General features: G+C 40.0%; 2 protein-coding genes and 1 pseudogene across 2 annotated transcripts; 1 reads left to right on the forward strand and 2 right to left on the reverse strand.

The window, feature by feature from the left end:
* Positions 1-3925: 3925 nt before the first annotated feature.
* Positions 3926-13858, forward strand: CZH19orf81 (chromosome Z C19orf81 homolog). Its single transcript, XM_087915802.1, has 6 exons — positions 3926-4370; positions 5357-5371; positions 7476-7548; positions 8741-8861; positions 11949-12088; positions 13627-13858. Exons 1-6 carry the CDS (start codon positions 4307-4309, stop codon positions 13832-13834), a joined length of 621 nt encoding a protein of 206 aa, XP_087771928.1. The 5' UTR covers positions 3926-4306; the 3' UTR covers positions 13835-13858.
* LOC148124185 (uncharacterized) lies at positions 9599-11001 on the reverse strand (annotated as a pseudogene).
* A 4129-nt stretch (positions 13859-17987) lies between the features above and the next one.
* Positions 17988-115804, reverse strand: SHANK1 (SH3 and multiple ankyrin repeat domains 1). The gene is given in 24 exon segments (XM_087915801.1): positions 17988-26047; positions 30064-31298; positions 31301-32487; positions 33413-33515; positions 36361-36485; positions 38955-39011; positions 41337-41420; positions 43095-43230; positions 44646-44770; positions 45340-45422; positions 59934-60009; positions 65638-65751; positions 68466-68632; positions 71233-71518; positions 73352-73418; positions 75320-75397; positions 79127-79243; positions 79470-79637; positions 80366-80517; positions 80623-80731; positions 81866-81937; positions 86279-86482; positions 92798-93040; positions 115551-115804. Coding segments are annotated over 23 exon segments (5523 nt in total). The 5' UTR covers positions 93008-93040; positions 115551-115804; the 3' UTR covers positions 17988-25479.
* Between the last annotated feature and the right edge of the window lie 11408 nt (positions 115805-127212).

The raw sequence follows: 127212 nt of genomic DNA on the forward strand, positions 1-127212 counted from the left end.
GGAAGATTGCACATGGAAATTATATGCTCCTGAGATGCTGCAATTTTTGTAAATATATGCAGGTTGTCAAGTGCCCAAATTTTGATCATATGACCTTGAGGAAGAGGTTTGCAATAGTCTTAAATGTGAGGACCAGTCACATGCTATTTTTCAGTGCCAGTGTGTAACTTCAGCAAACAAATGGTTTTAAGTTAAGGACAATTTATACTGAATTTCCATTCTTATAGTTCAAAACAGAATGCATGCTTAGAACTAAAGGTGAGGCTAGACAAGAGACTATTCTTGTTCCCTTGAGGATCTCATAACTGAATTACAGACAGGAAATGAAATGAGCCTGCAGTCTGAGATATCCTTGACCAAACATTTATTCCAAGATCAATAAAGTTTATGTCAGAGCAAACATTTAGGATGGGCTCACTAGTTATGGCTGCCTGGGTTTGATTGATAGGCTGCTGGTATTTCATCCTTCTGTTTCCCCAGCCCTCTCAGTGCAATTCAGAAGCCATTTTGAAGGACTCATTTTCTTTGGTTGATTGGTTGGCATGTTGATCCCTATATTTTGATGTGGTATAAATTATCAATCACTTTTATTTTAAATCGGGGATAGCCAATCTGCAGTGTGTGGGCTTCCTCCGATTCTGTAGGCTTCAAAATCTGTTATTCTCAATTCAAGCCTGTATTGTAACTTGAATTTCAGATGCAAACTGGCAGGTTTTAGTAAGTATTTAAAGAAAAACAATCTGCTTTAGGCCTGAGTAGATATCTCCATTCAACTCAAATAATTTATTCATTTTTCACTAATTGAAGGAGGAACAGAGAAAATATTTCCTTGTAACATCTTCATACTGTGGTCCTCAGCAACTTTCACAGCAGTAACATCAATAACAGAGAATTGTCACTTCCAGCTACCATAAAGGTTTTCATCTCAGTTTAATTAATGAGTTGTTCCAAGTGCCATTTGTAATGTTTTAATGCCTTTTTGATGTGGTCATTTTTAGCAGGTCTTGGCTCTTTTAATTTTTTGGGTCCAGATAAGTGAGAATGACTGGCAAACCCAGCCACAAATGTTAAAGGGATCTCTAAATGAATCTCTATGTATTTATTAACTTAGCAGTGAAAGGTGTTGCTAAGCCAGAGTTTTTTTTTGAAAGCCAACTTAATTAAAACATCTGCAGTCTTAGTTCATAGTGGGGCAGGGGAGCAGTTATTGTCTTGGCTGTGGTGCTGCCTGCAATTTATTTGCTCTTCATGAATGTTTTCAAAATGGATGGGATGGTGATTTATGTAACCATAAACAGTGACAGCAAATCAAGTAATATTTTTATGTGCTACCTTTATATTCCTTCTTTCCTCCAGAAGCTCAAAATGTCCCTATAGCATTATTTCTTCCAAATTATTCCATTCATGTTTTATGGAGGAAAATGGATTTGAATTTGGTTCTATCTAATTCTGAACAAAATCTTAATATCTATCTACTCTAGCTGATTTAAAGTTTGTTGTAAGTCATTTGAAGATTATTAAGCTATGTTCATACATATGCTAATTATTTATAAACTATGTTAAGCTACTCTCAGACAACACACTTTATTGTGTAGCAAGTGTTTTCACCCTAGTCTGGTCAAAACATGTCTCACTCTGATATTGGAAATTAAGGGTAGGCAGTCTGTGGTCTATTCAGCCTGTTGATTTGTGCTTATCTGTTGGTGGGCCACAAGGGTTATCTTCCTCCTTAAAATGTCTTTTTCCAATCAGTTTTTGCTGAATTTATGGATACTTACATGTCATTTATCTTGTTGGTCAGACAGATGCGGTCGACCACTCTTTTTGTTGAATGCATTTTCAACTTTCCTAGAACTATAGCATTTCTTGAAGATCTCTCATTCAAATACTAACCAGCTTTGACTTTGTTTGTTTTCAAAACAGGCTATTTGAGGCCATGTATTGAGGCATTCTTTCTTCTTCATTTGTCAAGTATGCACAACAAATGTCACAGGTATCATGACATCATTATGTAAATGATGTAAATTATATAATGTGTATCATTGCTATTGACAACATGGCATATGTGATACCACTGTAAAATACACCCTGGAGGACTATCTTTTATAGTAGGTGTCATGGCCACCAAGGTCCAGCAAAATGGAACATCCCCTCCCAAGAAGGTGGTTCAGAATTCTGGAATTCTAGGATTTGAAAATCCACAGTTGCCTACCTGGGAAACTGACTGTCTTGAAGCCAGCATGAGGTAAGATCAGCTGGCAAAACAGGATTAGTTTTGGCTAAACCTTAGATTAGAATCAGAGGAAAGAGATCAGGAACAGAGACCAGTATTTATAGTTACTGTACTGAATGATTGATATGCTGTGATGACCACGCTCATAGATTTGGGAGATCTCGGAGATGAAATGGGTGACAATGAGATATTATTATATACATTTTCCTCATTTTATTTCCCAGAAATGTATACATCATTCCATAAGAATCTGTCTTTTACCAGATTAAAATTTGTGCCCATCAAATATGAATTGCTTATTCTGACTAGTGGAAATGGGACTACTGAATAAGTCCTTAATCTTATCCCCGCCCACCCGCCCCCATGCCTTCAAATCACTGTTGACTCCTGGTGACTACTGGGAGTCATCTCTGCAGTTTTCTTGGCAAGATTTTTGGAGGTGACTTTGCCACTTCTTCCTTCCTAAAGATGAGAGAATGACTGTTCCAAGGTCATCCAGTTGACTTTATGTTTCAGATGGACTAGCACTTACAGTCTCACTATTTCTAGGCTGGTGCTTTGATAATTATGCCACAAACTGCCTCTCCCTAAACTGGAGGATACCAAATTCTTTGTTTTACACATATTTTTCTAGAAACCAGCATGCATGCCTCTTACCCTATCTGAGTCTCTCAGGAAACATGGAGATATATAACATATTTGTAACACAAGCAAGCAAAAGTTACAGAAAAAAAGAGGAGTGCCACAATTTCTGTCTATTGAGAGGGGAGAGAAAGGAGTGAAAAAATGCGGTGGGAGGAGGAGAGATAGAGAATGAAACAGAGTCAACGCCAAGAATAAAGAATAGGATCAAAAGAGCAAGAGTTGGCCTGCGCAGACACTCAGACTGGCTCAAAATGGATTTCGGGCTTATCAGGCAGCAACTGATTTTCTTCTCTCCAGTCTGCTGTCCAAAGTTACTTTAACTGGGGCTGTCAGGGATTGAATCTGGCACCATCTGTGTGTGCAAATCATGTGTCCAACACTGTGTCATGATTGTGCTTCTCAATAGAAGGTTCAGGTTAGAAATACATTTTCAAGAAAGAGGCATGGGGATGAATATGATTTGTGTTGGTTAGCTGCTTCCTTCATTTGTTTTAGGAATGAATAGAAATAGTATGTCCAACATTATTCCTGCTGAAAAAGATGTCTTTTTCTTCTTCTTTCCAGTGCAATGGAAATGTGTCTAGAATAAAGAATATTTTGTGCATCTGTTTTCTTTCTATGCCCTAAATGGCTTTTCTGGACAATCAGTTCTTCTAGTTGTAATATTGGAAGTATTGGTTATGTGAATCAGGGCTGTCCCCTTGCAAGTCTGTACACTGTATGCAGCGTGATGACTTTGGATCAAGATTGTGATTTTAAAAAATGATAGGAAAGTTACATTGGTAGGAGAGAAACATTTTCATGGCAAATATAGTATATGGAGGCATATGCTCATTTCATATGACAGTTGATTCATGGGCCTCCCTGCCAACTGATGTGAGGCTGATCTATAACTAAGATAGCTTTCAAGAATGACTTTAAATAGCTGCCTTTTATCTCCCTTTCTCAGTGATAGTCGAGGGAAATTAATTCCTGTCTCAAGAAATATAAAGAACATGGAAAGATCCTACCTAGTCCGGTTACCTGCTTCAAGAGGATTAACCTCCTGCTATTATTTAGGGTCCTTCATCACGAAAATGCAATATTTTTATCAGATCTAGTAGCCAGCTATCATCACCTCCTTCCTGAATTTGTCTATGACCCTTGAAAGTAATCAAAGTTTCACAACAGCTCACATCTGTTGGCAGGGATGTTCATGAATCAATTATTACTGTCATGAAATGAATATAGTTTGTTAGAGGAAATGAGCCGTTTTACTTTTGATAGAATCTGAAAAGTGTTATTCCTCTGAGTCTTCCCACTTTGGGGGAGGTATCTGAAGTTTGGATCAGGAGTGGAGCAGGCAACAATGCATCATGTTGCAAGAGGAAGGGAGTAGGCAGAAGTCAAACTTCATTTTTACTGGTCTTCTTTTTTTCTACCTCAAGAATGCAGGAGGAAGAGAATGAAGGACCCAGGTGTCAATCCTGTTCCAGCAGCCAAGGAGAATGTGGTGAGAACTCAAAGTACCCCTCTGACTCTTGAGGACCTGGAAGGAGCTGCAGCTGTCCAGCCCTTCCTCACTTCCATGATCCATCTCCATCTTTTATTGTGCTAGGCCAGTAAGAACATAATGATCTATTCCCGCTTGAACCTAGAATGAAAGAAAGGAAATTAAAGAATTTGGAGGAGGAAAGGAAGCAGGGAACTAAGGCCTAACCAAGAAGGCAGGAGACAGATCAAGCTGATGCATATGGATGGGTGTTGCTAGGTCGCTTTTGATAAAGAGACTTCTAGAGCCCCCTTGAAAATGCAAGTTACTTGATTCTCTAATGATGGCCAAATGTGATTCTAGATTTATGCCTTGGTATGCTGGACCTCAAATGAAACAGGTTAATGGTGTTCTTGTTCTGTAATCATGTTTTTATAGATCAGGGATATCCACAAGGTATACAAACAGTCCAGAGGTGTCTGTAATGGTGCAGTGGAAGCAATTTACTTTTTATGTGTCCTGAGGACAACTCTGCCATTGGACTTTATAGTTTTGATAACTGCATGGAATCAACCAATGAGGAACTGGCAAGGGATTGCACCAAATAAATAAACCAATGCACATGCTGTTACTTTATTTAGACTCAGTTTAATCATACTTCCATCATGATAGACATCAACTTATTGGTTATGTTAATATCATACATTTAAACCAGGACTGATAGTGACCTAATAGACATATTCATGCAAGATGTGAAGTGTAAATATGATTGATTTTTACAAGGTTTATATGGTTTACTTTTCTTGTGAATGATTCATAAAATGTATCCCCCAAATGATTTCATTTAGTAATTAAGAATATTGCAGCCATTTATTTAGAATGAAGTATGTTAAATATGCTTGGAAAGGCTGACTTATTTACCCCATTATCTGCCAAACTCTGCTTAGCCTAATTCAGTTGACTAGCAGCTCCAATTGTACCTTAAACTTGCTTAATTTTTAAATTAGCTGTCAGATCATGTGGTTAGTGCATATTATGTATTTTTTAAATGGGTACATTCAATAAACAAGCTAAGTATATGGTATACATGTAGCCATTTTGTATTCCAAATGGTCAAAACTGGAGCCTTTTGCACATACCTACTGCAGTATTGGACAGACCAAGTCGAACAGTAACACTTCCAGTAGCCCTGGAAAGAATGTGCTGATGGCTAGATGAATAACACTTGGTGGTCACAACCATGCTGAATATGTTGGCACACAGTAAAATCCACAATGGATCAAGTTCTGATGCCCATGGGGGAAAAAATCACATTACCCACCTAGTTTCACTTAGATTTCTTCCCTCCTTTTTTCAAAGGCCTGAATTTATTTATTTATTTAAAAAGAGGGTGCTTTTCCCCCCTCAGTCTTACATTTCCATTTAACTATACTTTTCATTTGCCTAATGCTCAGCAGTTTGTTAGAAAGGGTTCTGGGATTGTTAGAAAGTGGCAGGTTATTCAGCTTTGCATTAAAGGGAGAAAACAGATATGATCAGAAGGGTTCCCATGTAGAAAATGGAGTTGAACTATCTTCTGCAATGGAAAAGATGAATTCTCTGTTATTCAAAGGGACTGGAGCAAATCCAAATGGGTAGAAATTACAGGGAAAGTTACTTATTATGAAATAGCTCTTCGAAGTAAGATTCATAACAAATCAGATTGGTCACAGAAGTGATAGGCTATTTCTTATTGGAGTTACTTATACAGGGTCTGTCTGTCAGGATTGCTGTAGTTGTAGAGTATTAAGTGTTGAAGATAAGGATTGAGCTTGACACTTCTGAGTACCCTTCCAACTGAATGTTGTAACATAGCGCCCACAGAAAATATTTATCCTGTATACCAGGAGCACAACATGACAGATTCCCACCAGGGAGACAAGGAATCCACTTTTTAGACTCTAGGTTGCCAGTCCCTGCAGGGCAGCTGTGTAGCTGTCACTTCCTATATATTTATTTTTCAAATCAGTTTTTTTTATTTAAAATCTACCTGATTATGATTGATGCAGCTGGAGCTGGGATAGGGTTACTACCTCTTGAGAAGAAAAGGAGTGAAATGTTAAACAATGGGATTGAGTTGCTAATGCAAGCCTATTTTTATAGGTTTGCTAAGGACTTCATTTCTGTGCTGGGATTCAGATTAAAGGGTTAACCCCAAATTTTTCCCCAGAGCCAGTTTGGCCTAATGGTTAAGATACCAGGCTAGAAACGAAGAGACTGTCAGTTCTAGTCTTGCCTTACACATTTGATAACTGTCTGGGTGACTTGGGTCAGTCACTCTCTGTCTAAATTCTCTCACAAGGTTGATGTTGTGGAGGAAAATATGAGGAAGAAAGAGTATTAGATTTGTTTGCTGTCTTGGGTTATTTATTAAAAATAATAATGGTGAGCAAAAATAAATAAATCAGTAAAATAATCATCTGGCCTCAGGGTTGTGAAAAGCTAAATTAAAAACTCGCTAATCCTACAACTAACTGGATTTTTCTACCCCATTTTATAACCAGTTAAATATGGGAAAATAGAGTCTATGTGAGGTTTGTACATGTTGCCAAACCTGAATGGGATTTGGCTTATAATGTTATATGAATCCTACCATTGTGATTCAAGATCTGAGGTTTAGGACTTTAGTGCAATGTTTTGATCAGGTCAACTAAACGAGAAGTCTCACAGAGACACAACTTTGGTTCAAATTTAAACCCTTTACAGAAATATTTGTGCAACTATTGGATAGTTCTATCCAGAAATACTGTAGCGTGTTATGTTTTTATTTATTAGATTTATATTCTACTTTTTGTCCAGGAACTTATGTAATATATTTAGTGATTTCTATTTCCACTTACAACCCTGAAAGTGGCCCACCATTTTTTTTTGTCTGTAAAATGAAAGTGTGAATCCAAAAGAACTTCTGAATGGTCTTTATTTTCTGTATTTCCCAGGGCAGCTAGTTTGCCAGTATGAAAAAAAGCATGTTGGACATGGAGAGCTTTTGATTAGGTTCAGGAGATTCTTCTCATGTTTTGATTTTTTTGTGGAAGAACTATAGATTACATTGTAAACGTTAACTAACCGTTTTGCTTTCAGTTCCAGAAACTGAAAGTGAAGGGGTATCCTCCCTTTTTCTCGAATTGGAGCAACCTTGCCCACCCCCTCGAAAAACTTCGTGAGTACGAAATGATAAAAAATCGACATTAGGGAGAAAAAGGACACTATTTCAGAGTAAGGGGCTGAATTACAGAACAGTATCCCTTGCTCCTTTTCCCAGGAAGGGCATATTCTTTATCCTGCTGCAGTCCTTCAGAGCCCCTGAAGATTTATCATCTGTCTGTAAATTATAATGTAATTTCCTGAGCAGCAGCATTATCAAGAGAGCAATGTCTCAGTAAGACAGGATATTAGTATGATACTAAGATACTAGAGTAGGATCTCATATTTCCTCACAAGTCTTGAGAGGGAGCCTCTCTGAAAGTTGCCACTGAATTCTAATCTTTAATGGGACAGAAAATTATTAAATACAGGTAATCTATGTCTGTAATAAAGCGTGCCCATTTCAGTCATAAGTAGTGGTAGTTATTAATTTAAGCACTCATGTGATTGCCTCGCTTAATCACAATTCCTGCTCTCCTAGTTGCAGTTAAGCGGAACATGGAGTGAGTGCCTTGGGGTAGGTGGGGGCCTCTGGGAGGCTTGGTGCATGCCCAGGTCCAAGCCCACATGGCAGCATCTCTCTCGTTCACAAGTGGCCTGCTGTTGCTCTCCGAAGGTCTCCCCCACCCTGAGGCACCCCTTGCCCCACTTTCTATCCCATTGGATCCCAGTCTTGGGCCTCCTTCCCCACTTCCTGGTCACATCTCAGTCCCTTTATCTTTTCTGAAGATCACCTTTGGGAAGGAGAAGTAGCTGATCCACCACAGGGCTTTCTTATGTGGCGGCCTTATGTTACTGTTCTAGAAGTGGGGGCCATTTTAGCAGTGACCCCAGTTCTTGGATTGAGGTTTCCAATATGCCTCTTAATCAAAACAGAGGCTATAGGCGAGCATGAAAAAATAATATCCATACTTGTTCACAATACTGTCCATTTTCCTATATTCAGGTCTGGCGGATTAGGCAAAGTCTTACCCAAATCACCATCTTGTATCTGCAATGGCCAACCAAAGGCTTCTCAAAAGAGCACAAGCAGACAATGAGAACAATGGCTGGCATTTCTATGCCAAACTGCCTTCTGCTTTGTCAGGAAGTACTTTCTCAGCTTCTCCTGACGAGAGAGGCTACATCAAAATGGACGACTCTGAGGCATAACTCTGTACTATTAATGGGGCCTAGGCATGGCCTTCAGCTTTCTTTCTCCCCATTAGGCGCCAGTATCTGAAGAAGATCATTGCCGAATATGAAGCCTTGGACATGGAAATGCCTTGTATCCGCAAGTTTCCTCGGCCACCTGCTGCCCGACCTCTTTGCCTTTGCTTGGAGAACCCGGTTAGTGTTAGTGGGAAAGACAGACTCAGGACCCTTTCAAGTTGTCTAAGAGCTGAGCTCTGTGAGACAAAACCAGTTGCTTTTTAATTTTTCCCCCATGCCCAGAGAGAAGTTAGATATTATGGCATTGTGGGAAATTCATTTTTTTGCGAGCTGGCTGGTATAGATTAATTTATTCTTTTAAAAAATAAGAGAAATCCGAGACAGATGTCATTGTTGTGTACAGCTGTGCATGAGGCCTGAGAGGGACATAAAGACCCACCCATAAATGCTGTAATTTAAAAAACGATCCATTTCCCCCGCATTCACACTTGTATACTCAAGACTTAATTCATGGCAACTGTTTACACCCATAACATGTGTTTGAGAAAATATAATTAATTGTGATCACAACAACCACGTCATAGCCAATACTGTCTGGGGGTACATTAGAAACTTTGGCAGTTTCAGTGTCAACCTATCTGGGCAAGACCAGGTTATGGCTCAGCTATATCAACAAAGAGATTTTACAAAGGAGTACCTTTTTGATATCGGAGTTGTATACCGAGAAAATTTAATTCCTCAGAGTGAATGTTGAAGTTTATTAGCTGTCTATAATTCACTCGTGAATAATTTAGGCTTAACTTCAGATAATAAATAAATAAATAAATAAATAAATAAACAACAATAATAATAACAACAGCAGCAGCAGTATCACACATAATCTGCTCCATAGTGGTATATACAGCAGTCTCTTACCAGTTTAAAAATGTCAGCATATTGCTCCTAACAATCAAGGTCCTTATTTTACTGACCTTGGAAGGATTGAATGCTGAGTCAACCATGAGCCAGTCAGGATTGAACTCCTGACTATGGGAAGTTTGCCTGTAATATTGCATTCTAACCACTGCATCACCATAGCTCATATTCAGATATTCACTATGATGTTAGTTGAGAGCTTGGCTTGCTTAGAAAAGAAAAAGAAGATAGGGTGGGAGAGGAAATACTCATTTATGGGAAGAACCCAATGGAGAAATTAGTGAAACTTCCATATTCAAACATACAGGTACTCCTCCACTTAAGACCAGAGTTTCCATCATTTTTATTTATTGTATTTATTCATTGCCCGTCTCATAACAAACAAATCTGGGTGGCTTCCAGCATTCAAATATTAAAATTCTAACAAATAATATATTTTAAAGAATAAAAATAGAAATCCCAATCAAGGTATAGTTAGGGTTAGGGTTAGGTAAGAGAGGAGAGAATAGGATGCATGGCGGAGCAGTGGGATTGGCTCTTAATTCAACAACTGCCTCCAATGTGATGTTCCCCCATTAGGGCCCCAGGCCATCTGACATAACCAGGTCCTCAGGCTCTTGCAGATGTACAGAAGGGTGGGAGCCAATTTCACCTCAGGAGATAAGATGTTCCATATGGCAAAAGCCCTGTCAAAGAAAGCCTTTCCCCCATACCCGCCAGCTGGAATTCCTTGAGCAATGGACCCTGCAACATGCCTCCTCTGCTGATGTGGGTGAGGCAGGCCAGTCCCAGTGGCGTGAGACAGTTCCTCAGGTAGCCTGGACCCATGCCATGCAGGACTTTAAAGATAATAACCAACACTTTGAATTGCATCCGGAGGACTGGCAGCCAGTGCAATTTGCAGAGCAAGTGGTGTAACTCAGATCATCCTAAGGACCCCAGGAACTGCTTACACTGCTGCATTCTGCCCTAGTTGAAGCTTCCAAATTTTCTTCAAGAGTAGTTTCATATGGAACGCATTGCAGTAATCCAGGCATGAGATGACCAGGGCTTGATTAACTGAGCACAGAGATTCCTGATCCAGGAAAGGCCACAACTGGTGCACCAACCAAAATTATGGAAAGGCTGTCCTAGCCTCGACTGCCAAGTGCTCTTTGAGCAGGAGTCACAAGACTAGGAGAACCCCCATGTTGTGAACTGGGTCTGTCTGGTGTAATGCAACCTCACCCAAAACTAAGTTGGGTAAAGTCCTGACTCTTGAAGCTCCGTGCGCCCATAGCCATTTGGTTTTGCCAGGGTTCAACTGTAGTCTGTTGTCCCCCAGAGCCTCCAGGCACTGCAAGAAAGTGGTATCACTTGGATCACCAGGGGTAGATATATAAAGTTGAGTATCATTAGCATATTAATGATAAATACCTCAACCCTTTGGTGAATGATCTCAACCAGCACTTTATATAGATGTTAAAAAGGAGTAGACAAGAGTGCAGAGCCCTATGGCATGTCACAGAGGTGTGGTTGTGGGGTGAACCTTTCACTCCCTATCAACACTGATTAGGACCAACTTTGGAGAAAGGGGCCAAACCAACACAAAACTGTTCCACCCAGCCTCAAACCCAGCAGCTGGCACAAAAGATACCATGTATTGAAGACTGCTGAGATCAAGAAGAGCAAGGATCCTTCTATCCTGCTCATGCCAGAGATCATCATGTGTGACCAATCCTGTTTCTGTCCCACTACCGAATCATAAATTATGGCATTTGTAAAACATACCATGTGACAGGACCCAATTTTATAACCAGTTTTACCATGGTTGTTAAGTAAATCTGATTTCCCCAAAGAAGCCAGCTAAGAAGATTCATAAATCATGATCATATGATGGCAAGATGCTGCTCCGTCATACATGCGAGCCAGTTGCCAAGCACCCAATTGTGATCACTCAACAGTGGAAGTCATATGACAGAGGATGGGTTGTACGTTTTCTTTTTCTTTTTTTTTTGAGGCCATTGTAACTTCTAACCATTGTTAAATGAGTAGCTGTGAGTCAAGGACTACCTGTAGCATGAAATACGGAGGACGGTAAAGCGGTTTGCCATTTTTCCTGGGTATCCTGAGTGTTGTATTAGCGTTTCACATGAGTGAAAAACAGTCACTCAGAGATCTTGAGTGATCCCAATGTCTCAGTTTAACTTACCTTACAGGATGTTGTGAAGGTAAAATGAGGGAATAGCAGAAAATCAAAACTCCAAGAACAAAGATAGGGTAGAACTATTATACACAAGCCATAACAACTTAAAAGGTGTGTCTGAAGGTGGAGAACATCAATGGTTGAGCATCACTTCTAACTTTTAGCCTGAAAAGGAGATGAAGCATGCTGAAATCCTAGCAGCCATAGAAGCCGTCATTCCCAATGCCTTTGAAGCAGGTCTGCTACGCAGCATCCAATTTGAAAATATCAATGTAATCTGTGGAACTGCTGGGCGGAAGAACAGGTTGGTGTAGATTTCAACTACTCTATCCTCCAATTCTCTGGCCTAAGGCAAATCTGTTTAATCACTCACTTTTATTTGGCTAGCTTGGCCCATGGCATCATAAAAAAAAAGAATGCTTAGCTGAGGCAATAGTTTCCTTCACTGACCAGCAGTCTCATCAAATTTATCTTTAATAAATTTAAAATGGACTTCAACTCCCAGAATTCTCCTCCCTCACCCTTCCTTTCTCTTTTCAATCTAATCTAATCTAATCTAATCTAATCTAATCTAATCTAATCTAATCTAATCACCTAATCTATCATCTACTCATTCTTTGTCTATCAATCAAATGGTCATCCATCCCAGTCTAATGACTTTGAATAGCTAACAGTATAAAATCTGGGAGCTATCATTTGATCTCCCTCCTTCTTTAGTCCTGACTCTTGTGAGAGACACTAACATTTAGGGCCCCATTTTAGCTGGGTTTGCTCATGTCTGTGCAGACCAGCAAAAGCTTGGGTGAATGCATTCAGAAAACATTGTAAGCTTAGTCCTTTTTTAAAAAAAAAATACTGCATTGTATGGACCCATACTGTTTAGTTTATCTATAACTCAACATATTATGCAAATTTGAAAAACAAGTTAATTCAGTAACAAAACTAAATGTGTTATACTAACCTGGGTATACTAACTTGGGTTCCTGAGCAAGTTACTTTAGTTGAATAAATCGTGTTCATTTATGCTCGTTACAATTATACGTTCAGTTGAAGGTATGAGAGTTCAGAACACAATCCAGCTCAGTATTCTGCAAACTTAACAAGTTTAAGAGGTGTGGACTTCAACTCCCAGAATTCCTTGGCTAGCACTAGTGACTTATGAAGAGTTAAAATCCACACTTCTTAATGTTGCCAAGTTTAAAAAATACTGATCTAGCAGATGAATAATGCATAATCTTGGCTAGGCCAGACCAGTTACCATTTTTCTCAGTGTATTTTAGAGCTTCCCTTTTCTGTTGCATTAAACATGCCAGTTGAATGGCAACTTTGGGAAGGCCGGTATAAATTATGCAGCCCTGCCATAAAAGAATAAAATTTCTAATCTAGGCAAAGGGCACAGGCGGCCTTCAGGACATACAGCCTCTGTCTCCAGCAGTCAGCCCTTGGGAGGAAGTGTAAACTTGAATACTCTAAAAGCTGAATATTCAGCCTAGAAGCATATTGAATTCTTCTGAAAAGCCAGAGATCTGAATGCTTTTGCTTAACCTGGGAAGTTAGCCTTCAACAATTTGGGAAATTTGTTTGGGTCTGCTTCCGAGAACAGCCAGATCTGCTTCAGACACACTCCATTATGTTTGTCTCTGTGCCATCTACACCAGTAGCTCCTGCCATTTTTGCCTATTGCACTGGGCCCCATGAAAGGGGTCATTTGAACTTTTAAAGGAATTATTCTGAACTTGTTGAGCCATGGGGTGCTGGAGAAGCAATGGAAACTTCCTCCATAATGAAGCTTGATGAAACCATGTCCGTCAGCCATCTCCCTTTTCTTGTCTTCCTATGCAGGTGGCTGATCACAGTATCAGATTTCCGAACTCGGAATCAGCTGTTGTGTTCTGGATTAACCTTGGATGAAAACCATTTTGTGCTGCGACGCTGGGATAATCTAGTAATGGAGGACTATCGCATGCACCTTCGAAGGTCCTTAGCTCGCCAGCGTCTGCTGAACACACTCAGTGACTCTTGGGAAGCCAGTCATTTGGATGGCATCTGACCTCCAGAAAGATATGAATCCAAAACCAAGCAAAACATGATGGTGTCCTGCTTGTGCATCTATCTAATTATTTCTTTTTTTCTTAAGTTAGGAGAACGTTTCCCTTGAAAGGTTACATTCCTGGTTTTTATTCTTGGTCTTTCTAATCATACATCTGGAAAGAGGGTGCCCTCTAGAGGACCTCTGAGGTACATCTTTTCTGCTTTGCCTGCCTCTCTTTGAAGTAGGCAGCCTTGGGAGGAACAGTCACACTTCTGTGGGTGAAGTCTGTGGGAAGTTTTTATTTTCCAAAATGCTGTTGCTATTTCCCAATGAAACAGAGGAACAAGGCAGTCCTTCTAATTGTGTGAAAAGCAGAAAAGTCTAGGACAATGTTTCTCAATCTTGCAATTTAAAATGTGTGGACTTCAGCTCCCAGAATTCTGGGAATTGGAAGTCCATGTATTTTAAGAGTTATCAAGATTGAGAAACACTGCTCTAGAAAGACCATGCATTTGTGGTAATCTATTTCTTGCAGCTTAAATTTCCAATTGCTGCCAAACTTGTGTTAGACCACTTTTTCTTTTCTGTTATGGTGAATCTGTATAGATTGAAACATCATTGCTTCATTTCTGCTTGTTTGATATAGTTTTTATTTATTTTTAATTTAAAAAAAAAACCACCCAATCCTTTAATGCATGCAAATTGCTGGAAAAATTGAAACAGGTTATGTTTTCTCCCTCCCATCCACCCCCTGGTGCCTGACCTATTCTGAGTAAATGTTAACATCTGAAATTTATCAGAGGACTCTTAATTTTAGAATCATCATAGAAAGTTATATTGCTGAATATTCTGATTTACCATTTGCATATAGCTTCCCCAAGTAGTGTTTGCCCCCCCCTCCCACCAACTTTCCTCATCCAGCTGTATGGTTCAGCTGTTACTGGGCAAGAAGTTCATGGCTGCAAGACAGGCAGCTAAATAATTTTAGACACAAATGTAATTATAATGTTAATAATAGATTGCTTTAGGCAATCATATTTCTTACTTCAGAATAAGCACCATTTGGTTTCAGAAAGTAATAAATTACATTTTAAAGTAAAAATTACAACACAAGTGTCTTAACTGTACAACTGTGTACTATGTATAATAAATTTAAAATACTATAATAAACTATAGTCAATGATATGGATGTTGTATTGGCCTCTGGCATCCTGGTCATCTGCTATGTTCTGAATGCCTCCCCCCGCTCTCTTGCCATGGGCAATAGAGCCAACAACTTCAACCTTGATGTTCACCTGCTTCGGAGTTCCCAGACTACATTTAGTGTGGTATAATTAATGGCTATGGGAGCAATAGTCCAACCCATTTATACCTTCTAGAGTTTTAACTGGGGAAATCAGACTGAGCTGAAATGCTTGGCACTGTTCTGCTGCTTCTCTTTCAAAATGTTATTAAAAATAAGGCTTTCCCACTGGAGTCATGATTGCATGTTCCTTCTAAATCAGAATAGTTATGAACTGGTTAATTGAAAGGGGGTGAACTGTAGGGAATGGCAGCCTCTAATCTAGAACTAGACGATGGAAATGGAGTATCCTCTCAAGGTGCCTCCAAGCCTACTTTTTTTTGGCAATGGGAAACAGCACCCCCAAAGTAGTCAAATAATTAGTGTACCAGGATAGTGGGATACTTCTACTGCTCTTGGGATTCTTCCAAATGCCCTATTATACTAGCTTTGCATTAGGCAGAAATAGTCCAAGGATCATACAAAAATTAACACAGGGCCACACTGCTCAGAACTACTAGCTCACCTATTGTAGGCATGTTGTCCATCTTACCAAGCTAGGTGATTCTTGTGGCTTGTCTTCTTGCTCCTGGGCTAAATTTCTGAGTCTGAAGAACAGTAATCCCCAGCCATGAACTCTTCTGCAGTGATATTATCTGCATGGGATTTGTTATAAAAGATATTTCATTCACTGTTCCACCCAATCTTTTCTTCTGTATTCAAATTCAGTCTATATTGTATTTCAGTATTTCTCATTTAGAACACTACAGACAGTTCCTAATGCTTAATGTGAACAGGTTACTACAGGTAGTCTTCGACTTACAAACATTTGTTTAGTAGCCAAAGTTGTACTGGCACTGAAAAAAAGAGACTTATGACTGTTTTTCACACATACGACTACTGCAGCATCCCTATGGTTACGTGATCAAAATTGGGCCCTTGGGACCTGGCATGTATTTATGATGGTTGCAGCATCCCGGAGTCATTAGATCACTTTTTGCAACCTTCTGACAAGCAAAGTCAATAGGGAAGTCGAATTCACTTAAAAACCATGTTACTACTTACCAATTGCAGTGATTCTCTTAACAACTGTGGCAAGGTAGGTGATAAAATGGAGCAAAAGTAACTTAACAACTGTCTCCCTTAGCAATGGAAATTTTGGGCTCCATTGTGGTTGTAAGTCAAGGACTACCTGCACATCTAATGACTTCCAATGTTGATAAGGGACATTACTAATGGGGGTGGGTGGAGACTTTGAACGGGGAAATCTGACAAGGATAGAGCCTTTGATAGAATTGGCCTACCCCGGTCAAAGCATTTGGGGAAGAAACTAAGTTCTGCAATCTAATTGTTGGGTTCCTTATCAAGTGTTCTTTGAGTAATGATCTGATCAAATCTGCTGCCTCGTGCCTAAGCAGGCCATTGGGAGGACATCTCATGAGCTCCATAAATCAAGTGTGGCCAAGTTTTTGGCAGAAAGGAACTTATTTGTTTCTAGTAGAAACCAGAGGTTCAGCAACTTGATGTAAAATACTGGCATGGCAACAGAACTAATTAACAACAACTTCACTGGACAAGCTAGAATGATTTATGTGTACACAATTGAAAGCTTCATCTCAATTGTGCAGAACTACTAAACTACAACTTAAGCAACTACTTTGCTTGCTTGGATTCAACAATTCTAAGCCAGATGTTCTTATCAATATGCTGCAAATAATCCAGGGTATCAAAGATTTAGGACTGGGTTTATATTTAAAAATAGCCTGACCAAATTGGCCACTGTTTGCTTTCCCCCTACGCTGACTTATCAGTGGCGAAAAACCATAAAGGCGCTTTTTCCAATTTTCTGCAATGGTCTACAATGATCCCCAACTCAGAAAAGCTGAAACATGGTGGGAAATAGAAAATTATAACTGCAAGCCAGGAACCAGACTCAAACATCAGGGCAAGTGGACACTGGGAATCACTGAAAAGAATGTGGGATGGTATAAAGCTAGCATACAGCAAACCACTTGCATATCCCTAGGGACCTGGTCTGTATCCTCTATTCCCTTCCCCTCCAAAGACAGCATTGTATTCTCAAGCCAGAATCGGGGGATCCTATATTTTAATGAAATTATTTTCTTATTTTCTCAACTAATTTGTTTCCACCATTTGGTGAGCACGAAATTTTAAGTTGTTTTAAGCAGGGTTGTCTATGGGCAATGGTGAGTGATATTATTTCAAAAAAGTCAAAATGGCCATATCCATGCAATCAGAATCGCTCCTTTTTTACAGATGTGTTTTAAAAGATCAGGGCATTGATAACATGATTATGGTTACCATTTTGACTTTTCTTTTTACTCCCTGAAGAAAGCCATGCAAGGTTGAAAAGAGAGACAGAGAGAATAAAATTACCTTTTATAAAGAGAGAGGGGAAAAAAACCCTCTACTTTTTTTTTCCACAAGTGAGAGAAGACCCATTTTTGAACAAGAGGAATTCTATCAAGATACTAAGGTTCTGACAAAGTTTACAATATAGCTTTGTTAAATAAGGTGAGTTTAGCTTTCACGTCCAGTATTAGTTCTGCTATTGAACTAAACTGATGAATGAGTTGCCAGCACTGAAAGTGAGATACTGTTCAAAAGGTGAGCAAAACTACCCCAACTGCTCCTTTTCTTCACTGCAGCATTCAGAAGCTGTAACCAAACTACCAGGAGAATCAGTTGGCAAAACTTTTGCCATTGCCTCCCCAAATTCAGGGCATTGCTTTTTATTTCTGCCTGGTTTTCTGCGTTACTGTTCCAAGTATCGATAGTGAAGAACATTGCAAACACTTGGTTATAGCCAAGGGTCTCCCTCTTGTCTCAAACACACATTAATGGATGCAAAGACACCTACAGAGAATCTCTGTATCCCATAAAGTTTATATTTGCAAATAAAACCAGTAAATTACATTAGTTACTCTGCACAGGCATTGAAGGCAGAGTCAGGACCTCCAGCCCAGAATAACAGATTTGGTAGAGGAAGATATAAAGGAAGTTCTGTGGTGATGGTGGTGGTATGTCTGTGTGTGTGTGTGGGGGGGGGAGACAGAGACAAAGAGAGAGACAGAGAACATGTGAGGCAGATCTGCCTGAATGCCGTAAGGTAATCTTAGGCAACACAGGATTAAATACATTCATTTCAAAAGAATCTGCCCACAGCATGAGGTACAGTTCCTTTCAGGAAGGAAGGTACCAAAGAGGAAGAAGGTCTAGGAATCCTGGGTTCAAGACATCAGGAGATAGAATGAAGGTGGAACAAAATGCCGGTTTTCCCAGGATAGGTGGAATTAAGTCAAAACAAACATCAAATGTCAACCCAAGCTAGATTCTAGAGTATGAATCTAATATGACTGTGATGAAGGAGCAAAGAGAAGCATCTAGCAGGACAGGAATCCATCCTCCCAGCATAGGAAGAGAGGTGAACAGGTTCAAAGGAGATGAGGAACCTTTAAAATAGGTGTTGGCCATGGGTGCCCCCCTCACAACCACTTTTGTAGCCTCTATACTTGGGAACTGAGCTGAACCTTGCAAAGAAGAGCCCAGCAGGAATCTCAAGCATGCAGTGGAATTCTAATAGAATTGGAAGCCACCCCTCTACACTCAGGAGCCAAAATGTGTTCTTACCAGTGTTCTTGTAGGCTGAAGTTGAATAATTGATTCTGGATTATGTGGCCTCTCTCCAGCAATAACAAAAAAATAAAGATGTGTTATGTATATATAGATATAGATATAGATATATTTGCATGTGGGTGGGAATGGATTGTATGTTAGTGGAATCTATTATACATTACACCTGGATGCTACAGGGCCAGGTGTTGGCTTGTGGGGAGGACAGAATGATCACCTTTTGAGATTTACAGGAGAAGATTAAAATGATGGAAGGGAACGTACCGACTCTCTTCTCCACAGCCTCTTTCTCCACCCAGCAATCACAATAAAATTCAAAACACAACCCTGTCAAATGCAGGCATTACCCCCACCCCCACCCCCACTAATCATTCCAGGGAATGGATCCCTGAATCACAAAGTCAACATCACATACTTCATTTCAATACATTAAGGCAAAAGGACTCAATGCTGTAGTTCTCAATGCTTCAAGGATCAGTCCAATAAACCCTTCTTCACCCCACCTCAGAGGACCATAAGTTCTGCTGCCCCCACAGCCAAACCCAAGTAACATTTGGAGGAAATTAAAATTTTCTAGGCAGTTCCTCAAACAACTTTTTCAAATGTGTGAGGCCTCACTTGGTATTCATACGAGGACTAGAATCTTGACTAGTATTTTGTCTTAATGAAATAGCCAGACTTTTCAAAACCTGGGGAAAGCTTGACCTGTGCTCCTAAAGGAACCCTATCTCCCACTTTCAGGAATACTTCATGTTTTAAGCTACTGCCTCCATAAATAGTATGGGAGATGAGAGGCAACTTTTATGAAGTTCCAGTGATTCTAGAGGGAAAAAAAAAAACTTGAGATGACAGGAGCAGCATTCTTTGGCCAAAAATGCCCCTGTGTAAGTCACAAATAAGCTGGGCCTGTAATTCTTTTTGCCCTTCTTTTTAGGCAATGCAGAAAATTCCTCATTTCCCCAAGAACACAAGAATGGCTACTTCATCCTTTTTAAAACAGGAGTCCTCTGGTCCCACGTTTAGTCCATTCAAATACCATCAGTACATGCCTTCTTCTAGCTTCTCCCCATCTTTATAATTCTTTTTCACTAGACATTTATATCCCCACACCACCCAGCATTCATTTTCCTGCCAAACCACCTGTGCCACATTTCCAGTTACCAGTTCTCTTTTCCAGGGATCTGAGAAGTTTGACCTTTCCTCAGATTTTTCATCCCTTTCCATTCTTAGCAAACGCAAGAACCTTGCTCCCAAACCAACGCCCCATAATACCCCTTTCCAAAGTCTCTTTCCCAGAGCTGGACTGTGAGCACATGTGGGCCACCCATGCAAGAAGCTGAGAACCGCAGCATAAGACTCCTCGCCTGAAACTGAAGAGACCAGTACTTTCCTGTCTCTCAATAACATCATTTATGGAAGACATTCTAAAGTTTGTTTCATTTTGCTCCCTCACTGGGGCCTGTGGATGAGAAGGGCCGGTGCGACCAGTCCGACAAGACAAGAGCCCTTTACTTTTGAGAAGAGTAAGAAGAAAAGATGGTCGCATAAAGGTGCAATGCCGGCAGCACGTCATTAGCCACACAGTGGGGAAGGGGAGAGGGAGCTATCACCACGTGGCACTAAAGTGTGGCATCAGTGGCTGCTGGACTGTGGAGGGGCAGGCAATCACATGCCTGGACCCAAGCAATGAGGCCACAAGATATGGAGCTGTGGCTTTTGGAGGCACAATAGAAATAGCCACATGGCATGTTCAAAATGTGGCAGCAAAAGGGTGACCCACAGGAGGTGCATGTGGGTGGGACAGTGATGTGGCAAGAGGCAGCCTGAGGAGGAGGCACAAAGAGCTACAGGGCAGTGCCCTGCCATCAGAAGGGTTAACCCGGCCATGCAAATTAATTGATGCCTCCACTCAAAATATCCTGCAGACCAGTCCAACATCACTCATTGTTGTGTATCTTTGCCTAAATGGACCAGGCCATTATTTTGTCAGTATGAGTTTCACCCCTTTCACCTTGTCTCTCATATCAACATGGTGGCTGGCTCCCTTCCCACCTCATTCTGTGGTCGTTATTCCTATTGGTGGTTTCTAGTCTTTCTAAGGATTTCTGCCACCTCCCTACATACGTATGAGGCCTTCAGAGTCCAGACCCAGCTTCCTTCTCCTTTATAGGCTGCAGGGAGCCACGCAGTATCTCAGAAAAACTGCTCATATAGATTTTGTGATCCCATATTTTTCCCAAACTAGGCACAGGGCAAGAGTGCTTGCTAAAAACAGGTGCTTCCTCCTGGAGATACAAGCTCTTGCAACCTTGCCTGCACTTTTTGAGCATTATCCTTGCCCTGCATTTTCCAACAAGGGCCACAAGTTCCTCTTGTTTAATAAAAGCAAAGCTGACACTTTTATGGTTTGGTGAATATCCTGGCTGCCCATATAAACGTTTATTTGCAGAGGGGGCCTACCACCAGTTTGGATTTTTTTTTTTTTTGCATGCCTGGGTTAATTGTGTGATCATGAACAGAAAAGGGTACATTGCTGGTCTTAACAGGTGTCAGATGTGCAAGTTACCCAACATGATGGAAATGGGTATGTACACGCCAAGATCCACATGTTACACAAATATGGCGTGGCTACGCCATGTTCTTAATGATGGTGGAAAGGACTTCGCTGTCTGACACAAAAATAGTTTTCAAGGAGCAAGAATAGGCCAGCTATGTGGCCCAGATGTGATAGGGTGGTGGCGGCAGCTCGTGGTAGAGTCACAGCATTAGTGAGGTGCTGAAATGGGGCTGCCACAAGGCCTATAGCCATGGAATGAGTCCTGCAGACTTCTCCATAGCTCTCAATAACTGGCATAAGGATTGGGAAGGTAAGCAAGTGGAGAGAGGTACACCTGCTCCCACTAAGCAACCTACTAAGGATCCCAGCAAAGAGCAGGAGCAAGAACCCCCTTTATCTGAACCGTCTATTTCAAAAAAGCTGCCCGTTGCTGGATCCTGGCATTGGCCCTCTGTGCATGGAGGGAGCGGGGACAATTCTGGAACAGCTCCACTCCCCCAATACACTGGAATCTGTTTCTTTGGCAGCTCAGCATATGGGAGGGGGAAGGGATACTTCCATCATAGCACACATGTGGTCAATATATAAGATTCCCGCCCCATTCCCACTCCAAGTTTGGGTTGGTAGTAGGAAAAACATGATAATATGGAAGGAGACCAGAGTGGGAGAATTTATCCCTATCCTACATTCTGTCCCTTTCCAGCTTCTTTTGTCTTTGCTACAATCTGGAGCTAGAATGTTGCCACAGATACTCCACAGGTAGAAGAACATAAGAGATGTTTCCCTTCAAACTCAGTTGGAGAAATACTCAAATGCACATCTCCATATTTGGAAGTACAGAAACATGAGTCATGTGCAAATGGAAGCGGTTCTGAAATGAAAGTAATATGAAGCCTGTTGCTGAACCTGAGAATGCAAGTGGAGCAGGAGCGCAGGAGCATGGAAGCATAACATGCATGGACTAAACCACAAGATCTATGAAGGAACAGTGTTTGCACACTGTTATGGTCAGGATTGTGTGTACTCTGTGGTAGAAAGAGATGGGGCAAGGAAGAGCCATTTATTTAGTTCAATATTATGTACTGAGCATCCTACGTTTGTCCGTTAACGAGCCCTGTAATACACAAGCATCAAATGCAATCAAGTTTCCTAAAAATATAGGCTTGAGATTCAAGTGGTCTCTCTGAAAAGTATTAATCATATTAACAGAAACTGATTGGTAGTGTCTGAGATTATTATACAACAGAATAACAGAGTTGGAAGGGACCTTGGAGGTCTTCTAGTCAACCCCCTGCCTAAGCAGGAAACCCTACACCACTTCAGACAAATGGTTGTCCAACATCTTTTCCAGTGTTGGAGCATTCACAACTTCTGGAGGCAAGTTGTTCCACTGATTAATTGTTGTGTCAAGAAATTTCTCCCTAGTTCTAAGTTGCTTCTCTCCTTGATTAGTTTCCACTCATTGCTTCTTGTCCTGCCTTCTGGTGCATTTTTTATCGGTAAGCCAACGCCTCTGATTAGTGATCACCACACAAAGTATCAAGAATGCCTCGAAATACAGATTACATTCTACCTTAATACTAGATCTTATACTAGTGAAGATCTAGGATATGGTCCTTCAGCCAAAACATGTAGTCACTTAAATGCACAATATTTTATGGGAACCAACCCACCTTCTTCGGCTCAACTATAGGATTAAGCTATGCACAATCCATTCCTTAAGTTGGTTACTTAATTGGAATCAATCATTACAGTAAAAAAATAATTTCACAAGGTTTTGGCGACATTAGCAAAGGAATATGCCATTTCCTTTTATGTAGCTTTTACCCACAAACTTTTTCGTAGGATCAGCACATTCAATCTCTTCCCAACAGAATCAGAACATAAAGGACTGTCCCGCCCATTTGAAGTGTCTTGCAAATGGCCATGTTTGTGGAATATTATGTTCCCTGCTTTTCTTATCCTACTGAAATAATTTGGGACAGGTGGATCACAGGGACTACCCCATGCACCACTGTTGCTCGGATCTTTCCTTTATAATAATGCTGGCATCAGTCTCTGCAATGATGCCAATTCTAAAGCAATCCTAGCTATAGAATTTCATCAGTACTGATGTAGAGTGCAGCCTCTCAAAAAGGTCAAGACCACTTTCTTTTGTCAACACAGCGATAGCCTCCATTTATAGGCCATGCATGCCCAGCAAACAACAGCTATATTGTTATGCCTGGGTTTAGTACTATCAAAAATATTTTCCCTCTTCCCAAAAAGGTCACATGCAACGAGCCAGAACTGTGCGACTGTGGAGTGGAAGACACGCCATGGATTAGAAGCAGGGATGTCAAAATCCAATCGCATTGCGGACCGTATCTTGATGTTTTTTGCTTTTGCGGAGCAGGGGTGGGTATGGCCTGTGCGGGCTGTATCCAGTCTATAGGCAGCTAGTTTGACAGGCCTGAATTAGAGTCACAGCAGTGTGCCTACTTTGAACAAGTATTTCATCTTATTTTAAGTTAAGCTTGATTCTTGGTGACTTCATGGACATCGTCTATGCCATTTTCTTGGCAACAGTAACATTGTGAAATTGCTTTCTTCTGGGATGGGTGATATACCAGTGTAGTCTACTGTCTTGGTATCTTCTGAAGGAGCCCCATTTATCTACCAATGTGGCTTATCTTCCTAATCCAAAGTCAGCCAGGTGTTGCTATTAACGCTCATCATCCCACATCCATTCTCTATTTCTACTGAAAATTCAGAAAGCAAGTTTCTAGCAGTTAATAATTACAGTATTTATCAAAAAAGACATTAAATTTAAGACATCCTTCCTGGACAAAACATAGGTAGGGAGAGAGGGAGGGGAAAAAAATCCTGTGCAATGCCCACCTTCCCTTTCTTGTCAATATAGGCTGTTCTCCCTACCCATCAATAAATGCTTGCATATGACCAATTTGTATATGCATACACATGTATGAAGGTAGATATTATATAAATATCTACAAAAGCCATATCCCCAAACTGGCCAACATAAGACACAACAACTATCCGTTAACTTACACTCAGTTTGCATAAACCAACTATTTTCACACAGAAACAGAGATTCCCTTTCCTTCTTCCAGCAGAAACAGCCAAAACGAAAGTAACAGCAACACGGAAGAGGGTAAGAATAAACTTGATGGAGAAGGCAAAAGAGGAAGAGGTAACTGAAGTAGAAAAAAGGTGAAAAGAGAAAAGTAGGAACAAAAGCAAAAATAAGGCAATGAGATAAACTGAACAGAGATGAAAAAGAGAAAAGCCCAATTTTGGCATCACTAATAAGGTTGAAGCTCACCTGATGAACTCAAGTGATGGCTTATCTTCCAAGGCACCCATACTTTTCAGTAGCTATTTCTAGAAATTCTTTTTATCTAATCTGAAGAGCCCATTCCAATTCACAGGTAATTATCGGGAGGAGGAACCCAATCTTCCTACCAAGTAAGTATGGCACTTGAACCATCTGAGATCCTCCCCAAAGAATACTTTGCAAAGTAAGGAAACATATGCAGATTTCATTTTCTTGTAGCAGGTCTCTTTTTTTTTCTTTTTAAAGGCAGAGTACTTAACAATCCTGGTAATTGTGGAGATGTACAGAGCAAGCTGTTACATGGCTGAATGGATTGATGTGCAAATAGCAGTTGCTACATAAGGGCCATCAGCAAAAACAGAAAGGATGAGGGATGGGAGGCAGGTAGAAGCTGTTGCACTACTGAATGGCTAGTACCAGCCATCTGACTGGAAAAGCTGGTGGCTATGCTGATGGAGAATGAAGAGCAAGTGTATGTGTACAGCTATAAACACATACACACACACACACAAACACACCTGGAAAGTGATGATATGCAGGTTAAGGGTTCATACACTCATGTCAGTGCTGTTGTGCTGGATATATGAAATGAATAAATTGCTACATGGCAACGCAACAGAGAAAAGTGCACACCCGTGAGGGTGCCCAGGCAGGCTTTGGTGAGCTTATCCAAGATCCCCCACTCTACCCTCACCCCCCACAGGGTCTCTTTTCACCACTTTCCCTGTGCCCGGCCCCGCAGCTGCAACCCTTCCACCTCTTTGTTCTCCCCATGGTGGAGGTCCATTGTACATTCAGGCAAGAGGTTCCCCGGGGCAGGGCAATTTCCCCCATCACCTCTCCAGAAAGAACTTGAGGGCACGGGCGATGTTCATGCGATGCCCAACTCGCGTCACGCCCAGGTCAATGAAATCTTCCTTGGTGAGGGAAGGCAGATGAGATCCATCGATTTCGTTGTCCAGGAAACGATCACGGTGTTCCCCCAGCTTCAGGTACTCCAGCCAGTCAGCCACATCGTATTTAGTCCAGAAAGGCAACGGCTTGGAGCCGAAGGGCTTGTCCGTAGCTGGAGGCAGGAAGTGGGTTGGGGACAGAGAACGGCTGCCTGAAGGAAAGCTAGGGAAGGGATGTTCACCTCCAGAAGTGGGTGAACCACGGAGATCAAAGACGCCAGTATAGATGGGCACAGAAGGCAGGATGGGAAGAGAGGAAGGCCTTGGGGTGGGGCTAATCTTGTGCTCACTGGGCAGGGCAGCTGGACTCGGGGCCCGTCGCAGGGCAGGACGGATGTCAAAGTCCACACTTTTGGGATGCTTGCCCTGGGGGGACTTAGGCCAGTTGTGAAAAAGACTGCTTACAGGTTTGGAGGAAATCAGTGATGGGGATGTCTCATCTGGGAGCCTGCAGGAAAAGAAGACAAGGAAGGTGAGATGGTTATCATTTACTAGGTTCCCTGTTGGAAGCGAGTAGTAATCCTTAATCTAGCAGGAGTTTCCAATTAATTTACCTCTATGATCTTTTATTAACATATTTCTCCAAGGTAGGCTTCGGGTTATTGTGGATACAATTTTTAAACACCCTATTTTTAAACACCCTAATATTCAATAACAATAGATCCATTAATATTAATCTTTTTTATATTATCTCAAAGACGGGACATTCAGTTCCAATGTTGGAATTACTACTGAAGAAATCTCTGGTTAGGAATTCTAGGAATCAAATCCGAACACACCTGAAGGGTGCCATTATGAAGAAACCCTTCCTTGTTGCTAACTTGGGAGAAATCTGTGGGAAAATCTGGAATCAGTGGCAGATACAGATCACTGCTGCAAAAAAAATGTAACATGATCGTATATTACTGGAATAAGTGCTTTATAGTCATTGATGGATTAAAGAATACCATTACAATGGAAAAGAAATTAGCTGAGGCAAGAAACCCATACCAAACATGCCTCAATTGCGATACAGAAAATAGTACGGCATTGGAGGAACTTCATTGTATTTTCCCAGCACTGAAATGATTGTGGATGAAGGAAATAATGCAGCAAATGAGATTTTATGATATAATTGTGTTGAATGGAAAGAAGAGATCCCCCGTGTCCACATCAATCATGTGTGTTGATAGGTGTATGGATGCATGCAGTATCTACAGCATAGTTGTTTCTCAACTATGCAGCTTCCCAATATGTGGACTTCAGCTCTCAGAATTCTCCAGCCAGTTACATTACCCAGGGAATCTTGGGAATTGAAGTCCACATATCTGAAAGCCGCCATGATTGAGAAACACTGACCTACACCATAACTTCTACTTTAAATGAGCAGAAAAAGTCACAAGTAGCTTTAATAACAAAAGAGATGAATTTGGGCTAGGAAATTCCATGATATAAAAGAACAAACATGTAAGGATAAGCCCATAATCAGCAAGTAAGTGATAGAAAAATTAGTTACTGGATCTCTTCCATTACCCATTCTTTTTCTAAAAAAGGTCAAGAATTTGACCTTCCAAAATGCATTAGGATTTATGAATCTGAAGCTGTGCAGGAAAGACCGAAAGCCCGCTATCTTCTACCAGTTTAGGGCAACAACTGTTATCATCTTTCCTTGGAAGTTGGAGGCAATATATCAGATTACCATCAGGCTGGGCTCTTTCTTCCTAAGAATCCTGAAACATTCGTTATGATGGCTTGCACCTTATTCATCTTCCCCTAAGCTTTAGCTTCAGTTCAGAACAGAGAGTTGGTAATTTTTTAAAATTGTTTTTCCCCCTAAAATCCATTTGGTATGGTTAAGATCTTTTCCTTTTGTGTTTATGCACAATACAGTTCCCCTCTTTGCCTCTCCCAGCTGTTAGGCTGACCTGAGACTACAGAAGTACCTCTTTTCTCCTTCATCCCACCCTGTGGACTATTGGGCTCACTGAGCGTTCCGAGTAAAGAGGAAGGTGAAAGTAAAATATCTCGCATGAAACACTGAGTTGGTTCTGATGACAATACCTGGCCAAATTCAGACCTGGAATGGATGGAAGTACACTTTAGAATGTGGTCTAATCCTTTGCAATGCAAGTTTCGTGGCAAGCATGAAAGAGGATTCAGCAGGCATATATGGTGGAATGGCATTAACTTGTGAAACTCCGTAAGACAAAAGATATCCATTTCGACTGCCTTAAAGGGTATGAGGCAAATCCCTGAAGTGTAAGGCTAGAAAAGGCTATGAGTCACACTGGCTAAACAGCACTAAATATTAACTACTGGGGAACAGAAGTAAGGAGACATAGTATCCTCATATCCTAATCTTGGACCTTTACGGTTAAGAGGAACTTCCAGAATTTGGGAGTTGAATTTCACAACTTAATTGAACTCCATCCCACCAGCTGAGGTGGATAGATTTTTGTTTTTACAAGTTAATATTCCTCCCAAACAAATGTGAAAACCACCACACTGGAAATCATCTTCTGACACAGATCTCACCTCCAAGAAGAAAACCTTGCCACTACTGGCACATGCATGCAAATGTTTGTTTGTAGCACAAAGCCCGCATATCTTCTGATCCACCTACAGCTAATGCAGCTATGCATAAAACTGCTCAAGATTGCAATATGTTGTCTAAGTTACATATGCACAGAAAACAAAGGTGATTTGTGGACAATGGATTACTTTCAGTTTTGATGCTCAAGAACCTGCAAGTTTTGGCATACCTGACCAATCTTTCAAGAAATCAGGAATTTGGAAAAAAGTTTTGCATATTATCACAAAGTTATGGTGGCACAAGGAGCTGCCTTTAAAATGAAAATCCCAAACTTATTTTCCATTTCTATCTTCGACACAAAGTGACTTTCACAAGAAATCTCCAAAAGGAATCACAGGTAATCCTCACTTAGCAACTGTTTGAAATTATGATGGACTCCTTCCTCCCAAAAAGTATTTACAATCCAATGCTAAGTTCTGATGTCCATCTTCCACTTCCCTGCAGATCCTACATGACTGCATTTTAGGCACTTGATAAGTGGCCTTCATTTGCCACTGTTTGTAGCATCTAACGGTCACATGATTGCATTTTTATTATTTATTTATTTATTTTCACCACAATCCAGCATTTACTTCTGGCAAAAAAAAAAAAAGCCCATTGTGAACAATGGTTCATTTAACAACCACATTCGTTTAATGATTGTTGCAAATAAAAATAAAGCATAGAATAAAGTTGATCAAGTACCTGCTTAACCACTGGCACAATTTATGACTGTTATTCCAAGTCTCAATCACAATTGTAAGTCAAAGACTACCAGTATCGGGCATAATATTTTTTCCCTTCAGTAATGTAAATGACTGAACCATAGAATTCATTTTACCTTTTTAAAAGTATACAAATACAAAAGTGATTTCTATTTAACTGAAAGATTCCTGGCACATTTCTTCATATCTAGAGTTTTTTAATGCTATATAGTTAGAGTTTTTTTTTAAGGGTATGCCATAGAGCAGGTGTGTCAAACTGAAGACCCAGGGGCCGGATCCAGCCTGAGGGACTACCCTGGAAACAGTGAAGGACCGCAGTGCCTCTGCCAGTGAAAATGGAACTCCATTTTCACTGGCAGAGGGTTGCAGGAGGCCATCGCAGCCGAAAACAGAGCTCGGGATATTGTTTTCGCTGGCAGAGCACTCGGACCATCAGAGGTGTCCCCAACACAAGGGACATCAAGCTGACCCCACCCATCCTGGCCACGCCCACCTTGGCCCCCTGAGGTCAAACCTAATCCTGATGCAGCCCTCAATGAAATCGAGTTTGACACCCCTGCCACAGAGTTTGTGACTTCATTATCTGTAGAGACTTAGCACCTTGCAAATTCCAAAACCTAACATTTGGGTGAAATCCTTATCGTCTGTCAGAAGGCACCTTTGCCTAAGTATGTCCATGTGCAGACAATAAAAAAGCTGTGAACACATACATATAGGGGGACTTTATAAATACACACATGCATTGGTAATCAAGCCATTTTGGACATGAGTGCTTGATCGTGCCCATAATGGCCATGTATGCCTAAGAGCTCGAAATCTATACTGTCCTGTGCATAACAGCAACCAGAGAAATGCACGAATTGTTCAGCATGTGCACATAGCTGTAAGCCAGAGTTGTACACCAAACGTATGTATGAAGTACCATAAGTAGGCACTGCTATTTGGACATGAAGTATGAATTGCTTTGCATGTGGCACAATCTTGCCTTGTGCTGCCAGCATATCAAATGATGTAATGGTAATCAAAAAAAAGCAAACAGAAAACAACAGAAATCATAACCAAGCAAGCACTGACGGGAGAATGAGAAAAGGAGACAAACCCAACTGAAACACGAGATGCAGCATGCACGGGGCTGGCTTCCTGCTTCCTGTTCCTCCTCCTCCTCCTCCTGCTCCAGTCGACTAATACCTTTGCCTCTGCAGGGAGCTGGGTCTCTCGGAACCAAAAGGAGCCACAGCATCAGGTGGTCGTGACCACGACACCCCGCCCATCTGCTGCAACTTGGTGCTCAGCTCACTAATGATGCTAGCTTTCACGGTAGACATGGCCGATGCCTTAGGCTCTTCCCACGGCAGTGGAGATTTCTGCGGCAGCTCTTTGCCAGGCTCAACAGCTGCCGGCTGCTGGTGGTAGGGAGGAGCAGGTGTGAGGGCAAACATGTTTTCAGTACATGCTGAAACTGAGATGGTGGAGCTGGTAGGGGTAGCCACTGGCAAGCGGCCTGGAAACGGCCGGGAGCGTAGTTTGGTCTGCAGTGGACTCTTGTCTATGCTTCCACCACCGCCACCACCTACGCCACTACCGCTGCTGCTGCTCCCCCCAAAAGCCTGACCATCCAAGTAGGTGATGTAAGTGTCCAAGAGTTCTGTGCCCTCCCCAGACATGCTGGACAGTGTTGAGACGCTGCTGATAGTCTCTAAGTGATGATCACTGCTACTTCGACTGTCCACCTCCTCAATTCCTGAATCGGTTACTGCTTCAGGTGCTTCTGCTGCTGGGATGGCAATGGATGAGACAACAGAAGAGAAGTTGACATGAGGAGATTCCTTGGTTTCTGCTGTACCAGCTTGGGTCAAGGTGGCCACCTCGCTGTCATAGGAGGTGAGGCTGGATGCTGTAGAATCTAAGGTGGCAGGGGCAGAGGGAGCAGCCGGAGGGGCTATTGCCGGGGGCAGTTCACTAGCAGCTTTGGGGGGAGATTCAGGTTTATCAAAGCTATTGGAGAACTCAAGGGGTGGAGGAAGTGGCTCTGAGAAGACAAATTCATCATCCACGTCAATGGAAGGGGCAGGTGGGGGCAGCACCAACAGCGGGAGCCCATTCTCTTCTGCCACCCGCTCCACTGGTGGAGCGGCCACTTCAACTTTCCCACTCTCCTGGCTGCTCTCCTCCTCCTCCTCCTCTTCCTCTTCTGCTGGGCGGCAGTTCTCCACAAAACGCACATGTAGCTCCAGCTTCTCTCCTTCTTCAGGCCGTTTTTCCCAAGGAGTTGATCTAGCTGAGGTGGGAGGGGGCTGCTGCTCAGGTTGGGGGCCCTCCTGCTCCTTCCGCGATGATGCAGACAGCTGGTGATGAGTCTGCTGCTCTGATGTCTCCCAGAGGCGCAAGATGGAACTGCTGGGGGACTCGGGAGTTTTAGGGGCACCTCCCCAAACCGGGGAGAGGATGGGCGCGAGTGCCTCTCTTCGCGGCTCTCTTGCTGAGACTGAGACTCCTTTAAAGCCCGCTCACGTGCGACTAAAGCAAGTCCCAAGGGGGATCCAGGATCTAAAATCTTGCCGGTCAGTGGGTGAATGAGAGGAGTTGAATGGGGCTGGAGCTGTGGCAAGAAACTTGAACACACAGAAGTGAAGGCACTGGTAGTGCTGGCTCCATATGTTTTAGCGCTGCGAGACTGAAGATAACTAGGGCTGCTCCCACTCCCACTGCCAAAGCCAGAAGCCATGTTTAGCTGAATGTATGGCTCACTGGAAAACATACCTTCGTCGATGGATTTGGAATGGCGGAGACGGGGAACAGACATCTGCTGGGACTCATCATCTGGTTGCTCAGTGGAGAGGAAGAGGGCAGACTTGCGGCGAGCCTCACTGTACCATTCACGGTCTCGTCGGGCTGCCCCAACTAGGGCTGCTCCAAACTGACTGGTGAAATCCATGCTGTTATGAAGCTGGAGTGATGGGACAGGCACCACGGGCTCTGGTTGAGTCTCTGCCTCCATGCTGCTTCCCTGGCTACTACGCCCACTGCTACTGGTTGAAGGAGCTTTAATTATGATGGTGGGTATTGGGATGGAGCTTTTTTCGGACTGTGTGGATGACTGAGATGGTAAAGATGATGCTTGCATCTGGGAAGAAGGGGTACCCTGCTGCTGGCGCTGCTCATCCTCCACTTTGGTCTGCTTGACCAGTGGACCTTTGCGGCGCATGGGCTTGGTGGGAACATACATGGCGGTGCTGGTTGCCCGAGGAGGCAAATTATAATACCGCAGGTCAGGGGTGTGGCCCCTCCACCCACGTGCTGTGGACCCTTCAGCTCCTTGCTCAGACTCTTGGCGGTAAAGAGACATTTTGTCACGGACACGAGAAGGTGGCTCATACGGTGGCTCCTGATGAAGAGAAGTGGAGTACAGCTTGGCCTCAGTGCTGGGATTGAAGGTGGAGCGGGCTGAGGGAGTAACTCGGCCAGATGCAGAGGGTGACGTACTGCTGTATGGTGGATCAGGAGGGGAGGTGGTTGGAGGTGGGGGAATGTCTTCGGAACCAGGGACCGAAAGGCTGCGGCTGAATTTCATAACAGGGGGAGCGAGGTAGGGCTTCTCATCCTCAGCTGCTCCTGCAGAGGGAAGGAATGTTACCATCACTGCATCCAGCTAGCAGAGGTTATTTCTTCTCTCCTTTCTCAGCTCTTCCTTATTTATTTGGATGTGATATTGGCATATTTCACATTTACTATAATCTAATCCCATAGGAATGTTTTCTTTTACTGATTGTTATTGTCCCCAAGCCATAAAAATGTTTTTCATGCTAACCCACCAGATGATAAATAGTTAAGACTATTCTGTGAAAATTGCTGTTTCTTAGATAAATGGCCATGCTTAATTGGACTGGAGCAGCAGCACATTTTTTTTTTGGCTCACTCTGGCCACAGAATGGGAATTGGTTAGTGGGTCTCCATCAAACATACGTACAACTTACACATGTTCATGAATCCATAGGCAAAGAAAATTTTTTTCCCTTTCTTCTCTTCTGTAGTGATGTCAGTGTTTCTGAGGAAAATGACTACCAGCTTAATGAAGTTAGAGCTGCTGATTTTCTAGGAAGCCCTGTTTCTGCAAAACCAGTGACCACAGACTTTTTTTTTCATTATCAAAACCAGTGTCATATGGTCTAGCTTCTGTCTGAGAGGGCTCCATGGACACCAAACCTTTAGGAAGAGACTAATTTCCTGAGTTCTAGGTTCCTGCAAGGCCTAATAAGCACACAGCTCAGTACAAATAAGCCCACTCATTGCAAGGGGGAAAATGTCAGGCAATCTGTCCTCCACACTGAAAGGACTCTGGCTACTAACCCCCTCCCCCCGCCAACCGCTTCCCAAAAAGGAAGTTCCAGGAAATTGGCAGTAGATGAAATACGGTTAAATCAGACAAATAAGAAAGGGAGAATGCCTGTGGCAGGCGAAAAGATCTTATAAGTCTTCCTAAATTTCTTTTCCAAGCTCAAATGTAGTTCTTATTCATACCCTCCACACCCAATCTCACCAATAGATTTCTGGCGAAGCATCATGCCAGGGGGATGGCTACTTGGTAAGTATGATGGACGCTCATAACTGGCCTGACCCAGACGGTGTTGTTCAAAACTGGGCTGAAACAAAAAGAAAAAAAAAACAAGAGAAAAGAAAGCCAAGAACTGGTAAGATGAAATGATAAAATATTTATGGGAATTAGGAAATGCCGTGCTCATAATTTCTTTTAATAGTAGTGAATTCAATTGTCCAATGTTGCAGACATAATCCTTGCCCACTCCCTGGATGCCAATCTCAAAAAAAAGAAAAGAAAAAGAAAAGAAGAGTAGTAAAGCCCATTTGGAAACAATGGCTAAACTCTTCAATCAGAGCACTGTCATTAGAAGAATGAATATAGTGCTATGTTTTCTTACACATCCCCAATATAAAATCATTGCAATAAATGCTTTCAAATAAGGTCAACAATTCTTACTTTATTAGCATTGCTTACTAACATTAACAACTAATTTACATATTTATAACATCCTTTCCAAGATGTCAAGAGTTTTGTATATGTTCTCCTCTTCTCTATCTTACTTTTATAGCAGGTTGTTGAAGCAAACTTGACTAAGAGAATGTGAGTAACAGAGGTCCACAAAATACATTTTGTGATTGAATAGAGATCTGAACACGAATTCTCTACAACAAAGGTAGTTCAATGGGCTAACAGTTACTGAATTTAATCTCCCTCCCTCCCTCCCCTTAAATAGTCAATCTTCCATCTAAAAAAGATTCTAATTTGGAGAATTGAACTAGACCTCACAACTTTCTCATGAATACAGGCTGCAGTACCAAACAATCTCTTTCTAAAATTAAAGGGCATTTTGGTACCTTTTTGGCATAATATAAATGGCTAACAGAAGCTCCAAGTTGAAATACTTTCAGATATTAACAAGAGTTTGGACCTGAACAATTAAAAGCAATCAGTCCTAACCCCCAGCTTTGCTCTTGCAGATATTGCACAATTTTGACTGGCATGCACAAAACTCTGCCTCTCTCTAACAGCAACTTCTCGCATACCTTTCCAATTATAGTCAATTCAACATCTGAAGTAATCCATGTTAGAAATACAAACTGCTTTTTAAGACAAGGCAAAATCACTGACATCCTACCTAATTCTATGTTCAATGGAGTCTAGCTGAGCTTTTTTCAACCCAGCACAGATCCTTTTCAGAGGCCCAGTGACATTAAAAACCACTACTGCATCATAGCATTTGCGATTAAAGAATTCCTCAAAATGTAGAGTCGGTATTAAGTGGCAGCACCTGATCAGAGGCTGCTTCCAAGGGCATTCAAACAATAATAACAATGGATGGCAACGGGCAGACCTTCTCTTGCTCATTTGGCATGTATCCACAAAGCTTTATTCAGTTGCCTGGTACACTTAGTTTGAGGAATTATTTATTTACGAGTGTATAGGAAAATATATTTAAATAATTTGTTGTGTCTACACCCATACAAAGATCAGAATGATACAAGCCATGATATTCCCTGTGATACTCTATGGATGCAAAAATTGGCCCTTGAAGAAAGAGAATAGAAAGAATACCGACTTTTTAAAATTTGCTACTGGAGGGAACATTATGGACTGCCAAGAAGTCAAGACAAATAGATGATCAAGCAAATCAACCCAGTGTTCTCACTCGAGGCAGGCTCAAATCATTCTACTTCAAACATATTATGTAAAGTTCTAGTTCCCTGGAGAAGGCTCTAATGCTGGGAAAGGTGGAAGGAAAGAAAAGAAGGAGATAGCCAGCAGCAAGGTGGATGGAATAATGACAGTGGAAATGGATGCATTTTTGCAAGACATAAAAAACCAAGTTAGAGGCACATTGTTATGGAGAAAAACACTGTCTATATGGTCGCTAAGAACTGACACTGATTTATTTGCCACAAAATGTCAGTGTATGCCTATCTATGTACTTAGGCATATACATATAAGTCTCAATGCTCAGAAATCAGAGAAGAGTTTCCTGTAAAAACCGCAACAGCAAAACATTTTAAAGAACTAAAAATAAGTGTCAGCAAGCTGAACTAATCTTTATGGGTACATACCTAAGAAGGCAACCTGAGAAATCTGTCCTGTTGTCACACAATACCTCCTTTGGTTGAGTGCCCTCAAGAGATATTACTTGATGGTTCAGTGCCTGGAGCTTATAAGTTGAAGATATATATTTAACATAATGCACGCCTTCCTCTCTTGATTTTTAATCAATAGATTGACAAAATGAGAAGAAAAAGGGGACAAGCCACGGTAGAAAAGGAACTGTGGGAGCAGCAAAACAGGTAGTAGTAGGTGACAGTGCTGCCAAACAAGCGTGAAAAAAAAATTGGAGAAAAAATGCCTAAGGAGCAAACTAACAATCCCCTCAAATTTTACAGGGCTGTGTATGTTATATTAAATTTAAAATATTTTTTTTTTAAAAAGTGTTTGATTTGAAATTTAAACCTTTGCTCTGAAGAAAAGAAAAATACAAGCAACTGCTAAAAGTAATGTGTCTTAGCTCTATTTTTTCACTCATCATAGCAGAATTTCAAAGCAATTAAAAAAACTCAACACAACCCAAGATCACATCTTTTTCAGATCCATGTTCTTGAGTAAGACAGACAGCAGATAATTAAATGCCTGAAATATGATTCAGGAATGCTTTGGACTTCACATGTACAAATAACCTTCTCCTATTTAAGTATGCCCAGTTTTTTTCAGCTTCTACACAACCTAAGAATCTGCTGCATTAAATTATATTATTGAAATATAATTTATAAATTAAATTATAAAGATACCTGCTTAAATATAAAGCAACCCTCCGAACCATTTTCAAAATGGCGTAACCATTCTCACCCCCACCCTCCAATAGAAAACACCTCATGGCCCAGTGAAAACCCGGTATCTTCCACAGGGTACCGCTTGAGTGTCCATCTTACCTCAGAGGAAAAATAATTCTTTGCAGTGCCCCGTGTCTTCCCCAAGGAAGGAAGCCCTCCACTTCCACACCCATCCCCAACACTAATTGTCTGTTGAGCTGCTGCCAGAATCTCATCTAATTTATCTGCAAAAAAGAGGAAAGTCATCATAAGAGGGCATTATAGCCAGCGCTTTAATTGTCAGTCCTCCTTTTTTAAGCTGCTACTTAATAGACTCTATACAACTTTGGTTCCTTTTCTCTATCTAAAAATTTAAATCTATGTGAAGTAAGCAGACTTCACTCCCATGTGATCTGTTATTATTTATAATTATTAGAACCCCCAAGTCCTGATTGATATATTTTAAACATTGAAGGAAAAAGTACATATTCAAGATCTGGATAAGTTTAAAAAAATCTGGCTAAATTTAAATTAGGGGCTAAACAAACAAGGCTGTTTGTCTCAACCATTGTTTAGTAAAATTAGGGCTATGAGTGGCTCTCTCTATGAAGCTCTACTCGCCTTCCTTTGCTAACCAAATTATCAGCTGTAGGGTAGGTAGCAGAGGAACAAATCATTGCTTCCTGGAGCCCTCATGGATTCATGGAAGAAGACTATTTGCATTCACCTCTGAATACTTGCAGGAAAAAATAGCTGTTTACTAACAGCTATTAGCAGTAGAGAACATGGTGATCTGGGAAGTGAAGGAAGGAAGGAGGGTCAGGTTAAAAGCTCTCTGTTCTCTTCAGCAATCCCACATTGTATGTACAAAAGCATACAACAGAATGGATGTACAAGAATGAAAGAGAACACTCAAGGACATTTAAGGTAGAAGATGTGGGGGAGAGGTGTCCCAGACTCATTCACCTTTTTGGTTCCTGAAATGTTAATGGGAAAATGGTGTGGCCTCCAACATGCCACCCATCCCTGGTATAAATAAAAAGGATTACAGTATTAGAAATTTAGTTTGTAGTCCAAATGAACAGATAAAATAGACCATAAATATTCCTAGTACAGGATGACAGATATTACATGGACACAATTGACATATCTGATGAAAGAAGCTCTACATGTGGCCAAACCATTCTAACATCTTGCCAAATAAGGCTTCCATCTTGCAAGTATTTATAGAAGAAAGAATTGTGCCTGCTATAAAAAATACTGTGTTCTAGAAAGTTCCAGTGATGAACACATTTCCTGTCAGTCCGCTTTGCAATTATCTTTTATTTTCCCCCAAGTCCTCTCTGAGAATCTTTGGAAAAAAAAAAGTGCATTTTTACCTATAATGCTCAAATGCATTTGTAGTGTTGCCATATCAAGGAACGCTCCCTGCCTGGTTCCCATTGTGTTTTTCAAACTTGTTCTTGGGAAATGGCAAGCAATGTAGGGGACTGCTTGCAGTGGTGGCGTAGGTGTTGCCATTGGGGTTCAGATATTTTGGGCTGCATTTTTGTACAGAAAATGTAATACTGCAATCCCTGGTAAACAGAGCTCCAAACAGTCCTTAGCTCCATGGACTGAACCAAAGGGTGCTTGCTCTCTAGCATTATTACAGTCCGTATGAGCATCTAAAGCCAGTAATAAATCAAATTTAGGCTGTGTCCTCAATTGACCTGCTTTTTCGGTATGTTACTCTTAGGCAATCGACTCCAAAGCCAAATGTAGCCTCGTTTCATAGCAAGTAGTAAGAATCTGATTACTGTGATTTATTTAACAGTCCATGGGTTAGTACAATGCATGAACTCAGCCGCATCATCTTATCTTTCAATCTATTTTTTTTTTCCAGCCAGAAGACTACTTGGAGTATCAGAGAGTGGGCAGTGGATTATACACGAATGCATGGAATTGGTATCACTAGGAACTGGTGTCTCTTTTTCTTCCCTTGAGCAAGGATAACTGAAACAGATGTTAATGACCATTTCAACTGCACTTGAGATAGCTGCAAAGAGAACAGTAAAGCTCTCCCAGTAAGACTATAATAAGGATCATTGAAGGAAGGGGAGAGGAATTAACTGTTTCCTGTTCTCCCGGGATCTTGATGAAAGCTGTGCTGGGGAAGAAGGCATACAGGAATTTCAGCCCTTATGGATTCTCTTCTTTAACCACAAGAGGGGCAATCGTGACATCAAATTGTTTGTTCCATACAGGCCTCTTCGATCTACCATTTGACCTATAATGCCTTGAAGTGTGTTTTATTGTACTTCAACAGAGTGCCCGTGACAGCACTACAAGGCACTGGCTTTCAAAATGAATTATTTAAAAAATAAAAACGACTAAACTCTTATGAGACAGCCTATATTGAAAAATCTCTTAAGAAATCTCTTTAGATTTAGGGTAGCATTTTGGCCCTTGTGACACTGCATGACACCACACAGGAATCACTCGTACTTTAAAAAGTTACTGATCCTTGCTTGGCCTGCAATAATAACTGAATATAAATGGTCACCAGATACTAAAACGACACGTACATCTAATACAGGTGAACAGATTGAAGCTTTTTGTGAGCATCCACCCCAGATTCTAAGGGTACGTTCCCCAAGAAGAGCACTACAGATATCTCCTCCCCTGCCCTTTCCATGTACAGGTTACTGTGCTAAGATATGTTTGCGACTCACTCAAAGCCATCTGATAGACAGTCCGCTTCTTATCAGTGCCCATCGCTGGCTCGTAATCTGTAGAGACGACAGGAGGGAAGGATAGTGGGAGTGCGAGATGCAGACTGGTGATGACGTGTCACAGAAAACCTCCTTCTGGAGCTGTGTGTGCATGGAAGTGGGTGGCAGCAATGGATAAGAGCATGGGGCAGGGAAGTGTACGGAGCAGGGTTGGGTGTAGGAGTTAATGAGAGAGAGAGGCGGGTGGGTCAGGGTGCGTGTGGAGTGGTGGGAAATGTGTGACACTCACCTGTTTTCTTCTTCCAAGGGGAGACTGAATGACGGGAAGGAGATAGCAAGAGGGGGAAAAAATTAGCACCTTCAGTTGGGCAGGCCAGATAACTGGGAAGGAGGTCTGAAAGCTCCATTACATTTTGATAGTATTGACAGAAATTTCCTGACAGCAGGAAGAATAGGTAGCGGGAGAGATGGAACTGAAGCTTTAAGGGGTCTGCTGCTAAGGAAGAAGGTTAGGATTCCTGCTATTCAGGGTTTTAGTCAGAAGCTTAGTTTAAATTAAAAATAAAACCAAGTACAGAAAAAGAAACAGTCTTAGCCACTTGGGAGGGAGTTGAAAAAAAAGAGAAAAGCTTGCAGAGTGTACCAAATGAGAAACAAAATGTAAAACTCTTAAATAATTGTAAATTTATTAGACTGTCTACCTAGACATATGTTCTGATTACTTTGGAATGTTTCTCTACCACTTCTAGATTTCCTCACTGCAAAACTAACTTCCTGTGGGCCATGTTCCAACTGTTTCTTTTCCCAAGCCAAAAGCATTAATGACGGCAAGGATAGAACCAAGATATGATCAAACTGGAAGATAACAATGTTTCAAAAGTGAGCGGCCTATGTGTGAGTATGTATGTAATGTGTACGTGTAAAATCCACTTAATATTTCTGTTATGGCTGGAGCAAAATTCTCGAGGGCAAGGGGGCAGGAGCTCACCTTTCTCCACTGTGGCAGGCCAAGAGTTTGGAAGTTCCAGGCAGCAGTGGATGAACAAAAATAAAGAGGAAGGTGACAAAAGAGAAGCAAAAAAATACTGCTCCTGTCCTGCTCATAGCATGACCCTCCCTATGCGGAAGATCTCCCAGATTAGTTTACATGTTTTTAAGAAAGAAATCTCCCTCTCTTTGCCCCCACAATTACACTTCCATAGTTAATACCTATAAATGTGTCAAAACAAACTCCTACTTCACAGATAATGGTTGAATGTCCGTCCAGCATATTTGGAAGATACCACATGGGAAAAAGCTGGCTCAGCATTTACACAGGAGAGCCTTCAAATGGTTCCTGCAGGACTCTAAATGGGTTATCAAAAAACTATAGCATGAAAGAAACCATGTGAAACTTCTCAAAAGGATATTATGGTATAATATACTCCCCAAATGACAAAGGTGGTTTTCCTAGAGGCCTAGACTGACTTATTTACGGATTTATCCAGATTACTTCTATTCTGTAATTTTTGATATCTTAACAGAATTAATTCATATGACCATTTTCAGGTTACCGCACCTGTCCTCTTGAATGCTTTGAGGCATCTGTTCTCTATGAAAAGGTGTTTAGGTGGTGACAGAATGTATAGGAATAACATTCATGAACTTTGAGCTAAGCTAACTTTTTCCCAGAATTTGAATATAGCATGTCATGACAGAATGCCCACCAAAACTCAGTAGAAAGTCCACTGAAAACCTTCCCTAGTTCCTCCACCGTATTAGTCTTTTTTCCTGGGGTGTGTGTGTGTATGAGTGTGTGTTCATGTTGAATGAGAGAAAAAAGCAACAGCTTCCATTCCCTTGCTCCCTTCTTCTGGGCAGCTTTGTAAACTTAACCTGTAGCGAAAGGGCTTATGAATCAAGAAAATATGGGCATTTTCCCAGGGGAAATTGCACTGAATTCTGCAGTTGCAGTGGGGAATATATATATAGCTATATATAAATTTGGCATGCATTAATTCCAATAAATAATAAAGGTACGTTGAATGGAAAATATTCAGTATGTTTAGTCCAGTTTAGTTTAACATTTGCAGATAACCAAAGGCATACCTGAAATCCTATAAAATGGTGCAACGCTATTTTTGGCAAATTATAATTAGCATCCATATCAAAGCGTAATTATTTTTTTCAAAAGTTACAGAAGAATACAAGTTCACAGACTATATTGCATGTCCAATATGATATAACCTCCCCGACTATAATGGATATATATATATGTATGTATGTATGTATGTATGTATGTATGTATGTATGTATGTATCATCAATTTGGGACTGAAAGCACTAGAAGACAGGCTGCCCCACACTTTTGGTACAGAAAATGGCAATTCACTGGCATCCTTACCCATTTCCTCCAACTCCGATGTCATAGATTTGGAACGCAAGGAGATGGCTGGAGGGGGCAATCGTCTTGTCTGCTGTGGCGCAGCTAAAGTAACAAAACGAAGCAGTAGGTCTGGGATTTGATCCAAACTTGCTCCAACTCCCCCCGCTAACTTCCCCCACAACTCATTTGTCTCTTTTGAAAAGAATTCTTGGCTCGGTTCACAAAGCTCACTTAACCTGGTTCCTGAATAAATTTATTTGTTTATGCAATATATTAAAGTACAAAACCACCAAATGATGTTAATTCACACAACATGGCTTAGTCATTAAAGCATAAAAGCTTTGCATGTGGTGTAAATGCATGTACTTGGTTTGCTATGCTGTGTGAATATGAATCCATGTTTTCACCTCGGCACTCTTCTTAAAGGTGATGAAGTCTATTCATCTCTCAAAGAATGCAGATACTACTTGTTAGCAAACTACAATCCAGAAAGAAAGGCAGCTTAAAATCAAAATAGAAATATCAAGTCCTGGAATAACAGTAAGGCGTTATCCCTTTAAAGGAATTAGTCGCTTGCCTCTAAAGAAATGTTTTATTTATTTGTATCCTGCCTTTATTATTTTTACAAATAACTCAAGATGATGAACACATTCAACTTACCTTCCTCCTCCTATTTTTCCACAACAAAAACTGTGTGAGGTGAGTTGGGCTGAGAGAAAGTGATTTGCCCAAGATCACCATGCTGGCTTTCATGGCACTAAAGAGTTAAATATCTGAAATGCCCTGGGCCAGTATATTTTTTTAAAAGCTACTAAAAGCTCTACAGCAGATTCAGTGAATCAACCAATAGCCCTCCAGTTGTGATTGAACTTGAATATACAGCTTCAACCATATGGGTCAATAATGAAAGATAAGGGTATTGTAATAAAAGTCCACAGGTTCCCCATATCCCTGCATGCTATCTTACCCCTTTCTGAGGCATATTAACACCTCAAGAACCTTCCTACCCTCCCAGTAAAATCATTAACCTTAATGCTTGAGGTGGGAAATATTAGCAGAAAAACATCCTTGCCTCCTAAGTCCAAGAAGTTCACCATCTAGAACAGGGGTATGAAACTGGATTTCTTTGAGGGCCAGATCAGCATTGTAGTTCTCTTCCACAAGACAGCTGACAGGAGGAATGGATGCCTCCTGCAGCACTCAGCCAACCAAAATGGGGTGAGGGGAGGCCATGCATGGGCTCCCCATACCCAGTTTTGGCCAGCAAAGTGCTGCAGGCTGTCCAAACCGAAAACGTAGTGCAGGGTTGCAAGCGCCCCTCCATGCCCCATTTTGGCTGGCAGGGTAGTGTAGGAAGTCATCCACAGCCCCCCTCACCCCGTTTTTGCTAGCAGAGTCGGTCCTTTGCTATTTCCAGACTGGCTCAACGGGCCAGATTTAAGCACCCCAGATCTAGAAAACCTCAAAAATATATAGGCATTTGCCATATAAAAAGTTATACCATTATTTGTTATTTATTTGTTAAATTTTTCGCCACCTATTTTGCTGTGGCGTACTTTAGGCTACTCTACTATTTCTGTTGGCTAGTTATGGTCTTCCAGCTAAGAATCTTTCCCAATTCTGACCATATTGCAAGATGCCATTGTTAATCCTAAGTCTTTCTGGATGCATAGCAGTTCTCTCCCCTGCTTCCAAATCCATCCGCCTCAGGATAATACACACCTATTAAAAAACTTTTCCCCGCTCAAGGCAACCAGAATAATCTCAGAATGGTACCTTTCTTCCTCATGGCCTCCTCCATCTCTGGGTTCCGTGTTACCATGACAACTTTCACCATCAAGTTGTTGCCCCCTTGTCGAATCATATTGACAACTTGTCTGTGACCAACTTTTACCACATTTTGTCCATTTACCTGAAACAAAAACTGACATTATCCATGTGGGTGTGGAGTTTTGGAGACAGCAAAGAATGCCTCAGTGTTGTCAGTTTTTAATCATGTGCCCTTGTTATTGCTAACATCTCCAACTAGTTCCTTGCCATGTATTCTAATGGCTCTACAGAATGAAGTGAATTACTCTATGCAACCACTTTACCCAATGTGCAATTAATTGATAGGATTAATTTAACAAAATCACCAGCAGTTTAGGTTTAGATTACCGGTATGTTAAATAAGTTTTAGGCTGATTCACAGAAGGAAAATTCATCAAAGGTTGTTATTCGTGAAAGTCTTTTGAACTTCCATGTTATAGAGCAGTCTATCACTAGTACTAGCTCCTATGGGGAGAAGGACAAATGATTGTACATTGTGAGAAAAGAAAGGGATGGAAGTAGATTGAATGAAATTCTATGTCTGATCCAACAGAATTCTTTTTGATCAATTCTTGTTGGTGAGAGGATCATGCATGAGTATGTAGGAAGGTTGTAATGAAAAGCATGAATTTTCAAAATGTGCTGATTAATAACTCTCCAAAAACCCACATCACTAGTAGCTACCATACAAATGTATACTTTCAGAGAAGTAAAGAGAAACCACACCAGGGAAATAGAGTGAGAGGATTCTTTTAAAAATTTGGAATCCGATACAGCTGACCAAATAAGCACTGATACATATCCATATAGCTGTGTCAAAACATAAAACACTGAGAGCTGGAAAGCACCTGCAATGCTATGGATTGTTCTTTTTTATAAAGAGCAGCATTTCTTAACCTTAGGAATGGACTTTAGCTCCCAGAATTCCCCAGTCAGCATGTCTATATTTAGTCACAAAGAAACAAAAGTAGAGGTGTAACTTTATTTCTCTATACAGTCATGCAAAGCGGCCAGGTACGAATCTAAAAGAAATTGATGTAGGATTCTTGAATGGTACTTCCTTCCTTGTGATTACATTTCCCACACCTTCAAATACCATTCTATCAGTTATACCTTTCAACAGTACTTGACCAATCCATCAAAGCTTAGTCAATCTCATCTTTTCTCAAATATCCTGGCACTTTTCTCCCAGTATGCTACTGCCTCATCCATTTCATATGAGAACCATCTGTTGTTTGGGGAATTATCTTTTGTTGTGAGAGCCACATTTTGTTGTCTCTTCCAAATTCTGGGACAATTCCAAATGCTTTGTAAGCTTAACCAGAGCAAACCTTTCTGCATTTTTAAATTCATGCCCATTCTAACACATACACAGCATAAAACTGTATGAGACTTTATATTGGCCAGCAACCACATTCTGACATTACCTTACTGAAAATCCATCGTTCATTTTCTAACAATGCTAAGATTTGTATAAAGAAGTTCAAAGAGGAGTATCAGCATTGTGGCAAGCCATACCTCAATGAGAAAATCACCCATGCGGAGACCAGCTCGCCAAGCCACACCTCCTTCATCCACTGATTCCAGGTATTGCAGAGCAGGAAAAGCAGGTGTGGGAGTGAACTCCTCAATTGGGGTCTGCGCTGTAAAGAGAGAGAGGTGTGAAAGGATGCATCTGGAAATGAGTCCTTGGAAAGCTGGGGAAAACTTACAGCCACAGAAAGTGCGTAGGTTTGGAATCTGCCTTTGGATTTCTGTCATACCAACCTTCTAGGAAACTGAATCAAATTTTTGTCAAGCATACAAATCTGTTTCTACTGTCTCAGAGCACAGGCACAACTCCTTTGTCCTCTCATTTTGAGCATCCAACACTGAACTCCACTGGACTTCTTATCTGGGAGAAAAGTAAAGGTTCTAGCTAACCACCTATTTGGACACCTTTGTTGGAAAACCAAATTCCATGTCACATTTTGCACCCATTTCTGTTGATCCTGATGCATCTGCTGGTAGCTCCACAACATCTAAGGGAAAAGGACATGGTTCCAATGGGAACTATTTATTCTTTATCAGCTTTTCCTAGAGACATACAAAATTGCTGTTAAGCTTGTAAGTTGGTGGGGAATCACTGTGGAAACATGTCCCTCTGCATAATCAGTCAAAACAGCTAGGGAGCACCCTAGTTTCCAAGGATGACCTTAAGTCCCCCTCTCACCCTTAGCCCCTCTTAGCACAAAGCCAAATCCTTCGTTGTCCTTCTTCTGAAGCAGCACTGTCTTCTCTTTAATGATGTAATCACTGTGAAAGAAAGAGATGATATGATAGGTTAGGAGTCATATAGATGTTAAAGGGAATCCCCAATTCTGTTGACCAGTGCAATCCTCAATTGACCAGTGCATAAAGAAATCAGAAGGCATAATATACGGGTTCTGTGTTACTCACATATTGCCAACATAGCATCATTTGTGCAGGTAATTTGTAGTGTACCAGGTCTGCACAACATGCAAGCTCTAATTCTCTCTTCTTCCTCTTCTCTATACTAAGCCCTGATACTGCAAACATAGCAGGCACCTGCTCTCTATAACAATAGGATCTATGGGCCAGAGCCAATGAAGACAGCATTGCTTTGGCCAGAATTCCAAAGACACTGCACAGAATTTTGGCTGCATTAAGCCCCACACTGCAAATGCAAATACTACTCGCTCACTACTCAGGGATGAGACACTGACTAAACCCTGGAAGTCTCAAAGAATCTCCACAAAACAAGATGCAAAAATTATATCCTCACTGCAAAAACAGCATACAGAAGTGTCCTTGTTACTGCCTACTTGAGAAATGCTGTACAAGATGTATAACATACAGCTTTATCAATACATATATAACAAATAAACATAATCTCTTACTGCAAATATATTATATATTGCACGAGACTTTACCACTAAAATAAGTAGGATGGCTAATATAAAAATGGCAAGATAATGCATTTATAATGTGATGTTGCTATATACAGGAAATCTAGCCTGCTGCTCCAGGAAATAATTGTAAAACATAGAATATAACAGTGTATCTTCATGGTATTGCACTCCCTTTACATCCACTATTCTCAATTTTGCAAAAGCAATGCAATCAGTTCAGGCAGCCACTTGCTCTGGCTACGAATATAGCTTTTACAAATTGCACATCCCCTACTCTTTTACAGGGCTCCAAGCCTTCAGATACAATGTGCATTGCTCCATGTGAAAGCATGAAGTACAGCAAAAAAAAAAAAAAACACCCTTAAAAGTCAAGGTGAGCTCCACACCACAGAACAAAAGCATGATACTTAGTTGTCTCATTGTGTGGTCAAAGCTGGTATTCTCTCAAACAAGAGAAAAATAGTTCTCAGCACAGAACAGAATGATAGGAATCCAGACAAGGGGCACTAGTAGTTGCTTAAGTGCCAATTCTACGGTTGGAGTGGCAATGAACAGCACTGCTAAATTTTTTCAAGGCATCAGATTTCTTTCCAAATCCATAAAATTTCCTTTTGGTAGTGTGAACTCCAACTACATGTCATACATGCTGCACTATTTTTCTTATAACAACTATGTCTGATATCCTCTATGTTGTACCAGCAGGTCACCCATTGAGCCATTCAAAATCTATAATCCATATAAAATAACGCTTTAGTATTTTTGCTTCTTCTTCTTCTTTAGCCTGCCTAATATTATCCAAAAGATCAAGTACCATGAAGGCCATATTAGCTGGTAGGCTTGTGAATTACCCAGGCTATACTTATTTCTGCTTGTGTTTATTCATATTATTAATGCACTATTTTTTTCAAATTATTAAATTCTTTTAATCAGATATTCCTCAACTCTTATAACTGTAATAATCTAAATGAACTGACTTTATACAGGTAGTCCTCAACTTACAACACTTCATTTAGTGACCGTTCAAAGTTACAATTGCACTGAAAAAAGTGACTTATGACCATTTTTCACACTTATGACCGTTTTTGCAACATCCCCAAGGACACATAATCAAAATTTAGACATTTGTCAGCCGAATCGTATTTATGACGGATGCTCTTCCATGGTCATGTGATCGCCTTTTGCTTCCTTTTGATAAAGTCAACAGGGAAGCCAGATGCACTTAATAACTATGTTACTAGCTTAACAGTGATTCACTTAACAACTGTGGCAAAAAAGGTCATAAAGGGGGGCAAAATTCACTTAACAAATAAGTGAATTAGCAACAGAATTAGCACTTAGCAACAGAAACAGAAACTTTGAGCTCAACTGTGGTCCTATCTTAAGGATAGTTACATACATTATTTCTAAAACAATTTAAATGTAATACAAGCATGGGAGATAAGAAATTTTATAGAGCAGGCAAGACAAAGAGGCCAGAAATCTAAAAAATAAATTGTGGATAAATAGGCTTAATTGGAAAAATAAGAAAAAGGAACTTCAAGCTGCCAAGTACTAGTTAAAGAAACATGGCGATCTCTGTCAATTAAATAAATGTGATGAAAGTTAGAAAAGACTTAAGACTAAGTAGCAACTGAATTAAATCTCAGGAGAGATAAGATGACCAACATCACGATACTTAAATAACCAAACCGCTGATTTTTTAAAAAAGAAAATATTCTTCTTTTTTTACTCTGGTGCATTTTGATTACACGTATCAATAGGGAAGCTTACTAATTAATCTCTTTAATACCTATTACTTATACAATAAGTTGTATTACACTTAAATGTTGGTCTCAAGACTTGGGTTGGTCAATAACTCTCCTTAAGATCCTACACTGAAGTTCTGATTATCCTGGCCTATTAGGGGGAGTAAGTGTCAATTAAACAGAATTTCTCAACATTATGTGTAACAAACCCATACCCGCCAAGACTGTATTTGCTTTGGTAGATCACAAGTTTGCAGTTGGCTTATAGAATATTCACTTGAATCTGCATCAAAATATAGTACTGGGGCAAACAACAGATTCAAAAAGCTGATATGTGAAGTGAATAAGAAATGGGAGGATGCAGACTTCCTAATTTATGCAGATTTGCACATATGTCCTCCTTCTCAGATATATTTCACTTACAGAGATATTTCTATAAAGGGCCTAACACTGTCTCTCTCACATAGGCAGCAACTGTTGCAAAGAAATGAGATTTCCTGGACAGAGAGCATGATTAGTTGTAGTGAATGCATGCAACCCCAGCTCTCCCAATCTGGCATCTTAGAAATATTAGATTATAATTCCCAAAGTTTTCAATGGTACCGGGTTGAGGAAAACTAATGTGTATACCAACATACATAACAGCATAGCTAACGATGCTCAGAAGTGAAGAAGCATGTCATCCGTCAAGTGCCTTAAAACCTTGCACAAATCTAGCCTCATCCCATATTGACTAATACTTAATTAACATTCCCTAAATATTTTTAGAATTTAAAAAGAAACCAAACAAGAATTCCAGCCTCTACTTCTATATGGGGTTCCATGAGAGTTCTCTGGGAAATCCTTTGGATCTTTCTTACAGCAAAGATCAATACCTTGGGCTTCTATAAAAACAGGAGGAAAAAACAAGTGACTATGAAGTTCTGGTGATGTGCATGGAACATGAGTACCAAGGCAAGCCTTTTCCTTTTGCACCATAATCAATTTTATAACTAGGAATTTTAGGACTTTCTGGTGTCTCTAAATCATAATTTATTGTATTCTCACTGCAGGCCCATGGTTGGCTCATGGTTGCTGAAATCTAAAACTCAGAAACTTCTTCAAGCTCAGCAACCTCTGGAGAATCACAATTTTGAAGGAGGCGTATCATGGAACTAGAGTACTTTTTGCAAATAGATTGGTGAGTTTTCATTAAGAGTCCTCTTGACCAAATGTATTTAGACATATCACCTCAACTTCCTGATATAGCAAGCTATAACTGACAGACTAGCTTTCCATTTATGATATAATCATATGCAGCGAATCCTGGTTGAACAAGCCCTTAGAAACTCTCCATTCTCATGGGTCCAATCTAGGATACAACCAGATGAGCTTCCCGCTGCTGCAGTCTTCATCAATGCAGTCAACAATGTAAAAGGACCAGGAATCTCGACCTTCTAATTAAAATGGGAAAGTGCTATCTTCCATCATTGAAGATGAAAAATGTGAACAGGCTGGTTTATGTATTCAAAGAGTAACATGAATGAACTATAAATCTGAGAATGCATGGATTGTACCATATTCAAATGTCAATGCAGGCTTGCATAAAGTTGCATATTAAGTTTATGTGGGGGTTTGGGAAAAAAATAACATTTAAAATATACATGCAAGAACCAGCACATAATATCTGATTGAATACAACAAAGCATCAAAAAGGTGTCCATTATTACTAAGCACATCTTCAAGTGCCCACAGACATAGAAGTGAACATACACATAAAACTGTATATAAGCACACAGAAACATGACATCTTGCAGGATGATGTTTAAACTTTATGGAAATGTGCTGCCTTTATGCACAGATATGCAGAATAAAAAAAGAACATATTTTAGTGCATGTATAGCACTTAGCACATCATGCTTTACAGGCTTGCTGCTCAAGCTTTTATGTCACAGGTTAAAACAAGCTATAATACAGAGTATGCAGAGAGAATGCATGAATAACAGATAGGTCCATGCATAATATTTTAATTTCTTGTCCACAATAGTCTCAGAATGTTAAATAGTTTAGACTACAGCATTAATCAACAGCAAACCTGCATACAGTGAATGGCACCCATGCATGCCCAGTTGCAGATACACACCCACAGATGTTCATACACATACACAAAGACTTCACAGGCATATATGGATGCATGGCCACACCACGGCAAACCCCCAAAATCGATTATTAGATTGCTTTCCACCTTCCTAAGTCTTCATGTACAAAGCACACCTCCATATAGACACCATGCCAGCCATTCCCACATTTTAAGCTTCCTCTATTAGAGGCAAAAATTCTAAGCAACTGAAAACACCCAACAATCCTGATCCATATGCAGAGCTGCATCTGTACATGCAAACATCCTTACTGACGCACACCCTGAACACACGGACTCCTTTCCAGAAGAGGCATATTAATACCCTCCCACAGCATGAACGCGCGCTGACATACCTAACATCTCTGGCAGGCACCTTCAACCCATCACACACCGCCAGCATCTCTCCTGCACCCCCACCCCGCGGATCCCACTCGCTATCCATCCATCCATCCGGGCGGGCACGCGCAGGTTGAATGGCCGGATGCATGGAGTAGATTGGGGGAGGGGGAAGGCTGTGCGTGGAGGGCGCGAGCAGGGAGCCAAGCAGGCAGCTGCGCTGGATGGTTGACTGAATGGCTGCATGAATGGAATGGCGGGCGGGCGCGCGGGCGTGAATGGGCTGCGGAGGGCGGGCGCGAGGCGAAGGGATGAATGGGGCGCAGGCGAGGGGCCCGTGAAGCGTGAATGACAATCGGCTTGGGGAGGGAAGGGAAGGGGAGAGGAGAGGAAGCATTCGCCGCTTGCCGCCGTCGCGCGAGCCCGGGCCCCACGGCCGGATGCTTGCCGATCGGCTTGCTCCTCCGCGTCCTTCTACCGTACCTGTAGATGTACCAGACGCTCCGGCGCCGGGGCCCCAGGGCCGGCCAGCTTGAGGAGAGGGCCGGCTGTTGCTGCTGGTTCCCGCCGCCGTCGTAGCGGGCCATGGCTCTGCTGCCGCCGCCGATCCCAGGCTCCCAGCCGCCGCTGCGGGGCCCAGCCACATTCTAGGGGCGCGCGGTGGAATGGGGAGGCGGGCGGGGGGCGCAACAGCGGCTGTAGCAGCAGTAGCAGCGGCGGCGGGAGGGCTGCACCATACTCACATCATGGCACCGCAGGAAAGAGGACGACGAGGCGACGACGACGGAGAAGAGTGGGGGACAGACAGGCCAACCGGCCGGCCTTGTTCATTGGCAGCAGAAACCTAGTCCAACGCCGCCGCCGGAGCGAGCGGGAGAGCGCACGCCGACTAGCCGGCACGCTTGCTTAACCCCTTGCGCACAAGAGCACCCGGCGACGCCACGGCACTGCAGGAAGCGGGCGGGCAGGCCAGCCAGATGGTTGGGCCAACCAGCTCAACTCGGCTGTGAGAAGGGGGTGTGAGTTCCTCGGAGCACGAGCAGAGCGCATCGTTCGTAAGAGTCACAGCCCCCAACTCTTGTTCCACAGTACTGTGTAACTTGCAGGAAAGAATTGATTTCCACCAAAGTCATTCACCTTTGCGATAGGTTAAAAAAAGCAACAACACGCAAGTGCAGTCCCCCTCTCCTACATTCAAGGTACGCACTAAGCTAGGTAGATGTTACTAAAACAAAAGATGTTTTGTCTCCTGGTCGTTTTGAAGGTATTTCATTACAAAGATGGAATAGGACAGACAAATAAAGTAATCCAGGCAACACAGAATTGATATATTTTCTGTATTTGCCTCTCTTGTGCAATCAAATTACCTATCTGGGTTCTAAATGTGCTGAACTAATTTCTCCCTATTTTGTTCAATCAATGAGGACAAAAGCTGCTAGATTCAACACATCTGCTTGGGGAGAACTGCTTCAGCTAAGGTAGCAATTACCTGCCCTGCTGTAGATTTCTCAGAAGTATCTATTGGGCAGATGCAAAACCAGAATGCTAATCTACCCTTTTCAGTCTTAATTCAGCACAAAACCAGAGATCAACCAAGCATATGTCTCCCACAAAGCTGCTCCCTGCCAAGAAAAAGTTTAAGAGTTTTACTGTATCTAAATTCTCCTTTGGGTCACCCTCAACTGGTAACAACTCTATTTCCAGTCTGCATTCATAATTTTTCATCCAAGCACTCCCCAATCTTGACCTTGGACAAGCATCTGAGTTAAGTAAGGTCAAATGCAATCCCCTGCTGAAGTTCTCCTGCCTAAATTCTTTGGGAAAAGAAACCATGCTCACAGCTCTGGGAATCTTACATCACACTGGAAGAGAGTTTTAGTTATAAAGGTTCTTTTTATGAACAGCCATGTGAGGAGCTGTGGTTGTCTGACTTCTGTTCAGAGACCTAAATCTAGTCTAGTAGTCAAGGCTCTTTCCTATGAAGCAACTGTGCCAATTCTGGCAGCAGATCCATCCAGATGGATAGCTAGCATCTTGTACTACTGACTGAAAGGCATTGTGGATGTATTTCATCTTTTCCTTCTTGTTTTTTTTTTCCTGGTAAGAGAAAAATCAAAAGGGGTTATAAATGAAAAGTGCTGTCATCCAGACACCTTATAAAATTTTGTTAATGAAGCAGAGTGATAAAAGTCTAGCTTTTCTTGGAGCTAAGGGAGCTAGTATCAAAAATCTCCATTGAATGCAATAAAGGCCAGTTTATAAACGGCCTTATTCCACTTTACTATTTTCAGAATAAGGTCTAATAATTGCTTAGCATTATCTGGTGATATTGGATCATTACACTTCTTGTATCTTGACAGATTCTGTGGTAGATTTTTTGTAAACATCATGGCACATAGGTCAGGGCTGACACTTGGCCTTCCTTCTGAGCAGCGTGGTTTATAATTATATTGCCTACATAGTGCTACAGCCTAGCTCTACATGTTTGATTTCAGAAGTTGATAGCAGGTTTGTGGAATGAGATTTATCTTAAAGCACAAAGGCACACGTTATCCTGAGTTGCAGTTCTGTGGAGATATATTTGGGAGTATACTACCCTGAAGTTGGTGTGGTTTATGAACTACCCTTATTAGTAGGAACTTTCCTTAATCATATTTTTTCCTACATTACTCTTCTTCTCAAAGAACAATCTTCAGACACAATTTCACATACCTAAAATGTGTAATTCTTATTCCTGTAAAGATATGTCTATGTACATTACACATACATATAAGCAGGAAGATTCCTAAAATAATTTTTGCTTGTCTGAATGAATTTTCTTCTGGAAACCTTGATGCAAGGAGGGTTTTTTTGTTTTTTGTTTAAAGGAACAGCATTTTTGGCAAAATCATAGGATGCTAATCTACCACAGTAGGTATATATGGGGTGGGATGAGGAAAACATTAAATGATTGGTGAGCTGATGACTTAAAACAAACTTTCTTGTAAGGCTACAAAAGAGAATCTAGTTTTTGATTTGCAGCTACAGAACAAAATGATAAAAGATGCTTTCAAAATATACTACGTTCTTGGAGAAACAGAATAGAAAAGAATTCAGATATCCTAGTCCTAAATGCAAGTATTTGAAATCCAACCTCTCTAAAATGTTTTATACAGATGTTTTAGAAGCAGCTGTAAACCTGATAAATTAGAACAGCTTTCCCCAGAATTGGGTTCTGAGAGCTGAAGCTAACTAAATGCATTGGATTGGAGAAAGCTGCATTAGAGATATTTCCCAGAGGTCTTGTGCAATTTCTTTGGAAAATGTACATTTTTATAAATCTGTGAGGAAATATACTTTGTTATTTCTACAATACTGCAAGCATAAATGTTGCATGCTGTAATGGACGAGCATATGGAATGTATGCAACATGTAAATACAGTAATGTATATAGAATCTTGTATGGGAACACATAGATATATAGACACAGTGAAATCACAAAAGAGCTATGATATATTCATTAGCAATGATAATTATCACTCAGGCTACACATAATCTGCACATTTCATATAAATGTAGATAATGAAGCTCTAATAATTCAGAAGAAAAAACAGAACTTTAGAAAGAGGGCTTGTTCTGCCTAATAACAGCCAACATTGGTTTAATACTTTCTTCTCTGGACAATTTTATGCTAGGAACTAAGAACTAAACATGCACACCATCCCAAATGTTTTTCCTCTGCAGCATTTCAGGTAAGTATTTATCTTCACAAAGCTACAGCTTATCTCTAAACAGCAGCAAGTGTGATTCACAAAAAGCCAGCTAGAAACATTCCAGGAAGAGAACAAATGAAAGCAAACGTGTATACTGGTTAAAATGCTGGAGTAGGAAAGGACAAAGATTCAAGTCTACTCTCAACCTCAGATGCTCCTGAGGTGACCCTAGGCCATTCACTATCTCTCAGTCTGCTTTACTATTGTGTGAAAACGGGAGGAGTCACCAGCTATATATGTCATCTTCAGCTGTTAGAATATATGATAGGCTAACAATCTTAATTCATAAAAGTGAATTGATACTTGCATCTGTCTGACCTAGTATACAGGTTGAGAAACAACTGCTGTGTTTCAATACTATTTTTCAACTGAACTGAACATGGGACAAAACAAAAAATGCATTGTATTTGCATTCATCATACATAATGCTCAGTAATCTCTCTTGCATTGTGAAGAATTAATATACAGTCCTTAACCATATAAGGTGCACAAACTGTCAAAAAAATGCTCATTCTCATCTTTTCTTCTTTCTCAAACACAAGCAACTTTCCTGAATTCCTGATTTGTCCTTATTACATTTTCTAATTTCAACTCTTCTCATTTCCAGATTACTATAGTATCCTCCCCAACACACAAGATCACCCCCCGCCTCCTTCCAATTTTGTTCACACTCACTACAGGATAAGAACGCTTTAAAAAATTAGTCAATACTGTTGAAGAGGGAAATGTCTCCCACTACTTCGCCCCTGCTCCAAAGCACTTATTGTAGTCCTCCCCCCCCACTTTTGCATTTTCCCCTCCCCACTGACTTCAAACCCTGCCCACTCACCCAGCCTCCTCTGGCCCCATGGTGCTGCCCAAATGGCTCAGGTGGCTGCTGGCCCCCTGGTAAGTTCCATCTTCACTGTTTGGCTGAGAGCAAAAGTTGCTGCTTTGGAAAGTTCTGGGATTACATGGCCATGGTAGGTAAACGCCCAGGCAGCAATCATGCAAGCCCTGTGTTGAATAGCTGGAGGGATGTGCTTGCATAGGATGTGCAGACCCCGAAGCATCGCAACTGAGAGCTCTGGCTGAACTGATCCTGCTTTCAGATTGAAAGCCAGCTGAGTCTGGGACATACTTCCTGCTTGCAGAGCTCAAGGACATTTGCCAAAAGGATGGAATGCAGCACAGCCAAATTGGAGCATCAGAGATTTAGAGGCTCGGAATAACTGAGTTCACTAGGGAGCAAGAGCAGAACAGAAGGACCCAGCAGGACAGGAAGGGCGGGAGTACGGTGTTGGAGTCCAAACCGAACTGTGGAAGACTGAATTGAAACTGAGAGTCACAGTTGGGAATCAAGGACTGTTAAAGAGGGGAAAGAAGCTGCTGGTGATGGAGAACATGTTTCTAACAGCATGTGGTCACAAAGGAGGATACTAGTGACAATAGGGTAGGTGGGCGTTAGCACCAGAGTTTCCTAGTCAAGTATGAAATATGGGGTACAGATGGGAACCTTTTGGGGGCTGGGGGCTGCTAGGAAGAGAATTGGGTGCTGGATGATGCAAAGTGGGCAGGATTTCTTCAGACAGACAGACAGATGTGGGGATGGTGAGGAATTGGAGAAAATTTTCATTTGTTTTAATTACTGTATTCACTCCAAAATATTTAGTCATTTGGCTGTTTCAAATCTCGTTTCAAAGTGACATATAAATTACATAGTAGATAAATTACAGTAAATAAATAAAAGGAAGACAGGGCTTCTCCCATTCAGTTATCTCTGAAGTGGGAAGAATCGTTTTGTATTAAGAGAAATGAGGCACACTTTACTTAAAGGGAGCAGACTAGAAAAATGCATATGAAGGCCCTGGTTTTAGCGGGGAGGTAGGGACAAGTTTATTAATGGTATGAGAGACTGCTTTATATACAATTCTAATCAGTAGTTATTAACCCAATTAATATTAATTTATCATGTGGGAAAGTGGCTTCTAGCCAGTGTTTATCGATACATACGCTTGCATATGAGTAGATACATATAAATATGTTCCATTATACACATAAAAACATATTGTTGCTTATCTTGTTTTACTATTCTATAATATTTGGGAATCACATATCCTCCTTGATTCACTGCAGAACTGTGTTGTATTACAGACAGAATTAAATCATCCTCTGGTCAACATGTAGGACACCAGAATAAGGGAAAGTATATAAAATGCCAATCTCTCCTAGGATACTAATTTCATTTAAATAGGTAAATATCTTGATACTAAGCTGCTAATATAGCTTGCATGACTTTTAAATAGGAGTGTTAAATCTTAGGTATATGCATCATGTATTTGAAGACAAACTATACTTTACACAAAAAGTTAAAATAGTCCTTGGAGGATTGTTATTAGGTGAGAACAATATAAAGCATTTTAAAAATTTGTTTCCTTAGCCATTACCTCAAATTCTCTTTTTTTTTTCTCCATATATGCATAAGATGCCCATGTAAATACAATATTCCTTATGAAAAGTTGTATGGCCACTTAAACCAGTTAAAGTTTGTCAGATAAATACAGATTTGGTTGCAGAGGACTTGTGTAATCAGAGTCTGCACCTGTCTTTAACCTTCTCTGGCACTGCTGCTTGGTTCTTTTCATTTGTGGGCTGACATAAGGTATATAAACTTAAGATTGGAGTGAGTGTTTCTACAGGACTTTTAGTTTAGGCTAGCTGATTCCTACAGCAACCTTTTCAAGTAGAAGGGACAATAAAATTAGCATCATTTGTCCTAGGCAGGACAGGCAGCATAATTAACATCTGATCTACACTGTGGAAACAGCTTCAAGTTTAAAGGAGTCTTTTGTGTTCAGTACTGTCATCCGTATGTCTTCTAATGAAGTGGCACCAAGTACCTCACATCCTGCAATTTCAACCCACACCACTCTGGGGTGCTGTAAAGAGTTTAGACTGCTGCATGGTAGTCAGGGAGAAAATCAGTTATTATTAGCAACGGTCCCTTTCCAGAATTCTCAAACCCTTGCAATTATCTGAGGATGCCCATCACTGATCCTATCCCTACTATATATACAACAGAAGCAGCATTGTTGAACACGGCAGAATAAGTTGTATGAATTCTACTTGCAGGTATGCAGAATCACTTTTCTGAGTGTTGCATTTTCTCAAATCCGGTATCCTTCACATGCTCTGGGTATGCTGAGAGTTATAATCCCAGCACATTTGAAAGACGTGAGTTGGGGGAAAGCTATTTTTTTCCTTTCTTAATAATTAATTATCTGAATTGGGTTTGTTGGTTGTTGTCAAGGACACTGGTAGTGGGCAGAGGAAAAGGGCACAGTCTTTTATGGGTCAGAGAGGGTCCACCCCAAAGTTCTTTCTGCTAACATTCCACCTATAAATTTAACTTAGTAATATCACTTGATTTACTGAGAACATCTTAAGCAACCCTAGATGCCCTAAAACACCTGATATAGCATTGTTCCCAGGAAATTTGAAATAAGGAGCTGCTGAGTCAGCAGCTTATTTAGACAGGAGGGATTAGCTCAGAATTATTGATGCCAGGTCTGTGTTTTCGATTCTTTGGAATTTGAAAAGGGGAAAGAATATAAAGCCAGAATTTTTGAGATACCTGGAAACAAAGTGACAGTATCTTTGCTTAGGCAAGTGAGCAGGCAAACCTCTGGGGCTGTTTGGGAAAGCAGCAGATGAAATCAGAAATCCATAAATATCTGGATTAGGAACAGAGCATTGAATATTTTTTATAGAGGATATCTATGGTTTTTGGATTATTTCACAATGGAAGATGAGTTTAGTTAGTAGCCATTGGGGATTGGACTGGGCAGGGGTTTTCCCACAATACATGAAATTATTAAAATGAGTCTTCTCCCCTCCTAATTATTTTCTTTTTGCCCTTTTACTGGTTTCTAAGGTGAGATCTGGGAAGTATTAAAGCCTTGCCATAGAATGGCAGAACAACTACCAAATCTAACATACAGGCTAGCAGGATGCTGAAGATGGAGTGGGAGGCTCATACTCAAATGCTGAGCCTATTCTTCCTTAATTCCAAGCTTCTTGTGAGACTAATCAAGGTACAAAATAATAAAGCACTTTCTAAATTACAAGTGCTGTGTCAACAATTCACATAACTCAATCTGGAAGTAGTGGGTGCTCTTATAATTAGTCTAATAACAGAGATAAAAAAAATTGGCTGTCTCCTCCACATGCAAGCAAAAACAGCAGATATTATTTTGTTAGTCTTCTGTTAAGCAAAGAAAGTGTCCCTTTTGCATGTTCTGAGAAATACAGAGGGGGGAAATAGGATCGTTTTCCATTGCAGTTTCCAAAACTTTTTCTGAATTATTATTAGCTGTGGTCATAAATTAATAGCAATTTTAGACCTGGCCACATTTAAGCAGGAAGAGATAGAAAAAAACTCAAGATAATAACTATGAATGTGCAATTCACATCAGCTGCCGTCTAATTTAGCTCCTTTGATAAGCTCAAGACTAGCAAGGAAACTAGTGAAGTTCAGCAATAAGATTTCTGCTACTAGCAATAGCTAGACTTGAATAAACTTAAATCCATATCTACTTAGCTATAAAATTTACCATGTAAACAACTGACAGCATTTACTTGCATTCCAACTTATTTCAGAGTTTTGGAGAGGGTGAAAAATGACTATCTACGTATGAAGAGCTCTATTGCTTTGACCACTTTAGGAGAAAGGGGAAAGGAAAACTGGACCTTGATTATTGTTCAGAAATGTTACTTATTTTTAGTCATTCTTCATTACAGCTTAAGATATTTTAAGGAAAGGGAGCTGAAAGGGGAAAAAAACCTTTTCAGGAAACCAAAAGAAAAAGCCTCTCAGTTCCATAGACACTAGCTCTTACGATAAGGTGAGCTACATTAGACCAACATTAAACTTGTAATGTTTAAAACTCTAACACAGGACTGCCATTTTGCAGAAATAGCTAACTCACTAGTACTGCTTTGACTGGTTATCATATCTATTTTTCTTTTTTTAAGATGTTACTCACAATTCAACTTACGATGCTTTCAAAGATTTAATATAATCACCAGACTAAAAAGGACCTGAACTATACCATGCAGTCCTATTTCACAATATATATTTTCCCTATCCTTCCCCCTCCCCATGTTCACACAATTCATACTATCAGAGCAAACTAGATACATCACACTACTACTCATGGAACAGATCATGTGAGATGGCTCATGATAGTGACCAACTCCATTCTGCAGGACTATAAGTAAGTAGTATAAGACCAGTTTCTCTTAATCCATATAAAGAGTTATTTTTCAAGCATAAATCAAATCCTTCTGACAGAGAAACCCTATGCAAAGGTATTAAGCATACCTGCTTTGCTCAGTGGGCCATTCTGACAAGGAAATATGTGTAGGTTTGCAAACTTCCTTGAACATTTTATAGAAGTGTATCAACTGCATGGAATATCTTGATTCCACCTGTGGCTGTTTCAGATTTACTGAATTATTAAATATACAAACAGTTATTCCTGAATCCACTAGACCCTCCAGGATAAAAATCACATGGTAGCCTTAAAAATGCATTGGATAATAGCAACTGAAGTCCAACATATTTAAAAGACACCAGAGCAGGGAAAATACACTAGAAGGAGTAAAAAGTTCAATACAGAAGAACTAATGAGGTCTGGATATGTGTATAATGGTATCATAAGAAAATAGTGCATGCCAGCCTTCTTCAACCTGGCTCTCTTAAGAGATGTTGGAACTGCAATATCTAGAATTTGTCAGCCAGCATTCTGAAAGTTATAGTCCCAAAACATCAAGAGAGTGTCAAGGTGGGAAAGCTGTCACAATTAACATTTACCAAAACTTTTTATGTATTATCAACTGTATACCTACACATTTGAACTTTGCCTATCACCCCAGATAATCTTTGTGGATCATTCACTCACCTTGGGGCATCAAAGCTGTCATAGGAACCAACTGTGTAGTGTCTGAAGAGTCTTTTGGCTTTATCGCTGCGGCTCTCTGCAAAGCAAAGTGGAAAAGGGATGGGATTAGAGCAGAGAGGCATATAAAACCAAAGTAGCATTTTCTCTGGGTTCAGGACACTTTTCCTTCAGTAGCTGCTCAGTGGCAGCATAGATTTAGGGCAGCTAATGGTGGCAGAGTGAAAAAAGATGTCCATGGAAAAAAGTCATGTTAAAGAAAAGGAATAAAAGGAAATCAAATGCATACTTTCCAACTTTCCTGTAAACTGCTGCATTTTCTCTTAATAGTTATACAGTATTAGTTACCAGCACACATCTATATTTTGTAAGACATCATGGATGATTAGTATTAATGATAATGCATACTTGAATTTAAGCCAAAGATGGCTCATTAGAGCCAGTTCCTTTCTTGGGCTTTCTAAGCCCTCTCCCATTGCATTGCTAATTTTCGGTTTCCTGCTAAAATAGAAAACATAGGAAAACCATTATATAACTTCCAATAGACTTAATATAATTTAAATTATAGTTCAATTTAATCCCTCCACCCCTCAGATATTAGTTTATCCCCTTTATATCAAAACCCTGCATGTTATGATGCTTGCTACTCCTCAAACAACTGTGAACTTTGACCACAAAAATCGTGTCCATTCCTGTCAAACTTCTCACTAATAGTTATTATTAGCATTAGAAACTAATAATATTCTAAATATTCTAAGGGTTCGGGCCTAAAATATGGAAGAGCATATCCCTATGTCTCTTTTTATGCCAGCAGAAAACAAACTATCACCAAGATAAACTCCAAACGGAGGACAAAAAGGGACACTGATCTATTTTTACACATTTTGAAATAATGGCTATAAATTTAAAGAGAAATCTCCTTAAATTACTCAAGATATTGTGTTTAATTATATGCAGAAAATGAGTCTTCTAGTTTTTAGTTAGCCTTCCCTGGTCCCTTTTTAAAAATATTTTTTTTAAAAAACCCATCTTTATTTTATTTTTATAAATAACTCAAGGCAGTGATTCTTTTACCTTCTCCTATTTCCCCCACAACAACAACCCTGTAAGCTCAATTGGGCTTAGAGAATGATTGAGCCAAAGTTTTCATTTCTAACTTGGGATAAAAAACTCTTAACTGGCATAACCCTTGCCCCTATTGACCAAGGATTCTGGGAGTTGAAATCCAACACATCTGGAAGATAGATGGCAACAGAGATCTATAAAAAGTGATCATGCAGAACTTCTCCCCAATTCTTCTCTTGTTTTCAATTTCTTGATCCTTTAACTAGTTCTTTGAGAGAGCACATCCCAAAAAAGGGCAGGGATGGGAAGTCTGTAACTTTCTGGATATTTCTATATAACAATTTCCATCAGAATAGAGTCTGGCTGGTCTGCTGAAAATTATGATTCATGACAATTGAAGGGTCACAATTTCTCAACATGAGAGAGATGTTACTTTATATAAATCACTCTCCCCTGCTACTATTTGTAATGTTTCACATGCATCTCTCTGAAATTCTTCAACTATGAAACTGCATTCTTTCTATAGTGAACCTTAAGGCACAATCTGTGTATAAGCTGTCATTTCACACACTGCAGCTGGTGCAGCTCAAGTGTTAAGTGTAATCACATATTGGACAAATACTGTGTATTTAGAATAACACCTTTTTTGTGGTTTTAAGTATTATCACCAAATCCAGGCTGTGAAAATTCACTAATAAAAATATCATTGTCTGGATTTCAATGAACTCTCATGAATGGGGAACAACTACATAGCAAAACATTTTGTCTGGAAACTTATATGAGAAGATTTGAAAACAAAAGCCAAGAATTATTTCAGTAGTATAAAGTGTTATGCATTGGAAGCTCAAGTGGGTGTAAGTATTCTTATATTTGTTTGTAAAATGTTCATGTGTACATGACTGACAGAAACAATACTATGTTGTACTACAACAAGTAAGGCAGCATTCTTCAAGCAGAATGCATTACCGCAAAGGATGTCCAAATGGAACCAATTTTTGTTCCTGGCTTCTTGCTTTTCATCAAGCTGCTATTGTGGAAAAAAGGAATTGGTGTTGGTCCTGTTAGGAAACGTTCATGTCCTTTTCATTCTTTTTTTTTTTTTACAAAACCCAGCATTTTGAAAGGGAATCTATAGTGGAAAGATAAATAGATCTGAGCAAAACTATATTTTGCATATGTATATTTCACCATATTGTAATACTCCCACGTTTTTCAGATATCAATAAAATATGTAATATCATGAGTTCTGAAGGCTTTGGAGGGAATTAAATACACTGCTCAAAATAATAAAGGGAACACTTAAACAACACAATGTAACTCCAAGTCAATCACACTTCTGTGAAATCAAACTGTCCACTTAGGTAGCAACACTGATTGACAATCAATTTCACATGCTATTGTGCAAATGGAATAGACAACAGGTGGAAAGCATAGGCAGTTAGCAAGACATCCCGAATAAAGGAGTGGTTCTGCAGGTGGTAACCACAGACCACTTCTCAGTTCCTATGCTTTCTGGCTGATGGTTTGGTCACTTTGGAATGCTGGCGATGCTTTCACTCTAGTGGTAGCCTGAGACAGAGTCTACAACCCACACAAGTGGCTCAGGTAATGCAGCTCATCCAGGATGGCACATCAATGCAAGCTGTGGCAAGAAGGTTTGCTGTATCTGTCAGCGTAGTGTCCAGAGCATGGAGGTGCAACCAGGAGACAGGCCAGTACATCAGGAGATGTGACAGAGGCCGTAGGAGGGCAACAATCCAGCATCAGGACCGCCACCTCTGCCTTTGTGCAAGGAGGGATAGGAGGAACACTGCCAGAGCCCTGCAAAATGACTTCCAGCGGGCCACAAATGTACATGTGGCTGCTCAAATGGTCAGAAACAGACTCCATGAGGGTGGTATGAGGGCCCGACGTCCACAGGTGGGGGGTTGTGGTTACAGCCCAACACCATGTAGGACGTTTGGCATTTACCAGAGAACACAAAGATTGGCAAATTCGCCACTGGCGCCCTGTGCTCTTCACATATGAAAGCAGGTTCACACTGAGCACATGTGACAGATGGGACAGGGTCTGGAGATGCCATGGAGAATGTTCTGCTGCCTGCAACATCCTCCAGCATGACCGGTTTGGCAGTGGGTCAGTAATGGTGTGGGGTGGCATTTCTTTAGGGGACCGCACAGCCCTCCATGTGCTCGCCAGAGGTAGTCTGACTGCCATTAGGTACTGAGATGAGATCATCAGACCCCTTGTGAGACCATATGCTGGTGTGGTTGGCCCTGGGTTCCTCCTAATGCAAGACAATGCTAGACCCTATGTGGCTGGAGTGTGTCAGCAGTTCCTGCAAGATGAAGGCATTGATGCTATGGACTGGCCCACCTGTTCCCCAGACCTGAATCCAATTGAGCACATCTGGCACATCGTGCCTCGCTCCATCCACCAACGCCACATTGCACCCCACAGACTGTCCAGTTGGGGGATGCTTTAGTCCAGGTGTGGGAGGAGATCTCTCAGGAGACCATCCACCACCTCATGAGGAGCATGCCCAGGCGTTGTAGGGAGGTCATACAGGCATGTGGAGGCCACACACACTACTGAGCCTCATTTTGACTTGTTTTAAGGACATTACATCAAAGTTGGATCAGCCTGTAATGTTTTTTTCCACTTTAATTTTGAGTGTAACTCCAAATCCAGACCCCCATGGGTTGCTAAATTTGATTTCCATTGATAAGTTTTGTGTGATTTTGTTGTCAGCACATTCAACTATGTAATGAATAAAGTATTTCATAAGAATATTTCATTCATTCTGATATAGGATGTCTTATTTTTGTGTTCCCTTTATTTTTTTGAGCAGTGTACTAATGTAATATTTTTGATTGGGCATTTTTAATTGCAATTTAAAGTGTCCGGCGAAGGGGAGGAGAGAATGAATTAAAAATTTAACAAAAAAGAGGCCCCACTATGTGGCCTGGAGAATTCTGGGAGCTGAAGTTCACATCCTAAAGTTGCCATGGCTGAATTTAATGCCTTGCAATAAAGGCTGCTTTCCATTTCTCTTTCCCTCATTTCTTTCTCCTTCCACTCCATAAAAATAGGAATATTCTGGGACACTTTCCTCCCATAACGTCTCCATGAAGTGCAGCTCCATTTTGATTTGTTATATTTTCAGATGTATAAGCCCCTTTTATATCACAGCTGCCCATTTTCCGCTAGCACTGCTAATGAAGTAAGCTATGTCAGATGTTTTCAAACTTCTCTTGGAGATGGAACCTATTGAAAAAAATATTCAGAATCTCTGATTATGAGCCCATGAAAATAAACATAATTGAATAAATCTTTTTTTAAAAAAAATATTTGTGGTAACCTTCAAATCCTTATAGAACCCTGGAGTTCTGTAGAACACAGTTTGAAACTCCCAGGCTATGTAATACCCATCCACAAAATGCTGGGGGGGAGAATTGTAGAGTGACTATGAGTGCAAAAAAAAGGGAGGGGAGGGAAGGGGGAAGAAAAGGCTTCCTTATTTATGAGTGTTAATCATAACCTAAGCAATTTCTAGAATTTTTGCTATTCTACCTTCTCAAAATGATTTAAGTGTGTCTCCATGTCGTAGGTAAGAAACAGAGCGGTACTGGCAAAATGGTCTTTTGTACAAATAAAAAGTGAAAGTTCCAATAAGCTCTTATGTCCTTTTCTAAGTTACTCCATTCCATTATCATTCCCAACCAAGCATAACTTTTAAAAAAATCAAATAAAACCAATAGTCAGTGCTCACCAGACTTGCTTAATTCTTTCTTCTTAGATTTTTCTTTCTTAAAGACTTCTTATACATTTGGAAACAATGGGATTTCCCCTATCATATTGCTACCTTCCCTTGGTACAGGGGTGATGTATTGCTCTGACTACACAAAGATTTGCTCTTGAAAAAACTGAACTTGTTATTATGTCTAGTAAAAATGTCAAGGAAATTATCTTTGAAATGATATGAAACTATTTAGCATAATAATGTTTTCTGATTAGTAATGGGACAAAAATTTACTCCATTTCATGAAAAGGGACACATACTGGATGAAGTATTCAGAAACAGCAGAAAGTGAATTGCCATGGCTTTGTGTGTGCGTATATATGTGTGAAGATTTCAGAGTGTTGGTGATCACTTCTAAAGTACTATATAGCTTCCTGAGACCACTTACTCAAAGCAGAATCTGCCCATTCTAACACTGCCTGTACAGAAAGATAGTTGAGAATCCTCATTTCTTGCAGGGTGTATGGGATTCAGAGCTAGGCATTCCCTGTGGAAGATCCCTTCCTATAAAACATCCTCCCATCAGACATGAGAACTAAATCCTCAATGAGAAAGTTTTTTAAAGGTTTTTTCCCCCCAACAGGGAGTAAGGTGACAGTAATAAAGATACCTGAGTTTGGGATGAATATCTGTTGCCTGATGTTGTACAGCAGTATAACATTATGACCATAATTCTTTAATTGCTGATTACTTTTATTTCTGACATATTGATAAATTTTGATCATGTGGACGGTATTGCAACATATTTCTATCTTCTTAGTCTGACTTAAGGGTTAGGTGATTGAAGCGGCATAAAAGCACTTGTAACAAACAAATAAAGGCATCATCTGGAATACCTACCTTGCTTCCCTTCCTGGGACTTGTTGGGTACTTCCTCCACGCAGTCTGAGGGGAACCAGCCTACACGACCCTTTACCTGTCCCTCCCAGAAGCCGCCTTCCCCAACACTCAGCACTGCAAAGGAGATAGGCATTGTTAGGGGCATAAAGAAACTAGGGATTATATGAGGGTAAGCCAGCGGTTTTGTCATTTCCCTATAGCCAGTTTGGTAGAAAAGCTTAGCCCAAATCTACACCTAACAACTTCTATCATCCTTAGGTGATCCACAGTCTTTTGGCCTAGGTTTCCCTAGAAGATTATGTGCAGAATTAACCAACTGAATTTAATTTGCTGCTTTAAATTTTTTTTTAAGCATGGACTATTTTTGAAGCCTATACTAAAATCTTGCCTTGAGATTTCCCAGATTCCAGCACTCTTAGTTGAACAACAATTTGACCGTCTGTTGGATCCTACTTGCCTGTTGATATAAGGATACAGTCCCCCATCATACCTTAGAAAGCCAAACTTTTAGTGGGCCAAGGACCCATTAGCTCTGTTCGCCAAGGAAAAGAAATGACTGATGAACTCAGCGTGTATAGCTGAGGGGTGGGAAGAAGATAGCATTGCGGCTCTCAAACTCTGCCACCTGAGCCCCAGCGCATTGTAGCACAGAGTGCTTTCAATGAAATTGGTTCTTTTCCTATTTGCTTTTTTCAGATGCTGTCGACATCCCACATCTTCCTCTTGCATTTTTAATTTTGTTCTACAAAATAGCATAGGGGATTTACACTCATGGGAGGGAAGAAAGGTTAACTGCAATGGAAGCCTTCTGGTATTAAACTCACCCATATGTGCCCACGGCCATAGTTATGTTGTTCTAAATCTTAGTTTACATTTCCCTCAACTGGAAATAAATCAGACAACAAAGAACATCTAATGGCATGAAAGTCCCACCAACTATACCTGTTAAGATTCCTCCTTCTGTATATTAAATCTGCAGGAGGCCTTTGGTCTTCTGTATCTGATCACCACTCTATTCTACTCTACATGAAAACCTGAAATCAGGCCTCTTATCTTAGGATGTGCAGTATCCCGCCGCTCCAGTAATTTCATAGATTATCTGCATAACCATCAATTTAAGGAAGAGCCAAGAGCACGAAATAGCTCTTAGCTAAACAAGAGATCAATTTGGATATTTGTAAAGGCAATCTGGCAGCTTACTAAGCAGAGAGCAGGAAAAAGAAAGGGGCTGAGAAAGATAAATTTATTTGTTTCCTGTAATATCCATTCTGGGATTTGACCCTCACTGTTACTGTCATGTCAGCTTTTATATCTGAAGCAACGTAATCATTCACAGAAAAGAAATCTTCTGTTGCTGATTCAGAACAGTAGATTTCTGGCTTGTATTTTTTAATACGAACCTCAGATTTAGTGGACCTTACTGCAAGATCTTAAAATGAAAAAAATTCTGAGCACAGATATCCAACCTGAACACAAACAAATAAAAATTGGACATGGTGTTTTTGAGATTGGGGATAGGGCCATGCACGAGAAGTGTAACAAATACTATAAGCAATATACAAGTTTTTAAAAGAAAAGATATAAACTAAAGAGATGACTTGCTTTTCTCTACATACTTTAGGGGCAGTATTCAAAGAATCAGTAAATCAGAATTGGGGTCCATTATGCATTATTTAAGAATATCCTTCATTAAATATTACAGTCTCTGCAAGTGAAAAGGCTGCCTTTTAATTTTTACTTCCAAAGTTAAAGGATAAAAAGAACTATGAAATTATTTTACCAGCCAAAACCTCAACATTCAATCATCTTCATCTAAGTGATCAAGATTATGCAAAAACCCTCTGGCCTAAGACTCTAGAGATCTAGTTCCAATTAGGTTAGAAAGTTCTGGGTTAAGAGGACAAATAATATGAGTTTGGATAACACAACTTCTCATCCTCCATTAGAATAATGCAGATTATCCTTTTTTTCGATATCAAACACTTCCTCTTTTTACAAAATTCTAATCCTGCTACCGTACTATTCTCTAGACACAGATACACACAAAGGAAAAGGCCATGAACCACTCACATGTAGCTGGCTGATACACACCAAGACATTGTAGACACCAACAAGAAACCATGTACACAAACACAAGCCAAGCCTCACAAATAGCCTGGCTTTTAAGCTGAGCCAAACACAAGGTTCTCAAAGCATGAAGTAGGAGGCAGCCCCCCCACAATTTAGAGAGGTCTAAAGTCCTTCCTACCCTCAATCCCACCTCCATTTATCACTCTTTGTTTCCATATTCTGTTAAGGATTAAGTATGGTTTTCCTTACTTGGGTGGGATGAATTGTATGCATATTTATCAAAAAACATGTGGAGCAACTTCTGTTTTTTTAATTTCCTCACTTTTCTCACCATTAAGTCTTCACCTGACCTACTCCCTTAGCAGAACATTTCTAGATGGTGAAAATCAATAAGGCTTGAAGGATTCAAAAGAACTGAAAGGGATGGATTAAAGAGCCTTTCCTGCTGCCCTTCTCCTCACTTTAAAGAAAGTGAAGGAGATTTTGAGAGGTCAAGTCAAAGTGTCCTGGACACAGGAATCTTGCCCAGACATCTTCCATCAGGTGATTCTCAAGAATCAGGTCTCCTGATTTTTTAAAAAGGATCTTTCTTGGAGAGGACCAAGTTTCTTATTCCTTCAGTTCAAGGAGGCTCTCTACAACAGAGTTTGAGAACCTCTGTGCTAAGCCGAATGATTTTTCCCAAAGAAGCCGAACAATACTGTAGACTCATGAAGAATCCCTGGACAATCCAAGGGTGTGCACAAAGATCAACGTACCCTTGATCTTCTCGCCCTTGCTGATGGAGAGCTCACCCTCACCCTGTGCCTGGTAGGGTTTCACAGCCATGAATGTGCGGCCAGGCACAGCTGAATAAAGTTTCCGCTTCACACCTCGACTACTCAGTGTACTGCTTCCAGCAGATTCCTTCTGGTAGCCACTGGAACTGCCAGGAGATGAAGGGAAAAAGAAGCCAAGATAAAAGCAAGTACAATACAAAAAATTACTTTGGATTCCTCTTCACTTTTATAGGAGCAACTATCTTTTCTGGCTTATTCTATTCTTTTTCTAGTAGCTCTATCAGAAGTAAACTAAAGTTAAGTGAAAAAGATGCAATTTTCATCTTTCCCTTAGTCTGAAATAAGTGCATGCTGAGTACCAGAAGTGGGATTATAGTTCCATGACATCTACTGAGAGGTCAAAAAGGCAAGATGGTCGTCGCAGCAGCATAATGAACCCTTAATTCTTTGTATATGATGGTGATGATACTGATGATGATGATCTGCCCCACAGATGTTGTCCATTTTTCTCCTGATGAAGAATATCAATAGCAATAATACTTAGACTTATACTGCCCACAGTGCTTTACAGCATTCTGTGGGCAGTTTACAATGTCAACATATTTTCCCAACGATCTGGGTCCTCATTTTACTGACCTTGGAAGGATGAAAGGCTGAGTCAACCTTGAGCTTCATCAGGATCAAACTCCAGGCAGTGGGCAAAGTTTGCCTGCAATACTGTATTCTAATCTGTGTCACCAGGATTATTTCTACCACCTAAATTCCTTTAAATGTTACTACACCACAACTCCTAATAGACTTAGTCAACTTAGGTTGTAGTGAAAGAAATATAGTTCAGCAACATCTGGTGAGCTACATACATACAGGTAGCCCTCGACTGTAATGTAGCCTGGAATTTCTTTTGTCTTGTAATTTTTTTTATTTAAAAAATTAAAATATAAAACTCTAAAAGTTTAAAAAACCAAAAACCAAATATACAGCAAACAAGATATAGAAAATGCAAGAAAAGAAAAAGAAAATGCAAGAAATTAACTAAACTATATGCATATTATCCCCCCAGTTAAATACTGATTGATACATAATTGCAATATTACTTCCCCACCCTTTACAAAACAGGCCCAAAATATTTTTAAACTATTAAATCTATTTGCAAATTACTAACTTATCACCTATTGTATATACTGTACACTATATATAGTACTCTATTAATGACAAAACATTTAACAGGAAGAATAATAATGATAAAATAGACAAAGTTAAAAGTTTCAAAATCCTCTATTAACAAACTATTGTTTTAATTAGCTCATGTGAAATTTTCCATGGCATCTTATCATTCCAAAAGTTAACATTAATTTGTTTTGGATCAAATATCTATGTTTGTTTTTTAATTCCATCTCTTATCAGTTGTTGTCTGATTAAATTTAATAAGTTTATCTCCAAAATCAGTCTACCTTCCCAATAAACTCCAGATAAAATTTGTTCCCAATTAAGTGTTATGAATCCATTCCCCCATCTCCTTCGATCCTCCTGCATTATTAATATTACACTGTGGAAGTTTTAATTGTTGATGTGTGATAGTAAATCCCCAGGTACTCTTGACAAAGGCAACCGAAATAACCAAATAAATTAACAATACATATAAATTAATTTTAGCTCAAGATGCTCTCTCTGTATTAAAAAATTCAGAATCTTGGTTCCATGATAATTCTTTAATCTTTCTTTTGCCACACAACCTCTGAGAATAGTAATTTTTTTTTTATATTACAACTTTTCCAAAACAGCAAAGCTTTCTGATCACAGGTCATCTTAGAGAGTCTTTAGGTTCTGATATTTGTGGACCTAATTTTCTTCAGACCAAGTCTTTAAGTTATGTGCTGGGCCACCAGTCTAAAAACTAGATGGAAAAAGCCTAAAAAAAACAGCTGGACCCAGAACTAAAAATAATTCCCATTTCATTTAAATTCAATTAAGCAATTTTAACTTGAACATAGAGGTTCCCTTTATTTCTTCCATTTGCCACATCAGAATTAACACTTTAGGCCTCTTAGGGTATTTAGGTGGAACATTTTGATATTAGAATCCTTCCTTCCCTTCCCCCAAAGAACCCCAAGAGCTGGTATTATTACTGGGGAAAGACTTTAGGAAAAACACCAGGCCTTCTTGTTTTGTTAAGGAAGAAATGCAACAGCTTAACACATTTTGAAGTAAATAATTGCATAAAGTGGGGCCAGGCAAAAAGTTTAAAGAAAGAGAATATACTTTTAAAAGCTATCCTATTTAGAAGTTTGAGGATAGTATTTTGTATTGTTTTAGATTTTTTTTTGCGTGTTTGTGAACTTTTGAGGCAGTAAAGTCCCAGGAAATTTGGCTAGAATTTAGCTTTCTTTTTTATTATTTGGGTCCCTCATTCAACACAATAGGTATTGGAAGCTTATCGTCGGTATTTGAGAATAGGGGCAAGGAGGAGAAAACCAGGTCCATTCTAAATTTGAACATAAGCAGCGTGATTTTTGAGGAGTTTTTTTGTGAGAGGGGTGCAGCAAAAGATGAGGCCGAAAAACAATAGCTTGCGCTCCATGGATTTCCCACTTCTAATTACTCTCACTTATATGCATGCACCACTTAAGATCATAAGCCCATGGTGACTGCATGACCTAATTTTAAATCCTTTCCTTCTTCTACCAAACCCATCAGAACATATCTATTTATCCAAACCAGTTCTTCCAATGTGGGCCTCTAGTCTTACCTGGGTCGACCACGCTGTTTTTTGGCCTCATCTGTGTGGCGTCCCCGTGATGGTGAGCGGCTGCGAGCACCTCGGGGACTGCTGGAGCTGCGCAATGTCCCTGTGATGATCTTCTGGCCCTGGACTGCTACTGTGGCAGGTGGGATAGATGGCTGGGCATAAAGCATCCAGTCTGGGAGGTTCATGCTGGTATCACTGTTGGCTCGCAACAAAGTATGTGGCACCGTAAGGTTCTGAGGGCCATCCCGGCGCCGGCTGGCATATTGGGGAGTCTCCTGAAAAGGGACTAGAAAGAATTGTAATGTTAGTAAAAAGCTAAAAAGGAAAAACGGGGAGAGCGGATGATGGAGGATGATGATTCTGTACTTTAAAAATGCAGAAAATCCTCCTTTGAATCTGAGGAGTCAAAGCAGGGGCTTGAAAAGATTTCTGTTTTCATAGCTCAGGCTAAACTGTCTACCCTGACCCTTGCCTCACCTGCTAATGAAGATATATGATACCCATTTGTTTAATATGGATCCTTAGATCCTTCTGGTTCTTGATTTTTCTGAGAGAAGAGAGAAGGGGGCATTAGAGAAGAGTGTGCAGTGGTTAGAGTGCAGTACTGCAGGCTACTTCTGCTGACTGCCCCCTGCCTGCAGTTTGGCAGTTCGAACCTCACCAGGCTCGAGGTTGACTCAGTCTTCCATCCTTCCCTGGTCGGTAAAATGAGGACCCATATTGTTGGGGCAATATGCTGACTCTGTAAACCGCTTAGAGAGAGGTTTAAAGCACTGTGAAGTGGTATATAAATCTATTGCTGTGAAAGTGGGGAACTTAAGGAATGTGAAACGAGGACAACCCAAGGGGAAAGAGGCTGAACAAATCTTTGCCAAAATGCCCCTCTTTTCCCCTAGCAAGTCTCTACTATAATTTAATTGCAAGGTTATAACTATGAGTGGTGTACTGGCTGCATAGTTTTTCCAGCTGCGGGAGGAGGACACAAAGCTGGTTATATTTCAGCAGGAGGAGATGACTGTTGGTTATGGATCTGGTAGATGGCATGTAGGCCTAAACAGGAATCCTCTTAAAGGGGTGCAAAGTAGAGAAGCATTAATGCTAATTGGCTCTGGTGTTGCATGTTGACAGTTCGGGTCACCAGGGTGCTGAATTTTGGTTCTACAAGAAGCTAGGAAAAAAAAACCCTGGAAGACAGTTTGGTGAGGGCAAGGTAATTATTTGCTTGAGGGAAAAATGTCAGGAACAACAATGCAGCAACTAGGAAGAAAGAGCTTTGCACTGAAACAATGGTCCTTCTGAAATGAAAAGCAGACTCTCTGTCACAGAGTCCAAAAGACGTCAAATTCCTGTCAGCAAGAAGAGCTAAGTCACATACTAAAATTCCAGCAATACAAAACCTCAAAAACAAGTGAAATTCCTAGCAACAGCCATCACACTTCTTATTATTTTTGTCTCCCTAGAGATAAGGCAGCAAAAGAGAGGAATGGTATAATCCATATTCTATTGTACTCATAAGGGCTTTTTAATTGTGTTTATTTATTGTGTTTCTATGATTTCTAGCCTACTTTACTAACAAAAATAATCCAAACATTGCCATATGCATTTAGAATGAGACAATAATTTTTATAGGAAAGAAAGCAAAAAGCAAGGTAAATATCATTGGTACAAAAAGGCTTTAAGCTACTTTTAAACTATTTCATTTCCCAGGGTGACTTTCCCCATATCTCTCCACAAAGAACTTGTTAGTTTTGTCTAAGTTCTGAAATGTTTGCCAGTAATCCTTAGCTTCTCTGGAAAACTATATGTTAAGGGTTTTTATTTGTATATGTAAGTTTGGAGATGTGGTGGATCAATAGCTGTGATATGTACAAAAGTAGGCAATCCTTGTTTAGCAACCAACAATTGGAACCAGCAACTCAGTTGTTAAGTGAAGCAGTTGCTAAGTGAAACCGCAACAGCATTTATCATCTCACTACAACCTTCACAGACTGAAAGTGAGGATTGACTATAAAACTACTTTTTCATCACCCTCCTAAGTAGCTAAATAAATCACTAAACAAGACTACCTGTACTTTTGTAGACAGTTCACATCAGCCTCCTTTCCTCAAATCAAACTTACCTACATCTGAATCTCGATGGCTTTTGATCAGCTCCCCCAACTCAAAATTTCCTGCAATGACTGCAACCTAAGATAGAAAGAAAATGTACCCATGTAAACATAATCTTTCTTGCTGTACCTCTTTTTATATATATTGGTAATTAGAACTTGAAGTGCCAAGATGCCTACCAACTCCCCACCCAAGAGATGCCACCAAGCTTCCCAAAACAGTACAATTTTAAAACCCCTGAAATCTTGTTAGATTTCAATATTCTTGCCCAGGTATGAAAAGTGGCCTGAAAATGCTGCTGTCTTATCTCTACATACAGATAATCCTTGATTTGTAACCACAATTGGGACCAGAATGTGCTTATAAAGTCACATGACCATATTGCTTAGCGACAGCAATCCCACCATTCCCTGTTGCTGTCATTAAGCAAATTCCACTGCCCATTAGACAAGGACCCTCCCCAATCTAAGCCATTCTGGGCTTGGTTCTGCCCAATCCGCGATTTGGTAAGATAATCTTCCTATCTTCCCCTCTGCTCTTTTGGCCACCTTACACTCTACCTTACGGCTTCTTGGTGTATTGTGACTCTAGGATTATAAGAAACCTGAGCACGATGCAAAGCCACAACTGCCTCTGGAAGCCTCAGCCACCCATGCAGTGAAATGCAAAGCCACCGTGCCCTGAGAAGCTCCATCAGCCCTGTGCAAATCTACAGTAACTTGGGAAGCTCCAACAGCAGCGGCCTGGGAAGCCAGAAGCATGGTGCAAAACCAAAGCAATCCAGAAAACTCCAGCAATGTGGTGCAAAGCCATAGCTATGTCAGCAAGATCCAGCCACCCCAGCCCAGAGACTCTTGTTGCTCTGCATTTTGAGTTGCCAGCTAACCTTCTATCTTCTTATTCCCACTGCAGATGAGGTGTGCCTGTTTTGATTCTACAACTGGCAGCTGCTGGCCACATGTGGCCATATTTTCCAAGTCTCACAAGGAACTGCCTTGTGAAGGGCCAGGCTGAGTATACTTGGTCAGCAGTGGGACCAAGAAGATGGCGAAGGGCAGCAGGGTATCTAGAGTGCAGGAGCCCAAATGGGCATAGATGGGGTAGAGATAAGTGGATAGCGAGATTTGAAGCATCACTGTGACCATAAGCGTGAGCAGACTATCAAGCATCTGAATTTTGATCATGTGACTTAGGGGAGGTGCTGCAATAGCAGTAACTTAAGGGATAGTTGTAAATCCCTCTGTTCAATGCTGCAGTAGCTTTCAATGGTTCCTGAAGGAATGTAACTCAAGGACTACCTGTATGAGAAATAGGTACTGAAAAATCCCTAAGAAACAGGGTATTTCTCAAGAATGATCTTTAATTCAAGCTGGGGAAGATGACCATTCTGCTTCAACACATCTGACTAATACCAGATTGGCAAAGGCTGGCAAAAGCAACATCCATGCTTACAAGGAAAGACTATATGCAGAATCTACCTTCTGATGTCTTCAATATCTTATTTTATTCCAATATCATCTGAGTCCGATGTTGAGCCAATGCTAGGGGGACATGAGTCGTTCTCAGTTTTGGAGATTTGAGACAAGGAGAGGAAAGGGCTCTATTCCCTCCTCCCAATTATCTCCTATGTCATACAGGTGATGATACCCTGGGACTGCAGTACCAATGACAACTTGGGGACTTTAGTGTCAAAATCAAGAATTTACAGAAACCGGCAAGATATATGTACCAATTTCCTTGAGAAAAAAATATGAACAAAAATTGTACTATGATGTCTGCAAATTGAGACACAGGAGTCATGACACAATTACTCCTTTTCCTAAAATATCAAATTAAATCTACAAACACCCACATTTAGAGGCTCTAATGCAGAAGCACTAGAAAAGAGGGAAGGTCAGGGGCTCTGCCCTACGATGCCTGGGATCAAACTGCCAACATGCTCTGCTCTTATTCTCTCTTGGACTCAGCTCACTGCACACCTGGAAGGCAGTTTGACCATGGTTGTTCTTGATCTCTTTGTTAGCTCCTCGGTATAACAGGATTCGGGCACAGCTTTCCTGGGAAATAGAGAGGGGAGAAGAGAGAGAGGAAGAGAGCCCAAGGAGAAATACATAAGAGACAGCTTCCACGTTCAGCAATTTCAGTGGACACAGGGGAGAATATTAGGAATTTTTAAAGATGGGGCTGACTTTGGTTCGTTTTACATTTCAGTGGAGATTAACTTTGCACTTCTTAAATGTATATTATATGTATATTGTGCTAATTATATGTTTATAATGTTTTTAGGAGCTTCTGTGGTGCAGTGGTTAGAGTGCAGTATTGTAAGCTACTTCTGCAGCCAGCTGCCTACAATTTGGCAGTTCAAATTCCAGCAGGCTCAAGGTTGATTCAGCCTTCCATCTTTCTGAGGTGAGTAAAATGAGGACCCAAATTGTTGGGGGCAATATGCTGATTCTGTAAACCGCTTAGAGAGGGCTGCAAAGCACTATAAAGCAGCATATAAGTCTAAGTGCTATTGCTATTAAATAATTACATTACATTAATTATATCATATTACATTAATTATATTATATTTCTCAGAATACTACATTTTGAAGTTTGAACTTTTGGGCCTACATTTGGTATTCTGAGAGAAATAAATGGCTGCCATGGAGAGAAGTCACCCATCACAAAATGGTTGCCATGGGGAGTGGTGCATAGCCCATCATAATAGATTCATTTTACAGAAAATAACACTTAGGAAGCTAAAGACAATGGAAGGCACTGATTTCTGGTCAGACCCTATATTTTACTTCCTAAAAATGTCTCTTAGTCCATGTGGGTATAAAGACATTCAGGAAATAAACTCAGCAGGGAGGTGGATTCTAATACTTCACTATGAATTACTCCTCATTAACTGAAATTAAAATTTAAAATGAGGCCAGCAAAATGAGCAGCTGAGCATAAGCAAAGTAGATTGAGCATTTTGTCCCTTTTGACTATGGTAAACCCAAAGATCAAATTATTCTTTCTTCTCTCTCTCTTCACTATTACATACCTACAATTCTGCAATATATGAGAATCTCTCATTATATAGATTGGGCAGAGTGGGACTTGAGCATTTGGCAGAAGATTATCTTTCATCAAGGGATGCAAGATTTTGAAAAACTCTGGGGACCACCTATGTGTGAGCTGGACAGCTATACAAAATTGTTAAATAAATAAATAAATATGCAATTTAAACAAGCAAAATGGTGGCTTGCTACATATAAAATAGGCATGGTTTCATCTTATAGTTGTGGCTCCCATGTTAACTTATTTGTCTATCCTTGTGAACAACTCTCTCTTGGATTACAATTCTGGGCATATCAGTATTTTTCAAAGCTAAAATCTGGAAAGGAAAGTTGCATTTGGGTGAAATGCAGTACTAATATTAATATTACTGGAATGCTTCCAAATTGGCCTGGTTGCCTTCAAGTAGCTTTCAGTATCCTCACCCTCACAAAATATAATGGAATATGGGAAATGGAGGATGGGGGAGGACAGAATCCTTTTTTTTATGTTCCTCTAAACCAGGGGAGCTAAACTCACGTCATCACGGTATTGTCACATGACATATCATGACTTCTCCCCCGCTTTGCTAAACTAGGCATGGGCATGGCCAGTGTGTGATACATCCAAGCTGCGGGCCATGAGTTTGACACCTCTACTCTAAACAGTGCTTCTCAGCTCAGCAGCTTTAACATTGGTGGATTTCAATTCCCAGTATCCCCCAGAAGGTATGCTGGCTGAGTGATTCTGGCAGTTGAAGTCCACAAATATTAAAGTTGGCAAATTGAGAAACAATGCCCTAAAACGTAATTTTAAATGGTTGTTTCATGTTTAGTTAAAGGAAATTTCTCATGTTAACAAATTCCAGAGTAAACCATTAATTCTACGGGAATAGATTCCTGGCTTTAATGGCATGATTTTTTAATATTCAAAAGATGTTTTGCAAATTTGGAGGTATACACTTTTAAAGTGTATAAGGTAGTGGTTAAGGTACTGGACTAGAAACTGAAGACCATGAGTTCTATCCTGCCTTAGACACAAAGTCAGCTGGATGACCTTAGACCAGTCAGTTCCTCTCTACCTAGGAAAGAGGCAATGGCCATTTTCTTGCCTAGAAATCTATAGGGACATGTCCAAACAATCTTTGAGAATTGGACACAACTAAACGGAAGAAAAAAATTAAAATAAATAAATGAATCTTTCTTTTCCATTTAATGGCAGAAAATCCCAAGAAAAGCAAATTTAGATTTTGAACCTACACCCAGATAAATCTTATCATTTAGATGATGAATGGAAGATGATGGAGATTAGAAAAGGAATTCACAAGGTTTCTTCCCTCTGTCTGATAAACTAATTAATGAAAAATATTTCTGAAACATTGGAGGAAAGAAGATGGTATGCTGTGAACTGCACTGCTAATGACATTAAATATCTACCATGAAAGTTACTGTATTGTTATTTTTATAACTAGGTGCTATGTGAAATGCTGCCATGATACAGATGAGGATATCTTAATTATAAGAGGACATACATTATAACCACTCTTTGTAAATTATCCCTAGAATGAAAGGGTGGCTTAATTCTATACTGTCTGACATATAAAGGAATACTGAATGAAAAACCTCCAGATAAGCAGATTTATTTGGGGAAAAAGGAAGCAAATGAGAGGAGGGAGGAGGAGGAGACACAGATGTTCAAATAACAGTAATAAAGTCAATCTAATTTAGTTGGTTTCATTTTATCTACTTGAATAGATTATTGCACTTCACAATATATCAAGTTATTTACAGAAAAGATGGGCTAAGGAAATGCAAAGTTTCTTGCAAAATACTTCTGGTCATCTGATTGTATAATTCCAAAGACAATAGACTAAGTGAACCCCACACATTTATGGGGCTTTGAGGACTATGACACCTAGCCTTCTACATGAGATAGAGGGTAAGCTGGATCTATAGTAAAATAAGCTATCTATCTGGTGCAGATGGTCCAGATAGCCTTTCAAATTTTACACAGAAAAATGGTTTCAACTTCACAACAGTTTTCGTCTTCTGCGAGACAAAAAATGTCTCAGGCATTTGAACAACTATTTGAAATGTTATAGGCCAGGGTTACCTGCTTAAGCAGAGGGTTGGATTACAAGGCATCCAAGGTTCCTTCCAACTCTGTTATTCTGTTTATTTGGAGTGGGATATAGGAAATTGTTCTAGCAGGTAGAATATATGTGATTATTCCTCATTGTGCAACTTACTGTTATTTGCCATTCACAGTCAGATTTTTGCAAATTGGTGACAAAACATATATATTTTAAACCAATTAAAATATTAAATCTGTTAATTAGTTTAGATATACGGGGGAATTAAATTGGGAAAGTGAAGTGCAAATATACACCTAGAATAATGATCAATGCGGGTATCAGCTCAGTAGAAAAACTGGGAAATCAATTCTATGTGAAGGCTAGAAGTATTTGTATCAAGAATAGAATCTTGCAAGTTTACTTCTAGTTTTCCTTCCCTATTTCTTATACCCACTGAAGACATTGAGATTGGAGATACTGACATTAGGGAGATCTGCTTGCCAATATTATCTCCAGAACATTGCTTCAGCCCCTTTTGCCTGGATAATGGTTCCAACATATCACTGTCAAGATCATCATCCTTACTCTCTACAACAGGAGTCCTCAGCAGGAGTCCAGACTTCCAGATGCTTTAAATTAATGTATTGATTAACGCTGGAGTGTAAAAATTAATCATTCTTACCTTGTTGTAGAGTGCACAGATGTGCAATGCTGTATTCCCGGATGCGTTCTGTGCACCTGGCTCAGCACCGTAAAAGAGCAGGTGTTCCAAATGCTGGGAGTTTCCATGTTGGCAGGCCTGGAACGTGGAGAAGCAGAGGTCAGGAATGTAAGGAGGGACTAGATGGTCAGATAGACAGGTACAAGTCACAGCCATCCCCTTCAATCTTTAGATTTCAAGCTAGCCCTAGCAGGAAACACATACAGGGCATAAAATGGGTTGCTAGCTCTCTTGCCTGCACAATTGAGTTACCACACATGGAAATTTGGGGTGGCTGGATTTTGACTGGTATGAAAGACCTCACCTGGTGTATTTCTTGCCAGCCATTCTCATCAGTGGTGCCAATGTAGGCTCGATTGTACAGCAGAAGTTCACAGCAGTGGGGGTCACCTCCAACCATAGCTGTATGGTAGAGTGGGGTCAGCCCACGGCGGTCCTTATAATTGGGGGAACCACCCAAGTCCAAGAGTGCCTGTGTAAGCCAAAGAGAAAAATATACCTAAGCAATGGCAGCATCAGTCCAATGTTAACTTCTCAAGTGAAGTCAAACTTGCTCTGTGGCAATTCTGGGGACATCAAGTAGCATTAGTGGTAACACATTGACCAGACCATGTTTTTCTTACTTTTATTTTTAAGTCAGTGTTATTTCAAGTCACAGTGCCTCCAGAAATTGTGGGTGCTTCAACATTAAGAAAAGACTGAACAATAGTTTGTTTGAAAAGGTATAAGATTTCCTGTTTCAGCAGAGGGGTAAACTAGAAGACTTGTAACACCCCTTCCAACTCTTGTTATTCTATTTACTCTTTCTCTTTTGTCAAAGGATACGTTCATGAAATCAAAAGTTTGCTTCCAAGGGTGTCTCAGCCATAGGCTTCTCTGCCATTTCTCCAAAACTGCAATAAATAGCTCCCTCTTCTCCAAGTATATTAAACCCAGGGCCTCTTACATTTATAATTGCATTATTAGTCTATAGCATGACAATTTGGGTCTTTATGTGCTTCTTTCGCCCTTGCCGTATATAGATAACAGATCTCTCTCTCTCTTTCCCTCTCTCCCTCCCTCCCTCTATCTGTCTAATAAAATGTGCATTATTAGTCGACTATGCTAATAGGCAGAAAATTAAAAAGGCTGTTTTGGATCTCTATGTGCTCCTTTCACCCTTGCCCTAATCTTCAAGCACAAGTTAGCATTTGACTTTACCATGAGGGCCGAATAGTGGTGAGAACAGACAGCTCTGTGAAGTGCTGTGGCTCCATCTCTTGCCCTGAAATCTATGTGGGCACCTCCAAGGCACAATAGCCGGATCACATCAATGGTCCCATCTAATTGGGCAGCCAAGGTCAAAGGTGTTTCTGCAGAGAAAACCTTGCATTATTACTGTGGAGAAGGGTGTTGTGTAGTTGGCATTCAAAGTCATTCTTCCCCCGCTGTCTTTGTGTCTTGCAGATGGCACTTACCACCGGTATCAGAATCATGATAGTTTGGATCGAGCCCTTTGTCCAAGAGCCGTGCCACTTTTTCAGCTGCTCCATGTTGCACATATTCCAGAAACTTCTTCAAACCCGTCTGGGGAAAGATTTGTCAGGGATAACCAATGAGGATTGGGAAAGAAATGGGATGGAAAAATGCATTCTAGGTTTAAAAGAGGAACAAAGCTGAGCTAGACCAAAAGCTGAAGCCATTCATAACTTCTTGAGACTGGATGAATTTGATGAACAACCGGTCCCCAACAATCCTCTCATCCATGCTAGAGCAAACAACTACAAGCTTTTACTGCTTACACTAATTATGTATTTGTTTGCCTCCAAAATTTACTGAAAAGCTTACTAAAACTTGCCTTAAAATTACTAAAGGTTGAGGGGTCCTTGGTGTTCTCTGAGCTTTCTTGTTTTCTTGCAGATGTTTCATTAACCTATATCATCATCAGTGCTATTTGCTGTCACTTTATATTCTGGTGTCTTGACTGTGTGGATGTGGTGGACTTAAGAGATTCTTTGATTGGTCTGTTTACCAATGGCTCTTTGGCAGTTTCTTGATTGGGGTATTGTTTACTTGATTGTTGGTTTTGGAGAAGTGGAGAGGTGCTGGAGTCTTTTTGTTCTCTTTTGGGCTGGTTGATTATCTCTTTTGCATAATCTATAGATGTTATTAATGTCTATATATGTCTATTGATCCCCTGGCATTTTGGGGCTTGGTCTGGTCTAGGATTGTCACATTTTCCCAAATGAAACTATGGTTAAATTTAAAGGTTTAACTCCTTTATTTTGGAATTCATTAAAAAAAATAGAACATTTCAGAGCCAAAAACAGGCAATCTGCTGCAAAATTCTGACAATATTTTGGGGATGTTTGAAGACAGTGCAGAGAGCTATAGGTTGTCTGCCCCTTACTAAACAGAAACTTCTGCTAGTTGGTATTTGTCATTGTATTAAGTCCTATTAATTCAGGCATGAGGTGACCAAACAATCAGCCTGATTTTTTATTCTTATTAGTCTGTTAGGAGGCTAGTTCCTCTTAAAAGGTAAAGATTAAATAAAAGGTAATTATTTGCATAATATACATCTAAAAGCACAGGCCAACTTAGCATAGTGGATGATAATTCAAAACACTGGGATTTTTAAAGCTAATTTAGATTCTTTCCAGAGACTGAATTTTATATTCTTTCCATAGAACTTTAGAAAACTTTTCTCTCTTTTCTCACCTTTGTGTGGAGTTTTGCTAGCTGCTTCTCATCAAGGTTGGTTTGCTTGTATACTCGTGTCTTGTAGCGGAACTGCAAAGAAGGTGACAATGGGGAGAGAGAATGGGGAGGTAGGGCATTGACTGCAGCTATACATTGAATGAATACATTTGCAGCCTCAGGTAAAACGTGAACCTAAATACGTAAATAAATGTAAATAAAGTGATGGTTTCTTTCTCCTACACGGATGCTACTCATTCATGGCTTGTTTGAAGGCTAGTATCTAATTCAACTGAACGGCACAATTCTGCAAATTTAGAACAAATGATGGATTCCTTCTCTGACACCTTTCGGCATCAGTTTTTCACAAGATAGCAGATGTAAAGACCTTGATGGATTGCTTACAGATGTGTAATCACAGTTATTGCCTAAACATTTCCAGAATCCCTGTAAGCATCTGTTTGACTTGGGCAGTTGCCACTTTTCTTCCCTGCCCTGATGCTCTCCCTCCATACATTAATTTTCTTGGAGTGAAACTCTTAATGGGCATCAAACAATCAGGTCCAATTTTTAATTTTCAATGATGAGCAATAACTAGTACTGCCCTGAGGCAGGAAATCAAAAGCACAGTTGGATCCAGCAGGTTTGGGCTATTGGCTACAGAGATCCCTCCAGTTCTGACAACATGAAACGGTACAGAGACACTTCATTCATACCATCACCTAAATCTAAAGCCACTCCTGGTTCTTTTAGTTCAGTGCACAATTTGTAGGCTGCATATGACCTCCAGTACATTTTTTGCAGCCTTCTAAGATACCTCCACCACCTCAATCCCAAAACAAAAATTTGGCCTACTTTTGGGAATGGCAGGAGCGAGGGGCGGGGCGAGATATTGAATTATTTTTTTAATTAGTGCCTTAAGCTTTTTCAATCCATTCCGTTTCTTTAACCATCACTGATATGCTCCTGTCCTGTCCAATAAAATTATTTTTCAGGTATGGGATTTACGCACCAGAAAAAGGCATCTGCAGAGAAGGTCAAGAGTCGGCAAATGACAAAAGGAACATTGTACTAATCTGAGGCAAGTTACACTGCACACCTGTGACTTAGCTAAAACTTAGACTAAATTAATGACTGCATACTCCTGCTAAATCAATGCTACAGGATGTAATGTGTGAGAAATACTGAATTCAGAACACTGCATGGGCTTTTAGCATTTATGCACACATTTCCGTGAGTGCCTATGGATAGAAAAAAGAATGTCCAGTTCCACCTCCTCCAAGCATTACAGCTTTAATTTCCATAAATCCGAAAGAAATGCATCATCTTTGAATATTCATATGATTCAGTACCTCCCACTCTTCAAGAAATGACTCAAGACAAATCTATATTTCCAGACCTTAGCTAATGTATCATTTCTCTCTGTTGTCTTACCTTGTCCTTCCCACTCTCCTGCACTCATGCATCTGATTAATCATACTGCAAGTTTACAGGCAAGGCTTCCTTACTGTTAATCTGATTATAACCAGCCCTTCTATCTCATTGAAAGTTTTAATAGGACTTAAGCATGACTAACTTCTAGATCCAAACTGTTATAGGTTGTATTTGACTGTAGCTTAATAGAAGGCAGTTACAGTTCTGGAAAGAAGTACATCCAACTTTCATCATTCCCCTATATTCCATAATTTTTCAAAACCCTTCCACACTGTCAGTTTCTTTGTGGACTCAAGGTTTGTTAGGAAAATGGATACATAATCTTGGATTTCCAGCAAAAGTTAGATATATTTGATGCATTCTTCTTTAATCTTGAGAAAACTCTATTCCTATTATGGATGTAAAGGAAATAGACAAATACTTAACAGCATTGTGTTTTAGTTACTGTAATTTATAAAAAAACAGTGGCTGATATTTGGTTGTGAAGCAACTGGGAGACAAGAGAAAATTTGCACATAGTTGAGGTAGTCCTCAACTTACAGCAGTTCATTTTGTGACTATTTGAAGACACAACAACACTGGAAAAAGTGACTTGTGACAGTTTTTCACACATATGACTATTGCAGCATCCCTACAGTCATGTGATCAAAATTTGGCTGTTTGGCAGTTGACTCATATTTATTATGGTTGCAGTGTCCCAGGGCCACGTCATCCCCTTCTGCAACTTTCTGCCAAGCCAAGTCAATGGGGAAGCCAGATTCACCTACCGGTATCAACCATGTTACTAACTTAACAACTGTAGTGATTCACCTAACAATTGTATCAAGGAAGGTTATAAAATGGGCCAAAATTCACTTAACTGCCTTGCTTAATAACAAAACATTTGGGCTCAGTTGTGGTTGTAAACCAAGGACTACCTATACAGAGCCTCATGAAGGCTTAGCAAACATATTAAAATATAAAATCAGTATGAAGTCTTTCCTTTCCTGAAATGCTATTTAGTGATTACCATGGTGGAACAAGAAGGAAATCATCCTCATCCTGAGAATCCATGCCTCAGTAAGTCAAGCCAGATGGTTATATACCATGTTTCCCTAAAAAATAAGACCTGGTCTTATATTTCTTTTGCCATCAAAAAAGGCACCAGGACATATTTTCTTACCTGTGTGTGTGTGTGTGTGTGTGTGTGTGTGTGTGTGTGTTCCACTGACTCACCTTGCAGTGGCGGCACTGACAGCCCCGCCCAGCAGGAGCCCATTTCTGTCCCACTTCTTCTGCAGCCTGCTTGTGATCCGGAGCTCCGTTACTGGCTTCAGAGGCCTTTTCTGAAGGCCTCTGATGGCGAAATGAGGCCGCGGACGGCCACAACATCAATCCTGAGCCCGTTTCTCAGCTGCAGAAACCTTTCCTGAAGGCCTCTGACAACAAAACGGAAGCCGGGGGTGATGCACGCAAGCGGCCACAGAAGTGGACCAGGCAGGCAAGGCAGGTATCAGGGTGTGCGAGACCTGGTAAGTAGGGCAGCTCCACCTCCCCATTTTCACCCTAGCCTTTTTTTTACTCATGTACCTCACCCCCACCCCCTGAGCCCTGGAGTGGGTGGGGTCTTAATTAGGGCTTTTTTGGGGGGGGAGTAGGGCTTACATTGGATGCACATGTTAAAAATCAAGTTAGGACTTTCTTTTGGGGTAGGTTGTAATTTTGGAGAAACATGTTAGATATAGATAGTTCTTGTTTAGTAAGTACAGTTGGAACTAGCAACTCAGTCATTAAGTGAAGTGATTCCTAAATGAAATATCACTCTTTTACAATCTTGTTTCAGCTTTCCTTTGTAACAGACTTGTGAAGGTTGTAAATGTGAGGATTTTTTCATCACCATCGTACCTGGAAATGGTTGTTAAACAAGGCATTCACTAAATGAAGTCTCCTTGCACTTACATCTATAGGGAAAGAATGGATAACCTAGAGCCAAAGTGCAAATTTGTGGCTTCTGCAAATCATATCAAATTTCAGTAATTACTTTTCTCATCAAGTTTCAGTAAAAATGGAAAAAGTGGAGTACAGTCCTTTATTTAGAATTTATAGATCAACTCTTCCCAAATATCCCTTCTCCCCAAAACACACACACACACACACACACACGCCCCAGGAAATACAAGTCCTTTCCATTTTGATGATAGCAATCTATTGTTGCCTCAACTATTAATCACAATTTATTTTATTGACATAATGGCCATGGCTACTAAAAAAAAATTCCCCCAGGCTTGAAAGTTCTCAGTCTGTGGTTCTGGCCAGTTTATCACTCTCCCCAAGACTTGAAAGCATTGGTGAGTAAGGAAACCTCTGATGAAGAGAAAGAAATGAGTAAGACCTCCAGGATAGGCCCTCCATGAAAGAAAAATATGAGTTAGATGGCTGGAAGAGGTTGCTGCCATGCTCCATTTAAAAGTATAATATAATAATTCCCTTACATAAAAGTAAGCTGAACCAACTACCCATTATCTTGGAGATGCATAGACAACTGGAGCACTGGGACACAGAGACTTGTCCTACATAGCCACATTGGTTCAGTTCACTACAAACGAAATACTTGGTTCTTTAAAATCAACTTGGCTGGCCAGCACAGTACTTTTATATTATGCGCAATTATTGACTAGCTGTTATCAACCAGCAAGGTGAAAAAGAGGAAATGGTAGCTTCGCTCCTAATAGTAGTAGGAATAATAGGAAACAAAGGTGATTCAAGTGACAGAAGCCTTGAGAGGAAGGAAACCAGAGCCAAAAATATCATTTTGCCTAGGAACCATTTAGATTAGAAATGTTTCTCAAGTTAGTGATGATGTAAGCAGCCTTTCCTTGTCTGGGGTTTTGCAGATAGTGGATAGATTTACTACTATCCACGTACATACTGCTATTTGTTTTTAAATAAACTACCAGTGTTCTCCCATAATACTCATCTCTCTCTGACCCAAGAGTGTGGTCAGATAAGCAGCAACCTTACCTCAAGATAGGGTACCCCCTTTTCAAAACTCTGTGGGTACTCGCGCAAGAGTCGCTCTTCATCTAGGAATTTCGCATCCCGGCCATTGGTGGCTGGCTGGAAGAGTCCATAATTTAGAACATCCTTGAGGCTCTCGTTCAGGGTGCAGAGAATTTGTTGTTTTGCCACCCAAATGGCTGCATCAGGGTTGAAACGTAGGCATTTCTAAAGCAGAAACAGGCCATGAAAGAGAAGAGTGTGGATAGAAAGCAAAACAATTCCATCAAATTGGCCCCAAATAATAGCATGATTCTGCCCCAAAGGAGCACTTTGTGTTCTATAATAATGCTTTTTAGCCTTGCATATAAGACTGTTTCCCCCCACCCTTCTGTGATAGCAAACCTTGGTTAATCTGAAATAGCTAAGCTGGGTCAGTCTAGTTAGTAGGGCCATGGAGAGCTTTGGGTATGATTTCAAAAAGGCATTTTAGAGCATGCGGGAGCATAAAAATAGACCCCATCTGCTGCACACAATCCAGGGAAAAGGCCCAGCTGCTTAAAACAGCTTGTGTTCCTGAACACTTTGAAGCACCTTTCTGAAATTCAGCCTAAAGCACAAACAGCCCTACTGGCTTGTACTTAGATGGGAGACCTCTAGGCAATATCAAGATTAAAGGCTAGACTCTTGGAAGAAGGTGGTGGCAAAACACCTCTATATTCTTGCCAAGAAAGCTATGGATGAGTTCATGAAACTACTAGGAATCCATCTCAATCTGGAGAAAACTAACTTTAATATTAGACAGAGTTTGAGAAGGCCACACAGTCTCACTGATACAAGGATTTCTGGGTTCAATTAAGCTTTTTTAATGAGAAGGGCACCAAGCATGGGAGAATTTAATCTTGGCAAGCTTCTGTCCATAGCCAGAAATATTACAATAAGGAGTCTGGGAATACTATATTGTGAAATAAAACCAATCTATGTGAGCAGTGGCTTAAAAGTAGTTTACATTTATACTTATTTAGGTGCATTAAGTAAGTTTTAATACGATATTATTTTAATAGTTGTACTCTTCAGCGTACTGCCTTTGCATTCAATCTTTGGTTTGGCCATTTTGCAGAATCTAAACTTTTCCTCATATGTCAATAAATGAAACGGAGGAATTTGCATTTTTAATTGAAACTCATTGTTCAAGAAAAGCAGTTGCTGCTTTTCCCAGGGAGCCCAACTCTTGCAGAGCTTCTAAAACAATGACCTAGGGCAGCTCTAGCCACCATTTAATATAACACTTTAACACTGAATGAGCAGTAGCGTAGAAGTGATGCTATTGAAAGTGCCAGCATTCGTTCAGAAAAATTGCAATCAAGAGTGAGATATCTATAGTAAGTTTCCATTAGATTATCCATTTTGATGGAAGTTTTAGCCCAACATATAAGGAAAGGCTGCTGCAATTAGATGAAAATAGTGAGTGTGTCTTTAAATAGTTATTTGTTTTAATGTTGCTTATATCAAAACATGAGCAATTCCAGAGCCTTTCCATTCATTTTGGGCCCCAGGATTCTGCTCATATTTTCCCATAATTTCCTCTTGCACATCTAATCTATCAACTTCTCTGCATTACTGTTTCCTATGTGATCCATCATTTGTTTATTGCCCATAGATGTGAAAATGTGACAGTAGCAGGATGCTATCTATGTAAGGGAAACTATGTTAGATCTATTTATCCCATCAGAACTAGCAAGACAGGCATGTTGCAGGTCCCATTTACAATAGAGTGTCATCTAATGGCACCCACGGGGGAAAACTTCTCTAAAGGGACATCTAACCTGTGCAACTAATCTTTGCCCTGGACCTTGGATTGGCCTGACTCACCTTTAACAAGACCCTGAAGATAATGGCTCTGCTGCTATGCCTGAAGGGCCAGCAATGGTGGGGAAATGGCTGTGTTGAATTGATGTAGGATGCATTCTGTCACTGATCATGATTCTGCTTTTTAAAATGGATTGTGAACTGTTTTTATATGTTTGCATGTGGCTAGTCCTTGGTTAACAATGATAATGATCTTTCACTATTGTTGTATGTATACTGAGAGCTTATGCACCAGAAACAAATTCCTTGTGTGTCTAATCATATTTGGCCAATAAAGAATTCTAATTCTAATTGGGGTCAGAATTTCCATTGCTAAGTGATGCAGTCATTGGGCACAATGTCAAATGACTACATCGCTGAGAGATAGTATCTTAGTTGCTATCATTAAGCAAGGACCATGAGTCCTTAAACAAGTCCCAGACTACTTGCAACAGGTGAGCAGACAGTTAAAGTACAATATAAGGTAGAGCATGTGCTGTGATTGGAGATGATTGCTACAAAGCAGGGGAGGGTGGGTGAGGGCACACCAAGCTGCAGTGTGAGTATAGCGAAGTAACTGCTGCTGGGCGACTTACAAGAGGGACTTGTGATCTTTCCTGCCAGCTTCCCCATTGACTTTGCTTATGGGAATCTAGCATGGGAGATTGCAAATGGCAATCACATGTCTGTGGGACACTGCAACCATTGCAAGTGTGAGACAGTTGCCAAGCACCCAAATCGCAATGACATGATCACAGCATTGCTGGGGAAGCTGGACCTTCGAAGAACATTGAGAAGTATGAATGCAGCTGGGAGAAGTCACCAAATGAGTGGCTGTTAAATGAGGACAACCTGTGTTGGTTTCTTAGTTGGTCTTATTAGACTGTTTTTACCTGCTAGGGGCTGTCCAGAGTCACTTAGATAAGACGGGCAGCAGGGGCGGGATTTAACTGGTGTTACTACCAGTTTGGTGATGATGTTTTGCGCGTGCATGTAAAAAAAACATCAGCTGTGCTGCCCGGACAGCTGAAAAGCACTGCACAGGGGTGTGCAGCGTTTGAAAAGCCTTTTCCCCCCTGCTTTTTCAAGCCGCGCAAAGCAGCTGAGGTTGAAAAAGCAGGAAACAAAAGATAGGTAAGAGCCCAGGAGGGCAGGTGGGCCAAACAGCAGCAAACACAGAACCGCTTCGGTGTCTGCTGTTCTTCAGCGCTACCAGTTCTATAGAAACGGGCAGAACCTGTAGCATCCCACTCCTGATGGGCACCCATAAAAATCGAATGAATAAACGAACGAACAAATGAATGAATAAAGCAGAGAAGTCTGAAGAATCCAGTCTTTCTGTCAAATGATGGAAGCATTAGTGGGCCATCACCACAAGGTCCACACCTTTTGTGTACACACACACACACACACACAGTGTCTTGCAGCTCCACCATAGTGATACAATGCTGCTTCTATCACTTGTCCCATTTCTCCACCCTCCCCTTCCTCCCTTTCTGTGAATGCTTTCTGATCTAATTGTGGCAGGAAAAATAAGGGAAATCTTATGCTGTGAATGAATCCCTTACTTCAGGTACAGAAAATTAACTGCTCTTTTGCAGTCCTAACACCATCTTCCTCAAAATGGCACTTTCCTTATGTTTAGATGACAAATCTTCTTACTCTCAGCAAAGATCTGCCTGTGGATCTTTTGATGGTTTTGTACATCCAGAAGGTGCCTGATTTGGAAAACCTGGTATGCATTATGAATTATAGGATTTCAGCAAAAATGTATACTTGAACAAAACAGGACTGGACATTCCTGTCTTTTGCTCCCTATGCATTTAAACCTTTCTGTCGATTTCTTAATACACCATAATATCAAGATGGGGTTTCTCCTTCCAACTTTCCTTGCAAATTACACCTCCTTCTTTCAATGCTCAGACATCCAGGGTCAGAACTGGGGAGCAGGGACAATCAGCAAGACACATGCTGGCAACTCTATCCTTGTTTCCATGGCCACGACAATTTGTGATCTCTAGCAACGGTTTCCATGGTTGCCCCATGAATAGAAGTGGGGCCCAAATTGAACATTGGCAGGGTATGGGTTTAAAGAGACATTTAAAATTTCTGGATGGATAGAGAGAATATAATCAGTGGGTCTGTCTTCTCCAAGGTGATACTGAACAACCTACTTGGCATTTCTTTGTGGCTACAACCTGGTGGATATGTTTATATTTTACAAACACACATACTGCTATATATTAGAGCGGGCAGGCCTGTATATACCCTCTATGAAGTCTATTTAGTATACAGTATTAAAGATCAGAGAAATTAATTGGGTTAAATGAAAGAGAACATAGGTTATTTTACATAGCTATTAATAAATTATAGAACAGAAGCCACAAATCTTCCACTTGTACAATGGTTGATAGACTCTGTACTCTCTGAAACCAACCTGTATGATCTTAGTTTCAATGCTGAGGAAAATAACAATCTTTAATTATTAAGTTTATATGATATGTTTGGTAAATAGCAGTGGTTTATAACTTTCTCCCCTGGTTTCATGTGATATCTACTAGACCCTCTTCGATGTTGGGCCTTCAACTATGGTGGCTAGTAGTAGCTGTGAATGACTGGGGATGATAGGTTAACATGTAACTTCTCCAAACATTTTAAAGTGGCATTGCAGGAAATAAAAATAGCAGCTCTTAAAACTCAATTGTCTTTATGAAGAAAAGCTAATGTGCTAAGGTCTGCTGGATAATTAGCGTCCACGATCTCTATCCAAAATACTGTACCTGTCCAACCATGTTTCTTGTGCTTTATTTTCCAAAAGAGAAGTTATACTTGCAAAGATAATCCCGCAATTTCAAATAGAAGAGGAAATTTACTATATTTACCCTACAGAAAAGTGTCAATATGTGCTTAGGCAATTCTTATCTCTCATAATCTTAGTTTTGGCATTATACCTTTTGGGATTGAGTCTTGATTTAGATTCAAGACCCAATGCATATGGATCTTTACACTGAGATTGAGAACATAGAGAAGTTAGAATTGGTAGTAAATTTGGCTGAAAGAGAAGACATACTGAGAAAAAGGACTGCAATATAACAGAAATTGATTTAAGGTTCTCTAAAGGTTGTGGGATCAACTCATTACAATAAATTCCTTCTGAAAATAACAGGCTCTTATAAAGTCTTCTCCAACCTAACTCCTAATTCTGAATATAGTAAATTATAATTTCTGGAATTCAAATCAAACATATGCAGAGAGTCGCACATTGTGAAAAAAAACCCTAGTGTATAACTATAGTTTTAAATTCTTAATAAAAAAATCATAACTTGCTTGAAAAGGAGGAAATGATAATCAGGATCTAATTGTCTCCTCCTATTATATTTGTTTCCCACATGACTCTGACTCTAATCCTAATTTCACTCAGCTGGCTTTTCTTGGGGCTTGAACCATCATTTATCAGCTTACAATCTCCTAGAAGATGGGATAATCTAGGATGTATATATGGAATGCTATGGAGAATTTCATAGCCCCTCATACAGCACATGTAGCTGCACATAGTGAAAGCAAAACATTGCTCAGGTGCTCAGAGATGGTGAGGGCAGCTATGCAAAAAAAAAAAACTGGGAGAGGAGGAGAAGGGAAACATGCTTTGCCTAGATCTGCAGTTGTCTCTCCATATCAAAAGACTGCTGGATGAAAGTACAGGCAGTTGTGGCAGTGTCCTTGTTTTATTGCTAATGAAGCAAAAAAAGTAGTATGTTCCTTTTATTGCTGAGCTCAGGATGAATTCAGTTCTGCATTAATTACTTCTCAAAGGACAGCGGTGGACTCGGTGAGGGACTAAAAATGGAAGTTTAATCTTCTTTTGTCCATATTTTTTGTGCCACCCTACCCTATAGCAGAATCAATGATTTAAAGACAAGGTCACCTGATGCTACACATATTTCTGCCCCAAAACTCACTGCAGATTTTACCCGCCCTTAATAAACTCATGCTGTGTGCAGCAGCACTGAAAGACGAAGAAATATAGCAAGCAAGGTGTCCTGATTTAAAAGGAATGCATTTGATTCAAGGAATAATTCCATAAAACTGGGCACAATTGCATAAGATCATGATCTACTGGAATAAAAATTAATTTCGGTAATCTGAAACAAAAATAGAGTTCTCCTTCCACTTACACTCCTTTGTGAATAGTAAAATCCTTGGGTCAGGGACCTGTTACTTTTATATTCCAAAGAGTGCCTATAAATGACATGAAGATCATAAATGGTTGTAATAATATTCCAGGTGGCTTAAGTAGTAGAAAAACTAAATATCATTTGAAATAGGTTTGTAATAATATTCCAGGTGGCTTAAGTAGTAGAAAAACTAAATATCATTTGAAATAGGTTTGATTCAATTGGCTTGTAATTGCCTTCTTCCTTTTTTTAAAATTCTGCAATTTAATCTACAGCTTGGTATTCCCTACTTTCATAGTCCCCATCCAAGTACCCACTGTGCTCAACCTTGTTTAGCTCCGAGACAGAAAAAAAGATGGTCAAAAAGTATATATAAAAGTATAAATTGCTGGAGGGAGGGGGACGGGGGGGGGGAGGGAAGCAGCAAATAAAATTTTCCATTCACCTTCAAAGCTCAGGGTGCTTTCTACAATGGTTCAGCTTTCGCCCTACCCTCCCTCCTTTCCGCATGGATCCTTACCGTCTGGTGCAAATCAGGAATACCAATTCGGAAGACCATCATACTGAAGTGAGCGTCCTCAGGTACTGACATGGAGCAATTATGGGCAGGGTTAGCAGGACTTGCTGGAGGGCTGGGCCCCTCGTGGGAGCTCTCCGAGCCCGACTCCCCCTCGGGGCACTGGGAGAAGTGCTCCTCCTCCTCCGCGCTTGATTCGGGGCTCTGGGGCATCGTCAGAGGTGCTGGGCACCATCACTGGCTGCACTGCAAGGATGAGGAGAGAAGAAAAATACGAAGATTTTTCCATGGAGGAGAGCAACAAGGGATATATTACAAACAGTAGGTGGTACCTAAGAACATATACAATGATAGCCTCCCCACCCCAGAGCTACAAGATGCATTCTTCTAAAACACACCTGTGTATACTTACTTGTGACATCCTCACAGATTGCAATGCTAATAAAGCATTTAAATCAAATAGTCCCAGAGCAAAACACCCATTCACACCCAAGCAAAACCTCTAGTACAAAGTCATCCTTTATGCTTTCATAAATAAGCACAAATACTAAAGATTATGTTGATTATAAAAATAAAGGCATAGCAAGGTCAGCCATGCTGTTTTGCTGGCCTAGGGTGAATGCTAATTGTGTCACCCACCCACATCTTACTCTGTGTAGGAGGCAGACTAGGTTTCCTCCTTAAGGATTTTCCTAGATTGTGAGTCTCTTTTCTCTGCCCGGGACCAGGGAATGGGAATTTCCAATTTTATAACTATGCAAGGACAGAAAAAAGATCTGAGATAAGTAAACCTAACTTCTTCATTAATTAAGATAATGCCAAGTAACTAAATCAGCCTTTCACAGCCTGGTGCTTTCCAGGTGTAACAGACTACAAGGCCCATCAAATCCAACCAACTAAGAAGTACAAGACTGGGAGAAAGTTGACAAATGTGATGTGCTGAACACTGGAAAAGTCTCGAGGGAATGGTAGCAACTGTTACTTCAATATAGCAAGTTGTCAACATATGTGTGCATGTAATGAGCTTTTCACACTGTGCAAGGTATGACTATCAGCCACCTGGTCTCACAGTAATGGATTCATACAAGCATATAAAAGAAAGGAAAGGCAGTTTGCATGGATTCAAGTATGCTTTCCAAGCAGTTTATAAAAAACTTGTTCAGACACATAGTGCTATAAACGTCATTCGGAAAAACATATATAAAATCTCACTTGACCAGTCTAGCACATTTCAGATTTAGTTATTAATTTTGATTTATAGCTTGGAAAGAAGTCATTCTGCCCTTCCATTCCTTTTTGTCTTTTAGGTTTTTTTCCTTTTGTTCTGATTGTGCCTCTGTTTTGTTCTATGTCCCCCAACTCTTCCTCTCCTGTGATCTCTCCACAAGGATGGCATGTATAAAAGCCCCATCCTAAACTCATCCTGGTCACATGCCAATCAGTTTCTCTCTCATCTGTTCCACCTCCGTCCCACTCTCCTTTCATGCTCTGTGTCCCAGTTCCAGCTGGCCCCAAGGCCCATGTAATCTGGAAGCAAGCAGCACGTAATGTCCCAGAAAGTGTAATAAGACCTGGAATGACTGCCCTACTTTTAACACTAGCCCGAAAGGCTATTAATTAGCCCAAAAGGACATGATTTGCCCTACGTTGTCGCTCCTCCAATTTCAGACAGACAAATACACTACAATGTGGAGGGAAACATAGCTCAAAGGATGAACATGCAGTTTGAGAAAGTTCCAATTTCAAGTATTTCCAGGCACTTGCTTAAGACGATGGAGAATTGGAAAAAGAAAATTCAGGACTAAATGGGCAGTTTTGATATCTGATAAAGTATTGCCCAAGAGAGAGTTCCTTGTTTGATAACATATATCAGATCATGCCTTCTTCACCATGAGCTCAGAGACTCATAGATTAGCTTTTTCTGAGACACCAGAGATTGCCACGTTTGAATATAACACATCAAGAAAGAACAAAGATAATAATAAAGAAAACTGACAGTCAAAGAAAAAAGAAGGCAAGTAGACAAAGACAGATGATTCAACAGTGCAAGCAAGCACAGTGTTTCCTATACTTTACACACTGTTGCCAGTAGCTTTAATACCATAAGTGCTTTGGAGTATTAGTAATAGTGATGACACATGATATCAGTGCAAGAATAGTAAACAATGTATTTTAATAGCATCTAGGTCAGTGTTTCTCAACATCAGACACTTTTAGATGTGTGGACTTCAACACCCAGAATTCCCCAATCAGCACTAGATGGAGAATTCTCGGAATTGGAAGTGCACATATTTTAACATGGCTGAAATTGAGAAATTTTGATGTGGAGAAAGCCTCAAATTTGTTCCATTACCGGTAGATATGGAACAAAAAGGCACACAAGAATGTCAAGACTCTCTTGGAAAGAAGTTGAGTGATTATCTAGCTCAAGGTAAGGGACTGTACTGTTTGTTCCTTTTCCACTGAAGAAAAGGTAAAATGTATCCATGGCTTCCACATTCATATAAATTGAATGAATGTATAAATACATTTTTAGAAGACATTTTACATTTTTTTAAAAAAAAAACATTTCACTGAACAAGGGCCATATTGCAGAAGATATTTTTTGGCAGAAGCTGTCATTTTAGCTGTGAACTGTCACAGTATGATAGTAGAGAAAGATCCAAGTAAAGAAACGAATAACTATCACATCACACAAAAAACAACAACAAAAAAGAAGACTTAAAGTACTTCTCTCTCTGCATGCAGTAACCATAGTAAGCTTTAGCAGGTGATGAAAGACACACACACACACACACACACACACACACACAGGGGGGAGGGAAGGAGAGGGAGAGCGCTATGTGTATTTAAAAGAGCCATGCCTTATAAAGGGAGCATGTTTAGTTAGATTTTACCCAATCTAATATGTTCCAGGTATCTGGCTCTCAACTCCCATTAACCTGATCCAGGAATGTCAAAGTCAAGGCCTGTGGACCGGAGCACGGGTTGCTTAGATCTGGCCCACAGAGCCACCTGGAAAACAGTGAAGGACTGGCCCGCGGTGTCTCTGCCAGTGAAAAGAGAGATCAGGAGGGCTGCACGTGGCCCTCCCAGGCTTCATTTTCATTGGCAGACTGCTGCAGAAGGATCCCCCTGTCCTGGCCACCACAGATGCCCCCCTGACATGAGTGACGTCAAGCTGGCCACACACACCCCGACTATGCCCATCAGCCCCTCCAGGTCAAACTGATGTGGCCCTCAATGACATTGACACCCCTGACCTAGTCAGTTTGTACTGGTCACCTGTTGCAAGAGTTGTCAAATTGCATGGAGCTAATAAATTAATAAAATTATTTCAATTTTGTCAGCATACCTTTGTAAGGCACATTTTTTTAACAAAACACTTTTCTACTAGGAAATATTTTGGCTACTTTTTTACTGTTTTACTGAAATTGTGTTCTTTGATCTGCAAAGCACCTACAAAAAAAAATGTAGGAAGATGTTTTCTTACTCTTTTCCTTTTTGTATACCTCTTATTTAATGAACTGCATCACAAAATCTCAGAAGTGCAATCAGTGAATGAGAAGTGCAATTACTGATAAAGAACTGTGCTCCTCTTTGCATATTTATTTGGGAACAGCTAATTTAGTTAGTTCCTGCCAAAATGCAATCTGAATCAAATTCTGTTTCATGTTTGAGGTTAGTAATAGACAGGTACTAAAATATTAAAGAGAAATAAGTTTGTTACTTTTTAAAAAATGCCGAACAATGGGTGATTTAAGCAATATTTTCAGAAGGTGCAAAGAAATTCACCTCCCTCAACTATCTCTCTGTACTGTCCTATTGACATGACAAGTTACTTTATTCCCACAAGTTATCTTACTCCCGGGCTCTCTTACATCAGTTAATTTAGCCCTTCCTATAGCATGCAATCCTCACATGTGGAGAAATGTTGTAAACCAGGGTTTACATATGAATAGAAAATACTCATGTCTCAACATGCAGGGCTAAGCAAAAACTCTTTGGTCCAATCGGCAGCCATTATTAGTACCCTATGGAAGCCATTAATGTGATGAAGAACTATAGGCTTACGTGAGAACTTAATAGATTTACATGAGCTGCTCTTATAAAAAATGTTTACTTGAGCAAAGCCATTTCTCTATCATTAAAGCTTTGCTTTTTAACAGGGACTCTTTTTTTTTTTTTTGAAAAAATGAACAGACTTCAAAGTCTGAAACATTTTGAAAGCACCTAATATTAGTACATTATTTTAGGTATAAGGTGTTTTGTGAATATAATAATTGGGCTTTAATTAACATGGGATTACAATTTAGCATAGTGCACGAATCTGGTCTCTCAGTGTGTAAAAATTTAGAAGATTTCTTGACCTAATCTGTAATTCTATTATCATAAGCAAAATAATTATAAGCAAAAATCCTTAGGCTAAAACAAAACATTGATTTCTATGAATATTTATTTACTTTTATCTTTATCTAGGTCGTTTGCAGGATTTATTGAAGCAAATCAAAAACTGGACAGTAGAGGAGAGATTTCCTTAATGTCCTTAAATCATAGTTTGTTGTTTAAGGGAAATAAAATGTCTGATTTCCAAAACAGCATGTCTTCTTAAAAAACAATATTTTCTCAGGGTTTTTTTAAAAAAATGCTGGGATGGTGATATGTATGCTTAATGATTGGATATTGCAGCAAAATGTGCAAAGTTTTTGTTTGTGAGTGTGACTTAATTTTACGGGGTGACTCTATTCCTAATCAAAGTTGCATGTATTAGAGCTCTATCAGAAATATGGTGTGACTTTCAGTGGCAGGCATGTTGTGAAACTAATAGATGCAGATTCTGCTTCGCTAAATTTAGTCCCATTTCTTGAAACTTTCCTTGAGAGGCTAACATTAATTCCCAAGGCTAATAGGAATCATGGATATTGGCAGGAACTGCCGACACAAAACACACACACAAAATAATGGATCTATGTATTGTGGTAAAGTATGCTTTCTTTAACCATGATTTATTAAATAAATAAAAGCAGAGGTCATAAAACATACTTACCTATTCTAAAGTTACCGTATTTGACCTTTCTAAACAGGAAACGTCCTAGAAAGGTGATTGCTTCATTAAAATGTTCAGGGTTGAGGGAAAGGGGATTTATTTTGCATTTATATCCTACTTTTTTTCCTGAGAGAAAAAAGAAGCCAACACAGACATGCAATTTTCACAAAAATCACATGAGATAGATTGGGCTGAGTGAATATATTACCCAGCAAAGTCCATGATAAAGAGAGTCGATAGGCAGTGAAGGGTACGGGGTTTGGGTAAGAGCGATGCCTGTATACAGACAGGGGAAGGGGATGGACTGAAGCTATGGATAAGAAAAACAAAAGGGAACACAGAGATTTGGGGAATAAGCAGGAGGTAATAGAGAGGAGCAGTCATGTGGGAGAAGGGGATGAATAGCTGAGTAGGGGAGGAAAGAGTGTTAGGATGAACATAGAAAGAGGCAGAAAAATGCTTAATTTGCTCCATCCTCTTGCAGAAACAAGTGAGCAAATCTAGCCATTTTACTGCCTTTTGGAGAGTCTCAATAGGGCTGACATTCAAAGTCTTAAGAACAGACTTATCTAGGCAATAGTGAATATATGAAAACTTGCTAAATCAAACAAAATTATAATATGTGAAGCACATTATAATATGTGAAGCGAACAAGAAGGTGATATTGCTGTGTTGTGACAGGAGGGTAGAAAGATGCATATATTCAATAGTGGGTCATTGAACCTGGATATAAATGTTGCTTCTTACCCTTTTACCCTTTATCTTACCCAGTAAGGAACCCTTTTGGTTCCTTACTGAAATTTGAAATAGTCCTTTGAAAATTATACTTAAATCTAGAAATCAGGCCAGGCTAGCATAACAAGTGATACATATGACGACCCTATTCTTCTTTTTGTCTAGGGTGTTCTACTAAGACAAAGTTTTCCATGTTGTCTAAACTGAAAAACAATGGCTATCCGCTTAGAACATGTTATGATCCTAAAATATACAGTTTCAAATTGGTTATAGATATTGTCTAGCCTCCAACTGGTTAATCAGACTAACACTATTCTTGAATAAACAAGATGGTCCTATTTCCTCCATAGAATTGCCTCCCTCCCATGTATATCACAGATGGTTCATTAAAACTGATCTGATGATGAGTGAAACTAGAGCTGGGTAGAATCTGCAGCTTTTTCTCTCTGTGCCAATTTAGCTCCCTTTTCTCACTCTTTTTCTCTCTTCTTCTCTCATTGCTTCCCTATCAGCCCCATGCCAGCCCCAGCATAGAAAAACTCAAAGAAATAGGGAAAGATCGGAAGATGTGGAGAGGCATGACCCATAGAATCACAAGTCAGACTCCACTGAGCAGATAAGATCATCACCATGGTTCTCTCTGGCTGTGGTACACCTACCCATGATTAAATGAATAATAGTTTCGCCAACCATTTGAATTACCTGAGTTTGCTGTGAACAGCATCTATAAGCAGGTTCCTGTATGATGGTAAATGCAATGCTGAGATTCAAGCAAGCCTCTTTTGCATGCCTGTTGGTTTCCATCCTGCAGAGTTTGACAACTCCATTGATTAATTGTTCTCACTGTCGGAAATTTTTTTCCTTTGTTCTAGGTTAGATACTTTTAAAATGATCATCCACCTGTTACTTCTTGTCCTGCCCTCTGGTGGTTTGGAGAATAGGTTAACCTTCTCTTCTCTGTGACAGCCCCTCAAATACTGGAAGACAATTATCGTATCTCCCTGGTCCTTCTCGTTGTTAGACTGTACTCCCTTTCTCAGCATGGTTTCAAGGAGGTTGAAACATCCTGTTTCTCTTTCATAGTTTCATGTCTCTACTCTAGACTAGGACTTCCATACCTGGGTGGGGGAAATCCAGCCAATCATTAAAAAGTAACCAAGAGTTTTAGGTACTGTCATTTAGCAGCCATCTGAATGTTTGCAGCTGAGATTTCAGCATCTTCAACTATGGTTATTCAGCTATCTGCTCTCTGAGCACCAGAGGGCCCCAAGGACAAAGAAATTGAGGCAACTTGGGATTTATGCTTTTGTTCAAGGAAAGGTAACTGCTGTCCATTTATTTTATTACTTTTATAAACTCTGACATTGCTTGCTAGGAACTGGATCTCATTAGGCAATCCCTTAAGAAAACGTTCAGTACAGGAGCTAAATTCTAAATGTGATAATCCTGCAGAAATTTACAATTTTTATTTTTCTGTTCTGTTATAATTCTAAATGTGATAATCCTGCAGAAATTTACAATTTTTATTTTTCTGTTCTGTTATTTTTCTGTCAGGAGATGCTAAAATAGAATCCAAATAGAAAATAAGACAAAGATCAAATTATGGGCAGCAGGCAAGACATCGGTTCCAAAAATCAAATTGGAAAACGAATTTGGGGGATCCTCTCATACATATTTTGAAGGTACCATGGCTGCAAGAGGAAGGACAGAAAGGGAAAAATCCATTCAATGATTACTCATTTTTTTCTCAAAATATAGAAACTTTACATATACTTTCACCAAACAACCACTGTACAGAAAAAGCAGAGACTAAAGGTAAGCAGCAATGTTCAGATACATAAAACTATTTTTTATTGATCCATTGCTATAGTATAATTTTCTTTTTCTTTTGTTATACAGTTTTATGAATATTTAGAAAAAAGGAGGAAAAATACTGTTGTGAAGGTTATGAGACTAATAATCACCCATGGAGATTGAATTCATGTTTGCATTATCTAAGCTACCTGATTTTGGCTTTGCATAATACATGAACCCTGGCAATGTGTATTGTTTAAACTGAACATATGGTTTATTCAGCAAACCACTTTTAAAACAAATTTTAATTTTACAATGTTGCTGTAGCTGGATGCTGCAGCTGCCATGATCAGGTGGCTTTACATATTATTCTACATCATAATGTGCTTTGTTTGGTTCTGATGTAATCTGAACTCAGTTATGCAATAAACCATGGTTAACTAATCCATGACTTCGGATGCTGTGTGAATACAAACTGTCATTGTTTTACTGGATTATTTCAGACAAAACTTTCCAATCTTCATAAATTATTTTCCCCTTCTATCATATACATTGTTATTCCAGGCTGCCTATAATTTTAGATAGATCCAGATGCTTAGTGCTTAATTTGGTTATGAATTATCCCACTTTCTGAGTGTCTCAGATTTTAAGCCAGGGGAAAAAAAACTAGCTAAAATTAACACGTACATATTTAGCCTCTTATGGATATATAGCCAATATATCATTTTAAGCATTTAATGTGAACGAAATAGTGGGAATAAATGTTTAGAAGATAAAACTACATACAATGGCTCCCTGGCTTTGGTATTAAAAGCCTTAACAGTAGGCACAATTGCTTATCTGGGCAGCATCTGAAAGACACGTCTTCTGCGCAAGGAAAAACAATTGTTTATAGGCACTAAAGTGAGGAAACTTCTACAGTTATATGACATTAACCTCCTTTGCTAAATATCAGGGAAATGCAGAAGCCTCATGGACTTCCATGTCCATTCCCAGGTATTTCAATCAATAAAGAAAGAACATTTAAGTTTGGTGAAACACCACAGATTGTTTGTCCCTTTAAATCAGCAATGGCATCATTCTGAAAACTTGAGATGACTAGAAATGACTCCGGCTAACCACTGATGTCCCCCCACCCCATTGTGGTTCCAGAAGAGCTGTATGTTTTGGGGTAGGGGGAGGGTAAGACAGTAGGCCCTATGAATCTGTATGTACAAGTGGGTCTTCCATATACAGCAAGTTAGGCTGGTTTGGATGCAGGTGGTTAGATGGAGAAATGAAGATGCTGGGGTTAGGATGAAGGAGGCAGGTGAGAGCAAGGAAAGGGGTTTGAAAAACAGCAGTAAGGAAGTTGCTCTTTCTGATTTACTGTGTGCTGGTTAAGCAAGATAGATTGAAAGACAGTGTAGGTAGGTGTTAGGTGTCTGATCTTGACAGACAAAGAAGTGAGTCAACTGAGGTGACTGTAACATTTATATTACTGGGGAGGTGGCATACAAAACGTTTAAACCAAGTTGATTAAGCCCCTAGAAACTGCATTTGCACAGCATATGAAATTTGGTTAAATTTTTAACCATGACTACTTCATTGAGGTTTAACATGTTTTTTTAATCCACTCTATTTTGGCCATGTTTCACTGGCATGCATATTAACGCTTGATCAAGTTACATAAGCTTTGGATTTTTCAAAATATACAATGGCAGCACAGATTATCTTTAAAGAATTTCATTCTTTCTGCCTTTAAGATAGTTATATTTCTGTTGTATTACTGTAGTCTTCCACTTACGACCACAACTGGGATCAGAATTTCGGTTGCTAAGCAAGGCAGTTATTAAGTGAATCACACCTGATTTTATTCTCTTTTTTGTCACGGTTGTTAAGTGAACCACTACAGTTGTTAAATCAATTAAGTTTCCCCCATGGACTTTGCTTGTCAGAAGCTGGCTGGGAAGATTACAAATTTTAATAATGTGACCATGGAGATGCTGTGGCAATTCTAAGTACAAGGGCTGGTCATGAGTCATCTTTTTCAGCAGTCACTAAACGAATGGTTGTAAGTTGAGGACTACCTGTATCTAGAGAAATTGCCTGGAATCTTGGGGATGAGGTAAGTTTTGAGTTTTTATTAATAAATACATTTCATAAATGTTATGTCCACAGCCAGTGTACACTTGAGAGATGTGATCCTGAAAGAGGGATCAAAGCTATGGATTTGTTTTGGTTTTTGGATTTTTGGTCAAGTTATTTACCTTTTATTTTTATCACTTGTTTTTTTCTGTGAAATGGGCTTGCCTTTTAAGAGTGCAGTACTGCAGGCTAATCCTGCTGACTGCCAGATGCTGGAAAATTGCCAGTTTGATTCTCACCAGTCTCAAAGTTGACTCGGCCTTCCATCCTTTCAAGGTGAGTAAAATGCAGTGGTGGGATTCAATTTTTTTTACTATCGGTTCTGTGGGCGTGGCTTGGTGGGCGTGACAGGGGAAGGATACTGCAAAATCCCCATTCCCTCCCCACCCCACTAACCTGCTTTCCAACTCAGTTCTCCTGTGCAGGGCAACAAAAGAAGACCCAGCCAATCAGCTGGGACTTGGGAGGCAGAGAATAGATGGGGGCTGAGCCAGTCAGAGGTGGTATTTGCCTGTTCTCTGAACTACTCAAAATTTCTGCTGCTGGTTCTCCAGAACCGGTCAGAACCTGCTGAATACCATCTCTGGTAAAATGAGGACAGAGATTGTTGAGGGGGCAATATGCTGACTCTGTAAACTGCATAGAGAGGGCTGTAAAAGCTGTGAAGCAGTATATAAGTCTAAATGCCATTGCTATAGCCCTGTAGGATTTCGGTTACTTAAGAATGGTACTTCAGTGGTAGTAATTTTGTTATAGCAATAATATAGTTATTGTAATATAAAAGATGGCCATACATTGACTCAAAAAGTGGATACTCTTGATCTAAAATGACTAAAATGCTTAGTCCAATCTTAGCTTGTCTCAAGAGCTTCTATATCTGGGCTGCAAAACTCTGGAGAAACACTAGATAACAGCAAAGAGTGTTTTCCATATCCCTTGGTGGTCATCTATTGGTCATCCAGAGGTTTGCAGGCCAGAGGTGGTTGTCCCCATCCTAAAACTAAATGATGCAGTCCCCACAGCAGAATGCTATATCCATAAGTCTCAGTCGTGTGCTGTAGACTTTCTTGCTTTCTAGAATATAGGAAAACTGAGTAAACAATCTTATGCCAACTCTTGAAGCTATTCAAACATTGCATTAGCTCTGTATTGTTCACTCAGAAAATTAAAACGTTGCTTTCAAAGCAGGTGATGCCAACCATAGACATGTATTGGCTTTCCTGACATAATTTTGCTCTGTTTGCATTATGTGTTCCAAATCAGACATCAAACGTTCCCCACCACCCATCTGGATTTGTAACAGAATGATTAAATAGTTGGCAAAAAGAAGGTTGGACAGGCAAGTGTTCGTAAAGATATGTCTGGAAACTGCAAAGAAAAAAAAAGGCAATCCCAATGCAGAATGCTCTCCTGAAGAGTGGCTGTGTTATTATATGTCATTTACTACTGAGAAGCTTTTAGACTACACCAGAAATAGATATACCAACCCTGTGAAGCAGACCAATAATGTTATTGTAATTGTCTCTCTGGGAGATGCAGTGTTTGAGTAGAAACACAGTGATTGGCTTCCAAAAGCATGCTTAATCAGATGAAGGGAAGAACCACCAGCTGTGTTCACACAAAATCATTTTTCAAACTGTACAACTTTAAGATGAGTTGACTTCAACTCCCAGAATTTGGATAGGCAGCATTCTTAAATCTGTCTAAAGTTTAAAATTGTCTAGATTGAAAAACACTGACTGCTGTTTTAAGCTGAATTTGTTGGCTATGGCTTAGTACAGGTGTGTTAAGTCCGTATCGTAACGTATTGGGATGTTTTTTGCCTTTGCGGAGCTGGAGTGGGTGTGGCCTGTGTGGACCATATCTGGCCCACAGGCTGCCAGTTTGACAGACCTGGCTTAACACGTTGGGTAAATCTACCTCCCTTAATTTCAGGTAAGCCTCAACTCACAATAGTTCATTTAGTGACCGTTCAAAGTTACACTGCACTAAAAAAGGAAGTTATGACTATTTTTCACTTACGACCTTTGCAGCATCGCCATGGTCATGTGATTTTCATTTGGATGCTTGACAACCGGTTCATATTTATGACGGTTGCAGTGTCATCTTTTGCGATCTTCCGACAAGCAAATTCATCAATGGGGAAGCCAAGTTCACTTAAGAAACGTGTTACTAATTTAACAGTTGAAATGATTCACTTCACAACAGCAAGTCGTAAAATGAGACAAAACTCACTTAACGAATTTCTCACTTAGCAACATAAATTCTAGGGTCATTTGTGGTCATAAGCCGAGGACTATCTGTACCTGTAATTCAGTAACCAGATTATACATATTCTGTGCTGCACTGGGTTATTCATACCTTCCATGTTCTATTTGTCAATACACATTCCCCGTCTCTTATCTGAACAAAGCCAAGCAGGATTTGTCAAGTTCACTGACCATATCATGTTCTCACATTAACTTTTTGGGGAATTAGATGATACTTTACACTTCGCTGAAATCTGCAGTCAATGGAGAGAGGATATAAAATTCTCTGGGCTGTATTACACAGAGGCTGAGTTTGTTTTCTCCTACATTATTCTAACTCTGTTTTAGAACACTTATTAAAATATTTTGTGTATTTCTCAAAAATTGTCCCTTCTCGGTATTTCAAGAGCAAAGGTAGCACTCTCTCAGCAAGTGCTAAGTCATGGGACATATCATGAATGTCTTTGCTGCTTTATGTTTGCTTTAAGCATCTCAGTTTAAGAGAAAAAAACCACACACAGAGATTTGGACTAACTATTTCCCATAATTCCTATATCCTGATTAGGTCAAATTCATGGTTAAGTTCTTTGTGGCCAATATAATCACGGAAACAGTTGCCAGTTGATGTAATCTAAAACAGATTAGGTTTATGCTCAGGAGGCCTCAGAAGGATCATCAAATCCACAGCTAGTGGCTACTGTTTGAGATGGTATTGTAATTAGGTTTAATATGAAGGCAAACAAACCATAGTTCAGTTAGTTTGATGTATAGTTTGCTCGAAAAAACGTAAGGGTAAGATGAGAAGTGTTCCAATCTGTAATGTATTCATAGTTTCTAAAATCAGTTCCAAGTAGTCCTCAGGTTATGACCAGTGACTGTTCAAAGTTACGAAAACGCTTAATGAGGGAGACTTATGACTGGTCACAGACATTGCAGCCATCATAGCATCCCCATGGTCACAAGATCATAGTTCGGCTACTTGGCAACCAGCTCTCAAATACAACAGTTGCAGTGTCCCGCAGTTCCGATCACCGTTTGCCATCTTTCCTGCTGACTCTCCACAAGCAAAGTCAATGAGGAAGCCAGCAGGAGGTCGCAAGTTGTTCCTGCTGCCGCCGTTTTTTCACCCACCCACGCCTGCTCGCAGCATCTGCCTGGACTCTAGCGTGTGCCAGCCTGCCTGATCCTTCCACTCACCTTGTGTAGTTCCCTGTCTGCAACACTCACCCATATTCCTGCCTGCGATACCTCCAACACCTGTCCTCCCCTTGCTCTCATGGGCCAGTCTGCTTGCCTGTTACTGCTGCCTCCCCTCGCTTCATAATCATGCAAGGTCCTTCCTTAATGACCCGGACAGTCCTGGGATTACAACAACAACCAGGACTGCCATCTCTAAACAATGCAATCACACAATGTTAAGCTTTATAACCACAATGTTTAGCAATAGAAATTCTAGCCCCAATTTCCATCATATCCCGAAAGTGACGTATTATCCCATGGCTTGGTTAAAATCACGCATATTTTAAACAGAAACACCTCTGTTCTTTTGCTCAGCTGTGATACACTTTCCGAATATCTCTCAGACAGGGATAATATCCCCAAATTTAGTTTTAATGAAAGCACCACGCTCAATATGCTTAGTTGGCAGAAGTGGTACTTCCAAGAAATCTGGGGGACCCGTGGTACAATCAGTCAATAAGTACATGGTAAGCTCCTCATCCAAATGAAGCTTAATAATAAATGCATTCCAGTAATGAGCAAACACAAATTGGATGCTTGAAGAGCTAAATCTGTTCCTTAGTCAATAGTAAGATCTGGAGATCTACCACCAACCATGACTGAAATTTGAAATGGTGAAAGAGTTAGACCTAACTGTTTGCTTGAAAGAAAGATTCATATTTAATGAGGCTAGAATGGCTAGGTGGGGGGTACATGACATAGAAAAGTATTGATATCATAAAGCTTTACATCCGGCAATAACTAAACCCAAGTCATCTTCCTCCCTTCACACATTTGTATTTAATGTTAAGGCATGTGCATCATATACAACACTCCTACATGGCACAATCTACCGCAGAGGAGGTTTCTTAAGAAAGTGCAATATTGTTGAAATGGGTGGAAGAAGCTGAGTTCCCATTCTCTGCAAACAGATTGATACAGAACATTCAGATTAGAATCTGGACAATAGTCTGATTTTGGACAACCACTGGTTTCCTTGGATAACTGCCGAATCCCATCCCACCCCCAGCAGTATATGGCTGCAGATGCCTGAGCAAATGGAGAATAGCCAATTCTGATATCCATCCAGCAGATGCTAATGTATTTCATTTTTTACTTTTTTATAATATGCTAAAAAAATCAGTCTCCCAATTAGAATCATCATCACCATGGATGGAACTGGGAAGACCTCCTTTCCAATCACTTCCCGGTACTACAACTTGGGCTACAAAAATCCATTCTCTGTACTACCTAGTCCACAAAAATCCATACCATTGCTAGATGGCAGGAAAAGGTATAGTTAACTGTAATTCTTTACTGCCATCTAGTGGCTATTTTGATTTTTGCAGGCCAGCTCTACTAGCCTTACACACTGGGTGATGAGAAGGCAGAGGAGAAATGCAAAATATAAAATAGACAGAAAAATGGATTTCGTAGAACAGCTGTGGACTTTTTTTGTCTTGCCAGATAGACCAAAGCTAATACCTCCCATTTCCCAACGGTTTTATAAATTCCTTCAAAGTAGGTTTCTTTTTCCCATGTTTATTGAATGAAGCTCAATAGCACACTGAGTCATAAGTTATGATTTAGGAACCATAATGACTAAGCCGAAATTAAACAGATCATATTATGGGCTAATATTATATTATAATATAATATTATAATATTAATATTATTTTCATCAGGCCACCCTCAAGAATAGAGGGTTTGTTTTTATCACATGTGTTATTTACTCATACTGCAAACTTTCTCACAATGACAGTGAAAATCAAGATTAGGATATCAAACCTTAGTAAAACAAGAAGACCATGTACTGAGTGATGTTGAGTCAGTCATTGTCTTTTAGGATTACAGTGATGGGAGGAACTTTGATAGTCCTGTATATAGGTAAAATATAGACATGAAGTTAAGTAGCAGCCATGTTCTTTGTAAATTATTCATATATTCAATTTATAGATTTCTATTTCAAGGAGTGTAGCCTTCCAGTTGTTAATGCACCAGGGTTTCTTCTTAGAGATTGCTCACTCCCATTAATTGCTCACTCCCCTCTCACAGAATGATTGGAAAGATGATCAGAAAGATGTAGACAGTCTTTGACTTACAACAGTTCATTTAGTGATCATTCAAAGTTACAACAGCACGGAAAATAGTGTAAATAACAGTTGTAGTGTCCAGGAGTCACGTGATCACCTTTGGTGACCTTCTGATGAGCAAAGTCAATGGGGAAGCCACGTTCATTGAACAACCATGTCACTCACTTAACAAATGCAGTGATTCATTTAACAACAGTGGCAAGAGAGGTCATCAAATGGGGCAAAGTTCACTTAACCACACTGTCTCACTTAGCAACAGGAATGTTGGACTTCTTGTGATCGTAAGTCAAAGACTTTCTGTATTTTGATCATTTGTGGTCATAAGCCAAGGAATAGCTATAATTCATCTCCGTTCTATTTGATAGACTGCCATAGTCAGTTCTGTATTTGAGGAGCTACCAATCTGATACCCATTTAAAAAGAGAAGCACATGACAAGGATTAGGACCAAACTATCTTTGGTTTGAGTTAGTGAACAGATGGGATTGCTGATGAAAGTCTTACCATTAAGAGTGAGATGTCTGTATTTTTATTTACACAGAGACTTACTTCTCAATTTGTATTTGGGTAGCTTCCTTTTCAGCAATGTGCGGCCAAGTATATTTTGAACACATACACATTCACATAAATGAAATTTAGGTATTCTTATATAATTCTCCATTCTTCATGGAATTCTTTGAGATTTTTTTCTTAATTTCAAATAAAAATGTATGCGCAGCACAAGCCTAGTATAGTAGCATTGTTGCATATGCAGGCAAATGTTAGGGTCCTAGCATGACCTACTACCGGAAAACCTTTTTTCAATTTTCCCCAGAGCAGAACTGGGAATTATCTTTTCCTGTTCTGTAAACTCCTTCCCTCAATTATTTATTACTCTCGCACAGCAAGATTGTGTATTTTTGCTCAGAACCTGCTCAAAATGTGCTCTTACTGAGGAACAGCAAAATCTATCAATTCTTTTTCTAAAATTTGATAAATCTTAATGTTACATTACTTGTAGATTTTTTTTAATTCCCAAAAAACTGTACATACTTTTTTGTGAATTGCTATCTCTGAGATTTTTTTCAAATAGCTATCCCTGACTATCTTCCTTATACTATTCTCAGATATTTCTATTTGTCCTAAATAGTTAATAGATGTTGTACAATAAGAAAACTTTTCCAAAATTCAGAGGAGTCTCAAGTTTTGAAGGCAAAATATGATTCATATAATCACATTTTGACATCATAGGAAAAATCTGTGTTAAAATGCAAATAGAACTAATTTCTCTCTATTTATAGCAGTCACATGAATTTTGTTTGGCATGCTGGAAAGAGCAGATGCAAAAGCTCTTTATATTAGTGTATGATTTTTTTTTTATTCCTGTGTTCATACATTATGCATTTCCCCAAATAGATAGATAGGTGCACACATGCTCCAAACTAATTATTCTCATGCATCTGTTGGTTGCAGTGCACCAATGACCCAAGTGTCTCTGTTCTCATAAATCCCTCATTGCTCCTGAAAGAAATGTGCATACTTAAACAGTTTTTGAACAATTATACCTTTTCATTTTGTATCGGGGCATAAAAATATATTTATGTCATTATGCATGCCATGCATTAGACCCAAGTAAGTTTGCATACCAAATGTGACAAGAGAAACAAAAGGGGTATGTAGCAGAAATACACTTCACCTGAATATATGTTTTATCTTAAGCGTGCCTGCATGTATGCTCTTCTACAGCCTCATAGGTTTGCGCTTGGAATTCCCGCATGCACTGAGCTGGGCATGTGCAGCCCTTCTTCCACCCCACCCCACTCCACTCCCTCACACACCGCAGTAGCTGTTCTCTCTGCACACCCAAATGAAATACTCTCAGAAGCATGAATCAAAGACTCCGGAGCTAAGAATAGCCAAGCCCAGCTGGGTGGGGGAGCGGCAGCGCACGCGCTGTTTGGAGTATAGCCAGCCTGAGAATGGTGAGATAGAGAAAGGATGGCCTTCTTCTACAAAGACTCCATCTATACTGGCACTGGGGCATTTGGGAAAGGAGAAGATCCGCACCCTGGACCTTCTCAGCTCAACAAAGAGCTCCATTTAAAAAGAGAGTGACAGACCAATAGACCTTGCAAACAACGAACATGAAGATAAAGCCCAGGATGACCTAAAGATAAAGGGAGAGAGAGAGGAAATCTTGTCTTTTACTTCATCTTATTAATCTAAATGCTGCCTCCACCCCTCACCCCCCACCCCCCAAAAAACTTGCTTGTGGGATATTCTATACCTATGGGTTGCATCCATGTACCAGTGTATGTCATAACATGGCAAACACAGAGACAAAAATCTGGTGCATGAGGAGAGAATGTAATCTATATAGACTGCAGCAGTCAGCTATTTTGGGAATAAAAACCCAGATTTCTTTTAAAGCTTCATGCGTGCTTCAATAGTTATGTTGCTTTCTCAGGCTTTTTCACTTCCCCCTGCCCCCCACCCCCGCCCCGTGTCATGTGCAATATGTGAGAAAAGAGGCAAGTGAGGGCAATTCTTCCTAAGATACCTAAGATAAATAGGACATCTAACCTAGGGGACATTCATCTCCTTCGAGCATAAATACGTTTATCCTCTTGGCTATGCTGTAATAGTGTATTTATCCTTTTATTATGTCTGTCTGTCTTTTCCTCCTTTCTCTTATGCAATCATATAGGCACATACTGGTTCACGTGAGATATCATCCTAAAGCAGTCCGGTCATTTGAAGATAAACCTTCTAAGTTTAGTCCTTAGAAAAAAAACCTGATTTTACAAGAACATGGACTGCTTCTAATAGTCAGATCTATTTGGGTAAGCCTTGAGTAAGTCACTCTCCCTTCTCTAAGTCCTAGCTCCCTTATCAATTAAATAAAAATAGGACAAAACAATATGTTACAAGGCAAATGTGGTTCGCAATCCTGTATTTTGGGGGGGCAACATCAATATTATGCAGGATGGATCCAAAACAATTAGGGGTGTTGCATCCTCTTCACATGCCCTATGTAGAAGAACTGGCCTGGAAGATACATACATGGGGAAATTGGGATGGGGGAAGAAGGCTTGCGTCCCTTCCTTGTGGTTTTTCTTCTTAAAATACATATATGCAAATACATATTTCTCTGGCTGTGCTTTCTGAGCATGTGGCTTCTGCTCTTCACTTTGGCCGGGTTGAATGCACTAACCTCTGCAGTCTTGTGAGGCTGGTGTAAAAACATTTCATTTCAGCTGCATTTGTGTCCATATTCAGGCAGTTCTAAGCCAAATACTCCTTTGTTGCTCTCTTCATAGGGAATCTAAGAAACACCATTATTCCATTTTAAAGAACTACCATGGAAGAGAGCAAGATGCTTATCTGTCACTTCTTATGTCTGACTATATATCTTTCCAGGTTGGCCAACATGGTGTCACTATTGGTTCTAGCTGTCCAACCTACTGCTGAAGACTAGTACAAATTTGGGTGATTTCAACCATTATCTGCAGCACTGCTACTACATTAATTTATTATGCATGTAATTTTAAAGTATGTTATGCCTACTCTTCAGTTTTAATAATAATTATAGGTGTATATACTTTTATTGGAGTGTTTTTTGTCCTAGAGGCCGTACTAAAGGTTTTGATGGAGCATGTGGCTTTGGGAAACAAGCTTGCTGATCTGTATCATTTAACCTACCTACTTTCTTGTTGTTAGGATAAGAAATAAGGAAACATCAATAATGTCCCCCTCCATGCTACGTATTCTAAAGCTAATCCCGCCACATATCCATCCATGTGTATTTGCAGAATTCTCAAATGAAACAAGTCATATTCTCTTGACAGTAAAACTCTGCAATTTGTATGTAACTTAAGAAAGAAATCCTAGGACACCTGTAAGCTGTATAAAGAAATCTCTTGCCCAAAGGCCATTTCAACTGGAATGGTCCTTTAGAACAGTCATCCCAACATAGCAAACTCTAGGTATCCATGTAGTCCTCGACTTACAACAGTTCATTTAGTGACCAATCAAAGTTACAACTTTGATCAAATCATGTGATCAAAATTCAGATACTTGGAAACCGACTCATACTTATGATGCAGTGTCTTGGGGTCATGTGATGACCTTTTGTGACCTATTAAGCAAAGACAATGGGGAAGCCAGACTCACTTAATGACCGTGTTACTCATTTAACAACTGCAGTGATTCAGTTAACAACTGTGGCAAGAAATGTCGTAAAATGTAGTAAAATTCATTTAGCAACAGAAATTTTTCACTTAAATGTGGCTGTAAAATCGACGAGTACTTGTACAACAACCTGCAATTCCCAATCACCCTAGTTATGTGAGATAGGAATTCTAAGAAATGAAGTGCAATCACACCTGGAGAAGGATAAGTTTAGGAAACTGCTCTAACAGGAATCCACCATATAAACTTAAGCACCCACATGGGCCAGGCCAATTAGTAAATTGTAAAGTTATCTCTGTTGCTGTAATGTCTTGGCATGAACCTGTAGTTAAAGGGCTCTCACAATGCTGTGGAAGCAGGTCAAGTCCAGCAAAGAGTTATAAGTACATGAGCCTCTTGTAAGTATTTCTAAAGAAGCTACAGATAATTGATTCTTAAATAAGAGTTGTAATTTGCAAAGATACCTACAAAAGAGACATGTCATATATGTTGGGGCATGTTTACATGCAGAACCCTGCAAGTATTTCTGCGAAATATGTTTCTTCAAGCACCACGGGGGATTATATATGAAAACAGATATATGCTCTGTAGTGGCCCAAGAGAACAAGATAAAGCCACCTTAACCAAATTCAAAGAAGCTGAGCTTTATGAGAAAAAAACCGATATTTGAAGTTAGTCAATGTAATTATAAGCTGATTTGCTCACCATGAAGCCCTACTAAGATTAAGGGAGCTGTCTTCTACTGATTATGAGCCTATCTTTCCCAATATTGCTTTCATTAATTGGGAGAAAGCCCTTCAAGGTTAATGGCAGGGAAATTTTCCAGGTGGACCTTCAGATGTCAGGAATCCAGCCAAGCTCCACCAGCAACCAAAGCAAGTAGTCTAGCTTAAGCTGCCACCCTGTTCACAATGTATGTTGAGAAACAGTCAAGCCTATTCAATCCCATTTTGTTCAGGGAGCCACATGCCCAAGTACATCGGCACAGGATTGCAGTCAAACATTTCTTTTGTATTCATTTTCCATGACGTTGAAAGTCCATTAAAAACCATGATTTATTCTTGAGTCAGTGAATAAAGGTTTGGATTGTTAAATGTTAAATTGTGAAAAGACAAATAGCCATACATAATTATGTTATTACTATGTGATTAAAAGAGAAATTTATCTTCATGCAAGTGCATGCATACATACCAAAAGGTATATAACATGCATCTCTCTCTCTCTCTCCCTCCCTCCCTCCCTCCCCTTCATACAATTATTACTGTGGTCCTATTAAGCAAATATTCTGCATTGCACCTCTATTAAATATAACAATGTCTGAAATTCTATGGACATAAGTTCTTAGATTCATAGAAATTGGGAACTAGGAAGCGTATCAGAAGCAACAGAATGAGTAAAATCCAACTAAGAGTTTTCTACTATGCCTGGAACCATGGTGCACAATGCACAGGCAAACTCTACAAATAAATGTTGTACAAGCTATATTTATACAAGGATTCATCATGAGATGCTATTGCATGAAAGCAACAAAACCTTGCCCTCATTAAAGGCCAAGCAAGCACACTGTGGAAATTCTGTATGCATGCAGACATATGTACACACAACATGTGCTCTTGCACCCAAGAAGCCAGAGGGAGGCAATACTAGCTTGCATGAGCTTTGCCGCAAATGAGAGCCTAGCCAGAAGGGGCAAGTGGCTCTGAGAATCAAATGAGTGTTTGCTCTCAAAGAGCTTATGACAGTCACTGCTCATATGTAGGTGAAGGGGATGGCAGACCTCATGACTACACCCATTCAGCAATAGGCAGGCATACTGCAAATTTGGGCTTGTGTGAATGCTATGCCAGCACACACACAAGCAGTTCTAATTTGTAATGCTATAGACAGGATGGAAATACAGAAATATGACACAACTGTTCTGTTACAATATCTGCTGCTTCTGAAATAATTATTTTTTTTAAAAAAATCTGATTGGTTTCTATATTTTACAAGGATAATTAAGGGAGGTGAAAGAAGGGCATAAACATGAAGTGAGACTAATCAGAGGAAATCACATGTAAGGGGTATAGAAGCCACTGAAGATCCAAATGTGTAAGAGTATTGCGACATATTCTGTTTTACTACCCAGAGGACTAGGAACCTGCATTTCTATTTTGTATAAAAACTGAGAACACTAGGATGTGCCCTTGTACAGTGAAATTAGAAATGCACACATTGGGATACAGAAAAGTATAGCTCCATTTGTAAGGGTGTGAATATGTGGACTCCCAGTTTTACAAACTCATTTATTCATATGCACATTAAGGTGGGATTCAAATTTATTTCAACAGCTGTCACCCCATCATGCAGATCAGTTTAACCTACAAAACTCTTATTGCCTCTAGGTCTATTCACAATCACAAGTGCATATGCACCAAGACAGAGAGAGAGAAAACAGCCCCACAAAGGTTGGATCATTGAAAATGTGCAAAACATGCATGCATGAGTGCTAAAAAAAAAGGCATCTGGACACATACATGGGTAGTGCAGGAAAAGCCATTTGCACACATCAGGCAAAAAGGAGGCAGGCACTGTCACACTTATTGATTTAGCGTTTATGGAGGAGAGCTCACATAATGATGCCCATAATGATATACAGAAATACACACACACACACACACAGACACACACAAAGCGGGATGCATGCACATTGTAAAACAAATAGAAAATCTCTTCTTCAGGTGTCCTTTCTCAGTGTCGGTCTCACGCACAATTACTACGGACAGACCAAAATGTGTGCATGCTCACACATATACTCACTGAGCCCAGCCTGCGCACGTGCACCTGTGCATTTCCACATGCCTGTGCAAACATACACATGTGGAGAACACATGTCGGCCATACACCCCGTTATGTTGGAAGCTCCAACACCCTAGCTTTTGGCAACCCCATGCCAAAAGTGAGGTTGTAAAAGAAAAAAACCTTCATGCCGCTGCCATTGAGGCAAACCCCTTTTCTCCTTTACCGGGGTCCCGTAGAGGTTTTTCCGCTCTAAAAGTTCACCACGGGAGCCCCCACCTTGCTAGGAAGGGGGCGTGGCAGGGGCCACGGCGGTGGCCCACGCGGTGGCTCTGGTGTCACCTCCAGCCACGACCGCACCTTCCCTGCCCCGAATCACGATCAGGCGGCATGTTTCCGTCGTGGGAACTCCAAGCTCCTCTTCCAACCACTAGGGTTTGCTGGCATTTTGGCACCCCCGCAGGAAAACCGATTCCTCCACCCAGCTCCCGCATGCACCTCCCAGAGCAAGCCCCGCACCTCCCTGGCCCTAAGCGCTCCCATTACCTGCCACGGATAGGAGCGGCTCAGCACATGTTCTTCTCGGGGGGACCCACCGGCTGCCCCCGCCCTTTATCCACCCCCTCCTCTCTTCGCCCGGTGGTGTCCTTGCGGTCCTGTACGGAGGCAGGTGGGCGGGGAGGGAGCGGAGGTCCAGTGATTTCCTCTGGGAAGGAAGGGGCGGAGGCGCAGCCACGCTAAAGGAGACGGGGGGGCGTTAGGCTTCCATGGCGGCGCCCCTTAACCGTGGACGAGCAGCTCAGTCTCCTAGGGCTGCGCTGCTGCCAGCCGCTCCCTCCCTCCAAGCCCGCCTTCCCTCCCAGCCCGGTAAGGCGCCTCTCCGCTCGCTTGCTCGCACGCCCGCCCCGCCCCCTCCCGCTCTCTCGCTCGCTTTCTGCTGTTCAGGAATGCAGCGCTTGGCCCAGCCCCCTCCCCAGACTCATTCATAGCGTCACATGGATCTGAGGGTGGTTGGGGGTGGGGTGGGGTGGGTGAAAGAAGGCCCACTCACGCTTCGGACACCCGCCCGGACCCCGCCTCAGCCCCTCCCATCTCTTCCTGCGCTACGACCGACCGACCTCTTTCTTGCTCTACCTCAGCTCTTCGTTTCTCTCCTCCCCTTCTTTTAAAGCGCGGCCGTTGCCCTCCTTCAGCATCCCCATCCCTTTGCCTCCTCGAGAACGGTCAACTTCATTTACGCCCCTGTCAGTTTTGCGCTCTCTTCAGATTCCTGACACGGCGTTTCAAAAAAAAAAGAAAAACCCGAAGGAATCTTTTGTATTTCCAGCAGCAGCAATGCAACTTCATAGGGGAGGCTTCCAAGAGGATTGGCTCTCTTCTCTTGTACTGTTATTCTCCCCCCCTCTCCCCATTCCATGTGTTATGTCTCCCATTTAAAAATGCACTCATGTTTCTACTTTAGATATTTAGATATTAGATATTTGGTTGCAGCATCCACATTTTTGGGGCTCAGTGTTAACTTGTATTGTGTACCCCACAGATGGTACCATAGCCTTGTTCTGCCCTCTTTCTTGGGGTTCAGTTGGCACCTGGGATAAAGATCGGTATGAGAAACCAACTTTACAAGTAGTCCTTTACTTTCAACCACAATTGAAGCCCCAAAGTTATGTTGTTAAAATGAGAGAGTTATTAAGAGAATTTGCCCCATTTTACAACCCCTTTTACCAAATTTGTTAAGTGAATTTGGCTTTCCCGTTGACTTGTCAAAAGGTCACAAATGGTGTTCACATGACTCGGATGCTGCAGCAATCACTAAATATGATTCAGTTGCCAAATATCTGAATTTTGATCACATAAGTGTGGAAAAACATCATCTTATGTCACTTTTTTGAATGCCGTTGTAACTTTGAATGATCATTAAATGAACTGCTATAAGTCAAGAACTACCTGTATATGTTTCACTTCATTCACTGCCCCTGTTTTCACCAATCAGAAATAATATTTAGAATAGAACTTACACAACAGCTTTACTTATTGTGTGGAATCAGGCTTTAATTGTGTTGTTTGAATAAACCACATAGTTGACACAGCATTTTAAGGCAGGCTGAGCTATCTGTGATCTGTAGAATCCAGTCATATTTTTGTGATGCACAGACCCCAGCAAGACGAAGCCAGCAAACTGTGAAATAATAGCTGCTCAATTTTAAGCTATGTACTTATTTTATAAAATATAGTGTCCTTAACTATTGAAATGCAGCTCCTGGCCACCAAGTCATTCCTGTATTCTAAACCATAATTCATAGTTATAATCCAAAATGCGTGGACTTGCCCAATACAACTCAATGCATCACCATATGGCACGTTGTGTAACCCAACTTCATGTACTGACAACAGGCTGTAGCAAAAGTAACTTGTTGCTTGTTCATGCATAATGCTCAGTATTTGCCCTAAAAATTTGGAAAACTAGTATGATCTGTGTGAGTCAAAGAAGTAAGAAAAACTAAATATATGTGACCCTAAACTATCAACCTTTGGATAACTGTTATTGCTATGCATGCCTGTCTGCACAGCATTATTGCCTAATATTTGCAGAATTTTAGGAGATCTATAGTTTCATATTGACGCTCCCACACACATATCTTTATACAGAAAGATTTTTATTGAATAACCCATTTCTTCATTGTATGTGTTCTAATGTACTTTAGCTGATTTGATTTTAATTCTGATATTATTAAAGCAATGAAAAGATAATAGAAATAGAAAAACAGGATTGCAACGGTGGATTTTTTTTAAGAACAAGGAAAATACATAATTATTTTTAGCACTGGGTGGATAGATATAATTTGATGTAAGATCATAAAGGGAGAACCCCTGGTTCATAATCCCATAGGTGTGATCCACTCTCATTTTTAAGCATTCAGAATTTAACAAAAAAATGAAAATAGGTACATTAAACTTCTATGGGGGAGAAGCATGTCTCAGTTCTGGTTTGAAGCTGTTTAAAATTTAAAAAAAACTGATAAAAACATAATGCTATATATTCAATAAGATAGTAGTATAAATTAACATGTTTTAAATAGTGTATCTAACTAGGAAAGACCAATTGGATGATAGCAGATCTTGGCTGAGCACCAAAAGAAATACAGGAAATATCAAACCTGAAGAAGTTGAAACATAGTTCAGAAGATATCTATGCCTTATTTTCTGTTGAGAAAATTATCTGATCCATCTGTATAATTTTCTCAACCGAAAATAAGCCATAGATACCTTCTGAACTCTGTCTATCTGTCCATCCGTTTGTCCATCCATCCGTCGATCCATCCAGTACACACACACACACTTCCCAGTCTTCAAAAGCTTAACTCCTGATCACTTCCCTGACCCCATCTATATAATTTTCTCAACAGAAAATAAGCCATAGATACCTCTGAACTATGTTTCAGCTTCTTCAGGTTTGATATTTCCTGTATTTATTTGGGGGGCTCAGCCAAGATCTGCTAGGTACTATCATCTAAATGGTCTTTCCTAGTTAGATACACTATTTAAAACATGTCAATTTATACTACTATCCTATTGGATATATAGTATTATTATACTATGCATTTTGACTCATACATACTGTGTACTATAAATAATGTACTATTCTTACTATGTATTTACTAATAATAGCTTATCAAAGCTATTAAATGTCCAGTGTTTTTTTTAAATCCTTGATGCAGTTCACAATCCTTTTAAAATGCAGGACTTTATTAAAAACCTTATGTGTTCAGGAAGCAAAGAAGTACATCCCAATGTTCATTGCCTGCTCCCTCTTTCTCCTGCTCCTTCTCATAGGACAGATACCAAGAAAGAGATTGAATAGAGGGAACAATCTGGCTAAAAAAGGCAGTTTGACCTTTGAGGTGTTGCTGAACTACAACTTAGAAAGGCTTATCCAGAATGGCCAACACTTAAAGATATTGGGAGTTATAGTTCAGTGGCAGTATCGAACTGCAAGTTTCCCATACTTGCAGCAGAAGTGCTGGCATTTGATTATGCCATGTTTTGTAATTCGATATGCTTGGCTACATGAACACTCAGGGAAGAATGGAACGTGTAATAGGATATCTCTGGAACCAACAAGAGTTATCTTTATTTGTGTATGAGTCATTACGTATGGATGCATGTGTATACACATTGAGTTTTGTTTGGTCCAATTGGTTATTTTGGAGATTCTACAATATACTGTTTCATACTGTTGTTCCTGGAATAAACAATGGGGTTTTGTAAAATCTCAGTTTTAAAATGTGCAATTTTGTATGTTTAAATGATATAGACATCTCATTATTTCAGATTTTATTTGAAAAAAATGCCACATAGTACAGTCCAAAAACTTGTACTAAAGGAAAGGCAGCATAAAACATTCCTCAACAAATTCAGCAAGTGTTAGAGATATTTCTTATTTTTGAGAGCTGGTTTCCTGTAGGTGCCTAGAATGTGAACCCCAAAGTATCTACTTTAAAATAAACTCATTTAGTTTATCTGCTAGTTTCTGACCAACATTTTTCACACAGTGCAGAAGAGGCAAGCTGCCTTTCATTGCCAGACAGTTCTAATTATTTTTTAGATCAGGGGTCTTCAAACTTGACAGCTTTAAGACTTGTCGACTTCAATTCCCAGAATTCCTCCTCCATTCATGTTAGCTCAAGAATTCTGGGAGTTGAAGTCCACAAGTCTTAAACTTGCCAAGTTTGAAGACCCTTGTTTTAGATGATGACATATAATAGATGTGGACAGACATCAAATTTATGAAATATATTCTTAGAACTCTAAAGTCCAATAATATTGAAGCTTGGTATCACTCAGAATAAAACCCAATACAACCTGTGGATCTAAGAATAGATCAAGTTCTTTTCTGGATCCAATGAATGGTGTTCTAGAATGGCCTGCACGTATAAGTCCAAACCAACTCAGATATGATACATCTGACTGGATTCGCCAAACAGAGTTGTTGAGTCTACAACTGCTAAATAACTCCTAAGGAAAGCTGCTCCAATAAATTGAGAAAATCTCACATTATGCAATCTTTCTTATGATTGTTGAACTAGAAATAAGATCTGTGATGATCTGCTGGGAATCATGCAGCTCATTTACCAGTTGATTCCAGTCTACTGCCCAGATATCCACAATAGTGCTACATGCAAACATGAATGTATACATTATCACCATTAATAACAATGTTATTAATTATAGGTTTTCCTATCCTAAGCATAGAGATGTTTAAAATGGTGTCCTTTTAAGCAAAACAATCTGTGCCTTTTTAATGTACATCTTAATATACATTGCAAGATATATAGCAATAATTCCTTATTCCCTGTTTTCTGGCATGTGTGGGGAGATTATGACCCTAAGGTTGCATGAAGCCCTGAATTATCTTTCTATTGTCCTTGGAGTTCTCTCTGTTTATACTTGCTAAAACACTGTAAGTTCATTTTCCATGCATGATTCAGTATGTAGAAGCAGTGTGATGTACAAAAGTATAGATGCTTCTGAGACATAATTGAAAGCCATGTACAATTGTGAATGTGGTGGGATAAATAATTTTAATTTGCATGATCTCCTTCATTTTTGCCTAAATCTTGAAGTCTACTATCTGGAACCAAGTACTAAATAATAGTTCAGTAAATGGGAAGAAGAATGCTCAGACCTCATCCTCACAGACAAGTTTAAAGTGCTATTCACCACCTTGAACTGCCAGCATAAATTATATTCCTCCCAAATATGCCACAGTAATGAAGCTGATAAATGATGCTGTTCCAGTTTACTTATTGCAGTCCTAGTCAAGCAAAGGGATTGGTGGATCCCCCCCAGCTCTGTTTTCCTTCCCACCCAGCATTGGTGGAGAAACAAGAACAAATTGTCTTCCAAATACAGTCTGGAACAAGTTTTGACAGATGTTAGAAGGGCATAGTTTTTAGCTTTCTGTCAAGTAATCTGACCAATAGATATCAAGCAGAGTATGCTGGAAGGAGCTGTCTTGATTTTTTTGCAATCTTTTTTCTGCATCTGTTACTATCAGGTAAAGTATTCCTACAAATAACTATATATGTACACACACACACACGCACACACACAGGATTATGAAGCTTTGCAGGAGCAAAAGACTCATGTCTTAATCATCTCTCTGGTTGGATTACCACAACACCTCTACATGGGGCTACCCTTGAAAAGCATTCATAACCTATAGCTGATGCAGTATGCAGCAGTGTGCATAGTTCTGGGGAGCCATAGGGTGTTTCATATAGCATTACTGTTGGGTGAGTTGCATTGGTTACTGGTTTGCTTGCTAGTCCAATTCAAGGTCTGGTTTATTACCTTTAAAGCCGTATATGACATGGATTTAGGGTATGTGAGGATCCATCTCACTTTAATGGGACTAGCCCATCCCACTTGTGCCCAGCAAAAGGGGCTTCCTATGGACCCCATCTGCTAAGGAATTTCAGGAAGTGGGGTCAAGGAGAAGAGCCTTTTCTGCTGTGTCCCTGTCCCTGTGGAAAACTCTATTAGAGGTAAGAACTCCCATTCTTTTGGCCTTTCAGAAGAGTATTAAAACTTGGTTTGGCTGGTTAGCTTGGGGCTCTGAGCTGAAGGTGGTTGATGGGGTCAAAAAACCTCATCCCTGTGCTGCCCACCTATTAGACATATCTTTTGAATAGTTTAATTTTTTAAAATTTGCATAATTTTAGTATTCTAATTAATTTTCTATTTTTTTAAATCTGTAAGTCACCCATAGTCACCTTACCGGCAAGATGGACAGCATCAATATTTAATGAATAGTAAATAATGAAGCGTTCTTCTGAAAAAAAAGCACTAAACTTGTGTTCAGAAATGGCTGACCAGTAACAGTTATGGGAGGCAGGGGTTAAGAGTGAAATGGGACATGGAATGAAGGAAATCTCCCAATGCACCTGCTCAGCACAATCCATTCTCTGTTCCTGTTATCTGTTTATTAGGCTGTATCTGGTCATTGGTTTAGATTCTTCTGAAAGGTTACTAACACCATAGACTACCAAGGAACCCACTTCTGAGCTCATAACTGGCAGCATGTAAAAGTAGGCTAAGAGTGGCTAATGAGAATACACATACATATCAGACTAGACCACTGGAACAATGCAGCTGCTACTGATACACACTCCCCATCAGGGGGCACATAAATAATGGTGAGACATTGCATAAACAACCATAGAAAGTGCAGCTGAATAAGATTAATCCTGGAAGCATTCTTCAATCACTTGTAGTGTTTTTGTACAGTCCTCGGGGATAATAAAAAGTTCAGCAATATAAAAACTTGTAATGAAAATCATGTAGTGGATGCAATGATAGAGGAACTACCAACACAAAGCAGGCAGAGCCCAGCATGCTCCTCCAGTTTAAATGTACTTTCTGGGCCAAGTGGGATTAGTATTCTTTCAGTTGAGCACTAAACCCATATTTCTAAGGAACCACAAGAGACTGGCTGAAGCTTAAGGTCAAATACTTTGGCCACTTAATGAGAAGAGAAGACTCAATGAAAAAAAAAACCCTGAGGTTGAGAAGATTGAAGGCAAGAAGAGAAAGGGTTGGCAGATGGTAAGATAGAATAGAACTCTTTATTGGCCAAGTGTGATTGGACACACAAGGAATTTGTCTTGGTGCATATGCTTTCAGTGTACATAAAAGAAAAGATACATTTGTCAAGAATTATAAGGTTCAACAATAATAGTCATGGGGTATAATAAGCAATTAAATTATACTAGGAAAAAGTCAATAAAAATTGTAAGGATACAAGCAAAAAAGTTACAGTCATACAGTCATGAGTGGATGGATGAAAAGAAGGATGGGAAGATTAATAGTAAAAGTAATGCAGACTTAGTAAATAGTTTGACAATGTTGAGGGAATTATTTGTTTAGCAGAGTGATGGCCTTCAGGAAAAAGCTGTTCTTGTGTCTGGTTGTTCTGGTGTGCAGTGCTCTATAGTGTCATTTTGAGGGTAGGAGTAAAAACAGTTTATGTCCAGGATGTAAGGGGTCTGTAAATATTTTCAAAGCCCTCTTTTTGACTCGTGCAGTATACAAGTCCTCGATGGAAGGGAGGTTGGTAGTAATTGTTTTTTCTGCAGTCCTAATTATTATCTGAAGTCTGTGTCTGTCCTGTTGGGTTGCAGAACCAAACCAGACAGTTATAGGGGTGCAGATGACAGACTTAACAATTCCTCTGTAGAACTGTTTCAGCAGATCCTTGGGCATTTTCTGAGTTGGCACAGAAAATACATTCTTTGTTGTGCTTTTTTGATGATGTTTTTGATGTTAGGTGTCCATTTTAGGTCTTGAGATATGATAGAACCTAGAAATTTGAAGGTCTCTACTTTTGATACTGTGTTGTCTAGTATTGTAAGAGATGGTAGTATGGGAGAGTTTCTTCTAAAGTCTACCACCATTTCTATGGTTTTGAGTGTATTCAATTCCAGATTGTTCCAGTCGCACCATGAGGCAAGTTGTACAACCTCCCATCTGTATGCAGATTCGTTGTTGTCTCAAATGAGACCAATCACTGTTGTATCATCTGCAAACTTCAGTATTTTAACAGCTGGATCATTTGAGATGCAGTCATTGGTATATAGGAGAAGAGAAGAACGCACACAGCCTTGGGGGGGGGACTGTGCTAATTGTACAGGTATGAGATGTGATTATGCCTTGCTTTACCTGCTGCTTCCTGTCTAAAAGCTTATGATCCACTTACAAGTGTGTTCAGGTACTGCTAGATGGTTTAGTTTAGTTAGAAGAATGTCTGGAATGATGTTATTGAATGCTGAACTAAAGTCTACAAAGAGGACCCTTGCATAGGTCTTTGGAGATTCAAGGTGTTGTAGGATGTAATGCAGAGCCATGTTAACAGCATCATCTGTCGTTCTATTTGCTTGGTATGCAAACTGCATGGGATTCGTGATGGTTTTCAGGTGAGACAGCACAAGCCTTTCAAAGATTTTCATAACTACAGATGTTAGAGCAACTGGTCTGTAGTCATTCAGTTCCTTGATGGAGGGCTTCTTTGGCACTGGGATGATAATAGAGTATTTGAAGCAAGAAGGAACATAGCAAATCTCTAGTGATTTATTGAAGATCTGTGTGAAGATGGGGGCCAATTGGTCTGCACAGACTTTTAAGCAAGAGGGAGTTATCTTGTCTGGGCCTGGTGCTTTTCCTGGCTTTTGTCTGTGAAATAGATCTTGCACTTCTTTTTCTGTGATCACCAGAAGTTGTGAATCCAATGGCTTGGGCTCAGTTGTCGGAGGTTTGGCTGTTGTTGGTGTGGATGGGGCTTGTGGAGATAGGTGGCTGTAGTTTCTCTCAAACCTGCAGTAAAACACACTCAGGTCAACTTCAAGTTGTTGATTTCCTTCTGCCTGGCAAGGAAGTTTGCCATAGCCCGTAATATTTTTAAGAGTTTTCCTGTTTGCTTCCTTAACTTTTCAGAGTAGCTTCTTTTTGCTTCTCTGATCTCTCTTGTTAATACATTTCTGGCCTGATTGTACAGCATTCTATCACTTTTTCTGTAGGCTTCCTCTTTGGAATGACATAGCTGCTTAAGTTTAGCTGTGAACCAAGGTTTATTGTGACTGTATATTCACAGGTTCCTGGTCGGTACACATAGGTCTTCACAGAAGCTGACATATGATGTTACTGTATCTGTAAGCTCATGTCAAAAATTTCGTACTTGCATAGATGGTTAGATAGCATCATTAATGCAATGAGCATGAATTTGGGCAAACTCTGGGAGACAATGGAGAACAAGAGAACATGGCATGTTATGGCCCATGGGGTTGTGAAAGGTTAGACACAACTTAGCAAATGAATGACACATGAGACTTGACAAATGCTGTAAAATGCACTCATCAAGTCTTATGTAGACAAAAGCCTCTGAACAAGCCAGGTCCAATGTTCATGTGGCTCAAGTTAAAATAGTCCTAGAGAGCACTGACCATTGAGGTGGATCTGCAGCAACTTGAAATTCCTAATCCATCAGCAAGCAAATGATTAGTGAAGAGTATGAGGTTATAACCTAGACAAAAATTGAATCAGGAGAAGGGAAACAAGCCTCCTTCAAACCTGAAACTGGTCAGGACAATTTCAAACTTACTCAGGTACAGGCTTGGAATGTGATGAAGACAATATTTTGTGGTTGTTGCAGAGAATGAGGTTTCTGGGCCATGTTTATACCTTGGTTCAGAGCAAATACATATTTTCAATACTAGGAAAGCTCTTTTAAACAGAGTCCATTATTATTTTCCCTAGCTTTCTCTATTTCACTAACCTAATTTCCTTAGAGGAAAGTGTTGCTATGGTTAAACAATTGGAAGATCCTTAGTAATTGGCTGTGACTCACCCAAAACTCGATCCTGAATTCAGATCTACTATTTGCTTAGTTCTAGAGGGTGAGATACAGAAACCCATCAATATACAGAGCTCACTGAATCATATACAAATATATGACAGAGTGGTATTATAGCCAAATATTGGAGAGATATGATATGCAAACATATTTTGGATGGTATAGGCATTTTTTATATTGATTATATTAGTCTTGCTTTTGTGCCAAAATCGACTTCTAAAATTACATTAATGGCACTGCCATTAAAATTACAGTGCCAAAGGCTGTCCTCATTGAGACTGGGACCCAGGTTGTCAAAGAGATTGTTAGCAGCTGCTTTCCTTTTTTTCATTCATTTCACTGATGGGAGCTGTCATTCTGGCACAGAAGAGCCTCAAATATGGTGAGAGCTAAATGGTAGTTGGTGGTATAATACGTCCAGTAGTCTCAAGTAGAATGAAATATCCTTCAGGTGAAAATGAAAGAAACCTTGTGAAGACAGATTATCCTGGAACCTCTTTTGTTTCTGAAGCATCTCTAGGCTGGTATTATTTTTTTAGGAATGACTGCTGCTCTTTGATCAGATATAATGAATTCATCACAATATTTACTGAATTTTTAATTTGAGCAAATGCCTTATGCCAATGCATAGGACAAGAAGACAGATTTTGAAAGATCATATGTGCTTTATCACTTGTATTTACCATGGAAACTCATGCCAAGAAGTTGGCAATGTACTGCTGAAACTGCAGAAGAAACAGGATATCACAAAGGTAATTTCACATCTCTGTTCTTAAAACATGATTATCCTATAGATAACCATACCTATGATATTCCAGAACTATTCATGATAATTGAGAAACGTGAGTTATGATGTCACAATGAAAGCCCAACATTTTCATATTTGCATGGCAAAGGAAGAGATGTGCATGTGAGGGAAGGGATTTGCATGTAAGTGAAGAGTTTGGTTATAATATTATTCCCCATCTCTATGAAAATACCTATATTGTGGTCATTTTGCGACCACAGTTGGGACTGGCAATTTGGTCATAAATAAAGTAGTCACTAAATAAAAACACAACTGTGCTTATGATCTTATTTAGAACTTTCCTTTATTTTACAGACTTGCAAAGTTTGTAAAAATTGGCTGTGAAGTTATTTTTTCATCACCACTGTAAGCGCAAAAGGCTGCTAAATGAGCATTAATTATAATGCTGCCTTGAGTTTTTGGAAGGAAAGGAATCTAACAAATTAATGAACAAATTATATGAATTAATGGAAGGATGGATGGATGAATATATGTAGGTTTTAAAGTATGGTTATTTACAATTGTGCAACTAAAAGTAAGGACCTACTATCACAAGAAAACACCTGACCAATTACCACCTTCCTGAAATGAGAGGAAATGGAACAAAATGATGGTGAAGAAAAATGTTGCAAAAATAATTTTTTTATTTTTAAAGGTGTTTGTCTTGTTAAAAGTTATACTATATTTCAACATATGTATCATAGTAGTGCATGAAAACTGCAAGAAATGGCAATGAAATAATAATAAAAGCCTAGGGGGAAAATAGTATATAAATAATAAAAGGGCATTGGTTGGGAACTGTAATTTGTCCTTGGTACTTAACCAAATTTTCCTATACTGATGGGAGGATTAAAAAAACATAATGTAATTGGCCCCTTTCAGTCTACCTTGCCCAGCATCCATTTGCTACCAACCCAGTTGCAAAGAAACAACTAATAATACATATACAAAATCTCTTACATTTGTAATATATTTTGAGTGAATCACACACAGCATGACCATTCCTTATTAGA

Source organism: Pseudonaja textilis, chromosome Z (genome assembly GCF_049901715.1).
Source record: "Pseudonaja textilis isolate UNSWEBS1 chromosome Z, rPseTex1.2, whole genome shotgun sequence".
Taxonomy (NCBI): domain Eukaryota; kingdom Metazoa; phylum Chordata; class Lepidosauria; order Squamata; family Elapidae; genus Pseudonaja; species Pseudonaja textilis.

Excerpts from the sequence above, each read along its gene's own strand:
- CZH19orf81 (XM_087915802.1), top strand. The coding sequence starts at position 4,307 with ATGCAGGAGGAAGAGAATGAAGGACCCAGGTGTCAATCCTGTTCCAGC. Across the intron at positions 7,549-8,740 it reads CCACCCCCTCGAAAAACTTC|GCGCCAGTATCTGAAGAAGA; the intron begins GTGAGTACGAAA and ends TCTCCCCATTAG. Across the intron at positions 12,089-13,626 it reads ACTGCTGGGCGGAAGAACAG|GTGGCTGATCACAGTATCAG; the intron begins GTTGGTGTAGAT and ends CTTCCTATGCAG.